Below are 144,179 nucleotides of genomic sequence, written 5' to 3' on the forward strand. Positions count from 1 at the left end.
GGGCTTAGCTGGTGCAGTCTCTTTGTCTCTCCCGTCTCACTCAGCTCCTGCTTACTCCTCCCCCTCCCCTCTCCCTAGACTTCTATTGACACGTGTAATCTGATACTTCTGTGAGCTGGTCCTCTGGAGATGGTTTCATCAGAAATTTCCAGGAAAAATGATGTACTGTATAGGAAGTGGGACATTTTTCTCTGTTTTCCTCTTTGTTAAAGTCGTTTGTACTATTGACTTATAGAAAGTTGTGGGAAAAGTTAGTGACCATTTAAGTCATCATGCTCACTACTCCAAGATCGACGATGAAAAGTAAAGAAAGGAAGTTAAAAGAAATAAAATTTAAGTATTAACTGTAATATATATATATATATATATATATATATGTATATTAACCACCTAAAAATACTAAATTTTTCACACGCACACATTTTTGACAGTAGTGCTTCCCTCTTAAGTTTTTCAGTACAGGCAGAGAGACTCTCCATGAACCACTCATTCATTTTCTATTCGAGACTCATTCATTCAAATGAATAGGTCCAGAAAAAAACAAAAAACGGATGTATCCAGACACTAAGAGATGGAAATCGGAATGGCTGTCTGAATGTATTTTATAGCAATGAGGAGTCGTAACACTGCAACTTGAAAATTACCCTGTGGTCTAGAAATGGTAAGACCTATTTATCATCAGCTCATCCATGGTACAAATCAGGCGTGACATCATCAGAAGTTACAGTAGGAGAGAGCTATGCCCGCATGATCTAACAGGGTTAGGGCATCGTGGACACTTACCGGAATACCTTGCAGCTGAGCCTTATCCAGTAAATTATGTAGCTCATTTTTTGAAGCCTCGATTTTGTCTTGATCTGCAGCATCCACCATGTATCTAAGGAAAGATACCAGACATCAGCACTTCTTTCCCAATACTGTGATTGATAATGTACTAGCACTATGCGGTATACTCACACTGTTCATCCACTTCATCATAATACACTGAAACACGTTTGAGATGACTACTCAAAATGGCAGATCAAATTGCCTTTTAAGGGGTGGTCCTCGCAACCAAAAGGACTAGTATACATAGGATATAATGAAGTGAGTGGTGGGGTCAGCAACCTACGACACCCCAGCTATTCTAAAAAATACAGCAACCAGAATTTTCTATTCACTTCTATGGGAGTTACAAGAGCAGCCGAGCAAGTGTGCATGCTGGGAGTTGTAGTTTCACAGCGCTGGAGTGCTGAAGGTTGCTGACCCCTGGCCTACAGCTCTGAGTGCAACAAAGCTACAATCACAGGGCCATGAAGATGTCTGTGGGATGACCCCAGTCTCAATTAACATTGTGGACGACAGAGAAGCTTTTCCTTTAATGCTCCCATTGATTTCTTTAATGGTTTTCTGTTCGTCCTACCATTGATGTCAGTGAAAATAATGGACTGGCATACAATATCCAGATTCCTGCCACTATGAGGGAAGCATCATCCATCCCCAATATCTGCTCCCATAGGTTTGAACTGAAAACGTTATATACGGTAATAAAATCACAGCTGACTACTTCTGTGGTCTTAAGTGGCATCTTCTAAAAAGTTCCAAGGTCCTTCCTGCCCCCTACCTCTTTCCCCCACGTAGGTTCACATATAGCACTGGGTCCCCTGGGGCAGTTAATATCTGCAGCAAAGCCAAACTGTAACAGATTTTTCGGAAAATGAACCACAGGTCCATAGCAAAATCCACATGTCCAAACGCAGCGCAAAAACAACTTTATTCCAAGTTAAAATAAAACTAATGAATAACAATTAAAAAACACACTCGCCTCCTTTGCTGCTTCAGTAGCAGCGCTCTTCTCTGTACACCCAGCCTCTGGGGATGACGTGTTGGTGCATGTGACTGCTGCAGCACTGTCAGATGTGGCGACACGTGATTGCCAGAAGCCGGATGCAGAGAGACCAGCAGAGGACCAGAGAAGCGCTGCTACAGGGGAGGCGAGCATAATGTTATGATCTGCTTTGGATTCGCCACTACGAATGCTTGCAGAATTAATTCAGAAGTTTTACGCAGCAACTCAGCTAAAAGTGGCCATACCCTAAGGATCTGGTGCAGACTGTACGCGGCTTTGTGGCCTGATAATTATCACATCTGAGTCATATAGTAAAGAGCTGATAACACAGCTTTCCTACCAAATATTCATCTTATTGGTTTATCCCCTAAAGAAACAGAGTTCTCCGTTTCTGCTGCGTGGGATGATCTGCAGAGTTTCGCACATAACGATTGTGATGTAACTGCTAGATTTTAGGACTCATTCTCACGTAGTAAAGCAGTTTATGCTGCTGTATTAGAAAAGAAATTGTGTTTCTCACAAAATTGTCGTAAAAAAAACAAAGTGACTGCACAGTGTGAATGTCCCCAGATTTTCCATACTGCAGCAGCATACCGCCTAGAGGCTGCCGCAGCATACCGCCTAGAGGCTGCCTCAGCATACCGCCTAGAGGCTGCCTCAGCATACCGCCTAGAGGCTGCCGCAGCATACCGCCTAGAGGCTGCCTCAGCATACCGCCTAGAGGCTGCCTCAGCATACCGCCTAGAGGCTGCCGCAGCATACCGCCTAGAGGCTGCCGCAGCATGCCGCCTGGAGGCTGCCGCAGCATGCCGCCTAGAGGCTGCCTCAGCATACCGCCTAGAGGCTGCCTCAGCATACCGCCTAGAGGCTGCCACAGCATACCGCCTAGAGGCTGCCGCAGCATGCCGCCTAGAGGCTGCCGCAGCATGCCGCCTAGAGTCTGCCGCAGCCTGCCGCCTAGAGGCTGCCGCAGCCTACCGCCTAGAGGCTGCCGCAGCATACCGCCTAGAGGCTGCCGTAGCATACCGCCTAGAGGCTGCCGCAGCATACCGCCTTGAGGCTACAGCAGCATACCGCCTAGAGGCTGACGAAGCATACCGCCTAGAGGCTGCCGCAGCATACCGCCTAGAGGCTGCCGCAGCATACCGCCTAGAAGCTGCCGCAGCATACCGCCTAGAGGCTGACGCAGCATACTGGTTTCTGAAGTGGAAGAAACTTCTCTCTGCACGTTTCCACTGCTTACAGTGAGATAAGGATACCTCCTACCAACATTACGATACTTACACAATGGCACTTACACCTCGGCAATATCTTTCCCACATGCTTCGGAAACGTGGTTGACCTCCAATGTCCCAGAGCTAAACAGAAAATAAAGAGTTAAGTGCATGAACAATGTCATCTCTGAAACTGGTGACACCGGAGAAAGCGGCTGCCAAACACTTCTAGCAGTGGCTTCTCTCCTGGGAACAAAAGAATTGGGCGTGTCCCTCCCAATCCTTCTTTTCCCCCAACATCCGCCATCGGGGGGGTACCACTATTAACTGCCACCACGATTTATCACAACGCTGCCCTAACACTGCTCAGTGGGAGTTCTATCATTTTTTATGCTTTGCTACTTTTAAACGAATACAAGACATTAGAGAAAAATTGCTTTGTGCTGCTATTTTCTGACAATCATAAGTTGTTTTTTTCTATATTCCCATCTACATGTGAGGACCCTTATCTAGGGGAGAGCTTTAGATTGTATTGGTACCACTTTTGGTTACATACACTTTTTGATGACTTTTTTCAGGGGGCAAGGTGACCAACAAACGGTATTTGTTTTATTCTACTTTTTTATACTTTTTGCTCATTTTCCCACACCAGCGGTCACTGAGCAGAGTAAATAGTTTGACATTTGAATAGTTTGGTTACTTTTAGGCCTCATGCACACGACCGTTGTTTCCTTCAATGGAGCTGCAAAAGATGCGGACTGCACTCTGTGTGCTTTCCGCATCCGTTGCTCCGTTCCGCGGTCCACAAAAAAATATAACGGACAAGAATAGGCAGTTATATTAATAGCTGTCCGCGACGTTCCGCAAATTGCGGAACGCACACAGACGCCACCCGTGTTTTGCGGATGCGCAATTTGCAGACCGCAAAACACACAACGGTCGTTAGTCTAACCACTGTGACCCCGCTGTGGGCAGGTGTCACCTGTATAACACAGGCAGCACCTGATGTACAATTACGTTGAGTGTCAGGAAAGAGATGGTGTGGGTCTGACCACTGGGACCCTCATTAGAGGTGGCGGAGTTCCCAGGTGATTGGGGAGGTGGTCACATGTGCACTGCGGCTCCATCTCTGGCGGTCCCAAACAGCTGAATCGTGCGGCAGTGCATGTGTGACCACCAACCCATCCACTCCGGGACCTCATGCTTGTTCTCAGACCCCCACCAATCAGGTACTTATCCCATATCCTGGGAGAAGAGGATAAGTTCTTACTGTCATTTGGACCCCCACCGATCCGATAAGTTTATCTATCGTGTGTATATGGGACAAGGTTTCACGGTAGTGATCTTTATTTTGTAATACTTAAAACAAACATTTTTTTTCTCCCATTTGTGAAGTGCTATAGCGAAGTCTATGGAAAAAAAGACCAGGAAATAGACCATACCAGAGCACGCTGGTTAAAAAAGCCTCATAAACCCAAAATGCTTTACATTTGTGAACAAAAAAAAAAGTGCTTGTTAACTATACTAAGAAAAGCTCTGCAAAACGCTATGTGTGAATCTGCTTAAGGGCTCATGCCCACGAACGTAAGGGCTCTGTGCCTGTGCTGCGGACCGCAATGCACGGGCACCCACGTGCTTGAATGGGGTTCGCGATCCGCATCCGACTGTCTGCACCGTAAAAAAGTAGTGCATGCACGGAGGCACGGCCATAAACACCAGGGAAGCACTCCGTAGTGCTTCTGTGGGGTTCCGATCCGTGCTTCCGCACCGCATCTCCAGGTTTGCGGACCCATTCAAGTGAATGGGTCCGCATTCATGATGCGGGGTGCACAAGGCCGGTGCCCCGTGTACTGTGGACCCGCTGTATGTGGATCACAATAGGCCATGTGCATGAGCCCTAAATGCGTTTTACAGATTTTCTGCTCTTGCATTTTCATTTTTTTACGTATTGCCTTCCAAAATCCATAGCCGTACGAGGCCTTGTGTTTTACGGGACAAATTGTTCCTTTTAATGGCAGCATTTAAATAAAATATTTATAGGGGGGAAAATAATTCACAATTATGTCATGGTTTTACAATTTCCGTTTTTACAGCGTTCCCTGTGGCAGAAAAATGACACATTACCCTTATTCTGAGGGTCAGAACGATTACAATGATGACAAATCTATAGTTTTTGTTTTAATACTTTAAAAAGAAATAAAAATCTGGAAATATATCTTGCTTTGCATCGTCATATTTTGATGCTGTGTAAGGATATTTTGGTCACTTTTTATTAAAAAAATGTAGGAAGCGAAGTGAAAGCGACCTAAAAACGGCAATTTGGCCATTTTGTTTTTTCTTCCATTACAGCGCTCACTGTACAAGACAAATTCTCTGGCCATTTTCAGTGAGAAGACCTTTGGATACCAGCTTTCCTCATGGCCTGAACCACAGAATCGATCTCATTTTAAATTATTCAGGACTTTTCCGATTTATGCTTGTATACAAGAGATTATTGGACAGGTTACATAACTGCTTCCATATTTGCTGATTTAACAGACAGTCTCAGTTTTTGTCTATTTTATATTGGAGGCACACCCATGCGGGGGTAGGACTTTATTAAAGGGAACCTGTCACCTGGATTTTGGGTATAGAGCTGAGGACATGGGTCACCTCGTTTTTTTGACACAATAAAAGCACACAGAGCTATGGGGACTGAATATTGTGGATGTGCTAGCAAAAGCAACATTATGGCACTAGGAGCAGGGGGCATATTTTTAGGTGGAGAACCTCTAGGATTCAGAACCTAGATATGATATTTAATAGGATTCTTTTATAAAGGTTTTCTTAAATCTTACCAAATCGAAAATGACAATTTCTTGAAACTTAAAAATGATAATTCAGCACTAAAGTGACAAAGGTGAGTTGAGTAATAGGCCTTACCTTGATGGTTACATTTCCCTTGGTGATTTTCCGCATATTAAAACCAACGGTTGGAATCATGTCTTCATTAAACTGCCCTGACTGGAAGAAACAGAGGACAGAAATCATCCTAAATCCTACAATTCAGGTACTTGGGGTAAGGTTGTGCCCTGCTGGGAAGTGGCTGTGTGCACATGAGCATCACCAAGACATGACGAGGATGAGGTAACATTCAAAATGCATGGCTCATGGCTCAATAGGCAAACTGAGATTTAACGGAGAGACACTGATGAATGGCAGAGGCCCAACTGCTGAGAACCAACTTCTAGAATGCAGAGGAACTCCCATCTCAAAATGTCTGGCATATCCACGGGGATAAGTGCAGGAGCCACCTATGTGGTGCAGGAGCCACCTATGTGGTGCAGACATGTGCAACTCTCTCTCTATTCACTTCTATAGGCGTCATGTCTTCATAGGGCAAAAATGTCAAAATGGAAATACCCCATTAAAGACGTTTTCTGATACTTAGATGTTGATGGCCTGTTCTCAGGATAGCTCTTCAATATATGATCGGTGGGACTCTAACACCCCGCACCCCTTCAGCTGCCTGCTCTGGAAACTATACAGTGGTCATGGTGCCTGTGTCCAAGAACCACCGATGAGATAATGATGACCTAGCCTAAGGAAAGATCATCAGTATCTAAGTCCTGGAAACCCTTCTATGAAAGCTTGTGCCATATACCCTACTGATAAGTCATCAATATAAATTTTGCCTTAGGTTTAATCCAACTGTCCCTTTGAAAGCAGAATACAAGGAGCCAAGCAACCCCACCTCTTCCAACAGATGTGATCACAAATGATGTCTGCTGGGAATATACAGCACTCATCAGCTGCCGGTGGGTGACAGATGCTATGTCCTCTGCCAGGAGCCTTAGTTTCAGGAAGTACATGTTAAAGGGGTTCTCCAGGAATTAAACAAATGAAAATACTTAAATATTATATTCACAAATACCTTTCATTACTTAGAATGGCTAGTTTTGTCTAGGGAGCAATCATTAGGAGAAGTAAAATGGCTGCCGTCCTATCAGTACACACAAAACCTGTCCTAATCACACAGCAGGACAAGTTACTTCACAACACTGAGGTAAAGAGCTGCCTCCTCCTCCTCTCTGCTTGTCAGGAATCATGATCCTGAATACAGGTGAACCTCTGTGGGAATGGAGAAGACCATTGTGGGTGCCGGTTGTTGGACCCCCGCTGATGGGGATAAGTAATCCATATCTTTTTCAGGATAACCCCTTTAATACTTGTGTGTTTTTGTCTGCTACAATTAGAGAGCGATCCATCATCTAACACCTCCAGACACCCCTGTCAATCAGATGTCTTGCAGTAGCTCCAGCGCTGGAACTACCAGTGAAAGGGAGCACAGCTGCAGTAACTAGTCCCGGCCACTACACGGTGGATGGAGCTGTGCATGGCACCAGAGCTACTGCAAAACAGCTAATTAGCTGGGGCTGCTGGGAGTTGGATCCCCACCGATCTGATTTAGGGTCCATTCAAACGTCTGCAAACTGCAGATCCGCAAAACACGGATCTGATTGTGGGGGGTCTGACGCCCGGGACCTCCGTCAATCAGCGCTACTTTCTCTTCATTACACTGCTCGTTGTCTCGGAAGTCTTAGCGAGTCTTGGCGGCGCAGTGTTCTCACACCATTCACTTGAATACTACGCTGCCTCTTCAAACAGCTGATTGGTGGGGGTGACGGGTGTGGGACCCCCGCCGATCAGATATTGATGACCTATCCTCAGAATAGGTCATCAATATATAAGCCCTGAACAACCCCTTTAAGTTGGTTGAATCTCTTCATTGCGAACCAGTACCCCCAGAGCTGTGTCAGGATACCCCTAAAGCTATACCTGTACAATATGAAGACTGTTTGAGTACCCCATGGAGAATTTCCATGTACCCACTGGGGCACATGTACAACAGGGTAAAAACCTAGGAAAACTGCTGCATCAAGAAAACAACAGCCAAACTGTCCACAAGCTGGCTGAGCAGGGAACAATCTTTTTGGGGTAGTATGGGTTTTCCCTCTGTAGGTATGGACACTAGAGTCAACATACTGAAACTGAAATCCCTGGCACCCAGATGCTGGCCCTGCAGAAGATGCCAGCATGCCACTTTTTTCCCAGAAAGTACACTGCTGGGGAAATGTAGTACTACAAGGGGGCCAATGAAGTCAATGGGAGACCAGATAATACCAGGTCACACCACGTCCCTCAGAGCAAGAGCTGCTATGTCCAATGACCGCCTGCTCTGGCTAAGGCCTCTTTCACACGCAAAACACGGGTGCCGTTCCGTGGGCATTCCACATCACGGATGCGGACCCATTCACTTAAATGGGTCCGCAAATCCGGAGATGCGGAGTGGTGCGGTACGGAACCCTACGGAAGCACTACGGAGTGCTTCCGTGGGGTTTCGTCCTGTACCTCCGTTCCGCAAAAAGATAGAACATGTCCTATCTTTTTGCGGAATGGCCGGATCGCGGACTCCTTCAAGTGAATAGGTCCGCGATCGGCTGTGGCTGCCCCACGGACTGTGCTCGTGTATTGCGGTCCGCATTTTGCGGGCTGCAATACAGCAACGGGCCGCACACGCCAGTGTGAAAGAAGCCTAAGAGGGGTCCGGAGCAGAGGACCCTCCTCTACAGCATCTATATGCCTTATGAAACCTAGGAACAGGACTTATCCTGAGAGGATAGAACAAGGCCAGAAACTGCCGACCATTTATCGTATTATATGACTCACTAATATATTTGCAATTTAAATTCTGGACGGAATTGTCAAGTCATAAAACCCAGTTACGTGGTGCGGGAAGCTATGTACTTTCCTCCTACTTCGTGACGCGCCAACACAACCACACAATTTAGTGCTGCCTACTCCTGCCATTCCTGTTGTCATGTCACCAAGCAGGTGATTGCAAGGGACTGGGACATTTTCTTACCTGTCAGCCACTTACTTGGTTTAGAAGGTAGAAAATATGAGGAAGCCAGAGTTAGGGCTCATGCACACGACCGCTGGATGTTTTGCGGTCAATAAAACGCCAATTCCGGCTGTGTGCATTCTGCATTTTTTGTGGCCCCATTGGAGAGAATGGTTCAGCATATGGGCCGTAAAAAACGGAACGGACAAAAAATACTTTGTGTGCATGAGCCTTAATAGAGGGGGAGGAGGATTATATATATGGGAAAAAGAAGGGGATTTGTTGTTGAGTTAAATGTTCCTCCTCATAACCACAAGAAGACCATGTCTGCCACGATAGTCACCCTATAAAAGAACAGCTTTGTGCCGATGTACTACAATGAGGGAACATTTTTAAAAGCATTATGTTCTCTTTATGTTTGGGCCGTTGGGACAACCCCTCTAAGACAGAACAGTGGATGTGACAGCACCCACTGAACGCAGCTCTCTAAGTGAGAATCCTGCTTCCCCCGTCCTCATAGGGTGAAGATAAGCCACTGATACAGGGGGCGCTGTCAATCATCCAGGGTGGGTGGACACATCTGGACTCTCACTCTCTACAGGGGGTGCTGTCAATCATCCAGGGTGGGCGGACTCATCTGGACTCTCACTCTCTACAGGGGGCGCTGTCAATCATCCAGGGTGGGTGGACACAGCTGGACTCTCGCTGTCTCTACAGGGGGCGCTGTCAATCATCCAGGGTGGGTGGACACATCTGGACTCTCACTGTCTCTACAGGAGGCGTTGTCATTCATCCACAGTGGGCGGACTGATCCGGACTCTGACTGTCTCTACAGGAGGCTCTGTCATTCATCCAGGGTGGGCGGACTCATCTGGACTCTCGCTGTCTCTACAGGAGGAGCTGTCATTCATCCAGGGAGGGCGGACTCATCTGGACTCTCTCTGTCTCTACAGGAGGCTCAGTCATTCATCCAGGGTGGGCGGACTCATCTGGACTCTCACTGTCTCTACAGGAGGCTCTGTCATTCATCCAGGGTGGGCGGACTCATCTGGACTCTCACTGTCTCAACAGGGGGCGCTGTCATTCATCCAGGGTGGGGGGACTCATCTGGACTCACGGTCTCTACAGGAGGCTCAGTCATTCATCCAGGTTGGGCGGACTGATCTGGACTCTCGCTGTGTCTACAGGGGCGCTGTCATTCATCCAGGGTGGGCGGACTGATCTGGACTCACGGTCTCTACAGGAGGTTCAGTCATTCATCCAGGGTGGGCGGACTGATCTGGAATCACGGTCTCTACAGGAGGCTCAGTCATTCATCCAGGGTGGGCGGACTGATCTGGACTTACGGTCTCTACAGGAGGCTCAGTCATTCATCCAGGGTGGGCGGACAGATCTGGACTCACTGTCTCTACAGGAGGCTCAGTCATTCATCCAGGGTGGGCGGACCGATCTGGAATCTCGTTGTCTCTACAGGGGCGCTGTCATTCATTCCGGGTGGGCGGACTGATCCAGACTCTGTCTCTCCTAAGAGTCCTGCCAGGATTTCCTCTGTCCACTACTCAGAACAGATTATATAACCTACATATCACAGTGCTCAGCCTCTCTCCCTTTATCATACTCTACTCTCGGATTGGGCGGAAGAAATCACCTGACAGGTTCTTTGGTGCCTCTTGTCGTAAAAGAGAGGTCACCTCATTGGCTCCATAACATTTAGTATAATGGAGTCAAGCCAGGTGATTGCCTTTTTCTTCAGTGATGGGGACCTCTTGTGGCCCTCCAGTGGCCGCTATGGACCCACAATGTTGGTGTTATTAGGACATATAGGCCTCATTCACTGAGCACATCGATAGGTTATGCCATCAATGTCAGAGAGATGTGGGTCCCACCTCTGGGACCAGCTCCTATCTCCAGAACAGGGCCATCGGACACATATGAGGTGTCTTCTGGTCCTATAGCAATGAATGGAGAGCCAGCTACACAAGCACAGCTACCCTTCCATTCACCACTATGGGGCTTCTGAGGAAAGCAGAGCCAGCGCTTGGCTATTTTCGGAAGTCCATAGCAGTGAATGGAGGGTGGCTGCACATGCACGACTTGCTTCACTTCAGGGTCCTGTTCTGGAGACAGGAGTGCCCGTCATTTAGGGTCCATTCACACCACCGTATTTCTCAGTCCACATCCGTTCCGCAATTTTGCAAAACGGGTGCGGACCCATTCATTTAAAAAAAGATAGAGGATGTCCTATTCTTGACGGCGACAAGAATAGGCATTTCTCTCATATAGGGCCATCCATGTGCGGACAGCAAAATACTTAGGGATGGGTGAACGGACCCTAATCCTATGGAAAGAGATGAGGTGTCCCATTTCAGGTGTGATTTCTCAGGGGCCCTGATATATAATATGTGTATAATCCACCTCCACTCCCTGTGTGAGGACGTACAGGCCCTATACATCCCCTCTATGCATCACAGGGGTGTCCCTCCCTGAGCAGGCCCTATACATCCCCTCTATGCATCACAGGGGTGTCCCTCCCTGAGGAGACCCTATACATCCCCTCTATGTATCACAGGGGTGTCCCTCCCTGAGGAGACCCTATACATCCCCTCTATGTATCACAGGGGTGTCCCTCCCTGAGGAGACCCTATACATCCCCTCTATGTATCACAGGGGTGTCCCTCCCTGAGCAGAACCTATACATCCCCTCTATGTATCACAGGGGTGTCCCTCCCTGAGGAGACCCTATACACCCCCTCTATGTATCACAGGGGTGTCCCTCCCTGAGGAGACCCTATACATCCCCTCTATGTATCACAGGGGTGTCCCTCCCTGAGGAGACCCTATACATCCCCTCTATGTATCACAGGGGTGTCCCTCCCTGAGCAGACCCTATACATCCCCTCTATGTATCACAGGGGTGTCCGCCCCTGAGCAGACCCTATACATCCCCTCTATGCATCACAGGGGTGAAGTCAGCCCCCGGAGCTATGGCCTAGCACACATCAGTGTGGTACACAACAAAATGGCTGCAGATGCAGCGGGCCCGTTCTCTAGGTGTCACCCGTACATCATCACAGCAGCAGGACCCATCACTATGCCATCCCTGTGCCCGGCTCTCACCGCAATCACGTTGACAAAGGTGGTCTTCCCCGAGTACTGCAGCCCCACCAGGGTGAGCTCCATCTCCTCCTTCCAGAATAGAGCCTTGAACCAGTCCAACAGCTTGTTAAATAGGGCCAACATGATTGTACCCGTGCTGGGAGGGCAGGATCCAGACCCGGCCGGAGGCAAGCTGGCTCCCGTGTTCAGATGGGCAGAGGACGGCTGGGTGCTGCGATGCCCAGAGTGTGTGCGGCGCTCGGGCGCTGATCCTGTATGGGTGGGGCGAGCAGCGGTACCCATCCCTCCTCACAGACAAAAGGGGGATGAGAGAGCCGCTGCTCCGCCCCCCGTCCTGACTGGAGAGCTGTGCCTCCGAGATGGGCACTGAGGGCAGACTCCCATGCAATGTCCCTTAGTGTACGGCGCTTCATGGGTCCTGTCTAAGGAGGTTCACTAACCGAAAAGTGGGGCACGGAGATGACCCTGTGTCCTGCCAGTGACCAGGCTGGAGGCATGAGGCTTTTGTCCAAGGAAGAACATTCCAGGAAGTAGCTGGCACCAGGGAGCAATAGCTTATAACCAGCTGGTGCCAGGGTATATAGGTGAATGCAGACTCTACCCAGACTGGCACCAGGGAGCAATAGCTTGGAATCAGCTGGTGTCAGGGCATATAGGTGAATGCAGACTCTACCCAGACTGGCACCAGGGAGCAATAGCTTGTAACCAGCTGGTGTCAGGGCATATAGGTGAATGCAGACTCTACCCAGACTGGCACCAGGGAGCAATAGCTTGTAACCAGCTGGTGTCAGAGCATATCGGTGAATGCAGACTCTACCCAGACTGGCACCAGGGAGCAATAGCTTGGAATCAGCTGGTGTCAGGGCATATAGGTGAATGGAGACTCTACCCAGACTGGCACCAGGGAGCAATAGCTTGTAACCAGCTGGTGTCGGGGCATATAGGTGAATGTAGACTCTACCCAGACTGGCACCAGGGAGAAATAGCTTGTAATCAGCTGGTGTCAGGGCATATAGGTGAATGTAGACTCTACCCAGACTGGCACCAGGGAGAAATAGCTTGTAATCAGCTGGTGTCAGGGCATATAGGTGAATGCAGACTCTACCCAGACTGGCACCAGGGAGCAATAGCTTGGAATGAGCTGGTGTCAGGGCATATAGGTGAATGCAGACTCTACCCAGGCTGGCACCAGGGAGCAATAGCTTGGAATGAGCTGGTGTCAGGGCATATAGGTGAATGGATACTCTACCCAGACTGGCACCAGGGAGCAATAGCTTGTAACCAGCTGGTGCCAGGGCATATAGGTGAATGCAGATTCTACCCAGACTGGCACCAGGGAGCAATAGCTTGTAATCAGCTGGTGTCAGGGCATATAGGTGAATGGAGACTCTACCCAGACTGGCACCAGGGAGCAATAGCTTGGAATGAGCTGGTGTCAGGGCATATAGGTGAATGCAGACTCTACCCAGGCTGGCACCAGGGAGCAATAGCTTGGAATGAGCTGGTGTCAGGGCATATAGGTGAATGCAGACTCTACCCAGGCTGGCACCAGGGAGCAATAGCTTGGAATGAGCTGGTGTCAGGGCATATAGGTGAATGGAGACTCTACCCAGACTGGCACCAGGGAGCAATAGCTTGTAACCAGCTGGTGCCAGGGCATATAGGTGAATGCAGACTCTACCCAGACTGGCACCAGGGAGCAATAGCTTGTAACCAGCTGGTGTCAGAGCATATCGGTGAATGCAGACTCTACCCAGACTGGCACCAGGGAGCAATAGCTTGGAATCAGCTGGTGTCAGGGCATATAGGTGAATGGAGACTCTACCCAGACTGGCACCAGGGAGCAATAGCTTGGAATCAGCTGGTGTCAGAGCATATAGGTGAATGCAGACTCTACCCAGACTGGCACCAGGGAGCAATAGCTTGTAACCAGCTGGTGTCGGGGCATATAGGTGAATGTAGACTCTACCCAGACTGGCACCAGGGAGCAATAGCTTGTAATCAGCTGGTGTCAGGGCATATAGGTGAATGCAGATTCTACCCAGACTGGCACCAGGGAGCAATAGCTTGTAATCAGCTGGTGTCAGGGCATATAGGTGAATGGAGACTCTACCCAGACTGGCACCAGGGAGCAATAGCTTGGAATGAGCTGGTGTCAGGGCATATAGGTGAATGCAGACTCTACCCAGGCTGGCACCAGGGAGCAATAGCTTGGAATGAGCTGGTGTCAGGGCATATAGGTGAATGGAGACTCTACCCAGACTGGCACCAGGGAGCAATAGCTTGTAACCAGCTGGTGCCAGGGCATATAGGTGAATGCAGACTCTACCCAGACTGGCACCAGGGAGCAATAGCTTGTAATCAGCTGGTGCCAGGGCATATAGGTGAATGCAGACTCTACCCAGACTGGCACCAGGGAGCAATAGCTTGTAACCAGCTGGTGTTGGGGCATATAGGTGAATGCAGACTCTACCCAGACTGGCACCAGGTAGCAATAGCTTGGAATCAGCTGGTGTCAGGGCATATAGGTGAATGCAGACTCTACCCAGACTGGCACCAGGGAGCAATAGCTTGGAATGAGCTGGTGTCAGGGCATATAGGTGAATGCAGACTCTACCCAGGCTGGCACCAGGGAGCAATAGCTTGGAATGAGCTGGTGTCAGGGCATATAGGTGAATGGAGACTCTACCCAGACTGGCACCAGGGAGCAATAAGCTTGTAATCAGCTGGTGTCGGGGCATATAGGTGAATGAAGACTCTACCCAGGCTGGCACCAGGGAACAATAGCTTGTAATCAGCTGGTGTCAGGGCATATAGGTGAATGCAGATTCTACCCAGACTGGCACCAGGGAGCAATAGCTTGTAATCAGCTGGTGTCAGGGCATATAGGTGAATGGAGACTCTACCCAGACTGGCACCAGGGAGCAATTGCTTGTAACCAGCTGGTGTCAGGGCATATAGGTGAATGCAGACTCTACCCAGGCTGGCACCAGGGAGCAATAGCTTGGAATCAGCTGGTGTCAGGGCATATAGGTGAATGCAGACTCTACCCAGACTGGCACCAGGGAGCAATAGCTTGGAATGAGCTGGTGTCAGGGCATATAGGTGAATGCAGACTCTACCCAGGCTGGCACCAGGGAGCAATAGCTTGGAATGAGCTGGTGTCAGGGCATATAGGTGAATGGATACTCTACCCAGACTGGCACCAGGGAGCAATAGCTTGTAACCAGCTGGTGCCAGGGCATATAGGTGAATGCAGACTCTACCCAGACTGGCACCAGAAAGCAATAGCTTGTAATCAGCTGGTGCCAGGGCATATAGGTGAATGCAGACTCTACCCAGACTGGCACCAGGGAGCAATAGCTTGTAACCAGCTGGTGTTGGGGCATATAGGTGAATGCAGACTCTACCCAGACTGGCACCAGGTAGCAATAGCTTGGAATCAGCTGGTGTCAGGGCATATAGGTGAATGCAGACTCTAACCAGACTGGCACCAGGGAGCAATAGCTTGTAATCAGCTGGTGTCAGGGCATATAGGTGAATGCAGACTCTACCCAGACTGGCACCAGGAAGCAATAGCTTGGAATCAGCTGTGTCAGGGCATATAGGTGAATGCAGATTCTACCCAGACTGGCACCAGGGAGCAATAGCTTGGAATCAGCTGGTGTCAGGGCATATAGGTGAATGCAGACTCTACCCAGACTGGCACCAGGGAGCAATAGCTTGGAATCAGCTGGTGTCAGGGCATATAGGTAAATGCAGACTCTACCCAGACTGGCACCAGGGAGCAATAGCTTGTAATCAGCTGGTGTCGGGGCATATAGGTGAATGCAGACTCTACCCAGACTGGCACCAGGGAGCAATAGCTTGGAATCAGCTGGTGTCAGGGCATATAGGTGAATGCAGACTCTACCCAGACTGGCACCAGGAAGCAATAGCTTGTAACCAGCTGGTGTCAGAGCATATAGGTGAATGCAGACTCTACCCAGACTGGCACCAGGGAGCAATAGCTTGGAATCAGCTGGTGTCAGGGCATATAGGTGAATGCAGACTCTACCCAGACTGGCACCAGGGAGCAATAGCTTGGAATCAGCTGGTGTCAGGGCATATAGGTGAATGCAGACTCTACCCAGACTGGCACCAGGGAGCAATAGCTTGGAATCAGCTGTGTCAGGGCATATAGGTGAATGCAGACTCTACCCAGACTGGCACCAGGGAGCAATAGCTTGGAATCAGCTGGTGTTAGGGCATATAGATGAATGCAGACTCTACCCAGACTGGCACCAGGAAGCAATAGCTTGGAATCAGCTGGTGTCAGGGCATATGGGTGAATGCAGATTCTACTAAGACTGGCATCAGGGAGGATTGTGGGTTTGGTGAGGTCACCACTATGTCAGTGAGGGTGTGTACGCATATGGTTTTTTAGCGGCGGTTTTCAGCACTTTCCCATGTTTTTTGCACCTTTTCCTTATTTGATACTCTTATGAGGTAAAAGATACCTGACACATTGACTTAAATGGGTCCGCGAACCGTTGTCCGTGAAAAGAATAGGACAGGTCCTATTTTTTTCACGGACTGGAAACGCGGATCACGGATGCGGATGAAAAACGGTGCATTAGCCGAGTTTTCCACGGACCCATTGAAAGTAAATGGGTCCGCAGAAAATCACGTAAAACGGGACCCAACAACGGTCGTGTGCATGAGGCCTAAAGATGTTAAAGATAATACAACCAGATCCGTTCATAACGGAGGCAGATGGTTGTATTATCAGTAATGGAAGCGTGTTTGCTGAACCCTGCCGGATCAGGCAAAAACACTAGTGTGAAAGTACCCTAAGGGCCCTTTCACACTTACGTTGTCCGGATCCGGCGTGTACTCCACTTGCCGGAATTACACGCCGGATCCGGAAAAACGCAAGTGTACTGAAAGCATTTGAAGACGGATCCGTCTTCAAAATGCGTTCAGTGTTACTATGGCACCCAGGACGCTATTAAAGTCCTGGATGCCATAGTAGGAGCGGGGAGCGGTATACTTACAGTCCGTGTGGCTACCGGGGCGCTCCAGAATGACGTCAGAGCACCCCATGCGCATGGATGACGTGTTCCATGTGATCACGTGATCCATGTGCTTGGGGCGCCTTGACGTCACTCTGGAGCGCCCCGGGAGCCGCATGGACGGTAAGTATGCTGCTCCCCCGCTCCCCGCTACACTTTACCATGGCTGCCAGGACTTTAGCGTCCCGGCAGCCATGGTAACCACTCTAAAAAAGCTAAACGTCGGATCCGGCAATGCGCCAAAACGACGTTTAGCTTAAGGCCGGATCCGGATCATGCCTTTCAATGGGCATTAATTCCGGATCTGGCCTTGCGGCAAGTGTTCAGGATTTTTGGCCGGAGCAAAAAGCGCAGCATGCTGCGGTATTTTCTCCGGCCAAAAAACGTTCCGTTCCGGAACTGAAGACATCCTGATGCATCCTGAATGGATTTCACTCCATTCAGAATGCATTAGGATAATCCTGATCAGGATTCTTCCAGCATAGAGCCCCGACGACGGAACTCTATGCCGGATCCGGACAACGCAAGTGTGAAAGGCCCCTAAATTGGGTCCGTGTGTCCTACCTTTTTTTTTTGTTTAAAATACACTCTATTTGCACTGTCAAATGGCTATATAACAGTTATCCAGTCGGCTAATTGGGTCGGTGTGACTTACTTTTTTTTTTTTGTTTAAAATACACTGTACTTACCAACGTCAAAGGGAATATATAATAGTTATTCAGCCGGTTAATTGGGTCGGTGTGACCTACCTGCCGTATTTTTCATCCCAAAGGTGGGGGGAAAATGCCCCTGAGTCTTATGGGGCGAATACTAATGAGCCGCTTCTATTATTGAAGCGCTCATTAGTACCGGAGAACCGGGAAGCGGTGAAGGCTTTGTACTCACCACTTCCTGGTCCTCGGCTTTCGGCCAAAGGAGCTGTGGGCGGGCATGGAAGAACAGACTGATGAGTGGTTGATGCCGCTAAGCCTCAAGCCCAGCCTGGTGGTATGCGACAATGCGCGGAATCTCTTAGCAGCCCTGGGGCTTGCAGGTTTGACGCACATCCCTTGCCTGACACATATGCTGTACTTGGGGGCGGCAGAGGTTCCGGAAGAATTATCTCAATATGTCAGAGCTTCTGCAGAAAGTGCGGGCCGTCTGTGTGCGCTTTTGGTGTTCTCACCCTGCTGCTGCTCGTCTGTCTGTGCTACAGTGTAACTTCAGCCTTCCCGCTTACTGCCTCAAATGCGACGTACCCACAAGGTGGAACTCTAGCTTGCACATGCTGGAGAGACTGTTCGAGCTAGTGGCGTTTCAGCTGCAGCACACACGGGTGAGTCACTCTGCGGAACAGCAACATTTCACCACCGAGTGGGCCTCCATGCGGGACTTGTGTGCCGTGTTGTGCTACTTCGAGTACTCCACCAACATGGCCAGCGGTGATGACGCTGTCACCAGCCTTACTATGACATTTCTATGTCTCCTTTAAAAAACGTTTCAGGCACTCATGGATGAGGATGTGGCACAGGAGGAGGAGGAACAAGGATCATTCCTGCGGGTATCAGGCCAGTCGCCCACAGGTGGCTCAAAGGGTGGGTTCCTGCACCAACAGCAGCCAGGTACCCAACTGTCTAGCCAGGGCACAGTTTTGGAACATGAGAAGGATGATGAAGAGGAGGTTCCCCGTTCACAGCAGGGTGGCACCCAAATCAGCTAATGGGAATCACTTGAGCGTAGCTGGGGGGATACATAGGACACAGACGATACACCTCCCACCAAGGACAGTTTGCTGTTGCCTCTGGGCAGCCTGGCACACATGAGCACCAACGACCACCGAGTTGCCCTCATTCTACCCAGTGCTGATTATTGGTTGGCCACCCTGCTGGATCCCCGCTACAAGGACAATGTGCTGTCTTTACTTTTGTCACTGGAGTGTGAACAGAAAATGCGCAAGTACAAGCGAACGCTGTTGGAGGCGCTACTGATGACATTCCCATCTGACAGTGGGGGCGCAGTGGAAGCATGAGACGGAGGAGGAAGTCGCCAATGCACCAGGGGCATCGTCAGCACCTCAGAAGGGATGGATAGCATCAGGGCCGGCGCCACCAGTAAGGGGGGGCCGCCCGCACTGGCCACCAATGAGTTAAAAACAGGGGGGGCCGGCCGCACTGGACACCAATGAGTTAAAAACAGGGGGGGGGAGGTCTGCCCCCTGCTGCCTGGCAGCAGGGGGCAGTCATGTACACAATTCTTTTAGTGTATTCTAACTTGAAGCACCCCCATCACCATGGGAACGCCTCTGTGTTAGAATATACTATCGGATCTGAGTTTTCACGAAGTGAAAAATCAGATTTGAAAAAAACAGTTATGCAAACGGATCCGTTCTGAACGGATGCAAGCGTTTGCATTATAGGAGCGGATCCGTCTGTACAGACACCAGACGGATCCGCTCCGAACGCAAGTGTGAAAGTAGCCTTAGTGTGCACATCCTTTCAGTCCGGCCGGGTACAGGAACAAATGCTCCTGTACCACGGACCGAATAGAGCTCGGCCACGCTACACTAGAGGTGACAAGGGAGGGGGGGAGGGGGGAATGAGAGTGACAAGGGGGGGTAGAATGAGAGTGACAAGGGAGGGGGGGTAGAATGAGAGTGACAAGGGGGTAGAATGAGAGTGACAAGGGGGTAGAATGAGAGTGACAAGGGGGGAGGGGGTATAATGAGAGTGACAAGGGGGGAGGGGGTATAATGAGAGTGACAAGGGGGGAGGGGGGTAGAATGAGAGTGACAAGGGGGAGGGGGTAGAATGAGAGTGACAAGGTGAGAAGGTAAATGAGAGTGACAAGGGAGGGGGGGAGAGAGTGACAAAGGAGGGAGGGGGGAGAGAGTGACAAAGGAGGGAGGGGGGAGAGAGTGACAAAAGAGGGAGGGGGATAGAGTTACAAGGGGGGGAAGAGAGTGACAAGGGAGAGAGAGGGAGAAGAGAGTGACAAGGGAGGGAGGGGGGAGAAGAGAGTGACAAGGGAGGGGGGAGAAGAGAGTGACAAGGGAGGGAGGGGGGGGAAGAGAGTGACAAGGGAGGGGGGAGAAGAGAGTGACAAGGGAGGGAGGGGGGGAGAGAGTGACAAGGGAGGGGGGGAGAAGAGAGTAACAAGGGAGGGAGGGGGGGGAGAAGAGAGTGACAAGGGAGGGAGGGGGGGGGGAGAAGAGAGTGGGGGAGAAGAGAGTGACAAGGGAGGGAGGGGGTGAGAAGAGAGTGACAAGGGAGGGAGAAGAGAGTGACAAGGGAGTCCCCAGAGCCAGACTGCAGCCAGAGACCAGATCATCTTATTGTCCTGGTGGTAAGTAGACAATGCAATATGTTTATTTTTAATTCATTAATTATTAATACTACATTGGAAACTAATTTACCTCACATTTAGGGTCCATTCACACATCCGTGTGTGTTTTGCGGATCCACAAAACACAGACAGCGGCAATGTGCGTTCCGCATTTTGCGGTCCGCACATTGCCGGCACTAAGAGAATATGCCTATTAAGAATAGGACATGTTCTATTTTTTTCAGGATCAGAATTGCAGATCCGAACATATGTGATGGCATGATATGGGCATATCATCTGATAAGGAGGGGAGGGGCGGCAATTTTTATCTTGCCTAGGGCGGCAAAAATCCTTGCACTGGCCCTGGGAATGTGGAAAAGCTTTGTCTGCATGCCACAATATATAGCACGACTATCTGATACAGACAGCATTTTAGCAACTTGGTGGAACAGTACGTGTCCACACGTCTGCACATACTGTCTGCCCTGTTTAACTTCTGGGTCTCCAAATTGGGCACATGGCCTGAGCTTGCCCTTTACGCCTTGGAGGTGATGGCCTGCCCTGCAAGTGTATTGTCCAAACGCGTGTTTAGCACTGCGGGGGGAGGTTGGATGTGAACAAGGACAAACAAATCTGCCTGTCCACAGCCAATGTGGACAAGCTCACAGTCATTAAAATGAACCAAGCGTGGATCCCACAGGACTTTTCCGTACCTTGGCCAGAATATAGAGGTGTATACGGGCCGCACCTAGCCATTATTATACTCCAGCGCAGTTTGTGTGTTCTCTTTGCCATTTCCCAATGTTTCAAAAAAGAAAAGAAAAACTAAATAAAATAAAAAATGGGTTGGTGACCTCTTCCGCTTCCGTCGGCACCGCCACTTTCGCCTTTTCTGCCTGCACTGCCAAATCCGTCTCCTCCTACAGTAGGACCTCCGCCTCCAAGCTCAAGATTGTTATGTCTTGTATTGGCAGAGAAGTATACCGGGCTCACCTAGCCATTATACTCCAGTGCAGTTTGTGCGTTCTCTTTGCCATCTCCCAATGTTTGGTGGTCGACAGTTACCAAATACCCCCTGACCAAAAAAAAAAATGAAGTATTCTTAAAAGATGACCCATTTTGAATCCATCCAAATGGGAGAGGAAATTATTCTGTGTAGCATGTCTGTGAAAGTCATGATTTAAAAAAAAAAAAATATAGGAACACCCTTCATCTGTCTTAACTGTTGTAGGAGAGTACTGTAAATCATAAAAATGTAGAACACCGCTTTGGCATTCGTCTCACTGTAGTAGGAGAAAAATTATTTTAATATACAGTATAGTCCCCAGATAGGGACATGTGAGATCTATAACTGAGATAAAAATTTTTACCCAGTTTTAACCCAGGACATACAAGCATAAAACTGTCACGCCGTGGCCCTTAGCAACCTGACAAAGAATTGACGGACACCTGGCTTCCTCCCCAGCCTCCACCGCTTTTTCCACCTACACCGCTATGTACACAGCCTCCTCAGCTTCCTACTCTATTTGGACCTCCGCCTCTTGGTTCAAGATTGTAATTTTGTATTTTTATGTATTTTATGTCATTTTAAGACATTTCCCTATCCGCTTTTGTTTGCAGGGTGTGAGGCAGTGACAGGCCTCATATATGAAGAAAGATATGTATCTCCCAGAATGGTGCAGGAAACCTATTAAGAAGATATATATTGTGGTTTGCTGTGGTGCACCTAAGACGTGCCACCAAGGTACTTGGCCTTGGTGGAGTGGAATCCAGAAGCTAGGGTGTCCACTAAGATAGATAGTGGACACTGTTGTTACCTAGTATAGCTGGTAACAGCTAATCCGGGCCTGGCTTTTACTGGGAGTAAGCAAAGAGCTGGGTAGGTACGTACTCCCCACCATTCACTCCAGGGTTTATACGTGTCCCATGTCCACGATTGTGTTTAAAAGTCAGCAACATGAGGCAGGGTGTGTCTGTTGTGTGAGAGGCTGCAGGTCACACCCTGCAAGGCGCGTGTAAAGCAAACACTGGCCTGTGGATGCTTCTAAAGGAGCCCCGAGACTGCTTGACTTTATTGTGGATGACAGGAACTGATTACTTGTCCCGGCTGCCATCTGGCTGAACTGAACTGTAAGTTGGCTGGAACAAGCAATAAAGTGTATTGAAGTGACTTTGCTGTGTCCCTTCCTGTCTTTAAAACTGGTCATGGGAGCCCACGACATTACATATGGTGGAGGATGTGTGCATACCAGTAAGGCAAACACAGTGTTCACATGTCTTGGATTAAACCAGCAAAGTTCCAATATAAGCAAGCAGCCAAGATGGAGTAAATACCGAAGCAGCTGGTGCTGGCCAATGCGCAGCAACAACAGGCCAACAACAGGCATGTTAAAAAAGGCCGCTGGGCCATCTTTAACAAATCATTTTTTCATTTTTTTTAATTCCTCAGGGCCGCACCGCCAGTCACCACAGGCGGCGCAGCCCTGGTTCTAGTTGCCCGTCGGCAGTGTGGGGGGGGGGGGGGGATTGGAGGCAGTAGAAGATGAGAGCTTCCATTGTGGAAGCTCTCATCTGTATCGCCGTCCTCAGGACAGAGATACAGATGGCTGTGCTGCGGAAGGGCAGGGGAGGGAGAGGCGTCTCCCTTCCCTGTTCTTCTGATAAGCCGCCGGCACTAATGCCTGCAGCCTATCAGAGGCCGGCTCAGCCGGCACGATGACGTTATTATCATCGCACCGCCTGAGCTGGGCAGTACACAGCGGGAGATACAGGCTGGAAGAGGCCTGCATCGCATCACTGCTGATGGAGGTAAGTATTAGTTTTTTGGGGTTTCTGGCACATTATGGTGAGGCACCATGGGGGAGAGGAGCACTATGGGGCATCTGGGGGCTCTAAAGGGGCTTTTTTTTAATTGACACATTATGGGGGGCACTATAGGTTAAAGCGGCACTATGGGGCATCTGTTGGCACTATAGGGGCATTATTTGGGAGCACTATGGGGATGTGGGGGCATATTATAGGTGGGCACTATGGCATCTGTTGGCACTAAGGGGGCATTTTTTACTGGCACATTATGGGAGGCACTATAGGGGAGTGCGGCACTATGTGGAATTATTTGGGGGCACTATGGGGGAGTGGAGCACTATTTGGGCATCTGGTAGCACTAAGAATGGGGGATTTTTTAGTGGGACATTATGGGGGAGAGGAGCACTTTGGGGACATCTGCTGGGGGGAATTTTTTACTGGTATATTATGGGGGACACTATGGTGAAGGGGGAGAGGAGTACTATGATGGCATTTACTGGGGCACTATATAGGGGTATTTTATACTGGCATACATTATGGGGACATTAGCTCAACTACGGGCACTAAGCGGGGGTATTTCATGTACTGTCATATTATAGGGAGAATTATTACTACTAGGAGGTATTATGCAGAGCTTTACTACTACTGAGGGGCTATGAGGAACATGATTACTAGTATGGGCACTATGGGGGTATTACAACTACTAAGTGTGCTCTGGCAGAGAATTATTTCTATTTGTGGGCTTTTAATAATGGGCGGGGCAAAAAATGGGCTACTTGACTGGATTTGCCCCCCCCAGGACTAAGGCTGCCAGCCCTCCCCTGATTGGGGGAACACTGAGAGGTTTCTCCTCTCGGTGGAAGGGAATTGCATCAAATCCCTGGGTACTAAACATAATATGGAAAGGATACAAAATTGAGTTCTCCTCTCTTCCTCAAACAAATATGTCGTCACATCTCCCTCGTCAAAAAGGTTGAGAGACAGGCTCTGAAAGGGCGTTCTAGATATGCTAAAACTAGGTGCAATTACGCAGGTTCCCCCAGCTCAAGAAAAGGAGGAGTTCTACTCAACTCTTTTCTTAGTTGACAAACAGGACGGATCATTCCGTATGATAATAAATCTAAAACAACTAAACAATATACAGGGAATTTAAGATGGAGTCACTGTCATCCAGAGACGTGCCTAGGGTGTTTGGAATCTTGGGCGGGTCCTTTCTCTGGCAACCCCCCCAATACTTAAAAAAAAATGATTACCCCCTCACAGTAGTATTGCCCTCATTGTACAACCTTCACAGTATTTTTTGTACAGATGTGTGCCCCCTCACAGTAGTTATGCCCACATTGTGCCCTCTCACATAGTTACACCCTCTCTATGGCCCTTTCACAGTTGTAAAGCCCTCTTTGTGCCCCCTTCACAGTAATAATCCCCATTGTGCCCCCTTCACAGTTATAATCCCCATTGTGTACCCTTCACAGTAGTAATCCCCATTGTGTCCCCTTCATAGTAATAATCCCCATTGTGCCCCCTTTATAGTAATAATGCCCACTGTGCCCTCTTCACAGTAATAATGCCCACTATGCCCCTTCACAGTAATAATGACCATTGTGCCCCCTTAATAGTAGTAATGCCCACTGTGCTAGTAATGCCCTCTCTGCCCCCTCCATAGTAGAAATACCCATTGTGACCCTTCATAGTAATAATGTCCTCTGACTCTGTACCCCCTCCATAGTAGAAATGCCCATTGTGCCCCCTCCACATTAGTAATGCCCTCTGTGCCCCCAGCTTTTTGAAGAGAGGGCAGTGCTCATATTCGAAAAGATTAGGGGCTGCAAAATGTACACATCTGGTTCCCTCTTTCTTGATACCCCTAGATATTTAGGGCCCATCCAGGGTTTGTTGTGTCCTTGTCCATGACTAGCTGACATGTGCGGGGTTATTGATACCTGGTTGACCTTTGCCCTTTAAGTTGTTGATATTCCTCTATTGACCATGCTACTTTATGGGGTTCGAATCTGTTTTCCCCTATTGTTGTAAAGGTACTGTTTTGGTGTTGCCCCGGGACATATGCAGGGGTCATTGATGTTTTGTTACCTTTATTAATTGCAGCCTCCAAAAAGCTTTTTTGATTACTATCTTTAATTATGAGGGCTGGGTGATTTATCTGTGCTCACCCTCAATTCAAGCCTGTCTAAGGTTACTAGCCTTTTAAATCCATGTATTCACAATTTTGCAATATTTGTGTATTTGCCATCAGCTCATTGACTGTGGTGGTGTATTTACAGATGTGCATGCGATCAGGTGTTTACTCAGCTGATCGTGTTGTTTCTCCGCCTCCCAGATGTGCCCCGTGATCACGTGTTGACTCCTCCCGATCACGTGTAGCCCTATAGCACTTACTTCCTGCTGTGCCGGCTGGGCTTGCGTTCCACTTGCTCTACAGCTGGTGTTCCGTGATATTTCCACTACCCGTGAAATTTCCCTACTAATGCGCTAGCGCCTTACCTCTCAGCTGGAGACCGGCCAACACTGTGCATGTGCCGGGAGCCTCACCAGTGAATATAGGGTAGGGAAAAATTACGGGCCAGTGCGCAAGCACGGCTAACTATTCCCATCGGGATACACCACACGTGCGCACCAGCGGACAGGGAGATCTCTTATACCGAACATCCATCTGATCACCGAGATCTGATGGCCATTTGTTCTGTTAAATCTCCCTACCACTCACTGCGCATGTGCAGTGTCTGATCATCTGGAGCCAGCTGAGAGGTAAGGCGCAAGCGCATTAGGTGGCCCCTTTTCCCCAACTCTGGTGTGAAATTTCCCTACCCCATTGTTGTGCGCCTGCGCGGCACGGCACACCTCCTTCCAAAGCTGGGAAGGTCATGTCCGGTGCTTCCGCGTCACAACAGGAAGTGACGAGGGTAGGGAAATATCAAGGAACACCGGCGCGCACAGGATGGGAAGAGCCAGGTTTTGGCGCACAAGACGGGGTGTTTTAAATAAAGATGGAGGGAGCATGCTCCCCTCCTTGATATTTGGCGTTGAGACACAGGCTTTAGGTGACACTTCCCCAAGCCCCCTGCAGGCATCGACCACTGTCATCTTTGTATGCCTGCTACATCAGGAAGGGTCTATTAAATTGGACGTCTCTGATCTTCAAAACCAGTCAGTTTCTTTCTATTTTTGAACTATTATGTGAAGTAATTTGTTAAGATTGGGATAGTAGTGTTTATTATGTTTTTTGTCCTATTTTTTTTTATTTGTTTTTCAGTTCTACCTCATACTGTATACTTATACCCTGATGAGTCCCTGGAAGGGACGAAACATGTCATGTTGGGAAATGAGAGTGAGGGATATGTTGAGGGACTAGGCCCCTATAAGGGAAAGGTTCCAGACGGGGTCGTCCCTAGCAGGTGCTCCGTATTTATGCTAGGCAGGGACGGCACAGCCCCTATCCCAACCAATTGTTTAGGGCATTTATGTGAGGCCTAAGTAGTGTTTTGTCCCCAGCAGAATCACAGCATCTATACGGACCCCGCCACATGAATATTTAGGACGGTTGTAAGTTGGATACTTACCTGAGTAACATTCCAATGAATCGGTAAGACTATTCCATATATTACTGGCTACTGTTCTATAAACATTTTTTATATTTTTCTCTTCTTTTCTACTTCTAATATTTTCACCGTTGATTTGAGCACCATGGGGGTCTTCTATTTTAATTATCATAAGTAAAGGTTACGTTTTATATGTACTCAGCCGAGGTCCTTTTTCTAAGGCTTTATTCTATGTATAAAGGTTAGACCTTTTGTCTATCTGCAATCATTGTACATATAGTAGAGGATTCTTTTTAAAAGACAACTGGGCAATAAATAAAAAAACACACAGAAAAATAATTTGATTCATGGTAAAAGCTTACCTTAATTTTTCCTTCTTTTACAAACTCTGTTGGCATGTTTATTGCTCTTGTTCATAAATACTTTTTTCTAAAAAATTCCTCTATGAAAATTGCCAATACCTTGGCTACATGTGGTAAATTTTTTCCTCAGATCTACGTCCACATGAAAATCCACACGATAGGTCATCAATATAAAAAAAATACCTTTAGGTTGCTTTCACACAAGCGAGTATCACGCTCCAGACTTGCAGCATAGCACCCGTCCTGAACTTCCAGCACTGCCGGGGTCGCATACCATTATATTGATTTATGATGCTATGTAACCCTTACAGTTCTGGAATGTATTGGATAACACTGACAACATTATGTCAGTGTTATCCAATACATTCTAGACCTCTAAGGCCTCTTTCACACGGGCGTGAGTTTTTTTGCCCGGATAAGAGCCGGGTGCGTTGCGGGAAAATGCACGATTTTTTCTGCGCAAGTGCAAAACATTGTCATGCGTTGCACTCGCGTGAGAAAAATTGCGCATGTTTGGTACCCAAACCCGAACTTCTTCATAGAAGTTTGGGCTTGGGATTGATGTTCTGAAGATTGTATTATTTTCCCTTATAACATGGTTATAAGGGAAAATAATAGCATTCTGAATACAGAATGCATAGTAAACCAGCGCTAGAGGGGTTAAAAAAAAATAAAAAAAAATTTAACTCACCTTAGTCCACTTGCTCGCGAAGCTGGCATCTCCTTGTGTCTCCGCTGCTGATGAACAGGACCTGGGGTGAGCTGCTCCATTAAATACAGGTTAAGGACCTTCGATGACGTCACTCCGGTCATCACATGGTACGTCACATGATCTTTTACCATGGTGATTCACCATGGTAAAAGATCATGTGATGACCGGAGTGACGTCATCGAAGGTGCTTAAGCTCTATTTAATGGAGTAGCTCACCCCAGGTCCTGTTCATCAGCAGCGGAGACACAAGGAGATGCCAGCTTCGCGAGCAAGTGGACTAAGGTGAGTTAAATTTTTTTATTTTTTTTTTTAACCCCTCTAGCGCTGGTTTACTATGCATTCTGTATTCAGAATGCTATTATTTTCCCTTATAACCATGTTATAAGGGAAAATAATAATGATCGGGTCTCCATCCCGATGGTCTCCTAGCAACCATGCGTGCAAATCGCACGGCATCCGTACTTGCTTGCGGATGCCATCCGATTTTCACACACCCCATTCACTTCTATGGGGCCTGCGTCACGTCAAAATCGGAAAATAAAGAGCATGCTGCGATTTCAACTGAACGCACAAGTGATGCGTTAAAAACATCGCTCATGTGCACAGCCCCATAGAAATGAATGGGTCAGGATTTAGTGCGGGTGCTATACGTTCGCCGCACGGATCGCACCCGCACGGAAAACTCGCCCGTGTGAAAGGGGCCTAAGGGTTACATAGCATCATAAATCAATATAATGCTATGCGACCCCGGCAGTGCTGGAAGTTCAGGACCGGAGCTGTCTGACTCACTCATGTGAAACCAGCCTTAAGCAGATTGTAGCTGATCTATATTGGGAGATTTGTGAACACTTTAAAAGGGTTAAACTTTACCGATCTTGGGTTGAAAAATAAAGATCCAGATACGGCACCTGCTCTGACTCATTCAGGTCACCATCCACATCAATGCCTACATTAAGACATGAAGGAAACCAGAACCAAAAAGCAAAATAAAATTTTATTGATGAATACGTTATTAATCTCTCAAATGGCAATCATATCTTAAAGTGAAAGACTATATTAACAGATCAGATTTCTAATAAAGTATTGCATTTTCCCCTTAGGGTACCCGTAACTGAGCCACTAAGCTGCTGTATCTGCATGCGGATTACTGATAATTACCATGGTTTTGCTGCAAACACAGGTGAAATATAAAAAATATAGGCCAGATTTATCATTAGCTCAGGTCAGAATAATGGAGTGAAAAAGTCCCAAAAAAGTCCCAAACGCTAAAACTGCGCACAAATTTGCGACTTTTTTCTGCTCTGTACTATGCTTGCCAGTTTTCTGAAAGTGGGTGTGTTTTCTTATGTAAATGAATCTCTAGACAGATTTACTATTGGGACTATTTAAAAAGTCGCAAAAAAGTCACAAAAAAATGCGCAATTTCACTCCAGTGAGGACCATGCTTATCTTATGAGACTTTTTAATAGAACATGCAACTTTTTTGTATGGACGTGCAAATTTTGTAAAGCTGCTTACTGACGGATAAACTGCTACCGTCAAACCACATTTATTACAGTCTTAAAGGGCCGATCATAAATCTGACTTGGCTAAAACTGACTTTAGCCATATGTGAAAGTGGAGTGAGCTGTCAGAGTCATGATAAATCTGGCCCTATGGGTGAGTTTGCTATGAGGGAAATTTTTTAAGTCAGTTTTGCTTGAAACGGCACTGGCATTATTTGCTCCAGATTTATTGAATATTGCAAATAGTTTGATATGTTTGGTGCATTTTTATGTCTAGAGATGTTATTTCAGTTTTTATGGTACTAATTAGAGATGAGCGAATTTCATGTTATGATATTCGTTCACGCTTCGTTTGGTCGTAAAAACAGAATTGCGCTATGGATTCGTTCACGATTTGTTTGGTGATAAAAGCAAAATTGCCGTATGGATGCCGTTACCACGGACCATAGCGCAATTCTATGATGGAATGTATAACGGAAGGCCTTTAGAGGCATTTCGTTATTCATTCCGTCATAATAGAAGTCTGTGGGCTGCATAACGGATCCCTCCCGTTTCCATTATGCACCCGCGCGGAATTCTTGCCCGTGTGACAGGGGCCTAATGTTTGCTTACATTTTTACATGTTTTGCAGAACATAGTAGGACACTGAATATGTTCCTAATGTTATGACGGTGTTGGTATTATTAGGCGACCTGCATCTAACAGGAGGGGGTTACAATATTGACATTATGCCAATTTCCCAATATGTCACGCAAACCTAGAGGTGCACTTTACTATTTGTTGTGGAGTGCATGTTTGTGTTCTTAGAAATAATCATTTTTTGGAATGCAAAAAATCAAAACCCTACCCAACCAGATTTATTTCATGGTTCAATATATCAAAGCAGCAAAACAAAAAAGGTTCTGAACTGTATATTGTAATCTTTGTCAAAAATAATAGAATGCATCAGAATTTATTGGTAATGGTTCACAATCAGGAATGCATTACTAGGTGGTATGTACTGTAATCTCATGTAATGTACTATATGAATATATGTAAACTTTACATGCATTTCAGCTTAAAAAATAGAAATCTGAAGTGTCAATTTTTAGGGTCCTTACAGACATGAATTTGTTTCTGTCTTTATTTTTTTTACACATAAATATGCTAGAAAAAGGCTTTTTTGCCACCTGCATTTTCTGTCGTTTTTTTTATTTTTATTTTATGCGCACACTGTGGCTTACCACTAATGTTTTCTTCATGGCATCTTTCCCCTACAGAGAAGCAATAAATGCCACCTAATGAACAAAAATGTCACTAGAAAAAAAGCGATTGTGTGTCCTTCATTTCATAGTTCACATAGAGCTTCAGCTAACTTCTGGAGCTGCCATTTTACCGCAAATAATGCACCAAACCTAAGTGCAGAAAAATTCTACAAAAACCTATGTGTATGGCAACACTGCCTGGCCTTGTCAATCAAGACTTGGAGGGAGGTGACAGAATTAGGACAGCAGAGCCTCTAGGAGCAATGCCCCCCCCCCACTCCTAGAGGCTAATGTGCATATTCTAAAAATTACATTTATGCAGTAACGGGGGCAGGGATAAAACTAGGAATAGGCTAGTTAGGTTCAGCTGACACTAGCACATTGCTAATGTCAGCCAGTTTAATTTAGGTATTTCTGGTGACAGAAACCCTTTAAGAATGCTTTTATTTTCCGATATAACCATGTACGGGTCACAATTGACTTCAATGGTGTTTGGGTTAGGGGTTAAGTTTGGGTAAAGTTCCCTAACCCTAACCTGAACTTTAGCCTGACGTTCGTCAGAACCTGGCGAACCCAAACTTCCAGGTGTTCGCTCCTCCCTAGTTGTCTCGCCTCATAAGATTACTTCTATCTTGCCTGAAATGTCAATATAAGTGTCTTTTATCCAAAATGCCTCCTTTTATTTGTAATTTGATTCCTCCTGGCCATTATAGAAAGCTTGTTTCTAAGGGTTACAGCCTCGCTGCAGTCCAGCAGCACTGGCCGCACTTGCTCTGGCCTCGATCATTGGAGTGCGCGAATGCAAGCATGTGCAGCGGCTACCATCCCAGCCACCTCGCATCAGTGCTGGTAGTAGCTCTGGAGCTGTCCCAAACAGCTACTTCACTGCCAGCTCATACTCGCATAGGCAGGTGGCGCTAGGATGATGTCATCCCACCCCTAGCCAGTGCAAGCGTGTTCCTCATCAGTCAAACTTTCAGTCAACGCCCCCATATATAACAGGAAGTTCAGGGCTTGTGAGCAGGGGCAGCTCTGAACAGCCCAGATGAGACGATTCCTTTAAGGATCAGGATATATCTGTAAAGAATAAATCAAGGCAACTGGACGTACTGTAGATTTCTTGAAAACGTTTCACTCGTTCTTCCAACGAGCTTTCTCAATTCTGGATATATACCATGACCTGGATAAATGAGAACCTTCACAGACTTTAAGGATCAGGGTTTTTTCCTTCCCACCTTTCAAGAACCATAACTTTTTCATTTTCTGTTCACATAGCCAGATGAGGGCTTTTTTTTGTGGGGCAAGTTGTATTGTTTACTGGCACCATTTAATTTACCATAACATACTGAAAAACAGGAAAAAATTAAATTATTTGTGAGGGGAAATTGAAAAAAATATATATATCTATAATTCTGCAATTTTTTGGGGATGGCAATATGAAATTTATTTAGCTTCTGTTGTGCTTTAAAAAAAAATAACCTTTTTTTTCCCGTTGCATTGCCATAATCTGATGGCCATAACTTTTTTTTTTTTCCTTCTTCTGAGCTGTGTGAATGTTATTTTTTGTGAGATGAGCTGTAGTTTATTTGTGGTACCATTTGGAATACATACAACTTTTTAATCACTTTTTATTTTCACTGGGGAGAGGCAACATAACCAAAAACAGAATATCAGTATTATTTTTTTTTTGCTTGTTTTGTTTTCATTATAGCATATTGTTACATTTTAATAGTTTAAGATTTTCAGATGTGGTGATACCATTGATGCTTATTTTTAGGTGTAAAATTGGGAAACGGGGACAAATTTTTATTTTATTTTTTATTTTTAAAAACATTTTTCCTGTTTTTTCACTATACTTTTTAGTCTCCTTAGGGGACTTGCACTTGCAGGGAATTGTACTTGAAATCTCCTGATCGTTTGTACCATATACTGCAATAGAATACTGTTGCAATCTATGAGATTTTAGGTCATGGTTTTGCAGGCAGCTCAGTAGGCCTGGGATCTTATGAGATATAGGTACATCATATACCGTTTAGGTGGTTAAAGGGAGTATCCCATAAATCATTTTTATACCAAAAGTAATTTGTCATGTATCTAGCATTAAAAAAATATATACTTTTCATATTTTTGTGTCCCATCCTTGTTTGAAGCTCAGCTATACTGCAGTAGCTTTGATTTGATCCTTGTCTGACAAACAAGACAGAAAGCTAATACTTTTAGCTACCCTGCAAAGAACAAGAGGCTTGCTGTGTAGTGATTCGGCTGTGCAGATAGTGACTGAACATGCATTACAAGCAGCATTCAGCCCATTTGGTGAACATGCACATTGCTATACTCTTTAAACACCAGGTGGCGCCATAACATGTAGTAAACATCATAACTCTTTATTGGATGTTGTTTTTTTAACAGCATGTGGTCATGGTTTCCAAGGAGACATATTTTATGTCAAATTTATTAAGTAAAGGCATGAAAAGTATGCACATTTCTGGCACAAATCTAGGCCTGTTTTAACTGTACTTGTAGATTAGATTTTCTGGCACAAATCATCAACTATCTTCTGGCATTAACCCTGGGTTCACACCTGAGCGTTTTACAGCGCGTTCAAACGCGCTGTAAAACGCTCAAGACATGAAATCCAATGCTTCCCTATGGGAATGGTTCACACCTGGGCGTTTTAAAGCGCGTACGAACGCGCTGTAAAACACCCGACGCTCAAACAAGTACTTGAGCTTCTTTGGGGCGTTTTGACGCGCGTTTGTGGCCATAGGACACTGCAGTCAATGACACAAACGCGCGTCAAACGCGCGTTTACTATTACAAAAAACGCGCATAAAAACGCGCGTAAAACGCGCGTTTGCGCAACGCTCAGGTGTGAACCCAGGGTTAAAGCAAAGTCTTTGTGGGTGAATATGTTCATTTAAATAAACAAAGTTAAAACCGATGTCCAACTTTAAATGACATTTTGCAGTTTATATTTTAATATAGTTTAAAGAAAAAGTTGTATAACTGTAGATTCCTAATATGTCCATGCATAGAAAAGAGTTAATTGGTAAGCCTCTTTAAAGGGAGTCTGTACCCTACTTTGAGCATTTTACACTGCTCATATCATTTTATAGCACATTTGCCAAACATACAAATAGTACCTCTCTTGTATCTGTCCCATGTCCACACGCTGAAAAAAACACTTTATAAAGATACGCAGGTTAGCAGTGGCGTACATAGAGAAGTAAGGGCCCCATACCAAGGATCAAACCAGGTTCCCCACACAGGACAGAAGGGTTTCTGTCTAAACTCCTTTCAATCTTCCTTGGGCCATTTTTTACACTGCTTCATCTGCTAAAAGTTGTTCCTTTTAGAGTCCTGACCAAGTCTTCACCCTCAGTAGAAAAGGGGATGATCCCAAATGGGCCCCCTCTTGCCCTGGGCTCCACAGCAGTCACATGGTCTGCCGCTATGGTAGTTACACCCCTGCAGATTAGGTCCTGCAAGTGCCCAGGGGAGTATTTACGGCCTCAAGTACCCAGGCTCATCTCTGATGTGCCGGCATAACCGCTCCCCTTGGAGTCCTCTCCTAGTTCATCCTCCTCCTCCTCTGGCTTGTGCACGAACCCGCACATGGGCAGAGACACTGATTTTAACAGACAGACTCCCTTTAAATGGGCTGAGCAGGCAATTATCGAGAACTCCAGTGAGTTTATTCCTGACAATTGCCTGCTCACCAGAGGAAGTGTGAGATGCATTTGCATGCAGCAATCATCTCCTCTGTGCGGGGATGAGCAACTGATTTACACAGGACAATCCTCTTCCCAGAAATGATGATTTTGTTTTCCGCATCACTACTGCGTTCACATGATGATCAAGTGATTGATGGTTCTTTAACACAGGCCAATTATCGGGAATGAGTGCGAGGATGTGAAAAAAAAGTGCATTAAACTGGTATCTCAGTTTCGTCATATTGATAACCTTTCCAGATATTAGGTCATGAATATCAAATTGGTGGGGGGTCTGAATCGTAACACCCCAGCCGATCAGCTATTTGTAGGGCCCGTGACGCATGTATTAGTGCTGCGACCCCTTCAGTGTTTTCCTGCACGCTTTCTACATTGTAGAAGTGTTACAGGGTAATTACAGCTTTTGGAGACAGGACCCCACTGATCAGATATTGATGACCTATCTTGGGGATAGGTCATCAATAATGTGAAACTGGAATACCTTAGGACAGGGATGCCCAATCTGCGGCTCTCCAGCTGTTGCAAAACTACAACTCCCAGCATGCTCGGACAGTCGACAGCTATCGGCCTTCAAGAGAGCATGGTGGGAGTTGCATCACTGCCCTCAAATGTGTCTACAGAATGTTTCCAAAAGAAATGATTTAAGACTATTAATTGGACCTGCAGTTTCCTTATAATGTGAGCACCTTCACTGTATACGTAACCCTGCTTGCAGTGCCTATATGTTCTTTCTGTGACAGCAATGTAATCAATACATTTTTCCTGCAGCCTTCTTCAGTTTAAAAAGCTGACCATAAAAATATAAACAGTCTATTCATAAATCCATACACACATATTACATGTTTGCTCAAAATATACACAAAAACATATGCATACAAATATTTTGTGTCTGACAACTGTGGACTGGCATCATGGTCATTGTAGTGTTTAAAGCTGTGCAAAAGTCATTAAGGAATGGTTACAACCCCTTCACTCCAGTGCATGGCGTTACTTAGAAAGTTTACTTATTACTCTGATTAAAGCTCCGTTTTCATCCTTCAGACGCTGATTGTCAGATTTAAGGTCTGTGAGTACCTGGAAGAGAAGCATAGAAGTTGATGAATGATATTTTTTTACTGTAACAACCTTAGGGCTCGTTCACGCGAACATTTTTTGCATTCCGTATATGGGCCGTTTTTTGCGTTCCGCATACGGTCCGTATACGGAACCATTCATTTCAATGGTTCCGCAAAAAAACGGAATGTACTCCATATGCAATCCGTTTATTTCCATTTTCCCGTTCCGTTGAAAGATAGAACATGTCCTATTATTGCCCACAAATCACGTTCCGTGGCTCCATTTAAGTCAATAGGTCCGCAAAAAAGGAACACATACAGAATGTACTCCATATGTCTTCCGTATCCGTTCCGTTTTTGCGGAACCATCTATTGAAAATGTTATGCCCAGCCCAATTTTTTCTATGTAATTACTATATACTGTATATGCCATACGGAAAAACGGAACGGAACCGGAAACCTATTGAAAAAAAAACAACTTAAAAATGGATCCGGGAGAAACGGCCCACAAAACACTGAAAAAGACATACAGTTGTGTGAACAAGCCCGTAAAGAGGTTTTGCAGTGGCATAATATACATGACCTATCCACAGAATAGGTCATCAATATCAGATTGGTGGGGGTCCTACTATCGGGATCACGGTACTGCACAATGTCTTCCTTGTAGCGGCAGTGCAGTGTAATCGCCCCATTCACCACACTGCAACCGCGCCGCCTGCTTCATTCATAAAGTGGGCAGAGCAGGCGCGCAACGTAGTGAGTTACGCTGCCAGCCTCCTGCCTCTGCCTGCTATGGTCGATGGAAGGTTAAACAAGCACACTGCTACCACGTTCATTATCAAGGAGGCTGCTGGAGACTGCCCAGTATAGCTATAGTAAAAAGGAAAGGGGACATTTATCAAAAGTGATGTAAAGGGAAATTTGCTTAGTTGCCCATAGGGACCAATCAGATTCCACCTTTTGTTTTCCAAATGAGCTCTGAAAAATGAAAGGTCGAATCTAATTTGTTGGTATGGGCAACTAAGACAGTTTCCTTTATACCAGATTTAATAAATCTCCCCAAAAGTGTGTGTTGTGCAAACGTAAAAAAAAAATAGATACACATTTTGTATACCCATAATTATAATGACCCTCAGAATAAAGATCGTAGTTATTGATTCGTCACAAGTTAATTTGTCATAAATCGCTTTAAATTAGGTATACCCAGGCCAATCTGCCTAAAAGTAACAGTGGACTGTAAGGGTACTTTCACACTAGAGGCAGGACGGATCCGACAGGCTGTTCCCCCTGTTGCATCTGTCCTGCCGCTGTTTCACCGTGCCACTGCTCCGTCCCCCATTGACTATATTCCAATATTGTCCTACACTCTCTGTTAACAGTTTGCAGTAACACTGTCCCTAGTGCATGAGTCTCTTGTCATATCTCTCCCTATGCTCAGCTCACAGGAAATTGGCGGCAACCGCACGGGATGATGGTTGTAGGCGCTGCCTAGCTGTAACATCACAGGGGGATAGCTCCCGGCTGGCTGCATTATGGGTGATCTCACGTTCCCGGGCTTGTCTCCTGTACACTTACTCTCACTTTCTAACACGTGCAGTTGTCATTTTAGGTAGACTGATTCGTTACCATGTAGCAAGAGGAAATTCGGATTTATTTAGAATCAAAGTTTTCCTAAACTTTGGACTGAATTCGACTTTGAATGCTTCACTTCACTCAACACTAGTATTAGCTATGTCGATGGAAAAAGTAATGTCTTTTCAGATGACACAATGAAAAAAAATAAAAGAAAATGCTTCTTAAAGGTATTTTCCTGGAATTTAATATTGCTGGGACTCTGTTAGGAGGACAGACAGGGTCATCTGTCGCCGAGACCGTGAATGCCGAACAGTGTGTTGTCTTCCGGGTGCTCGGGTTCGGCATATTGCGGATCAGATTGACAGATTGCTGGGTGGGGCTGGGGAAGACCCAGCGGTCATGGTACACATTGGCACCAATGACAAAGTCAGGGGGAGATGAAAGGTCCTTAAAAATTATTTTAGGGAACTAGGAGAGAAGCTCAAGTCCAGGTCCAAGGTAGTGTTTTCAGAAATACTACCAGTGCCACAAGCATCACCCACCAGAGAGACAATGGGAGCTTAGGGAGTTAAATAAGTGGCTCAGAAGCTGGTGCAGGAAGGAAGGAAGGGTTTGGGTTCATGGAGAAGTGGGCCGACTTCTCTGTCAGTTACAGGCTTTACAGTAGGGACAGGCTGCACCTTATTGGTGGGCTGCAACTGCTCTGGGGGAAAATACTTTTAAACTAGGATCTGGGGGGAGGGTGGAGGGGGGGGGGGGTCATACTAATAAGAGAGTAGATAGTGTAGATAAAAAGTGGGATATAGAAGGGGACAGTGGGGATTTAGTGGGGGCTGGGGTTATTGAGGAAAGTAGGGAAAAGACTGGGCAGAACTATACACCAAAGAAAAATAGAACTGCTGGTAACAAGAACCTGTTACATACAAACATTAATCAAGGCAACCCAACAATCCAAGATATTGACTTTACATGTAATAGTAATCTAAGGGTCCATTCACACGTCCGTAGCGTATTGCGGATACACCGGGCCGGCACCCCTATAAAATGCCTATTCTTGTCCACTATTGCGGACAAGAATAGGACATGTTCTATTTTTTTTAGAGCCGCGGACTGGAAATGTGGATGTGGACAGCACAATGTGTGCTGTCTGCATCCTTCCCGTCCCCATTGAGAATGAATGGGTCCGCACCCATTCCGCAGAATTGCGGAACAGATGCGGACCCATTCTACGGATGTTTGACTGGACCCTTAAATGTATTTTTACAAATGCCAGAAATCTAGCTAGCAAAATGAGGGAGCTGGAGGCTATGGTACTAGAAGAACACATAGATGTAGTTGGTGTGGCTGAGACATGGTTGGACTCTTCGCATGACTGGGCTGTAAATATTGAGGGTTTTACTCTATTTAGGAAAGACCAGGCCAATAGAAAAGGTGATGGTGTGTACCTGTATGCAAGGGAATGATCTGAAGACAAGTGTGAAAGAGGCAATTGTGGGTAAGGATGGTGAGGATGTGGAAACCTTATGGGTGGAAGTTCAAAGGGATTAAACATTGAAAAAATAATACTTAGTGTAATTTATAGACCCCCTAACATCACAGAGGAGATAGAAACGCAACTGTATAACCAAATAGAGCAGGCTGCACAGGCTGGTACAGTGGTCATAATTAGAGATCAACGAATTGAAGCCGACAAAGTGGAATTTGATTTGAATTTCAGGAAAAATTTGATTCGCTTCATGGTAATGAATAGCAATTTTCCTAAAATGGTGGCTACAAGTGTGAGGACTGGGGACATGGGGCAAGGAACTCTGGCTAGATTCTGCCATTTCCCAGCGTTCAGAGTGCAGGGACAGACATGTGAAGGTGCTAGGACAGCAATTGGAAAAACCTCTATGTTTAAAAAAAAAAATCAAAAAAGGATTTAAAGTGCATGTAAAGGATAGGGAGGAATCCTTTCACAGCATCTTAGTGCAGGGAGAGACGGCAGAAGGTGCTAGGCACATTGATAGAAGAGTGATTTACAAGTGCAGGGAATGATTATTTCTGGATCCAAATAGTCATTAGACAGCTCTGTCATTCCAGATTTTTGTTATTGGGCTGCAAGTGTTATGTTGAAAACCCTTTAGTGGCTTATATCTTATAAGCGTATAGGGGCATAGTTCAGTACAACAAGAAAAATATATTCTCAGTTCACTTCTGCAGTTTTTTCTGTTGAAAGTGTATAGGGGCTGTGGGGTTTCGCTCTGGTAGACAGGATTAGCGGACGCAGTAAAGGGGCAACAACAAGTTCTTTGGATCAAACAGTTCAGTGTTTTATTCACACTTCAGGCAAGTGACAAAACAAGCAGTCATAAACAAGCAAAACGTCACCTTGCGGTGTTGGTGGTAATTCACACCATGCAGCAATTTTACCTCAGAGTCCTTGAGCATAGCAGCACCAACCTGTTTTCACGCCAAACAGGTAGCAAGCCTTCATCCAGACACAAGGCTCCCAGATCCCAACACAAAGACCTCTCTTCTGAGCCCAGCTGCCTATTTAAGGACAGCCAGGTGCCGCCACAACCTTGACCGGCACTTAAAATCCGGTCTGGCATTTGACATCACCTGGCTGTAAATCAGCCCAGCAGCACATGCAGGGAGGAAAATACCTGTTTTCCGAGACCAAACCTCTCACTGTGTCACAGCATATTTCAGTACAACAAGAAAGATATATACTGTAGGAAGGCGCAAGGGTCCGTCAGTGACGGAAGGTAAGTGCCACCGAGGTTCCTGGCCTTGGTGAGATAAGAACCGGTTATTTTATGTGTCAGCCGCAGCTAATGCTTGCTGACAGTTTTTCTTAGTGTGGCTGAAAAGCCGATCCGGGCCGGTTCTTATTGGGAGCAGCCAAAGAGCAGGGTGGGTAGCTGTTCCCCACGTCCAGGCCAGGTTTTGGGCTGGGGTTTAAAAACCCAGCCAGCAGCTCAGCTGGGTGTGGTATGTTCCTCCAAGTGAAAGTGGAGCTGCGAAGGCTCTGTGTCTCTGGGAGCTGCAGGAGAGCCACCAGCTGGAAGCCAGGCATCCTAAAGCCTGCTGTGGATATCCAGGTGTGTTTGTTTTGAGTTCTGTGGACTTTGGCCGTGTGAAATAGCACAAGGAATTCCTGTGGTGTGAATTAACACCAGGACTCTGCAAAGTTTGTGTTATGTTTTCCCTTGGGTGTGAATAAACACTGAACTTTTTGCTTTACTACCGTGTTCTTGCATCTGTACTGTGTCCGCTTACCCTGCCTACCAGAGCAAATCCCTACAATACGCACTGCAGTGTTGCAGTTATTTCTGGTGAAAGCGTATAGGGGTGTATTTCAGTAAAAAAAAGAAAAATATATACACACTGCACTGTGGCAGTTATTTCTGGTGAAAGTGTATAGGGGTGTATTTCAGTAAAATAAGAAAAACATATACGCACTGCCCTGTTGCAGTTATTTCTGGAGAAAGCATATAGGGGCATATTTCAGTCCAACAAGAAAAATATATACGCATTTTACTTCTGCAGTTATTTCTGTTTAAAGCGTATAGGGGCGTATTACAGTCAAAAAAGATTAATATATACGCACTGCACTGTTGCAGTTATTTCTGGTGAAAGTGTATATGGGGGTATTTCAGTACTACTAGAAAAATATATACTCCGTGCATTTCTGCAGTTAATTGTGGTGAAAGCGTTTAGTGGACTAAGAAAAATATATTTGTTGCTTTAGGGGTGTTTTAATGTCCATTTAATTTGTGTAGTTCAGCTACAAGTATGTCAGGCAGAGAAGTGCCAGGCCATGCACAGAGGAGTGGCAGAAGCCTGAATGTTTTGGGCTCAAGCAGAGGTCATAGCAGAGTAAGGGGGCATGGCAACAGAAGTCTCAGCGAGAGGCCTGAGCTCCCGGTGTCATCTAGCGGTCGCGTCTTGACCAGCAACCTAGCGGTTCTTGATGGTTAACTCGTCATCCACGTCATCCGAAGTGACATCAGACACCCCCAGCCAACAGTCGGTGGGTTAGTCAAACACAACCCTTAGTTGGCATGGCCCGGGAGCAGGCCCTGTGCCCTCACCTGTCCTCAACCTGCCTCTGTCCTTTGCTGTTCCCTCAGCCACAGAAGTATTGTATGCTGTGGGCTCAGCTCCACTATACAGCGAGGACAAGCTGCTAGAGGACAGTCAGCAGCTACTGCCCAGCCAAGATCTGGAGGAGACATCTGCCGCCTCCTCTGCTAGGCGGGCAAGTAGTGATGAGTAGAGTGGAGCAGGAGCTTGTGTTGCGAGCGGTCAGGCTCCTGACCCAGAGACAGTTGAGGAGGACATCAGTGAAGTGTTACAAGATTTATTTCCATCCAGTGTTGCATAAATTTTTCACCAAGATCTTGCATTGATGATGGTAGAGTCTGACTGCTGTGCAAAGCCTTCTCCAGCACATCCCAAAGATTCTCAATGGGGTTAAGGTCTGGACTCTGTGGTGGCTAATCCATGTGTGAAAATGATGTCTCATGCTCCCTGAACCACTCTTTCACAATTTGAGCCCAATGAATCCTGGCATTGTTATCTTGGAATATGCCTGTGCCATCAGGGAAGAAAAAAATTCATTGATGGAATAACCTGGTCATTCAGTATGTTCAGGTAGTCAGCTGACCTCATTCTTGGAGCACAGATACTGTTGCTGAACCTAGACCTGACCAACTGCAGCGACCCCAGATCATAGCGCTGCCCCCACAGGCTTGTACAGTAGGTACTAGGCATGATCAGTGCATCACTTCATCTGCCTCTCTTCTTACCCTGATGCTCCCATCACTCTGGAACAGGGTCAATCTGGACTCATCAGACCACTTGACCTCCTTCCATTGTTCCAGAGTCCAATCTTTATGCTCCCTAGCAAAATGAAGCCTTTTTTTCTGGTTTGCCTCACTGATTAGTGGTTTTCTTACGGCTACACAGCTGTTCAGTCCCAATCTCTTAAGTTCCCTTTGCATTGTGCGTTTGTAAATGCTCTTACTTTTACTATTAAACATAGCCCTGAGTTATACTGTTGTTTTTCTTCGATTTGATTTCATTAAACGTTTAAGTGATCACCGATCATGATCATTCAGGATTTATTTCCTCGAATACAATGGGTCCCCACTATTCTTCCAGTTTTTAATAATGCATTAGACAGTTCTTAACCCAATGTTAGTAGTTTCTGCAATCTCCTTAGATGTTTTCTCTGCTTGATGCATGCCAATTATTTGACCCTTCTCAAACAGACTAACTTCTTTTCCACGACCACGAGATGTCTTTCGACATGGTTGTTTAAGAAATGAAAACCAACTCATTGCACCAGTTGGGGTTAAATAACTTATTGCCAGCTGAAAGATAATCACCCATACAGTAATTATCCAATATGAGGCTCATAACTATTTGCTTAGTTAAATCCAGGTGGCAACTTTTTTTTTCGACAGGCAGTGTATAAACTGCTAAAATTAAACCCCCCATGGCTTACAGCTACTGTAAAAAGGGCAATAAAGACAAAAAGGGCATTTAAAGATACAAATCTGAAGGGTCAGCTGTAGCATTGGATGATTACAAAGGCCTTAAAAAAATCTTTAAAAAGGAGATAAAATTAGCAAAAATACAAAAGGAACAGCAGGTGGCAAAAGAAAGCAAAACAAGCCCCAAAAAAATATTTTAATATATAAATGCTAAAAATCCAAGGTCCGAGCAGGTAGGTCCCCTAAATAATGGTAAAGGGGGGGTAGTCACTGAAGATAAGGAAAAGGCAGAGTTACTAAATGGGTTTTTAGCTCTGTATATACAAAAGAAGAGAAAGGAGCTGCTATCTGTGGTGCTGGTTGTCACGGTGGGGAGTGGGGGAAACCCCCCACCGTGCGGTGTCAAAGGGTATAATGGGTATCAGCCTGGCCAAAAGGCGTAATAAGGGAGCAGGTCACCTACTACAGCGTCCCTACTCCTCTTCCTGACTCCTCACCGTATGAGCAGACCCTGAGGGTAGGACGGCTCATACTCTGGATTCCTAGAGACCCTAAGTCGGCCTGGTAATCCCTCACCAAGGAGCCGGGAAGAGACAACCTGTTCATCCCAGTCATGGTGGAACAGGAGTCCCTATCTGAGGCCAGGCTTTAAGGAGAGGGGAACACATACAGCATATGGAGTTGGCAGGTAAGCGAAACCCATAACACACTTACTTACCTGCCACAGACACACTGACTGGAACCCATGCACAAGTGCTTCTGTCCACACCAACATTGAGCACAAACCACAACCACACAGGAACCCAGGACACCCATAGCTGCAATAAACATGAGGTAGGGCAATGTCTAGCAAACATGCTGGACAACAAACATCACTAGCCATGTAACACAACATAAGACATACAACACCCTGAACATAACCCATGCAAACCATAAGATAAGAAGGGAAAGAGGCACCATAATAACATCAATTACCAAAAGGGTGGCCCTTACTGGACAGATGGTAAAAGCCAGGAACAGTGAACCACCAGCATACACCAAGGCTGGAGGAACACTGAGCTTCAGGCATCCAGCAGAGGCTAAATAGCCCAAGTAGCCACACACATAAACCCAGTGTTCACAAAACACTAGGAAGGGAGTTAACCCTTCCAACACCAGACAGAGGAAGGAAACCACTCAAAGGAGAAGTGCGCACCCAAGAGTGCTTAAAGAGCTCAGTTCAGTCATTGCTGTGCCCATGTTTATCATTTTTAAAAATTCTCTTGTACAGTGCCAAGTGATTGGCGGAAGGCAAATGTGGTGTCCATATTCAAAAAAGGATCTTCACAGGCAATTATAGACCAGTTAGTTTAACTTCTGTTGTGGGAAGAATTGTGGGAAAAATGTTTGAAAGACTCTTAAGGGACTATATACAGGAGTATGTGTAAATAATAAGCGATAACCAACATGGGTTTTCCAAGGACAGAAGTTGTCAGACTAACCTGATTTGTTTTTATGAGGAGGTGAGTAGTAGCCTGGACAGAGGGGCAGCTGTGGATGTAGTGTTCCTGGATTTTGCAAAGGCTTTTGATACTGTCCCTCATAGACGTTTAATAGGTAAAGTAAGGTCTATAGGCTTGAAAAGTATAGTTTGTCATTGGATTGAAAACTGACTGAAGGACCGTGTCCAGAGAGTTGTGGTCAATGTGGTGTACCCCAAGGTTTAGTGCTGGGTCCTTCATTATTTAAGTTATTTATTAATGATATTGAGGATGGGATTAATAGCACCATATCTATTTTTGCAGATGACACCAAGCTATGTAGTACTGTACAGTCTATGGAAGATGTTCATAAACTACAAGCTGACTTGAACACTCTATTGGGCATCAACTTAGCAAATGAGGCTCAATGTGGATAAACGTAAAGTTACGCTTTACAAACGTTGGTGCGGCCTCATCTGGAATATGCAGTTCGGTTCTGGGCACCAGTCCATAGAAAGGACGCACTGCAGCTGAAAAAGGTACAGAGGAGAGCAACTAGACTGATAAGGGGCATGGAGGGTCTTAGTTATGAAGAAAGATTAAAATAATTAAATTTAGTCTTGAGAAGAGACGTCTAAGGGGGGACGTGATTAACCTATACAAATATATAAATGGGCCATACAAAAAATACAGTGAAAAACTGTCCCATGTAAAATGCCCTCAAAAGACAAGAGGGCATTGCCTCCGACTGGAGAGGGAAAAAGTTCAGTTTCCAGAAGCATCAAAGCTTCTTTACTGTAAGAACTGTGAATCTGTGGAATAGACTTCCTCAGGATGTGGTCACAGCAGGAAAAGTGGACAGTTTTAAAAAGGGTTTAGATGATTTCTTAAAAGTAAACAACATTAATGCTTATGAAAACGTGTATAAATCTAAGTTTAGCTTGTGTGATTCGCGTCCCCACCTATCCCTTGGTTGAACTTGATGGACCTATGTATTTTTTTTCAACCGTATCAACTATGTAACTATATGGCCTATCCTCAGTATAGCCCATCGATATTTGATTTGCAGGGGTCCAACAACCAGCTGTTTCAGAGTTGCTCCAGAACCTTCATGAGAGAACCACTGAAGTTATCAGTTCCATCCACTACACGATGTACAGAGCTGTATGATTCTGGCGCCAGAGCTACTCTGAAACAGCTGATCTGTGGGGTGCGATCTTTTAAACCTCCAATTAGGCCTGGTTTCTAAAATGCAACTCTTGTCTCATTATTTTTTATAGTATGTAGGGCCGCCATGTGAAGTGTTTTGTAACTATTAGGGGAACTATATTTACTTTTATTAGAAAACTGCCTGTAAAGTGTCCCTAAGCATCCCTCTTACTGAGCATTGCTAGGGAGCATATGTCTTCAGCGTTCTACTACTGAATGCTGAAGACTATTTGCTAAATATACAGAGGCAGGCTTCTCAGAAGCCTGCCTCTGGTTTCCCTGCCCTAGCCCATGTCTCCTTATATATACAACACTTCCCTGGTTAGTTATTAAGCGCTGGACAAATAGACTACAACAGTGCTGCAATGATAAGAGTCTGAGATGACACAGATGTACCGAGTTTACTGTCACCTTTGATTCCTGCTATGTACACCTTCTGGGGCATTTTTTATGATTGCATTTTACTAATTTTGGGCTAAAAATATTTTTTTAATTGGTCTTTATTAAAAATATTGAGGAGGTCTGTCACAAAGGGTTAACTATTTTTCTAGCTGTGTGAACTCTACTTTCACTTTGGTCATCTAATAAACCTTAAAGGGAACCTCTCATCAACTTTATGCTGCCCATACTAACGGCAGCATAAAGTGGAGACAGGAGAGTTGATTTCAGCGGTCTGTAATTTAAAATTTAAAAGTAAGTGATCAACATCACAATCATTGCAGACTGGGCCTGGAAAAGAGTCACGGCCAACTGAAAAGAGTCATGGTTATTCATAAATTCCTGCTCTCCCTGCCCACCTGCTGATGACTTCCTAGTTTTCTCCCTTTCTCTCTAGGAGAGAACTGCCAATCATCAGCAGATGGGTGATAGTGCAGGAGATTATGAATAACCATGACTCTTCTCAAGTAGATTTGACTTTTTTCAAGGCCTGTGCTGCAATGATCATGATGCTGGTTCTCAGCAACCACTTACTTTACCCCTGAAATCAGCATTTTTGTCCATATTTTATGCTGCCCTCAGTGAGATCAGCATAAAGCTGATGACAGGTTCTCTTTAACTCTAAATTACTAAAAGGACATAAAGACTCATTTAAGCCACATTCTTATCAGCAAGATAATGAGTGTTTATGAGGTCAGGGATCAGAGATAAAGAGCCATCAGCTAAGCTGCCTGACAGAACAGAGTGAAAATTCAGAGCTTGCTGCTAGAGAAACTCAAGGCTGCACAGAGACAGGGGTTCAAATTTTTTAATAAAGACCAATTGAAAAATGACTTTAACTTAAAATGAGTACACTGCAGTAATAAAAAAATGCCCTCAAGGGTGCACGTATCTATTAAAGAACGGAGAGCATCATACATGAGAAACACAGGATATGTTGTATCAATGACCCGTATTAGTGTTTTACAGTGACATTAATTGCCGTTAAATAGCCGTATATATCTTTACATTAATACAAGTTTACCTTCAGGTCATCTTCCATTTCAGACATTCTACGCTCTAAAACTCTCTTCTCCTGCAATAACAAATAGTGTTAGATTTTTACATGGTTTACACTGAACCTATAAATGGTGTGTTCCAAGACAAATAACAACTACTTACTCTTTTTTCAGCCTCCAATAGCCCAACCTGACTTGATGAGATATCTTGTTTCTAGGGGAAAAAAGTGTATAAACTATTTAGTAATCAACATTTATTAACACGATTTTCCATCTTTTGTCGATTTTCTCGAAGTAGTTCACTAATCCACACAGTTTTGGGTATTCCACTAGTGCAATGTTGCATTTTTTTCAATTTATATTTCCTACTTAGTATTTGTAAGCACAAAAAGGTTACATCCTTATCTATGTCTCCCACCTAGTACCACTTTACAACAGACAGGTAAAATAATGAATGTGACAGGATAATTAAACCCCCTAACCCTAACCCAAACACACACTAAGGGAGAGTTATCAAAACTGGTGTGAAGTAAAGCTCGCTTAATTGCCCTTAAAGGGATTCTGCAGTTTGTTTAAACTGATGAGCTATCCTCTGGATAGATCATCAGCATCTGATCGGCAGGGGTCCGACACCCAGGACCCCCGCTGATCAGCTGTTTGAGAAGGCAGTGGCGCTCCAGAAGCCGTCTCACTATTTACCGCTGGCCCAGTGACATCACGACTAGTATCAACTTGTCTGAGCGGGGCTAAGCTCCATTCAATTGAGCTGAGCTTAGCCGATTCAAGTTGATACTAGTCGTGACGTCACTGGGTCAGCGGTAAACAGTGAGAAGGCCGCAGCGCTCCTGGAGTGCCGCTGACTTTTCAAACAGCTGATTGGCGGGGGACCCGGGTGTCGGACCCCCGCCGATCAGATGCTGATGATTTATACAGAGGATAGATCATCAGTTTAACCCCTTAAGGACTCAGCCCTATTTCACTTTAAAGACTTTGGCATTTTTTGCAAATCTGACCAGTGTCACTTTAAGTGCTGATAACTTTAAAACGCTTTGACTTATCCAGGCTATTCTGAGATAGTTTTATCGTTACATATTGTACTTCATGACACTGGTAAAATGAAGTAAAAATAAAAAAAATCATTTTTATTTATAAAAAAATTCCAAATTTACCAAAACTTTGAAAAAATTAGCAAATTTCCAAGTTTCAATTCTTCTATAATACATAGTAATACCTCCAAAAATAGTTATTACTTTACATTCCCCATATGTCTACTTCATGTTTGGATCATTTTGGGAATGATATTTTATTTTTTGGGGATGTTACAAGGCTTAGAAGTTTAGAAGCAAATCTTGAATTTTTTCAGAAATTTTCAAAAACCCATTTTTTAGGGACCAGTTCAGGTCTGAAGTCACTTTGTGAGGCTTACATAATAGAAACAACCCACAAAATGACTCCATTCTATAAACTACACCCCTCAAGGTATTCAAAACTGATTTTACACACTTTGTTAACCCTTTAGGTGTTCCACAAGAATTAATGGAAAATAGAGATACAATTTCAATTTTTTTTCCATTTTAATAATTTTTTTCCAGTTACAAAGCAAGGATTAACAGCCAAACCAAACTCAATAGTTATGGCCCTGATTCTGTAGTTTACAGAAACACCCCATATGTGGTCGTAAACCGCTGTACGGGCACACGGCAGGGTGCAGAAGGAAAGGAATGCCATACGATTTTTGGAAGGCAGGTTTTGCTGGACTGTTTTTTTTGACACCATGTCCCATTTGAAGCCCCCCTGATGCACCCCTAGAGTAGAAACTCCATTAAAGTGACCACATATAAGAAACTACACCCCTCAAGGTATTCAAAACTGATTTTACAAACGTTGTTAACCCTTTAGGTGTTTAACAAGAATTAATGGAAAATAGAGATACAATTTCAAAATTTCACTTTTTGGGCAGATTTTCCATTTTAATATTTTTTTTTACTTTGTTAACAGCCAAACAAAACGTAATATTTATGGCCCTGATTCTGTAGTTTACAGAAACACACCATATGTGGTCGTAAACTACTGTACGGTCACACGGCAAGGCTCGGAAGGAAAGGAATGCCATACGTTTTTTGGAAGGCAGATTTTGCTGGACTGTTTTTTTGTCCCATTTGAAGCCCCCCTGATGCAACCCTAGAGTAGAAACTCCATAAAAGTGACCCCATCTAAGAAACTACACTCCTCAAGGTATTCAAAACTGATTTTACAAACATTGTTAACCCTTTTGGTGTTCCACAAGAGTTATTGGCAATGGAGATGAAATTTCAGAACTTCTATTTTTTGGAAAATTTTCAATTTTAATCCATTTTTCCCAGTAACAAAGCAAGGGTTAACAGCCAAACAAAACTCAATATTTATGGCCGTAAACAGCTGTACAGGCACACGGCAGGGCGCAGAAGGAAAGAAATGCCATATGGTTTTTGAAAGGCAGATTTTGCTGGACCATTTGTCCCATTGGAAGCCCCACTGATGGACCCCTAGAGTAGAAACTCCAAAAAAGTGGCCCCATTTTAGAAACTACGAGATAGGGTGGCAGTATTGTTAGTACTAGTTTAGGGTACATATTATTTTTGGTTGCTCTATATTACACTTTTTGCGAGGCAAGATAACAAGAAATAGCTGTTCATCTGACAGATTAGATCATGTGATATTTTTGTAGACCAGGTTGTCACGGATGCGGCGATACCTAATATGTATACTTTTTTTTTATTTATGTAAGTCTTACACAATGATTTCTTTTTTTAAGCAAAAAAAATCATGTTTTAGTGTTTCCATAGTCTAAGAACTATAATTATTTCAGTTTTTGGGCGATTACCTTGGGCAGGGTATGATTTTTGCGGGATGAGATGACGGTTTTATTGGCACTGTTTTCGGGTGCGTGTGATTAAATGATTTGAGCAGGCACCGGGTTCCGATCACCGGGCGGCTGTAATCGGTAATACACGTGACGTACCGGTACGTCATGGGTCCTTAAGGACTCAGGAACCATGCCGTATCGGTACGTCATTGGTCCTTAACCCCTTAAGGACACAGCCCTATTTCACCTTAAGGACCAGGCCATTTTTTGCAAATCTGACCAGAGTCACTTTAAGTGCTGATAACTTTAAAACGCTTTGACTTATCCAGGCCATTCTGAGATTGTTTTTTCGTCACATATTGTACTTCATGACACTGGTAAAATGAAGTCAAAAAAATTATTTTTTTTGCACCAAAAAATACCAAATTTAACAAAAATTTGGAAAAATTAGCAAATTTCAAAGTTCCAGTTTCTCTACTTCTGTAATACATAGTAATACCCCCAAAAATTTGGATGACTTTACATTCCCCATATGTCTACTTCATGTTTGAATTATTTTGGGAATGATATTTTATTTTTTGGGGATGTTACAAGGCTTAGAAGTTTAGAAGCAAATCTTGAAATTTTTCAGAAATTTACAAAAACTCAATTTTTAGGGACCAGTTCAGGTCTCAAGTCACTTTGCGAGGCTTACATAATAGAAACCACCCAAAAAGGACCCCATCTAAGAAACTACACCCCTCAAGGTATTCAAAACTGATTTTGAATACGTTGTTAACCCTTTAGGTGTTGCACAAGAGTTATTGGCAAATGGGGAGGAAATTTGAGAATTTCATTTTTTTGCCTAATTTTCCATTTTAACCCATTTTTTCCACTAACAAAGCAAGGGTTAACAGCCAAACAAGACTGTATCTTTATTGCCCTGACTCTGCTGTTTACAGAAACACCCCATATGTGGCCGTAAACTACTGTACGGCCACACAGCGGGGCGTAGAGGGAAAGGTGCGCCGTTTGTTTTTTGGAGGGCTGATTTTTATGGACCGGTTTTTTGACACCAAGTCCCATTTGAAGCCCCCCTGATGCACCCCCAGATTATAAACTCCATAAAAGTGACCCCATCTAAGAAACTACACCCATCAAGGTATTCAAAACGGATTTTACAAACTTTGTTAACCCTTTAGGTGTTGCACAAGATTTAATGGAAAATAGAGATACAATTTCAAAATTTCACTTTTTTGGCAGATTTTCCATTTTAATTTTTTTTTTCCAGTTACAAAGCAAGGGTTAACAGCCAAACAAAACTCATTATTTATGGCCCTGATTCTGTAGTTTACAGAAACACCCCATATGTGGTCGTAAACCGCTGTACGGGCACACGGCAGGGCGCAGAAGGAAAGGAATGCCATACGGTTTTTGGAAGGCAGGTTTTGCTGGACTGTTTTTTTTTACACCATGTCCCATTTGAAGCCCCCCTGATGCACCCCTAGAGTAGAAACTCCAAAAAAGTGACCCCATTTTAGAAACTACGGGATAGGGTGGCAGTTTTGTTGGTACTAGTTTAGGGTACATATGATTTTTGGTTGCTCTATATTACACTTTTTGTGCGGCAAGGTAACAAGAAATAGCTTTTTTGGCAGCGTTTTTTATTTTTTTATTTACAACATTCATCTGACAGGTTAGATCATGTGGTAATTTTATAGAGCAGGTTGTCACGGACGCGGCGATACCTAATATGTATACAATTTTTTTTATTTATGTACGTTTTACACAATGATTTCATTTTTAAAACAAAAAAAATGTTTTAGTGTCTCCATAGTCTAAGAGCCATTGTTTTTTCAGTTTTTGGGTGATTATCTTAAGTAGGGTCTCATTTTTTGCGGGATGAGATGACGGTTTGATTGGCACTATTTTGGGGTGCATATGACTTTTTGATCGCTTGCTATTACACTTTTTGTGAAGTAAGATGACAAAAAATGGCTTTTTTTACACCGTTTTTATTTTTATTTTTTTACGGTGGTCACCTGAGGGGTTAGGTCATGTGATATTTTTATAGAGCCGGTCGATACGGACGCGGCGATACCTAATATGTATACTTTTTTTTTATTTATGTAAGTTTTACACAATGATTTCATTTTTGAAACAAAAAAAATGATGTTTTAGTGTTTCCATAGTCTAAGAGCCATAGTTTTTTCAGTTTTTGGGCGATTATCTTAAGTAGGGTCTCATTTTTTGCGGGATGAGATGACGGTTTGATTGTTACAATTTTGGCGTACATGCGACTTTTTTGATCACTTTTATTACCTTTTTTTGGGAAGTAAGGTGGACAAAATTTCAATTTCATCATAGTTTTTTATTTTTTATTTTTATGGCGTTCACCGTTCGGGTAAAGTAACATGACCGTTTTATAGATCAGGTCGTTACGGACGCGGCGATACCAAACATGTGTAGGGAATTTTATTTTTTTAATTTTTAATCAGTGATAAATGTGTTTTTTGATTTTTACCTTTTTTTCACTTTTTTTTTGACCCAGACCCACTTGGTTCTTGAAGATCCAGTGGGTCTGATGTCTGTATAATACAGTACAGTACAATATATATTGCACTGTACTATATTTTACTTACACTGAACAGATCTATGCTTTCAGCACAGATCTGTTCAGCACCATGGACAGCAGGACGCCTGAGAGGCGTCCTGTTGCCATGGGAACCTTCCCCGTCTGCTCAGTTATGGTCAGAACTGCGCAGACGGGGAAGGGTAAGGACGGGGCTCTGGGGGGGCTGTCTGGGGGCTCTCTCCCTCTCCATCGGGGGGCTGCAAAGGCACTGCAGCCCCCCGATCGGAGAGGGAGGGAGCTCCCTCTTACTGTTAACTTTTTCCATACAGCGGTCCGTACGGACCGCTGTATGGAAAGGGTTAAACGGCTGACATCGCATCACCGATGTCAGCCGTTTATACCAGGGTGCCAGCAATGTGCTGGCACCCTGGTATACCCACTGTACACCAACGATTACGCAATAGGAGGCGGGCGCGGGATCGCGATCCCGCCTCCCGCACCGCCCCCACCGCCCGCAACACCCCCCCTGCACCTCCCACCGGGATAAAATCATTCAGAGGTGCAGGGGGGGTGACAAATATATATTTTCGCCACACTAAAGTTTCTGATCGCCGCGGTCAGGGACCGCAGCGATCAGAAACTGCAGAAAGCGCAACAAACCGCAGGTCTGAATTGACCTGCGGTTTGTTGCAATCGCGGACATGGGGGGGTCACGGGACCCCCCCGCGCATTTAGCCGAGGTGCCTGCTCAATGATTTGAGCAGGCACCTTGTTCCGATCACAGCCGGCCGCACGGCAGTGATCGGAACAACACATGACGTACCGGTACGTCATGTGTCCTTAAGGACTCGGGAAACATGCCGTACCGATACGTCATGTGTCCTTAAGGGGTTAAGGGGTTAAACAAACTGCAGAAACTCTTTAACTACCCATTAGATTTTACCTTAAATTTTTAGAGCGCCTTTGTAAAATGAAAGGTAGAATTTGATTGGTTGCTATGGGCAACTAGGCCAGCTTTCCTTCACACAAGTTTTGATAAATCTCCCCCACTGTGTTTTTATTGTCTTCATTATTTCAGCCCAGGCCAAATGGTGAGAAAGAAATGTTTTATTTGCTTCTGCGTGGGTTTTGACTGAGGGCCTGAGAGTAGTGTTGATCGAGCACCAAAGAACACTTTAGGATGCTTGGGTGCTGTACAGAGCACCTGAGCAGAATGGAAGTCAATGGGAAAACCCGAGCATTAAACCAGGCACCCCCTGCTCTGAAGAGGGGAGTGTGTTAGGTTCATAGGAAAAGGTCATAAATTGATGGAAACACCACTGAAATGGTTCGGGAACAGCATGGGGAAGATGTCTGGATGCATCTTCGACTACCAGTTCGCTGCTGGGAACGATGTTGTCCGAGTTGTACGCCATTTTTACAGACTGACAATTATATGCACCAAACCGAAGATCAAATTGATTTTAGAGGAAAAATTGTTAGGAAACATTCTTTCATGTATATTTACTTGTATATAAAGTGCAAGTGCTGCCAAAAATTACAAGGAAGAGGGACTCCGATACAACCTGTATATCACATAAAGGAGGGACTCATTCACATTGTGGTACAATTGTTCAGGTAGTGGGACTCCTACACTCATAAAGCCTATGCACTAAGTCAGGGCCGTTTCTAGGGGCGGGCAGGCCGGGCGGCCGCCTGGGGCGCTGTCAGAAGCGGGGCGCCCTCTTGTTGTTTCTCTGCCTGTTATTACTCTCGTGCCATGCGCCCCCCTGGCTCCCTCCCTCTGAGATCTCGCCTGCCCGGCTACCTGCGCCCGAGTGCCAAGTCCTCTGTCCATACGTACCGAGTCCAGTCACTCAGCTCCGGAACGTGCGGTGCGGGCGGCACTTACTGACGTCACGCACCTGCTCCTCCCACTAGGCGACACAGGCGCGTGACGTACAGTGAGTGAGTGAGCGCCGCACTGCCTGCCTGTTACCACCAGCCCTGAGCCCCTGAGCAGTACTGATTGCTAAAAAGAAGCCTGCTGTGAAGATCCGGGACAATTGGTCGACTCGGGTGCAATGTGGTTAAATTAAACAAATTTTTTTTTACATTGAGGACAGTGACACTGTGGACGGTCTGTGGGTGGGGGGGGGGGCCTTAATTACAATGGGGGCGGGGGCCACTCTGGGAGACATACAAATGGGGGCCACTGTCACTAGGATCACTATGGACATTATTTAGAATGGAGGCTGCTGTGGGTGTCATTATAACTATAATGTCTGATAGGCCTAGTCCTGAGCTGAGTTATATTACCCTGCCCATGCCCTGTATAATAATGTACCCATCCCTGATACCCCTTAGTTATATTCATGATGATGAGGAGGAGCTGTAGACAGTTGCCCCGCTACAGAGGGTAGTACCCATAGCAGGTTTATTCCATCTGTTTAGCGTGGATGGGCCACAGAGGAGGAAGAGGATGAGGAGATTGAGAGTCATCACCAATTTGCGCGGAGAAGACGAACTGAGGGTGGTCTGTCTATCACCCTGTGTACCGTCTTCCCCCATTTCCACCTCTTCCACATGCAAAGTGTCCATCTTCATTGTGAGCAACAAGCGCTTCTCAGTAGACACAGAAGTGGGATGGCTACGTGGTAATAGCGGCATTGCCGTTCACCATCTGTGTTGATTCCTCAAAGTTGCAGCTGGCATTCCACTACTGCCCTCTACTGCTCACAAAGCCTGGCCAAAATGTGGAACGTGGAGTTCCAGTGCGTGCTCATGTCGCACAACAGTCGGTGAGATGGCAATTGCAAGCACTGCTGCAGCATTGCCAGACTGGTAGCAGCTGTAGATGACTTTTGGAAATTGGCACACACATGGTGCACCTTCACCAGTAGCGCAGGCAAATTGGGGTAGGTTTTGAGAAACCGCTGAATCACTAAGTAGAACACGTGGGCTAAGCATGGTATGTGTGAGCTTGCTGAGCTCCAAAGCCGCCACCAAGTTACGGCCATTATCAAACACAACCATGCCTGGTTGTAGGTTGAGTGGCGAGAGCCACAGCTCAGTCTGGTCCCTTATACCCTGCTACAGCTCTGCGGCGGTGTGCTGTTTGTCACCTAAGAAGAATTAGTTTCAGCACAACCTGTTGCCGCTTCCCCACTGCAGTGCTACACTGCTTCCAGCTACTAACTGATAGCTGACTGGTGCTGCAAGATGAGAATTCAGAGGTAGAAGTGGAGGAGAAGGGAGGGTCAAAGCCACTAATGTAGCTGGTTGCAGAAATCCTGATGGAAGTAGGGCCTGCAATCCTTGGCGTTGGTAGCACCTGTGCCATCCCAGGGTACGAGTCGCTCCCGGCCTCCACAAAGTTCACCCAGGGAAATGTAGCATCCCTGGCCAAAAGCACTTGTCCATGTGTCAGTCGTTAAGTGGACCTTCCCAATAACTGCGTTGGTCAGGGCACGGGTGATGTTACGGGACACATGCTGGTGTAAGGCGGGGAAAATAGTGGCGGCTGGGGACTGAGTAACGAGGGACCGCCGCCATCAGGCTGCGGAAAGCTTCAGTGCCCACAAGCCTAAATGGCAACATTTCAAGTGCCAGCAATTTGGAAAGGTGCGCATTTAGTCCTATGGCCTGTGGGTGGGTGGCCTGGGGTATGGACATCTGTACGCTGCGCTGGGACACAGAAGTGGATGTGCTAGCTGATGGTGCTTGCGAAGGTCCAAGTGCAGGGCAGGAGGCATCCAGGCCTGCGTCTTGGACAGGGGATTGGCCAGCACATAACAAAGGGGAAAAAGGAGGCAGTGGTTTGACCCGCAGATACTGATTGTGGACCCAGGCATTCAGCCCACCTATTAGGGTGCTTGGATGCCATGTGGTGGATCATGCTGGTGGTGGTGAGGTTGCTAGTCTTCACGCCCCTGCTTATTTTGGTACGGCACAGGTTGCAAATTACAATTCTTTTATCGTCCGCACTTTCCTATAAAAAGTGCCAGACTGCGGAATAGCTACCCCTTGGCAAGGAAGATTGCCGCAAGGGGGTGCTCTGGAGAACAGTTGCGGGCCTGTTTGGTGTGGCCCACCTTCTCCCTTTTGCCACCCCATTGCCTCTTCCAGCCTGTTGCAGTGCTGCGGGTCGCTCCCCCTCTGTACTGTTGTCCTCTCTCGGCTTGCCACCTTCCCGGGTTGGGTCAGTGATTTCATCGTCCACCACCTCCTCTTCCACTTCCTCACTCTGGTCACCCTCCTGACTTGTTGACCTAACAACAACCTCACTTATTGACAACTGTGTCTCATCCTCATCATGAACCTCTTGAGACGCTAATTGAGGTTGACTTATTGGCAACTGTGTCTCATCATCATCATCCACCTCGCGAAACACTAATTGCTGTTCCCCACAGTCATCTTTTTCTTACTGTGGATGCTCAAGAGTTTGGGAATCAGTGAACAAGATCTCCTCATGTCCCTCTTCAAGCGGGCTTGGTGAGAGGGCCAAATCAAGGAATGGCGATGAAAAGAGCTCCTCTGAATTTCCGAGTGTGGGATCAATTTTTTGCCAAGACTCTCCATGGTGGGAGGAAGGAGGATCAGGGTGAGGATTCTGTTGCCCAGACTCTTGGCTACTGAGACTGGACTTTGTGGAAGACAGGGTGGTGCTTAACCGACTGGAAGCATTATCTGCTGCAATTCAACCGACCACCTGGTTGCACTGGTGTGACTTTGAGAGTGGCGTCCTGCGCTGCCCTGTAAACTGGGACATGAAGCTAGGTATCATCGATGAGTGTGTTTCTTGTATTCTGGCGTGCACCATCAGCAGCACGGCCACTTCCGTCGCCTAACTGCTCTCCTTGAGCATATTAAATGTTATATATGCTTGCAAGTATGTCATACATACAGTACCGCAGGTTTTGTAAGTGTATGCGCAAATAAATTAAACTGAATGCCACAGATATTTAGAATGCTCAAACGTTATACAAGAGATGTAGCGCAGGTAATGTCGCTGTCACCAGCAGCGAAAAAATGAAACTGAATGTCATTGATATTTATAATGTGCAAACGTTATACAGGAGATGTAGCGCAGGTAATGTCGCTGCTGTCACCAGCTGCTAACGTTATACAGGAGATGTGGCGCAGGTAATGTCACTGCCATCACCAGAGGATAACGTTATACAGGAGATGTAGCGCAGGTAATGTCGCTGCTGTCACTAGGAGCCAAACAATTGCATGCAATTTAGCGCACGTTGCGCTAATATATTTTGCAGCCAGATAAAACAATAGTCCTTAAAAGGACTGTTGGGTCTCTAACACCTGCTGCAGCTCGCCCTGACTAAGTCTGAGCCGAATGTGTCACCCGGTGCTATATAGCACCCCATGATTCCCTATGGAATGGTTCTCACCTGAGCATTTTACAGCGCGTACGATCGCGCTGTAAAACGCCCGACGCCCCAAGAAGTACATGAGCTTCTTTGGGGCGTCTTGTCGCGCGTTCCCGTCCATAGACTTCAGCGGGAACGCGCGACAATGGGCGTTCGCTTGTCTCTGTATACGCGATTGCAAATGCCGGTACAATCGCACATACAGAGCGCTCCATCGCGAACGCTCAGGTCTGAACCCAGCGTAAGTCGCTGGAGTGCACAGCAGGCTCGCTTTTCTGAAGGAAGTGGAACTGTGAACTGTCTGAACTCTGAACGGCTGTTCAGTCAGTAGTGGCATGTGACACATGTGGCAATAATAATGTGTCTGCTGGCCTGCAGCCTGGTAAAGACCTGTGTCACGTCATGTGTGATGTGCATCCCAATTATGCCATACATACGTGTGCAGATACGGGTCCTGTACTCCTGTGAGGCTGCAAGGCAGGGGTGTGGTGTGGACCACTCCTGAGACTGCATGTGCTTAGGACTCATGCACACGGCCGTTGTTTGGGTCCGCATCCGAGCCGTTGTTTGGCGGCTGGGATGCGGACCCATTCACTGTGTGTTGTAATGGAGGGCCTGATTGCATGCTAGGGTGTGTGAAGGCGGGATCCAGGGGGCCCAAGTAAATTCTTGCCCAGGGTCCAATCAATATTAAAGACGGCCCTGGATGTTTTGAGTGGATCCATAGTATTGTGTTCATAGCCTCCTATACTGTACCTCTTTGTGCTTCTGATTATATACAGAGACACATGGATATTTCTTGTCATAAATTCAAAAAAAAAATGATTAGAAAAATAATCATAGCATTGACCTGTAGGATATGAATGTTACATATTTTTAAATCTATATTTCGTCTTCAGAAGCGGAGAAATCTTACCAACTAGGACCAGCTAACCTAGACTAACAACAATTAGACAGCATAATGAATGTTAAATCCCCTAGACCAGTGATGGCTAACCTCCGGCACTCCAGCTGTGGTGAAACTGACTCCCAGAATGCTCCATTCATTTCTATGGAGTTTTGAGGACAGCCAAGCAAGGGGGCATCATGGGAGTCGTAGTTTTACCACAGCTTGGAGTACCAGAGGTTAGCCATCACAGCCCTAGAACTTCTGCTGCCTGGCCTGACCTGTGCCTGATCTCCGTATTGACCCTTCACTGCCTGCCCTCACCTTGGATCATTTACTTTATAGCACGTAGTCTGCCTGCCCTGACCTCTGCCTGTTCTTGGTGGTTCCACACCCACTGCTGTAACATGAAACTCATTTTCGACAAACTCATTGAGACCCAGAAGAGAGAGAGCGCTCAATTTAAATATCCAAAGCATCTCCCTCTGGCTCAGGGTCTCAAACTTGTCAAAAGACCCCTGTACAATAGGTGTGATTATGAAGTCCTGAAAGTTACAGTTGTGCAGAAGGGCTGAGTGATGTGGGAGACCGTGTTTGATGTCATCTCAACCCACATTGGACCCACATACTTATTGATCCTGGTCCTGAGTATCATTGTGGTGTGTCCAAAGTACTGGTGACCCCCTTTTTTACTGAAATATGCAGTATATTAAATCTCTGACGAGGAGATGGGAAAAGCTTCCTCTGTGACTGTACTCTTAAAAGAAAATGTAAAATGACATTTTTTTGCGGACCCATTGAAATAAATGGTTCCATATACGGTCCGCAAAAGAAAAAGGAACGGACACGGAAAGACTATACTAAACCTAATGTTAATAACCTAGGAACTGCCACATCTTTTTTTTTTTTCTCCCCTTTTTAGCACATATTATCTTACAGAGGCTTTCTACTATTAGCACTAGTTATTTTGGTGACCATTTATATCAGTGGAATGAATTACATTTTTTTATTCAAAATTAAATATTTTGAATAATAGCTGAATTGTTTTTATATGTGTTATATTCTTAGAGAACATTTTGAATCGACTGTTTTGGAGACAACATGGTATATGCCAGTCCTGAGTGCACTTACAGTACCAGATTTGTCCCTTGGAGGCATCTAATTCTTTCTTAAAAAGATCCCTAGATCTAACTTAAAATGGATAAAATATATGATGCATCAGGAATTATTTCGTTCCATTTTGTTGCATTTTTTGACTAGACACAAAACCGCTGCAAGCTGCGGTCCGCTGCAAGCTGTGGTTTTGTGTCTGGTCTGCAAAACGGAACAAACCGGAACCGGCAGCAAAATCAATGTATAATGATTTTAGTGGCGGATCCAGTTTGTTCCATTTCGATGTAACACAACCGCATCCTAATGGAATGGATGCATCCAGATGTGTTAACATCAAATGGAATTGTTATTGTCTGGTTTAGAGATCCTCTGCCGAATGTCAAAACCAGAAAACAAAACTCAAGTGTGAAACAGGCCTAAATCAGCAAGGACAGCAAGGATTTTTCATTACAACTTTCTAATGTGTGCATTTACAGTTTTAAGTTTTAATTCTTATCACTTTATTTATAGAGCATTCTTTTTTATGGGAATAACAAACAAATAGACATTTTACTCAAATTTGGAATTACTTACCTTCACAACTCTTTCCAGCTTAGATTTAATAGCCGCAAGCTCCATCTGGGCCTCTCGCAAGTTGCTTTTGAGCTTTTCATTTTCATTATAGGCACTTTCATACAACTTGCAAGAAAATACAGATACAAAAGTTACATTTTTATTAATGTGTCATTTGTCACCAATTGTATCATCTCAGTTCTAGTTTACTGAATGTACATACAAACTGCAAAGTCAACTGTGCTTTTCAATACAGAGGTGGGTCTATGTCCTGGTCCTTTTTCCATATATTTGCCCAATAAAGCTTATGGGTGTATTCATTATGAGCTTTTCCTAGTGTATATGAATATACTACACCACAAACATGGTGTGAATTGAGCCTAAGTGGGTACTGGATAGATGGAAAATGCGCCTGGCAAATTTGATGTATATGTGACTAAAAGATACATGTTCTAAACATTTTTGAAATAAGAATTATAATACTTTCTTCTACATTAATTCCTTGTCCATAAATGAATAACTAACTATGTGTCTACTTTTTAAATATAGAAAAAAAGGCAGGGGCCCACATTTGCACCCTGTTTTATTATTATGCAAATTATATTTAAGTGTCACAAAGATTAAATATTTAGTTTAACTCATGGATGGCATTGTGCCTCGGGGCTCTTTTGATCACTGAAAACAATCTCGGACACCTGTGATAATTAGATTGACAGGTGAGCACAATTTTAGGAAAAACTACTAAAGGAGGGTGTTCCACATTATTAAGTAGAGCACCATTTTCAAGCAATATGGGGAAGAAAAAGGATCTCTCTGCTGCCAAAAAGAGAGAAATAGTTTAATGAATAAATAGGACGGGCACTCAGACCATAGGGGGCTGTATCAAAAGGTATACATTTATTTATAAAAGCAATATCATAGAAAAAGAAGCAATATAAAAATAAAGAAAAAAAACAAAAAAAAAACATAACGGTCAATATCATAAATTGGGGCAATATATAATTATATAACATTCATAGCATTGTAGTAACGAATGGATGATCAAATCGGTAAAAAGTAGGTGATCAAATTAATAAAAATATATAGATAAAAGTCCTCTGGGTATATTCTCAATGTCAAGGTTTAGAACCACTTATTTGTTCAGTATAGTCGCCATATCAATGGCATTTGAATGGAAAGAAAATAGTTTAGCAGGCAAGTGTGTGAATAAGCAGTCTTTTTACGGTGTCTTCACCACCCACAAGTGGTTGTTCGGTTATGCAGACCGATGCCGGATCAGCGTAAATTCTCCTTGCCGTATAGGTGCTGATAGTCTAGTATAGACTCACGCTAGGTTGGCGTGTTGCACTGAATCGGAGAACTTCTGGATGTAAGTCACGTGTTCGGAGACGTCCCACGTGGTTTAATACGTCACCTATTTTAAATACAGCACGCTGTTTCTTTTAAATTATATCGTCCACAAACTTCGTTATTATTGAATTGCCATACGCGTTTCGAGGTTACGAACCTCTTCTTCAGTGGCTATTGTGCGTAATAATTTGGAATAGGAACAGTGCATTGTACGTTTTTTATGTTTATACTGTTATCATTAGGAGGTTTGTTCAATAAAATTTGAATTGTACTCTTAATAGTTGATAACATAAGAATTATGCTGACTGTTATTTGCATCAATTATTTAGGTAAATTAGAAAAATATAATTTGCATAATAATTTGGAATAGGGTGTATCAATGTATGTGTTTGTGTGTATTTGATGCATTCTACTTCAATGTATAGTTCAGGGGTAGGCAACCTCCGGCACTCCATCTGTTGAGAAACTACAACTCCCAGCATGAATACTTGCGCTGCTCTTCTAAGAACTCACGTAGAAATGAATGAAGCATGCTGGGAATTGTAATTTGACAACAGCTAGAGTGCCGCAGGTTGCTGATTACTTGTATAGTCTAATCTATTGTGTGACATGTACTACATGGAGAAAGGTAGTGGGACATACGTCCTAATCATTGCCTTCAGGTGTTTCATTCAGTCCCATTGCTAGAGGAGTGTAAAATTCAGCAGCTATCCAGTAATGGGAAATCTTAAAGGGGTTGGCCACTTTCTGGCTACTTTTTGTGACTATATTGCAATTGTTAATATAAATATTGTTGATATTATGTGCCATTTGTTATATTTCATAAACCATGTCTCCTTGCTAGGTAAATATTCTGTTCTATCAACACAGAGGTCCTGTCCATAAGATGGCCGCTGATAGAAGGTCATGTGACCAGGCAAATCATCTCCATGTGGTATTTTCTCTATTCAGACACACTGTACAGGCACTAAACTCCTACCATTTGAAGAGCAGGCTCAGTGTATTTTGATTTGCCTAGTCACATGACCTTCCCCAGCAGAATGTCTGTGTGAAGAGCACTAAATACTTGGCAAACAAGAGGGTATAGCTTATGAAATATAGAAAATAGCACAACATTTCAACAAAGACTATATTAGTAAGTGTCGTATGATCATCTTACATACACGTTGGTCAACAGTAACCAGGAAGTGGCCAACCCCTTTAATACCAAAACAAATCTTGGACAATTGTATGTATACAACTATGTTAAAACACAGTTTAAACACAGACCAAGATCTTTTTCTAAACCTGAATACCTAAGCTAGAGATAAGTAACCTTTTTGAAATCTTTGTTTGGTTCCTCATCTGTCTTATTCTCAGTTGATGGCAATCGTTTGTCCCGTGAATATGGTCGGGAAGATGTACGGTCACTGTCTGTTGATGTGAGACTGGAGCTCCCAGAATCTAATCTAGAAGGAAACAAGACAATTGCATTAAACATTTATTGAATTTCTATGTGAATTCTGCAGAGTTTAAACATAGGTTAAAAGAGTATTCTCATCTCAGACATTTATGGAATATCGATAGGATATACACTGTATATAGTAATATACAATATACAGACGTGGACAAAATTGTTGGTACCCTTTGGTCAATGAAAGAAAAAGTCACAATGGTCACAGAAATAACTTTAATCTGACAAAAGTAATAATAAATTAAAATTCTATAAATGTTAACCAATGAAAGTCAGACATTGTTTTTCAACCATGCTTCAACAGAATTATGTAAAAAAATAAACTCATGAAACAGGCATGGACAAAAATGATGGTACCCCTAACTTAATATTTTGTTGCGCAACCTTTTGAGGCAATCACTGCAATCAAACGCTTCCTGTAACTGTCAATGAGACATCTGCACCTCTCAGCAGGTATTTTGGCCCACTCCTCATGAGCAAACTGCTCCAGTTGTGTCCGGTTTGAAGGGTGCCTTTTCCAGACTGCATGTTTCAGCTCCTTCCAAAGATGCTCAATAGGATTGAGGTCAGGGCTCATAGAAGGCCACTTTAGAATAGTCCAATTTTTTCCTCTTAGCCATTCTTGGGTGTTTTTAGCGGTGTGTTTTGGGTCATTGTCCTGTTGCAAGACCCATGACCTGCGACTGAGACCAAGCTTTCTGACACTGGCTAGTACATTTCTCTCTAGAATTCCTTGATAGTCTTGAGATTTCATTGTACCCTGCACAGATTCAAGACACCCTGTGCCAGACGCAGCAAAGCAGCCCCAGAACATAACAGAGCCTCCTCCATGTTTCACAGTAGGGACAGTGTTCTTTTCTTGATATGCTTCATTTTTTCGTCTGTGAACATACAGCTGATGTGCCTTGGCAAAAACTTCGATTTTTGTCTCATCTGTCCACAGGACATTCTCCCAGAAGCTTTGTGGCTTGTCAACATGTAGTTTGGCATATTCCAGTCTTGCTTTTTTATGATTCGTTTTCAACAATGGTGTCCTCCTTGGTCGTCTCCCATGTAGTCCACTTTGGCTCAAACAACGACGGATGGTGCGATCTGACACTGATGTTCCTTGAGCATGAAGTTCACCTTGAATCTCTTTAGAAGTCTTTCTAGGCTCTTTTGTTACCATTCGGATTATCCGTCTCTTAGATTTGTCATCAATTTTCCTCCTGCGGCCACGTCCAGGGAGGTTGGCTACAGTCCCATGGATCTTAAACTTATGAATAATATGTGCAACTGTACTCACAGGAACATCTAGTTGCTTGGAGATGGTCTTATAGCCTTTACCTTTAACATGCTTGTCTATAATTTTCTTTCTGATCTCTTGAGACAGCTCTTTCCTTTGCTTCCTCTGGTCCATGTCGAGTGTGGTACACACCATATCACCAAACAACACAGTGATTACCTGGAGCCATATATATAGGCCCAATGGCTGATTACAAGGTTGTAGACACCTGTGATGCTAATTAGTGGACACACCTTGAATTAACATGTCCCTTTGGTCACATTATGTTCTGTGTTTTCTAGGGGTACCATCATTTTTGTCCATGCCTGTTTCATGAGTTTATTTTTTTACATAATTCTGTTGAAGCATGGTTGAAAAACAATGTCTGACTTTCATTGGTTAACATTTATAGAATTTTAATTTATTATTACTTTTGTCAGATTAAAGTTATTTCTGTGACCATTGTGACTTTTTCTTTCATTGACCAAAGGGTACCAACAATTTTGTCCACGTCTGTACCTGAAATGTCTGATAAATGTAGGTTCCAACTCTAGGGCTTGCAGCTATCTCTACAACAACATCCTGGACCATTTTCCACCTAGATATGACTGATTATACAGTATGTCAAGCAGTGTTCAGGTCTCTACTAATTGGCTGTCATTTATTAAAAGTTAGCTCCAATGATGCTGCTGGTCCGCAAAGCTCCGTTTCAATAGATGCTTCCAGTAGCATGTAATTGCAGCTGTGCCAGACTTATTGGAGGTACCCTCTAAGCCACGTTTATACATAAAAGTTATCATGGAACTGACAAGTACATTTTTATGATGGCATGATAAGCGAAGAGCAGCAATACAGTTTCATTGTTGGTCTTCTCCTTCATTCACACTGATATTCACAATAATCCTTGCAAAACAAGCAAATAGAGCCATTCAGCTAGCAATTACATTGAGATCTTATTTGCATTACTCATCAATTTCTGTTCTTAAAAGATATGCTGTAAATTAACTCCTTCAGGACCCTGCCATTTTTCACCTTAAGGACCAGGCCATTTTTTTGCAAATCTGACATGTGTCACTTTATGTGGTGATTACTTTAAAACGCTTTTACTTATCCAAGCCAGTCTAAGACTGTTTTCTCATCACATATTGTACTTCATGACAGTGGTAAATTTGAGTCAAAATATTTCATTTTTATTTATAAAAAAAAACAAATTTACCCAAAATTTTGAAAAATTAGCAATTTTCCCAAAAATTAATTCTCTGTTTTTAAAACAGATAGTGATACCTCCTAAAATAGTTATTACTTTACATTTACCATATGTCTACTTCATGTTTGGATCATTTTGTAAATAACATTTTCTTTTTTTTGGGACGTTAGATGTTTAGAAGCAAATCTTAAAATTTTAAAGAAAATTTACAAAACCCAATTTTTAAGGACAAGTTCTGGTCTGAAGTCACTTTGTGGGGCTTACATAATAGAAACCACCCATAAATGGCCCATTTTAGAAACTACACCCCTCAAGGTATTCAAAACTGATTTTACAAACTTTGTTAATCCGTTAGGTGTTCCACAAGAATTAAAGGAAAATGTAGATTAAATTTCCTAATTTAACTTTTTTGGCAGATTTTTCATTTTAATCAATTTTTTCCAGTAACAAAGCAAGGGTTAACAGCAAAAAAACCTCAATATTTATTGCCCTGACTCTGTAGTTTACAAAAACACCCCATATGTGTTAATAAACTGCTGTATAGGCAGACGGTAGGGCGCAGAAAGAAACGAACGCCATATGGTTTTTGGAAGGCAGATTTCACTGGGATAATTTTAAGTTGCCATGTCACATTTGAAGACCCCCTGATGCACCCCTAGAGTAGAAACTTCAAAAAAGTGACCCCATTTTAGAAACTACGGGATGTGGTGGCAGTTTTGTTGGTACTATTTTACGATGCATATGATTTTGGGTTGCTCTATATTACACTTTTTGTGAGGCAAAGTTTAAAAAAATTGCTGTTTTGGCACTGTTTTTATTTTAGATCATGTGCTATTTTTATAGAGCAAGTTGTTGCAGACACAACAATACCAGATATGACCACTTATTTGTTGTTTGTTTCAGTTTTGAAAAACAAATGATTTTTTTTAGTGTCTCCATATTCTGAAGCCAAATTTTTTTTTTTTTTTGGGTGACTGTGTTATGTAGGGACTCATTTTTTTCAGTATGAGATGACGGTTTGATTGGTACTATTTTAGGGTGCATATGACTTTTTGATTGCTTGGTATTTCCAGTTTTTGTGATGTTTTTTTACGGTGTTCACCTGAGGGGTTAGTTTATGTGATATTTTTATGCAGCAGGTTGCTACGGACAAGGCAATACCTAATATGTATACTTTTTTTATTATTGAAGTTTTACACAATAAAATAATTTTTTAAACAAAAAAAATAATGTTTTAGTGTCTCCATATTATGAGAGCCATAGTTTTTATTTATTTTTTACCCGATTGTTTTATGTAGGGTCTCATTTTTTGCGGGATGAGATGATGGTTTAATGGGTACTATTTTGGGGCATACACCTTTTTGATCACTTAGTGTTGCACTTTTTGTGATGTAAGGTGACAAAAAAAATTATATTGTTAGCACCGTTTTCTTTTTTTTTTCTACGGGGTTCAGGTGAGGGGGTGTGATATTTTTGTAGAGCCACTTGTTATGGACGTGGCAATACCCAATATGTCTGTTTTTTTGTTGTTTTTTTATTTATTTTGTTAATTTCTTTTTTTTGTTTTACTTTTTTTATTAATTTTTTTATTATGAAAATTTTTTTTTTTTACTTTTTAAAACTTTTTATTTTTGTCCCGCTCTGGGACTTCAGCCTGTATTGTAATGCACTGACTGTCAGCCTGCCTGTGAGACCCAGCCTAAGGGCTGGGTCTCACAGGCTTCCGTAGAAGGCAAGCTCCGATGACTATGGAAAGCATCGGGCTTGCCTTCTCTATCATTGGCTCCCCGCCACTGCAGCGCGGGGACCCAATGTGGAAGCGGAGGGCACTCATACCCTCAGCAAACCCTCTGCATGCCGCGGTCAGCTTTGACGCGGCATACAAGGGGTTAACACGCCGGCATCATTGTTTTCACTGATGCCAGCGTATACAGCAGGGACACGGCTGTCAGTGACTGCTGGGTCCGTGCCGTTAATTGGGCAGACGCAGCTCCTGCACCTGTCCGATCAGCCTGCTGTACATGTACAGCGCTGGTCCTTGTCACGTCCACCAGCGCTGTACATGTACGGCGCGGGTCCTTAAGGGGTTAAGAGGTTACCTAGAAACTGGAAATGTCAGGCCACCTTCATATGTGACATGAAGGTTCTATGTGACTAAGTTCAAGATTTTTTTTTTTTACAAAATATATAACGCCACCACTAATTCATAAAAATGATTAGAAAATAATCTTACCTTGAAGATCTTTCATGCTGTAAAGAGACATAAAATTGATTACTATTTTTAGGATTCAACAAAACAAAGCAGAAATATGCCTATAGTCTAGTCATTTGGACTGTTCTATCAGGTCTAAACTATAGAATGCTTTGGAAGTTTGGCATGTAGGCTGCAAGAAACAGTAAGTGAAATAAAAGATATAGAAACCAGCTGACTGTTGTATTTAAGGTCAATTAAAGCCAAAACTTAAGCCTCATGCAAACGGCACCAGGGCCAGACTGGCCATAGACCCTACAGGGAAATTTCCCGGAGGTGGGGATACCCAGGTGGGGGGTCAAAGCCTCCTCATGGCTGCCAGCTGGGTACATAATGATCTGATGCTCTCAGCATTAATTAATGCTAGGTGCATCAGGTTCTTATGTACCTGGCCAGCAGCCACAGGTGCCTTCTGAATTCAACTGTATCACTGTACGATTTTCTGTCAGCAAAGAACGGATCCTTGAAAAACGGATAGCTTCCATGTACATCCTGTTTTATTTGACACTCCGAGTAGAAATGACTATTCTCATCAGCATAAACAGAATAGAGAAAAAAAAAAAAGAATAGGACATTTGGTGAGATCGAGGCTGCATTTAGAGTTTATGCTTCCCTAGTCACGTTTTTGGTTACCCTATTGGTTCAGCTAAAGCTGCCTATTTACTTGAGGGTATACAGTAGTGACGTAAAATGATTTTGACAACGCAGTTGAAAACGCACTTTGTTAAACTGTGATTGATGATTGATGTGGTTATTGGCAATGCAGTTTATACAAGTGAAATACATTTATGTTATGTTTATGTTTAACCTGGAAAAAATTTACCACATCACAAAACCGCTACACATCTGGTAAAACTAAGTGCAGTTTTATTTGCCTTTTTAACCCCATAGGGACACAGCCTTATTTCACCTTAAGGACCAGGCCATTTTTTGCAAATCTGACCACTGTCACTTTAAGTGCTGATAACTTTAAAACGCTTTGACTTATCCAGGCCGTTCTGAGATTGTTTTTTCGTCACATATTGTACTTCATGACAGTGGTAAAATGAAGTAAAAAAAATAATTTTTTTTGCACAAAATAATACCTAATTTACCCCAAAATTGCAAAAATTAGCAAATTTCAAAGTTTCAGTTTCTCTACTTCTGTAATACATAGTAATACCCCCAAAAATTGTGATGACTTTACATTCCCCATATGTCTACTTCATGTATGTAGCATTTTGGGAATGATATTTTATTTTTTGGGGATGTTACAAGGCTTAGAAGTTTAGAAGCACATTTTTAAATTTTTCAGAAATCTTCAAAATCCCACTTTTTATGGACCAGTTCAGGTTTGAAGTCATATTGTGAGGCTTAGATAATAGAAACCTCCCAAAAATGACCCCATCTAAGAAACTAAACCCCTCAAGGTATTCAAAACTGATTTTACATATGTCGTTAACCCTTTAGGTGTTGCACAAGAGTTATTGGCAAATGGGGAAGAAATTTGAGAATTTCATTTTTTTGTCTAATTTTCCATTTTAACCCATTTTTTCCACTAACAAAGCAAGGGTTAACAGCCAAACAAGACTGTATCTTTATTGCCCTGACTCTGCCGTTTACAGAAACACCCCATATGTGGCCTAAACTACTGTACGGCCACACATTGGGGGGCGTAGAGTGAAAGGTGCGCCGTTTGGTTTTTGGAAGGCTGATTTTTATGGACTGGTTTATTTACACCATGTCCCATTTGAAGCCCCCTGATGCACCCCTAGAGTAGAAACTCCCTAAAAGTGACCCCATCTAAGAAAGTACACCCCTCAAGGTATTCAAAACTGATTTTACATACGTCGTTAACCCTTTAGGTGTTGCGCAAGAGTTATTGGCAAATGGGGATGAAATTTGAGAATTTGATTTTTTTGTCTACTTTTCCATTTTAACCCATTTTTTCCACTAACAAAGCAAGGGTTAACAGCAAAACAAGACTGTATCTTTATTGCCCTGACTCTGCCGTTTACAGAAACACCCAATATGTGGCCGTAAACTACTGTACGGCCACACAGCGGGGCGTAGAGTGAAAGGTGCGCCGTTTGGTTTTTGGAGGGCTGATTTTTATGGACCGGTTTATTTACACCGTGTCCTGTTTCAACCCCCCTGATGCACCCCTGGAGTAGAAACTCCCTAAAAGTGACCCCATTTTGGAAACTATGGGATAAGATATGATTTTTGGTTGCTCTATATTACATTTTTGTGAGGCAAGGTTACCAAAAATTGAGATTCTGAAATTTCATCTCCATTTGCCATTAACTGTTGAGGAACACCTAAAGGGTTAATAAAGTTTGTATAATCAGTTTTGAATACCTTGAGGGGTGTAGTTTCTTAGATGGGGTCACTTTTAGGGAGTTTTTACTCTAGGGGGGCATCAGGGGGGCTTCAAAAGGGACATGGTGTCAATAAAAAAGGCCATCAAAATCGGCCTTCCAGAAACCATGTCGGTCCTTTCCTTTTGCGGCCTCCCTTTTACTGATACAGCAGTTTACGACCACAAATATGGCATTTCTGTAAACTGCAGTATCAGGGTAATAAATATTAACTTTTGTTTGGTTGTTAACCCTTGTTTTGTTACCGGAAAAAACGGATTGAAATGAAAAAGTGGCAAAAATTGAGTTTTTGGCACCGTTTTCATTTTTTTTTTAACCGTGTTAATCTGGGGGGTTAGGTCATGGGATATTTTTATAGAGGAGATTCTTACGGACGCGGCGATACCTAATAAGTCTACTTTTTTTTTTTATAATTATTTAGGTTTTTGACTATATTATCCTTTTTGATACCCAAACATTTTTTTGGTATCTCTAAAGTCTAGGTGTAATTTTTTATTTATTTTTTATTTGATTATCTTATGTGGGGGCTCATTTTTTGCGGGACGAGCGGACGGTTTTTCTGGCACTATTTTGGGGGCTATATGACTTTTTGATCGCTTGCTATTAAATTTTTTGTTATGTTTGGTGACAAAAAAAATCTTTTTTTGCACCTTTTTTTTTTTTTTTTTGGACCGTGTTAATCTGGGGGGGTTGGATCATGGGGTATTTTTATAGAGGAGATTCTTACGGACGCGGCGATACCTAATAAGTCTACTTTTTTACATTTATTTTGGTTTTAGACTATATTATCCTTTTTGATACAAAAAAAATTATTTTGTATCTCTAAAGTCTAAGTGTCATTTTTTTTTTTTTTTCTTATCCGATTATCTTATGTGGGGGCTCATTTTTGGCGGGACAAGCAGACGGTTTTATTGGCACTATTTTGGGGGCTATATGACTTTTTGATCGCTTGCTATTAAACTTTTTGTTATGTAAGGTGACAAAAAAAAACCTTTTTTTGCACCTTTTTTTTTTTTTTTTTTTCCTTGACCGTGTTAATCTGAGGGGTTAGGTCATGGGGTATTTTTGTAGAGGAGATTATTACCGACACGGCAATACCTAATATGTATACTTTTAATAAATTATTTTAGTTTTTTTGGGTGTCTCAAGTCTGAGAACCAGTTTTTTTTTATCCGATGTCAGTCCTAAATTGGGATATAAATTTAGTACTCCATGGAAGTGTGATACTCCCTGAAGAAACCAATAATGCAGAGGCCCGGATGATCGGGGCACGTGTCACATTGAGTTGTGGTGTCCTTCCGTATCCCCCTCCTGTGACACACTCTGCACCTTTTTTGGGTTCGTCCCTTCTTTCCAGTATGGGGGACCACACCTGGAAAGTGTTGGCCAGGGACGATCCGGGCGCCTACAGTTCCCGAGGTACTCCGGCCTGCTCTTTCCCGGTCCGAAAAGATCAGGGCCTTGAGGACTGCCTCATAGAACTGGAGGAATGTCCCTGTGCTGCCAGCGCTTCGGGATAGTACAAAAGAGTTGTACATGGCAACCTGCACCAAGTAGACCGCAACTTTTTTGTACCATGCCCGGGTTTTGCTCATGGCGTTATATGGCTTGAGGACTTGATCAGAGAGATCAACTCCTCCCATATACCGATTGTAGGCGACGATACAATCGGGCTTGAGGACCGTTGCCGCGGTACCTCGCACAGGGACAGGGGTGATGCCGTTACCATGAATTGTGGACAGCATAAGGACATCCCTCTTGTCCTTATACCTGACCAGCAACAGGTTTCCAGTGGTAAGGGCACGGGTCTCACCCCTGGGGATAGGTACCTGGAGGGGGAGGGCAGGGAGGCCGCGTTGATTTTTCCGCACGGTCCCACAAGCGAACGTAGATCTGGCGGCAAGGGACTGGAACAAGGGGATACTGGTATAAAAGTTATCCACGTAAAGGTGGTAACCCTTATCCAGCAGTGGGAACATAAGGTCCCACACAAGTTTCCCGGTAACACCCAGAGTGGGGGGACATTCTGGGGGTTGAATCCGGGAATCTCGCCCCTCGTATATACGAAATTTGTAAGTGTACCCTGAGGTACTCTCACAAATTTTGTATAGCTTCACGCCATACCTCGCCCACTTGGAGGGCACATACTGGCGGAAAATGAGTCTCCCCTTGAACGCAATGAGAGACTCATCAACCGCGACCTCTCTTCCAGGTACATAGGCCTCCATGAATTTGGCCCCAAAGTGATCGATGACCGGCCGTATCTTGTACAGACGGTCATGGGCAGGATCACCTCGGGGGGGACATGCTGCATTATCGGAATAATGCAGACATTTCCGGATGGCCTCAAACCGGGAGCATGTCATGGCCGTACTGTAAAGTGGGGTCTGGTATAGGACGTCCCCACTCCAGTACAGCCTGACACTGGGTTTCTTGACCAGGCCCATATGCAGCACGAGGCCCCAAAATTTCCTCATTTCGGCTGCACTGACCGGCGTCCAGCCACCGGGCCTGGCCAAAAAGGAGCCCGGGTGTTGAGTGACGAACTGTTGGGCGTACAGATTCGTCTGCTCCACCATCAGATTAACCAGTGGGTCACTGAAAAAATGACGAAAAAAGTCATATTCAGTGTAGCCCACTGTGGAAATCTGGATTCCTGATTGGCCTACAAAATCAGGAATCACGGGCTCGTATCTCTCTGGGCTACACCAGACAAATTCACCGGCAGGGTGCTCCGGTGGATTTAACTGGTGGGCCGGGAAACCAGTACGAGCCCCAGAGCTGCTCGTACTAGGCTGGGCCACAGGGTCCCTAACATGGCGGTCCCCTTGCTCCGCCTGGCGGCGTCTCCGCCGCCTTGGGGGCTCATCATCATCGCTCCTAGATGAGGAGGATGCGGATGACAACAGGAATGTGGGGTCATCCTCATCCTCACTGGGACTCTCGGAGTCGGAGGCAAGCTGGGCGTATGCCTCCTCGGCCGAGAACGTCCGGCGGGCCATAGGGGAGTGTGTGTCTGCGTGTGTATGTGCGTGTGTGTAACTCTTTATTTTGTGTGCGTGTGTGTGGGGGCACGGGTGTTCACGAACTCACCCTAAAACTAAGAGAAAAAAAAAAAACAGACTAAAAAAAGGCCAAAAAATGTGAAAAAAAAATTCAAAACCGCTGATCAACCGTCCGAAGTTGATCAGCAGTGGGGTGTGCGATGCGCTAACAGTGGCCGGACGCTAAGAGTGCCGGCCACAGTCAGCGTACACAAAAAAAAATAAAAAATCCTGCACCCCAAAAAAGTGGGGGAGGGGGGCAGGGGGGGAAAGTGGCAGCACCCCTGGGGGGTCTAGGGTCACACAGCTGTGCTGTGGACCCCAGACACCCTAACTAGGGTGATGCAATGAAAAGTAAAAAAACTAACTTTCCCTTTTTTTCCCTGCCTAACCCAAACTTTCCCTAGCTGTACCTATGTACCTGATGGGGGGGTGCTGGTGGCAGAGATCGGGTCCTGGGGGCACAGATCGGGTGCAGGCAGCGGTGCAGCGACGGCAGACACACGTGCAGGCAGCTCCTCTCTTCTCCGGCTCCGGAACACAAAAGGAGGAGGAGAGGAGCGCCTGCCTCTTTTGAATCTGCCGCCGGACCGCCCACTGACCAATCAGAAAGCGATCCTGAGTGGTGATGTCACCATCACCACTCAGGATCGCTGGATGGTGATTGGTGGAGTGAAATCACACCACCATCACCATCCTGTTCCGGGTTATCAGGTCTTCAGAGACCCGAATAACCCGGAAACGCAGAAAACCGCAGGTCTGAATTGACCTGCGGTTTTCTGCGATCGCCGACATGGGGGGGGGGGGGGGTCACAGGACCCCCCGGCGCATTTGCCCCAGGTGCCTGCTCAATGATTTGAGCAGGCACCGGGTTCCGATCACCGCCCGCCGAGCGGCGGTGATCGGAACCATTCATGACGTACCGGTACGTCATGTGTCCTTAAGTACCAGGACATCATGACGTACCGGTACGTCATGTGTCCTTAAGAGGTTAATGCAATGTTGACTGGTCAAAAACATCTTATCTAAATATACCCTTACACAGCTGCCAGTGAAATATATACCTAAGGCCTCATGCACACCACCGTGTGCCGGGCTTGGCGATGTTGCGGATGGCAAACTGGTCCACAATGCACAGGCACCGAGCTGACTCATTCACTTGAATGGCATCCACGATCCTCATCCGACGCTCTGCACTGCAAAAAAGTAGTGCATGCACTACTTTTTTTACGGTGCAGAGGCACGGACAGAAAACCCACGGAAGCACTCCGATCCGTGCCTCCGTTCCGCACCGTATCTCCAGGATTGCTGACCCATTCAGGTGGATGGCTCCGCATCTGTAATACAGTGCGCACATGGCCGGTGCCCATATATTGTGGACCGCAATACGGGCACGGCCGGCACACGGTTGTGTGTAAGGCACAAGTCCTAAGGCATCAACCTCAATAGATGTTGCATGCTGTGATTGGAAAAAATATAGCATGCACCATCCAGCTCTGATTTTACACAAGATTCATTCCTTTAAGAGAAAACAGACATCATCTGAGTGGTCTTTAAGGGTACCTGCACACTGTGCAGTATACCAACAGAAAATCCCCACAGATTTCCGTGCGGTTTTCTGTTTGTGTCTGCACCTAACCTGCCTACAAAAAAATTCACGTGTTACTTTCACTTTTTGTTATGGATTTGATGCCGTTTTGCCTCAGATCTCATTTTTACATTGTAAAGGGTAAATACCACATAAAATCCTCTCTGCTAGCTGGCATTGTACATATGGGTCATATACTAGCGTTACCTTTCTCCTCATCGGACTGCTCTGATGTCTTGTTTTATCTTACTTTTATTAACTGCAGCACCAACTCGGAATTTAACCCTTACATAGATTACTGTTACGTTAGATGTAGGTAAGCAGTATGATGGTTAACTCTCCTGACTTTTAGCTACAATAAACAAAACTTAGTGATAAGGAGACATGAGAAATAGCACTAAGGCGAAAGAGTCATTAGTTTTCTCTGTGAAGTGCCCCTCCATCCTGATGCCCTAGGCACGTGCCCTTATGTGCCTGGTTGTTAGTATAGCCCCGGGTGAGATTCTTACATCGGGCATATGGATCAGTGTGCTGTTTTAAAAACGTATAGCACACTGAAGATAAATAAGGTTTTGTGCATGAGATTTTTTCCAGTGTGATGGGACTATTTGCTGTATGCACGTATAAGTTCAAAAATGTCTACCTACAAACATACACTTGGTAATAAATCTGCCTAGTAGATTAGCAAACAGCATCAAGCTGTCCTACATCAAAAGACTACAGCAATATTGCCAGTTTTAGAGGTGAGAACTTCACTATCAGCCTGGCCTCTCGATGATATGTTTGGGGATTTTACATCATCGCCATTCTCCTTGAGGCTGGGTTCACACCTCAGCGTTTTACAGCGCGTTCCTACGCGCTGTAAAACGCTCAACAAGGAGAAACCAATGATTCCCTATGGGAATGGTTCACACTTGGGCGTTTTACAGCGCGTACGATCGCGCTGTAAAACGCCCGACGCTCCAAAAAGTACATGAGCGACTTTTGGGGCGTTTGTGGCCATAGGACACTGTAGTGAATCACACAAACGCGCGTCAAACGCGCGTTTACTATTACAAAAATGCGCATAAAAATGCGCGTCAAAAACGCGCGTTTGCGCAACGCTCAAGTGTGAACCCAGCCTAAAGGGGTCGTCCCATCAAAATCCCTCATCCCTTATCCATGGGATAGTGGATAAGTGTCAGATTAGCAGTGATCTGACCGCTGGTGCCCCAACAGTTGGACCTTTTTACACCTTAGGACCAGGCCATTTTTTGCAAATCTGACCAGTGTCACTATAAGTGCTGATAACTTTAAAACGCTTTGACTTATCCAGGCCGTTCTGAGATTGTTTTTTCGTCACATATTGTACTTCATGACACTGGTAAAATGAAGTTAAAAAAAATATTTTTTTTTGCACCAAAAAATACCTAATTTAACAAAAATTTGGAAAAATTAGCAAACTTCAAAGTTTCAGTTTCTCTACTTCTGTAATACATAGTAATACCCCCTAAAAATTGTGATGCCTTTACATTCCCCATATGTCTACTTCATGTTTGAATTATTTTGGGAATGATATTTTATTTTTTGGGGATGTTACAAGGCTTAGAAGTTTAGAAGCAAATCTTGAAATTTTTCAGAAATTTACAAAAACCCAATTTTTAGGGACCACTACAGCTCTGAAGTCACTTTGCGAGGCTTACATAATAGAAACCACCCAAAAATGACCCCAGTCTATAAACTACACCCCTCAAGGTATTCAAAACTGATTTTACAAACTTCGTTAACCCTTTAGGTGTTGCACAAGAGTTATTGGCAAATGGGGATGAAATTTTTATTTTTTGGGCTAATTTTCCATTTTAACCCATTTTTTCCACTAACAAAGCAAGGGTTAACAGCCAAACAAGACTGTATCTTTATTGCCCTGACTCTGCCGTTTACAGAAACACCCCATATGTGGCCGTAAACTACTGTACGGCCACACAGCGGGGCGTAGAGTGAAAGGTGCGCCATATGGTTTTTGGAAGGCAGGTTTTGCTGGACTGTTTTTTTGACACCATGTCCCATTTGAAGCCCCCTGATGCACCCCTAGAGTAGAAACTCCATAAAAGTGACCCCATCTAAGAAACTACACCCCTCAAGGTATTCAAAACTGATTTTACTAACTTCATTAACCCTTTAGGTGTTGCACAAGAGTTATTGGCAAATGGGGATGAAATTTGAGAATTTCATTTTTTTGGCTAATTTTCCATTTTAACCCATTTTTTCCACTAACAAAGCAAGGGTTAACAGCCAAACAAGACTGTATCTTTATTGCCCTGACTCTGCCGTTTACAGAAACATCCCATATGTGGCCGTAAACTACTGTACGGCCACACAGCGGGGCGTAGAGTGAAAGGTGCGCCATATGGTTTTTGGAAGGCAGGTTTTGCTGGACTGTTTTTTTGACACCATGTCCCATTTGAAGCCCCCTGATGCACCCCTAGAGTAGAAACTCCATAAAAGTGACCCCATCTAAGAAACTACACCCCTCAAGGTATTCAAAACTGATTTTACTAACTTCATTAACCCTTTAGGTGTTGCACAAGAGTTATTGGCAAATGGGGATGAAATTTGAGAATTTCATTTTTTTGCCTAATTTTCCATTTTAACCCATTTTTTCCACTAACAAACAAGGGTTAACAGCCAAACAAGACTGTATATTTATTGCCCTGACTCTGCCATTTACAGAAACACCCCATATGTGGCCGTAAACTACTGCACGGCCACACAGCGGGGCGTAGAGTGAAAGGTGCGCCGTATGGTTTTTGGAAGGCAGGTTTTGCTGGACAGTTTTTTTGACACCATGTCCCATTTGAAGCCCCCCTGATGCACCCCTAGAGTAGAAACTCCAAAAAAGTGACCCCATCTAAGAAACTACACCCCTCAAGGTATTCAAAACTGATTTTACAAAGTTTGTTAACCCTTTAGGTGTTGCACAAGATTTAATGGAAAATAGAGATACAATTTCAAAATTTCACTTTTTTGGCAGATTTTCCATTTTAATATTTTTTTTCCAGTTACAAAGCAAGGGTTAACAGCCAAACAAAACTCATTATTTATGGCCCTGATTCTGTCGTTTACAGAAACACCCCATATGTGGTCGTAAACTGCTGTACGGGCACACGACAGGGCGCAGAAGGAAAGGAATGCCATACGGTTTTTGGAAGGCAGATTTTGCTGGACTGGTTTTATTGACACCATGTCCCATTTGAAGCCCCCCTGATGCACCCCTAGAGTAGAAACTCCAAAAAAGTGACCCCATTTTAGAAACTATGGGATAAGGTGGCAGTTTTGTTGGTACTAGTTTAGGGTACATATGATTTTTGGTTGCTCTATATTACACTTTTTGTGCGGCAAGGTAACAAGAAATAGCTTTTTTGGCACCGTTTTTATTTTTTTTATTTACAACATTCATCTGACAGGTTAGATCATGTGGTAATTTTATAGAGCAGGTTGTCACGGACGCGGCGATACCTAATATGTATACAATTTTTTTTATTTATGTACGTTTTACACAATGAATTAATTTTTAAAACAAAAAAAAGTTTTAGTGTCTCCATAGTCTAAGAGCCATAGTTTTTTTAGTTTTTGGGCGATTATCTCAAGTAGGGTCTCATTTTTTGCGGGATGAGATTACGGTTTTATTGGCACTATTTTGGGGTGCATAAGACTTTTTGATCGCTTGCTGTTACACTTTTTGTGAAGTAAGATGACAAAAAATAGCTTTTTTTACACCGTTTCTTTTTTTTTTTTTTTACGGTGGTCACCTGAGGGGTTAGGTCATGTGATATTTTTATAGAGCCGGTCGATACGGACGCGGCGATACCCAATATGTATACTTTTTTTATTTATGTAAGTTTTACACAATGATTTCATTTTTGAAACTAAAAAAATCATGTTTTAGTGTTTCCATAGTCTAAGAGCCATAGTTTTTTCAGTTTTGGGGCGATTATCTTGGGTAGGGTATGATTTTTGCGGGATGAGATGACGGTTTGATTGTTACAATTTTGGAGTACATACAACTTCAGCCCCCCGATGGGAGAGGGAGGGAGCTCCCTGCGCTGTTAACCTTTTCCATACAGCGGTCCGTACGGACCGCTGTATGGAAAGGGTTAAACGGCTGACATCGCATCACCGATGTCAGCCGTTTATACCAGGGTGCCAGCAATGTGCTGGCACCCTGGTATACCCACTAGACGCCAACGATTACGCAATGGGAGGCGGGCGGGGGATCGCGATCCCGCCTGCCGCACCGCCCGCCTCCCGCACCGCCCGCACCGCCCGCAACCCTCCCTCTGCACCTCCCACCCGGCAAAAATCACTAAGGGGTGCAGGGGGGGGGGGGATACAGATATATTTTCGGCATACTAAAGTTTCTGATCCCTGCGGTCAGGGACCGCGGGGATCAGAAACTGCAGAAATCGCAGCAAACCGCAGGTCTGAATTGACCTGCGGTTTGCCGCGATCGCCGACATGGGGGGGTCACGGGACCCCCCGGCGCATTTAGCCTAGGTGCCTGCTCAATGATTTGAGCAGGCACCGGGTTCCGATCACTGCCAGCCGCACGGCAGTGATCAGAAATACACAGGGCGTACATGTACGCCCTGTGTCCTTAAGTACCAGGGCACAAGGGCGTACCTGTACGCCCTATGTCCTTAAGAGGTTAAAGGGGATCTCCGGGCTTTTAATATTGATGACCTATCCTCAGGATAGGTCATCAATATCAGATTGGTGGGGGAACTACACCCGGCACCCCACGACAATCCGCTGTATGAAGGGGAGACGCGCGCAGTGTGCCATCTCCCTTCTCTCTTCCTGCTCACCATAGACATAGCAGCAGTCAGCAGCAAGACAGACAGAAGATGGCACGTGGGTACAGCACCTGCCTTCTCTTCATATATTTGAAACACACAGAATATTGAAATTACATAAAGTATGTTCATACTTGATGTCATTTCAATATTCTGTGTTTTTCATATTATGTTCACAGTATTTAAAGAAGGTCATATTTTGACCGAAACGTATTGTGAAAGTTGCCTTATGAATTAAACTACTATTCTGCATCCAAAAGAGTGCTGTTGTTTCAATGTACTATTGGATTTAGGCTGTGAAGCCACGACAACACACACCTATACACCAGCAGACTAGAGTGCTGCGCATTTTCTATATATGGAGTACTGCACAGTACCATAGAGAGGCGCTACTGTACTAGAGAGCTAATCGAGGCATGCACTTCAGTCATACAGAATACAGATGTTTTACCATGATGATTGGTGGGATCTTTCAGCTTATCACACATGAGGCAGATATGGACTGTCTGTGACATTGTATTTTGAATATGACTTATAATTGTCCAGGAAAAACAATTGTAAGTACTAAATATTGTGACCTGAGGTCATTGTAACTTGAGGATCCACTGTAACAGATTATATAGCTTTTACTATTTTTGGGGGGGGAAAGGTTAGGCCTCATGCCCCATTCACTTCAATGAGGCCGCAAATGCGGACAGCATTCCGTGTGATGTCCGCCTCCATGGCTCCGTCCCGCGGCCCCGCCCAAAAATATAACATGTCTTATTCTTGTCCGCGCTTTGCGGACAAGAATAGGCATTTATATTGCCGCCGCCCATTCCGTTCCGCAAATTGCGGAAGGCAACATGGGTGGCTTCTGTTTTTTTGCGGACCGCAAAAAACGGCACTGCCGTGTGCATGAGGCCTTAGAAACATGCAGCAATACTTTTTTTTATTTTTTATAGGCCACTCACCAAAATGTATTTTACAGTGTTCCTCAATATATTGCATTGATCATTAGTGATGTGGTGACACCAGTCTTATATATTTTAGTTTGTTATTTTTTTCAAAAATATTTTTGATGTGAAGAGAAATTTCGAAGTTTCGATTTTTTTATGTTATTTTCTAAACACTTGGACATGCAATACTCTGATCACTCATATAATACACTGTAAGGCCTCATGCACACGGCCGTTGTCTTGGCCCGCATTCGAGCCGCAATTTTGGCGGCTCGGGTGCGGACCCATTCACTTCAATGGGGCCACACTCCGTGTGCTATCCGCATCTGTTTCTCCGTTCCGTGGTCTGCCAAAAAAATATAACCTGTCCTATTCTTGTCCGCAGTTATATTAATGGACAGTTATATTAATGGTGTCTGTGCCGTTCCGCAAATTGCGGAACGCACACGGACACCATCCGTATTTTGCGGATCCGGGTCTTGCAGACCGCAAAACACACAATGGTCATGTGCATGAGGCCTAATTGCAGTGTTTTAGGTCTTGTAAACTGACAGATGGCCTTTTAGTTCCTGCCTTATACAGACGTGGACAAAATTGTTGGTACCCTTTGGTCAATGAAAGAAAAAGTCACAATGGTCACAGAAATAACTTTAATCTGACAAAAGTAATAATAAATTAAAATTCTATAAATGTTAACCAATGAAAGTCAGACATTGTTTTTCAACCATGCTTCAACAGAATTATGTAAAAAAATAAACTCATGAAACAGGCATGGACAAAAATGATGGTACCCCTAACTTAATATTTTGTTGCGCAACCTTTTGAGGCAATCACTGCAATCAAACGCTTCCTGTAACTGTCAATGAGACATCTGCACCTCTCAGCAGGTATTTTGGCCCACTCCTCATGAGCAAACTGCTCCAGTTGTGTCCGGTTTGAAGGGTGCCTTTTCCAGACTGCATGTTTCAGCTCCTTCCAAAGATGCTCAATAGGATTGAGGTCAGGGCTCATAGAAGGCCACTTTAGAATAGTCCAATTTTTTCCTCTTAGCCATTCTTGGGTGTTTTTAGCGGTGTGTTTTGGGTCATTGTCCTGTTGCAAGACCCATGACCTGCGACTGAGACCAAGCTTTCTGACACTGGCTAGTACATTTCTCTCTAGAATTCCTTGATAGTCTTGAGATTTCATTGTACCCTGCACAGATTCAAGACACCCTGTGCCAGACGCAGCAAAGCAGCCCCAGAACATAACAGAGCCTCCTCCATGTTTCACAGTAGGGACAGTGTTCTTTTCTTGATATGCTTCATTTTTTCGTCTGTGAACATACAGCTGATGTGCCTTGGCAAAAACTTCGATTTTTGTCTCATCTGTCCACAGGACATTCTCCCAGAAGCTTTGTGGCTTGTCAACATGTAGTTTGGCATATTCCAGTCTTGCTTTTTTATGATTCGTTTTCAACAATGGTGTCCTCCTTGGTCGTCTCCCATGTAGTCCACTTTGGCTCAAACAACGACGGATGGTGCGATCTGACACTGATGTTCCTTGAGCATGAAGTTCACCTTGAATCTCTTTAGAAGTCTTTCTAGGCTCTTTTGTTACCATTCGGATTATCCGTCTCTTAGATTTGTCATCAATTTTCCTCCTGCGGCCACGTCCAGGGAGGTTGGCTACAGTCCCATGGATCTTAAACTTATGAATAATATGTGCAACTGTACTCACAGGAACATCTAGTTGCTTGGAGATGGTCTTATAGCCTTTACCTTTAACATGCTTGTCTATAATTTTCTTTCTGATCTCTTGAGACAGCTCTTTCCTTTGCTTCCTCTGGTCCATGTCGAGTGTGGTACACACCATATCACCAAACAACACAGTGATTACCTGGAGCCATATATATAGGCCCAATGGCTGATTACAAGGTTGTAGACACCTGTGATGCTAATTAGTGGACACACCTTGAATTAACATGTCCCTTTGGTCACATTATGTTCTGTGTTTTCTAGGGGTACCATCATTTTTGTCCATGCCTGTTTCATGAGTTTATTTTTTTACATAATTCTGTTGAAGCATGGTTGAAAAACAATGTCTGACTTTCATTGGTTAACATTTATAGAATTTTAATTTATTATTACTTTTGTCAGATTAAAGTTATTTCTGTGACCATTGTGACTTTTTCTTTCATTGACCAAAGGGTACCAACAATTTTGTCCACGTCTGTAGGTAAATGTACCTGGCAGTCCTGAAGGCCATTGTTAGGACCCATCATAGCAATCCATAGGAATTCTGCAATAGTGTTACTAGTGTGAGGTGAGGGGTTATGGGATAAAAGTAAGGGATCTTCCTCCTTCTGTCTAACTGCTTAAATACAACAGTCAGCATTGACCACAGCATCTAAGGGGTACAATTGGAGGGATCTGGGTTATCTCTGATTCCTGACATTGAAAGCAAGGTGCCAGCTGTACAATAGAATCAGCACTTGTAAGTGATGGTGCAGACACATCTTCTCAGCCCGTGCCATCACTGCGCCATAATAGTACAGCAGCTCGCACTAACTAGCTGCTTGTTTTAACATACTATTACTGCACAGGGCAGGAAGGGATTAATATCCTTAGTAAGATTCTCTCCTATGTCATGAACACAGGATAGCCTTCAATAACTACTGGTGCTCCTTGGTAACCCTTGCTACAAGCTTAACATTCATTCTATCTTCCAGTACCATCTTCATTATACTGTTATCTTTAATGCATTTTATTCCTAAGTCACACTAAAGGGTGTATTAGACACCCCGATCACACCGACGACTGTCGGGAGGGAAGAGTTCCCTCCCGTCAATCACCTGCTATTACATGCAGCATTCTCCTCAGCAACATGGGCCGGAGTGATCACTATGCCATCCCTCGTCCCCATGCTCTACAGTGGTTTTCTGGCGGCATATCGCAATTACACAGCACAATATGCCACCAGCAAATCCTGATCTTTCAGCATGCAGAAAGATCTGGTTTGCCCAATGAAGAAGCTTTTGCTCATTCATCGTGCAATCGGTGACAGTATTAGACTGCCAGATGATCACTAACGAGTGTTACTACGAAAGATCGTTAGCGATCATCGGGTAGAAAATCTGCCTGTCTAATATACCCTTTAGGAATCATTCATACTTTCTGATTTTGCATCACCATTTTTTAAGCCAAAACACAAGAGGTGCCAAATTATTCCTTTTTTCATAATGTTCCACTCTAGGGTTTGCCTAAAAAAATATTGGACAAAATATGCCCAATATGAACATGTTATGTTAACTCTGGCAGGAACATTGGGAGATAAATCCTACTGCTTTTAGGTTGTTAGGCAGTGGTGGATCCAACTCCTTGGGTTCAGTACCCCCTGAGAGAGTCTGGAGTTGTTGAGCAAGCAGTAAGCAGCTCTGGAACCTGAGTCCTGAGGTGACAGAGTCAAGTAACTGGGGCCTAACTCCACTTCAGCCATCCATCCACCCGAGTGCAGAAAGCCATTATTTGAGAGGTTGGCGTCCATATTGGTCTGTGAAAGATGTCTGCATGTGAAGCTAACGCAGAAATACTGGCTTTGGACACAGCATCTTGACTAGAGGTAAAAACCTCAGGACCCTAGTCATAGTGAAAAAAGACAGACTGCAATTTGTCTGTTAAAGGGCTACATCCCCCAGTGGGCATCCTGCAGAACCACATTTTGAGAAAATTCTGTCTTTGAGACTATAATGCACCACAAGACTGAACTAGCTTGAAGCACAGTAATATTGAAAGATTGCATCTGGATGTGGCTGGTGGAGTTCACCTTCTTTGTTTTGCCAGAAGTTTTTCGGAACCGCCCCAAGAGTATGTGAATTTGCACTTTACCAAAGGTTTCAGTTAAAAAAAACGTGGTTATTGGTTTAATAAAAAAAACTAAAAAAATAACTGCCTTATCATTCTGTATTTCCACATCTGGATCCCTACCTTCCACTCCCATACCATTCACCAACACCAAGGGCACTCTAACCGCTATCAGGCAGAAAACCCTTAAACCCAGGTGTGCTCAGCCCCAGGAGCCCTGGAGCAGGATTACCACCCTGAGCACTACCACTTTTATCCTCGCCAAAGTCACCACTCCTATCCGCTAAGGATGCTGCAATTACTACCTCCTGACTAATTTCATTAACCTCATGAAGATTATAATGCTGCTTTAATGAGTGCCTTAAGAGTACTACCTAATATAGTGGTGCTGCAACACAGCACTCTCCTACCTACTGCCTTTCTCCGCTAGACAATATAATTGACATAATGAATCAAGGGCCTATACTGAATCAAAGATCTGTGGAGGTCTGACTCTCTTCAGCCCCTATGGTCATCTGTTGGAAGGAGCTGCATCACCTTCATTGTACATTAGTCCCAGCTATGTACTTCTAGTAGCAGCTGTGCCTGGTATTACAGCTTGTGCCAATCAGGTGAATAGAACCAATCTGCAAAATAAAGCACTGAGCCTTCAAAGAGCTGGAACTTGGACCCCCCACCAATCTGATATTAATGGCCTACCTCTCCTAATGATAGACCATCAATCTATCACTTGATAACCCCTTTAACTGAGGTGTGCATAGGCCATGTGACTGATAAAAGATTGGTGGTTGTTTGAACCCTGAACCCCCACCAATCATCTGTTTGAAGACGCTATGGTGCTCCGGTGAGTGCTGAAGCCTCTTTCTAGGCCAGTGATGTCACGTTCGTGGGTCACCTGGCCTATGTGCAGCTCAGTCCTGTTCAAGTAAATGGGCCTGTGCTGCAATAGCAGGAATGGCCACCGCTGAGCGTGTGAGAACGCTGCAGCACTAATCCGAGTGCTGCATTTCTTGCAAATAGCTATTCCAATGGGTTGCCAACAGTTGTACCCCTACCAATCTAAGGCTACATGCACACAAACCTTGTTTGTTTCCATGTCCGTTCAGTTTTTTGTTTGCATTTTTTGCAGACCCATTAAAATGAATGGGTTCGCATTCTATCCGCAGACAGCACACAGTGTGCTGTCCGCATCAGTATTTCCGTTCCGTAGCCCCACAAAAAAAATAGAGCATGTCCTATTCTTGTCCGTTTTAGGCATTGTTACAATGGATCCACACAAAAAACGGATGGCATACAGATGTCATGCAGTTTTAATTTTTTTCAGATCGCAAAACACATACGGTTGTGTCCCTGTAGCCTAAATGCCGGACCCGTTTTTTCCGGATGACACCAGAGAGACGGATCTGGTATTGCATTGCATTTGTGAGACGGATCCGCAGCCGGATCCGCCTACAAATGCTATCCATTTGCATACGGATTTCCGGATCCGGCAGGCAGTTTCAGCGACGGAACTGCCTGCCGGAATCCAACAACGCAAGTGTGAAAGTACCCTTAGCAATGCTCTAATCAGTCTTCAGCATGCACTGTATTCGCTGAAGATAGCTCTCCATTACATGCAGAGGAAGGCTCCTGAGCCTGAAACTTCTGTACTTTCTGCTGCCGCCAAACATATATGCAACTCTCTTCCTGACTTGTACAGTCATGGCCAAAAGTTTTGAGAATTACATAAATATTGGAAATTGGAAAAGTTGCTGCTTAAGTTTTTATAATAGCAATTTGCATATACTCCAGAATGTTATGAAGAGTGATCAGATGAATTGCATAGTCCTTCTTTGCCATGAAAATTAACTTAATCCCAAAAACCTTTCCACTGCATTTCATTGCTGTCATTAAAGGACCTGCTGAGATCATTTCAGTAATCATTTTGTTAACTCAGGTGAGAATGTTGACGAGCACATGGCTGGAGATCATTATGTCAGGCTGATTGGGTTAAAATGGCAGACTTGGCCTGTTAAAAGGAGGGTGATGCTTGAAATCATTGTTCTTCCATTGTTAACCATGGTGACCTGCAAAGAAACGCGTGCAGCCATCATTGCGTTGCATACAAATGGCTTCACGCGCAAGGATATTGTGGCTACTAAGATTGCACCTCAATCAACAATTTATAGGATCATCAAGAACTTCAAGGAAAGAGGTTCAATTCTTGTTAAGAAGGCTTCAGGGCATCCAAGAAAGTCCAGCAAGCGCCAGGATTGTCTCCTAAAGAGGATTCAGCTGCGGGATCGGAGTGCCACCAGTGCAGAGCTTGCTCAGGAATGGCAGCAGGCAGGTGTGAGCGCATCTGCACGCACAGTGAGGCGAAGACGTTTGGAAGATGGACTGGTGTCAAGAAGGGCAGCAAAGAAGCCACTTCTCTCCAAAAAAAACCATCAGGGACAGATTGATCTTCTGCAGAAAATATGGTGAATGGACTGCTGAGGACTGGGGCAAAGTCATATTCTCCGATGAAGCCTCTTTACGATTGTTTGGGGCATCAGGAAAAAGGCTTGTCCGGAGAAGAAAAGGTGAGCGCTATCATCAGTCCTGTGTCATGTCAACAGTAAAGCATCCATGAGACCATTGAGACCATTCATGTGTGGGGTTGCTTCTCATCCAAGGGAGTGGGCTCACTCACAATTTTGCCCAAAAACACAGCCATGAATAAAGAATGGTACCAAAACACCCTCCAACAGCAACTTCTTCCAACAATCCAACAACAGTTTGGGGAAGAACAATGCATTTTCCAGCACGATGGAGCACCGTGCCATAAGACAAAAGTGATAACTAAGTGGCTCGGGGACCAAAACGTTGACATTTTGGGTCCATGGCCTGGAAACTCCCCAGATCTTAATCCCATTGAGAACTTGTGGTCAATCCTCAAGAGGTGGGTGAACAAACAAAAACCCACTAATTCTGACAAACTCCAAGAAGTGATTATGAAAGAATGGGTTGCTATCAGTCAGGAATTGGCCCAGAAGTTGATTGAGAGCATGCCCAGTCGAATTGCAGAGGTCCTGAAAAAGAAGGGCCAACACTGCAAATACTAACTCTTTGCATAAATGTCATGTAATTGTCGATAAAAGCCTTTGAAACGTATGAAGTAATTATATTTCACTACATCACAGAAACAACTGAAACAAAGATCTAAAAGCAGTTTAGCAGCAAACTTTGTGAAAACTAATATTTGTGTCATTCTCAGAACTTTTGGCCACGACTGTACACTTACAGTTAGCACTTATTGTTGACAGTCCAGCTTTTCTCTATCAAACCAGGCTCATTAACTAACTAATAAACCTACAAAAAACCTCTGACTATAATTAACAGCACAAAGTTCCACCTGGAATAACATACAATATCATAACAAAAAAGCCAGTGGAGATAATATATCCGAATTCATATAACTTTATTATATATAAAATATAAAGAGAAAGGGCAAGGTGGAAAAAGTATACAGAAAAGAAAAGGGCATATATTCCACTAGACTGTCATGTATCCCCATAAGGCTAATAAGCACTAAGGCGACTTTCACACTTGCGTTTGGAGCGGATCCGTCTGGTATTTGTACAGACGGATCCGCTCCTATAATGCAAACAATGGTATCCGTTCAGACGGAACCGTCTGCATTATATTTTACTAAAAAAGTCTAAGTACAATTTGTATTCAGACGGATCCGTCCAGACTTTAAGTCAATGGGGGGCGGATCCGTTTGAAAAATGAGCCATATTGTGTCACCTTCGAACGGATCCGCCCCCATTGACTTCCATTGTAAATCTGGATGGATCCGTTTGCCTCCGCACAGCCAGGCAGACTGAGCGGAGCGGAGGACAGACGGTGCCAGACTGATTCATTCTGAGTGCATGCGCATCCACTCAGAATGCATTAGGGCTGGACGGATCCGTTCAGGGCCGCTTGTGAGAGCCTTCAAACGGAACTCACAAGCGGAGCCCCGAACGCTAAAGTGAAAGTAGCTTTACCGGTGTGGGGGTTTAGCTCTTCTCCGGGGGTCATTCTCACAGGTTACTTCACCAGACACGTATATAATGTCTAAACATTGCATTTATTGTGCAACACCAGCAACAACAAAATGACAAAATAATAAACACTCGCCTGTCCAGGCTCTAACTAAACACAAAGTTTTCTGACTCACCTAGGTCAGAGTTCACACCCTGTGAACTCATGCGGCTTTGTCAGCCAATGTCCCACAGCCTCCTGGCTGTACAGAGCACAGTACGCCCACTATCTCCAGTTAACTGTTTCTTATGGGGGATTTGGGCTCAGTAGTCTGCCTGACTATGGCCCTGCGACCCTCCCAGGCGTCGCTAGGCTACGTCCCCCAACTACAGGCTACCACCCAGCCTCGTGGCCCCTCAGCCTTGCCTGGCTGAGACCACACTCACAGAGCCTCCAGGCCTCTGTCACAGTCTCTGTCCCAAGACAACACTTCCCCCTTGCTGACACCCTGGGAGGTGCTTTATGCCAGCCTTATTACCTCCAGCTTGCCTCACCTGTGGTGGAATAGGGGTGTGGACCGCACTATCCACCCCTTCCTTTCCTCTAACCTGCGTGAGACCTGTCACTGTCTCACACCGGGTACCAGGTCCGTGTGGTGTACATTGATATACACACCCCAATGGAAAATTGCATAGTATAATACAATTATCTCAAAGAAAATGTCATGGATGTTAATGCAATCCACAGCCTAAGTCCATGGCAACCGCAAGCAACATATATTTATATATATATATGGTGCCCGGTACCAAAATATCCACAGTCCAATCTAAACACAGCACACAATATTATATACAGTGCTGCCCATAATTATTCATACCCCTGGCAAATTTTGACTTAAAGTTACTTTTATTCAACCAGCAAGTAATTTTTTGACGGGAAATGACATAGGTGTCTCCCAAAAGATAATTAGACGATGTACAAGAGGCATTATTGTGGAAAAAACTTTCTCCGCCTTTTATTTACATTTGAGCAAAAAGTGTCCAGTCCAAAATATTTGGCTTCCGACCACGTCCTCTGAGATTTTCCACAGTGCAGAACATCTTGTATCTTTTGCTCAAATGTAAAGAAAAGCTGTGAATTTTTTTTTTTTTTTCCACAATAATGCCTCTTGTACATCGTCTTATTATCTTTTGGGAGACAGCTATGTCATTTCCCATCAAAAAATTACTTGCTGGTTTAATAAAAGTAACTTTAAATCAAAATTTGCCAGGGGTATGAATAATTATGGACAGCACTGTATATATGACCTGATTAATAACATAGGCCTAATATGGATGCTGTATATGGCAGTGTCTATAATGGTGTCTCAATAGACACATTTGTCCTGGGACGTACAGTACAGACCAAAAGTTTGGACACACCTCCTCATTCAAAGAGTTTTCTTTATTGTCATGACTATGAAAATTGTAGATTCACACTGAAGGCATCAAAACTATGAATTAACACATGTGGAATTATATACATAACAAAAAAGTGTGAAACAACTGAAAATATGTAATATTCTAGGTTCTTCAAAGTAGCCACCTTTTGCTTTGATTACTGCTTTGCACACTCTTGGAATTCTCTTGATGAGCTTCAAAAGGTAGTCACCTGAAATGGTTTTCACTTCACAGGTGTGCCCTGTCAGGTTTAATAAGTGGGATTTCTTGCCTTGAAAGTGTCCCCAAGTGCAGCCACAAAAACCATCAAGCGCTACAAAGAAACTGGCTCACGTGCGGACCGCCCCAGGAAAGGAAGACCAAGAGTCACCTCTGCTGCGGAGGATAAGTTCATCCAAGTCATCAGCCTCAGAAATCGCAGGTTAACAGCAGCTCAGATTAGAGACCAGGTCAATGCCACACAGAGTTATAGCAGCAGACACATCTCTAGAACAACTGTTAAGAGGAGACTGTGTGAATCAGGCCTTCATGGTAGAATATCTGCTAGGAAACCACTGCTAAGGACAGGCAACAAGCAGAAGAGACTTGTTTGGGCTGAAGAACACAAGCAATGGACATTAGACCAGTGGAAATCTGTGCTTTGGTCTGATGAGTCCAAATTTGAGATCTTTGGTTCCAACCACCGTGTCTTTGTGCGACGCAGAAAAGGTGAACAGATGGACTCTACATGCCTGGTTCCCACCATGAAGCATGGAGGAGGAGGTGTGATGGTGTGGGGGTACTTTGCTGGTGACACTGTTGGGGATTTATTCAAAATTGAAGGCATACTGAACCAGCATGGCTACCACAGCATCTTGCAGCGGCATGCTATTCCATCCGGTTTGCGTTTAGTTGGACCATCATTTATTTTTTTAACAGGACAATGACCCCAAACACACCTCCAGGCTGTGTAAGGGCTATTTGACCATGAAGGAGAGTGATGGGGTGCTGCGCCAGATGACCTGGCCTCCATAGTCACCGGGCCTGAACCCAATCGAGATGGTTTGGGGGGAGCTGGACCGCAGAGTGAAGGCAAAATGGCCAACAAGTGCTAAGCATCTCTGGAAACTCCTTCAAGACTGTTGGAAGACCATTTCAGGTGACTACCTCTTGAAGCTCATCAAGAGAATACCAAGAGTGTGCAAAGCAGTAATCAAAGCAAAAGGTGTCTACTTTGAAGAACCTAGAATATGCCATATTTTCAGTTGTTTCACACTTTTTTGTTATGTATATAATTCCACGTGTTAATTCATAGTTTTGATGCCTTCAGTGTGAATCTAAAATTTTCATAGTCATGAAAATAAAGAAAACTCTTTGAATGAGAAGGTGTGTCCAAACTTTTGGTTTGTACTTTACCTGAAGACATTACAATACCCGGATGGATGTAATAGCCCTAAGCGCAGGACCTCGACGCACGTTCACCTCAGCGGCTTCGTCAGGAGGTATGAAAGAATGAAATAGCAGGGTATATATACTAGTAACATTAGTGAGTAAGGTACCTGGATTGTGGACACCTGTGCTCCAACCAATCGGGTGCGACAGCACCATGATGTACGGCGCCATCCCTCCACGCCAACTCACTGCACATACACAGCGCGTAATGATGTAACGGAGCACGTCGAGATGGAGCCGGACAGCGCATGTATGGAGCTGCGGCCCAGTGGAACGCATGTGACCCGCAAACATTTAACTAACTAGATGCTGGGATGCGCTTCAAGATAGAGAACTGGGCTGTGAGTCATCAGCTATGACAGTCACTGAAAAGCCAGGAGAAAGAGATTTACTGTATATAGGGACAGATACATATACAGTGTATCTCATATATAAAGCTGAATGTGTGTGTGTATGTATGTTCGCTAAAGGAATCCTCACCGTCGCATTTACAATCACGACATTTGGCACACAGGTACTTCAGGTGTCCGGGAAGGTTCTAGACCGGGTCTCAGCTCTCTAGGATGTACTGTTCCTGAGATATTCCCCCCCAAATTACGCAAATATGGGACATCACATGACCATTAGCCAATAGAAGCCTGCAGGTCTGTCTCCTCATATCCCAACTGCCATACACATGGTCACATGACCCGTATCAGCCAATAGAAGCTCGCAGGCCCTTAATCTCCACATACACACAGATTTACACCAGATTTCTATAACAACCCAGCAATTTTTCTTCACTGCTGTAGGTCAGCTTTAAAGGGGCAGGGCGCTGTGGATGACACTGCTAAAGGAGCAGAGAGCTGTGGAGGTCACAGTTAAGGGGACGGTCCATTATGGAGGTTAGTGTTAAGGGGCAGATTGCTGTAGAGGCCACTGTTAAGCTGGCGGGGTGCTGTGGAAATCACTGCTAAGGAGATGGGGTACTGTGGAGGTCACTAATAAATGGACGGCCGCTGTAGAGGTCACTTTCAAAGAGGAGGGCTGCAATGGAGGTCACTGTTAAGGGGGCAGGCTGCTGTGGTGGTCACAGTTAGGGGACTGTCCTCTATGGAGGTTAGTGTTAAGGGGCAGATTGCTGTAGAAGCCACTGTTAAGCTGGCGGGGTGCTGTGGAAATCACTGTTAAGGAGATGGGGTACTGTGGAGGTCACTAATAAATGGGCGGCCACTGTAGAGGTCATTTTTAAAGGGGAGGGCTGCTGCGGAGGTCACTGTAAAGGGGTGGGATGCTGTGGACATCACTGTTAAAGGGGTGGGTGCTGTGGAGATCTCTGTTAAGGGGGCAGGGAATGGTGGAGGTCACAGTTAAGGGGACAGTCTGCTATGGAAGTCAGTGTTAAGGGGCGGGGTGCTGTAGAAGTCACTGTTAAGGGGGCGGGGTGTTGTGGGGGTCACTTTAAGGGAACAGAGCTCTGTGGAGGTCACTGTTAAGGGGCGGCTTATTGTGGAAATTACTGTTAACGAAACGGGGTGCAAATAAAGGGACGGCCACTACGGAGGTCACTGTAAAAGGGGAGGGCGCTGTGGATGTTACTGTTAAGGGGGTAGGCCACTCTGGAGGTCACTGTTAAAGGGGCGGGCACTGTGGAGGTCACTGTTATGGCCGCGGGGTACTGTGAGGTTACTGTTAAGATAGCAGGGTACTGTGGAAGTCACTGTGGCGGTTACTGTTGAGGGGGCAGTCGCTGTGGAGGTCTGTGTTAAGGGGGCCAGGAATGGTGGAGGTCACAGTTAATGGGACTGTAACCAATGGTCAGTGTTAAGGGGCAGGCACCGGTGGAGGTCACTGTCAAGGGGGTGGGGTGCTGTGGAACTCACTGTTAAAGGGGCCAGCTGCTGTGAAGGTCAAAGTTAAGGGGTGGGCTGCTGTGGAGGTCCCATTTTAAGGAGACGGATCACTGTGGGGGGGGGGGGGTCAGTGTTAGGGGTGAGGGGCTGTGGAGGTCACTGTTAAGGGGGCGGGGTGCTGTAAATGTCATTGTTATGGGGAAAAACTGTCGATATCTTTTAACAACACACACAATCATCATTAAATGAAATAGATGAAATATACCTGTGTGAAGCCGGGTCCTTCTGCTAATATATCATATATATATTAACCCAGTAATGGGCAGCTAACAGAATCATCAGTTATGACATGCACGCTGCTAATTGGGTATAATTGACTCATTCAATGAAAGGGGGGTGTTCAAATTATTAGCAGTGTGGAGTTCAATTAATGAGGTCTTCATTCTGTGAAGAAACAGGAGTAAATTATGGCCCTTATTTAAGTAAGGAGGGCGGCAAATGTTGTACCTGCTGGTTTTTAGCCCTTGCTCCATGCCACACAGAGATGTATAACCTTTATTTCTGATAACTGCTTTACAACTAAATATTATTTCAGTAAAGAAAAAAGCTTAAAAAAAAACTAAATTAACAGAAAAGCTAAATCTGTAAACAAATCTTAGTTTATAGTGGAAATATTCCAGGTTGTAACTGAAAATGCAAACACTGCTGTTTTTTGAACATTCTATTATAACTTTTTCTTCATTTTCAGTTTACAAATGGCTATTTTCTTCATGTTTTCATTTGGAATTGAATGTACGGTGCTCCCAGTAGCTTTGTGTATATGGAAATAAATGCTATTATGAGGAACGAGCATTTGTTTTAAATACACTATTACTTTGCACATAACTGTGTGTGTGTCTGTGTGTGTGTGTGTGTGTGTATATATATATAACATAAAATATAAATAAAAAAGCGGCAGCACCGTCCTACCAAAATGCGGGTGCTATGCCCAAACAGGGGACCAGCACAGCCCCACAATACAAAAGATAAAAACGGGCAGCACTCCAATAGTGAAAAAGTAAAAAACTATTATTCACCCATGTGGAAAGACAGCGAAGTTTCGGCTCAACAATGAGAAAGGCTCTATTGTTGAGCTGAAACGTTGCTTTCTTTCCACATGGGTGAATAAAAGATTTTAACTTTGTCACTATTGGAGTGCTGCCCGTTTTTATCATATATATATATATATATATATATACACACACACACACACACAGGTTTGGACTGGCCCACAGGGGTACAGGGGAATCCCCCTGGTGGGCCCCTGAGGAAGGTGGGCCCCTAGTCTCTCACCCCCTGCACATATGGCACATAACACAGTAGACTTACTACACCACATACATATATTCAATGTACAGCACCTCAACCAACCTCTGTTCATATAAAAAACTTGTTAGATTATTTATTATATTTTAATGTATTTGTACGGTTGGCCCCCAAAATAAATTTTACTGGTGGGCCCTAGGCATCCCAGTCCGACACTGTATATATATTCAACAGCAGGAAAATTAGAGGTAATCTAAAGACGTTTTTTTCTTAGCAACGTTCAATTAGAGCATTAAAAAGAGACAACTTCAGAGCCTGTTTTTTTTTTCTCTTTTTATAAAAGTGAATAAAGTTAGTTAGTAAAGTATATTAGTTACAGTTTAAGAAAAACTTGTATTCAAACTTGCCTGTCAACATTAAAACCAGTAGGTGGCAAGAGGCTTCTATGGATTTTCTATGTACATGGAGGTTATGGATATGATGTGAGTCAGAGAGTGAACAGTGGATGTGATTAACCACAGATATGACTAGAATATGAATGTAGACAGAAGAAAGACGCTTTTCAATCAGTGTAAAAAAAAAGTTGGCGGTTGTGCTGCTCAATGTAAAGGTAGATCCTCAAGACTTCTCTTCTTGCTACTATTACATTAAAACAGCAATAAATATTATAGCATTGTGAAATCAGTGCAGTCTATATTGCTGGTAAAGGGTTCTCTGAGATTTACATATACACTCAGGGCCGGCGCAACCATATAGGCAAACTTGGCGTTCGCCTAGGGAGCCGACCTGCTGAGGGCGCCCTGGTAGGCTCCCCCTGACTGGGGCTGCAGCCCTGGGCGACAGGACGAGTGGCTCTTGAGCCACCCCCAGCACCGTTACAGGGGGGCCAGGAGGTAGAGGTCCTTCTTAAATATGGCAGAGCAGGCATCTGCTTACCCTGATGGCAGGTGCCTGCTCTGCCAGTAAATTACCGGAGGAGAGGAGGCAAGGGAGGCTGTTCTAGAAGCTCCCCACTCCTCCCTGAGGAGCTGCACCACACTGGACCCCAGGGAGGCGAGTGTTTAAGTGTTTGACTGAGTGTCTGCCTGTGTATTTATGTCAGTGAGTGAATGTATGTATGTCTGTCTTTCTGTCAGTAAATGTATGTGTGTCTGTCATTGAGTGTCTGTGTGTGTATGTCAGTGAGTGAGTGTACGTCAGTGAGTGTGGATGTCTGTCGATCAGTAAGTGTCTGTGTGTTTGTCAGTGAGTATATGTATGTTTGTCAGTGAGTGAATGTCTGTCTTTCTGTCAGTAAATGTATGTGTGTCTGTCATTGAGTGTCTGTGTGTGTATGTCAGTGAGTGAGTGTACGTCAGTGAGTGTGGATGTCTGTCGGTCAGTCAGTAAGTGTGTGTGTGTTTGTCAGTGATTATATGTGTGTGTTTGTCTGCCAGTGAGTGAGTGTCTGTCAGTGAGTTTCCGTGTGTGTGTTTCAGTGGGTAGGTGTATGTCTGTCAGTGAGTGAGTGTGTGTCTGTCTGTCAGTGAGTGTATGTGTGTCTGTCAGTGAGTTTCTGTGTACGTCATTCAGTGAGTGTCTGTCTGTCTGTCTGTCAGTGAGTGTATCTCTGTCTGTCAGTGAGTGTATGTGTGTCTGTTAGTGTGTGTCTGTCAGTGAGTGAGTGACATGAGGGGGCAGGCAAAATGGATCTTTGCCTAGGGCGGCAAAGATCCTTGCACTGTCCCTGCATACACTATATACAATGTACAGTGCTGTGAGGAGGCCGCTGCACTCACGGAAGCGCTGCTGCCTTCTCAAACAGCTGATCGGTGGGGGTCTCAGGAGTTAGTCACCTGCCAATCTCACATTGATGAAGTATCTTGGGGATAGATCATTAATATGTAAATCCCAGAGAACCCCTTTTACTATTAGAGCACCAAAATTGTTTATACTAGGCATAGTCATTCACCAAAAACTAAAATAACTCTTTGATGTTCATATGTGAATTCTAGCTAATTTATTATGCACTCCACAGTATGGTATAACTGTATATATGGTATCCCACATGTGATTAGGTTTTATTTTTATGAAAATTCCAACAAGAAAATTCAGGTATTAGAAAAAATACTGGCACGCCAACTACACAGTTTTTTCCCTACACCATCAACTACCAAAAACAACTGATTGGTGTGGATGTCAGATCCCCATCTGATATTGATAGCCAATCTGAAGGATAGATCATCACTCATCAGTGTCCAAAGGGTGGAAAATCCCTTTTAACCAGTTTAAAGGTACACTCATCAGAAATTGATATTTTTAACTCAATATTCACCTAATATTTTTTTTGCTATTATAGATTTTTTTTTTGCTAACTATTATCCGTCTGTAGTAGTCAACACAAATATTAAAAACTCACATAGAAACATTTAGTCTATTGTCAGTTTACTGTTTTGAGAGAAACATGTTATCTGTAAGGTAATACCATTATAATGAGTATGTGTAGAATCAGGATACCAGTATGACAAATTACAGCTCTATTGTTCTCTTGATAAGCCAAGATAAAGATGTACACAGATGAGCATTTCACCAATTAGTGTAAATACATATGCACATCTAATAGCCATCGGCCAAGCGTTCGGCCAACAGCTATCCCTCCCAACCCCCACATACACATCGACTGAATGTGTATCTGTATTCAATGAGGAGAGAGGAGAAAGGTGCTGCCAGACACCTCTGGCAGTGGCTTATCTCCCTGGAGAACAAAAGGATTGGGCAAAAATATTCACTTCACCCGACCTTTGTCTTTCCAGTCAACATCAGTCGGGAAGAGTCGGGAACTTCCCACATACATCAGTATGTCAGCTGAACCTGCTGCCATAAAGAGGACCTTTCATCTGGCAAAAATTTGTGAACTAAGTATCATGATATATAAAGCGGCGCCCAGGGATCTCACTGCACTTACTATTATCCCTGGGCACCACTCTGTTCTGTCGCTATGTCCTCCGGTATGTTCGGTCACTTGGTTATAGTAGGAGAAAGTGCGGCCCCATAGAAATGTATGGGTCAGCAATTCCGTTCCACAAAATGCGGAATGGAATTGCGGATGTGTGAATGGAGACCTAAAGGGGAGGGGTGCTGTTGATGTTACTGTTAAGGGGGCTGGCCGCTGTGGAGGTCACTGTTAAAGGGGAGGGCGCTGTTGATGTTACTGTTAAGGGGGCTGGCCGCTGTGGAGGTCTCTGTTAAAGGGGAGGGCGCTGTGGATGTCACTGTTAAGGCGGCTGGCCGCTGTGGAGGTCACTGTTAAAGGGGCGGGGTACTGTAGATATCACTGTTATCGTGGATATTGTCTATCTTTTAACAACACAGACAAACATTAAATGAAATAGATTAAATCTACCCGTGCAAAGCCGGGTCCTTCTGCTAGTTGGTTATATTTGTTGCATGAAATGACTATGGATTTTTAAGTCCAAATTCTAGTCATATTTATTACAAAGGTTCTGTCAGTTTCCATGCGGAGACTGGGGTACACTGGTGACTTTTTTTGCAATGTTGAAAAGTTGAAATTATAAATCTGGCAAAACTGTGGAAATCACTGTACTTTTCTGGTACATTACCTCTTTAGGCTAGACACACTAGAAAAGCACCACATTCATCACTGTGGCTCAAGTTTGACAAACTTTATACCACCTATTGGTTGGCTTACTTTATAAGAGAATTGTGTGCCAACAATTTGGCACAAGGGGGGGATTACCATGGACTGACATTTTACACCTGTCTATGATATCTCCCTGCGCTGCTGGAGGATGCGCCTAATTTATGATGATGTATAGGCCTCATCATATATTAGGCACATCCTCTGGCAGTTTGTACGCCTAAACAGAAATGCATGGCAGCATGGAGCTGCCATAGATTTCTGTCTTAATTTACCCCAGAAAACTGGCATAAATTAAGATAAGAGTGCTGGGCCTACTGGCCCTTTCCCTCCCTTCCAAATTCCCCTTTTCGGAAAGTGGTAGTGGTGAGAGTGGCGGTAGAAACAGCACTTGTGACAACATTTTGTCACAGTGATATTTAAAAAGTTGTAAACATAAAATTTGCAAAAACAGTTGCCACAGAACGGAGCCACAGATGCGGACAGCACACGGAGTGCTGTCTGCATCTTTTGCGGCCCCATTGAAATGAATGGGTCTGCATCCGAGCCAACGAAACGGCGGTTTGGATGCGGACCCAAACAACGGCCATGTGCATGAGGCCTTAGTTTACAAAAAATGTGGAAGTCCTATAGAGAAGCCTATGGGGAAAAACACTACACCTCTCAAATGTAGGGTGTAAATTTTAAGTTAGTTTATAATATCTGGCCACAGTTTTTTGTTTTTTTTTGCAAAAATCTAAAATACTATTGGAGAACTCTATTTTTGAATCCAGCTTTAAATTGAAGTGAATGGGAGATGTGTTCATGGGTGGACTGGGAAGTTAAAGTGGCCCTGGAAATAAACATAAATGTCTCCCCATGTCCAAATTGACAGAGGGCAAATTCAAAACAAGTAGGCAGAGACAGCAGAAGTAGGCAGAGACAACAGAAGTAGGCAGGACCCAAATACTGCCCAAGCAGAACCAAATACCATAGTTCATCACAAAATATTTAATTCTATCCCCATCCTGAGGATGGCGATACAGTTGAGTTCAGGATGGCACCCACAACCATTAGCCAGATGCATAAGTACCTGGTGCTCCTTGCATCAATTAATGCTGAGAGCACCAGATTGGTATGTACCCAGCCAGCAGCATTGAGGCGGCCTATTGGCAACACCAGTCTTCAGTTTGCTTCTCATTTATTATCCCTTAATAAATCAGGTTTTTATTTTGTCTTTTAAGTCTGACATCTAGTGGTTGTTTTCTTGTAAGACAGGCTCAAATTCACTAAGACAGGTCTAATTAGTATGTGCATGAAAATGTAGCACAAATTAGCTAAAATAAGGCACGTCTCCATGAAAGTAGGCAAAATGTGGTGCACCTCATCACTCAAAACAGAGGCAGAAAAGTACACCAGACCTGGAGTGGAGTAGAAATTAGACAGTTTTTATGACTAAATCAGGCGCACCTACGTAAATATGTCAGAAAATAGGCAGCATTATGTCAGTGTTATCCAATACATTCTATAACTGTAAGGCCCCATGCACACGGCCGTGTTTCCCAGCTGTGTGCGGGCCGTGGAACCGCGGCCTGGATCCCTCCTGAGAGCAGGAGCGCACGGCGTCACTGGTTGCTATGACGCCGTGCGCTCCCTGCTGCCGGCACAGTACAGTAATACACTGGTATGATCTATACCAGTGTATTACTGTACTGTGCCGGCAGCAGGGAGCGCACGGCGTCATAGCAACCAGTGACGCCGTGCGCTCCTGCTCTCAGGAGGGATCCAGGCCGCGGTTCCACAGCCCGCACACGGCTGGGAAACACGGCCGTGTGCATGGGGCCTAAGGCTGAGTTCACACGGGCGTGACGGATTTGTTCAGGATGTGTCCCGGGTGTGTTGCCGAAAACCCACGCGAGTAGGTACGCAATTGCAGTCAGTTTTGACTGCGATTGCGTTCCGTTGTTCAGTTTTTATCGCGCGGGTGCAATGTGTTTTGCACCCGCGTGATAAAAAAATTAATGTGCTACCCAGACCCGAACTTCTTCACTGAAGTTCAGGTTTGGGTTAGGTGTTGTGTAGATTGTATTATTTTCCCCTTATAACAAGGTTATAAGGGAAAATAATAGCATTCTGAATGCACAATGCATAGGGGTTAAAAATTTTTTTTTACTCCCCTTAATCCACTTGCTCGCACAGCCAGCATCTCTTCTGTCTTCATCTGTGAGGTAAAGGAACTGTGGTGACGTCACTGCACTCATCACATGGTCCATGACATGATGCATCTCCATGGTGATGGATCATGTGACGGACCATGAGATGAGCGCAGTGATGTCATCACAGGTCCTTTACCTCACAGAAGACAGAAGAGATGCTGGCTGTGCGAACAAGTGGATTAAGGTGAGTTAAATTATTATTATTATATTTTTTAACCCGACCAGCCCTATTGTACTATGCATTCTGTATTCAGAATGCTATTATTTTCTCTTACAACCATGTTATAAGGGAAAATAATAATGATCGGGTCCCCATCCCAATCGTCTCCTAGCAACAATACGTGAAAATCGCACCACATCCGCACTTGCTTGCGGATGCTTGCTATTTTCACGCAGCCCCATTCACTTCTATGGGGCCTGCGTTGCGTGTAAGACGCACAATATAGAGCATGTGCGTTTTTCACGCAACGCACAAGTGATGCGTGAAAATCACCACTCATGTGCACAGCCCCATAGAAATGAATGGGTTCGGATACAGTGCGGGTGCAAAGCATTCACCTCACGCATTGCACCGTGCGGAAATCTCACCGGTGTGAACTCAGCCTGAGGCCTCATGCACACGACCGTTGTGTGCATCCGTGGCCGTTGTGCCGTTTTCAGTATTTTTTCGCGGACTTTCAATGGGTCCGTGGAAAAATCGGAAAATGCACCGTTTTGCAGCCGAGACCGTGATCCAAGTATCCTGTCCATCAAAAAAATATGACCTGTCCTATTTTTTTGACGGACAACGGTTCACGGACCCATTCAAGTCAATGGGTCCGTGAAAGAACACTGATGCACACAAGATTGGCATCCGTGTCCGTGATCCCTGGCCGTAGCTTACTTTCATACAGACGGATCCGAACATCCGTCTGAATAAAAGCTTTTTCAGAGCTGAGTTTTCACTTCCTGAAAACGCAGATCCGACAGTATATTCTAACACAGAGGCGTTCCCATGGTGATGGGGACGCTTCTAGTTAGAATATACAACGAACTGTGTACATGACTGCCCCCTGCTGCCTGGCAGCCCCGGATCTCTTACAGGGGGCTGTGATCCGTACAATTAACCCCTCAGGTGCTGCATCTGAAGGGGTTAATTGTGCGTATCATAGCCCCCTGTAAGAGATCCGGGGCTGCCAGGCAGCAGGGGGCAGACCCCCCTCCCTCCCCAGTTTAAATTTCATTGGTGGCCAGTGCGGCCCCCACCCCCCCCCCCCCTCCCTCCCTCTAATGTAATAATAGCATTGGTGGCACAGTGTGCGGCCCCCCCTCCCTCCCTCTATTGCATTAACATTGGTGGCAGTGTGCGCCCCCCCCCTTCCTCCCTCTATTGTTTTAATACATTGGTGGCAGTGTGCGCCACGCATGGTTATAAGGGAAAATAATAGCATTCTGAATACAGAATGCATAGTAAAAGAGCGCTAGAAGGGTTAAAAAAAAAAAAATTAACTCACCTTAGTCCACTTGATCGCGAAGCCCGGCATCTCCTTGCGTCTCCTTTGTTGACTAGGACCTGTGGTGAGCTTTAAATACAGGTAAAGGACCTTTGATGACATCACTCTGGTCATCACATGGTATGTCACATGATCTTTTACCATGGTGATTTACCATGGTAAAAGACCATGTGATGACCGGAGTGACGTCATCAAAGGTCCTTTACCTGTATTTAATGCTCACCACAGGTCCTAGTCAACAAAGGAGACACAAGGAGATGCCGGGCTTCGCGATCAAGTGGACTAAGGTGAGTTAAAAAAAAAAATTTTTAACCCCTCTAGCGCTCTCTTACTATGCATTCTGTATTCAGAATGCTATTATTTTCCCTTATAACCATGTTATAAGGGAAAATAATACAATCTACAGAACACTGATCCCAAACCCGAACTTCTGTGAAGAAGTTCGGATTTGGGTACCAAACATGCACGATTTTTCTCACGCGAGTGCAAAACGCATGACAATGTTTTGCACTCGCGTGGAAAAATCGCGCATTTTCCCGCAACGCACCCGCCTCTTATCCGGGCAAAAAAACTGACGCCCGTGTGAAAGAGGCCTTAATGCCGACTCCTGCACTAATACACTTCAATGTAAATTAATGCCAGATTCTGCATTCCGGCAAGTGATCAGTATTTTTGGCCGGAGAGAAAACTGTAGCGTGCTGCGTCTGAAAACCGTACAGTGACTAAACTGAAGACATCCTGAACGGATTGCTCTCCATTCAGAATGCATTAGGATAAAACTGATCATTTTTTTTCCGGTATTGAGCTCCTGTGGTGGAACTCAATACCGGAAAAGAAAAACGCAAGTGTGAAAGTACCCTTACAAATGTCAATGGTTTGTGTTCTATTAGGGGCCAGCTGTTCCGTTCCGCAAAATACAGAATGCACACATACATCATCCGTATATTTTGCGGACCACAAAATACATACAGTAGTGTGCATGAGGCCTGATGCTGAGAGCATACCAGCTGTACCTTCTACAGGGCCCCCCTCTGTCTGAGTCCATCGTACATACGGACAAGAGGTACATATCTGTATATACAGCGCCATCAAGTATGCCAAGGAGCTAAGTACCATCTCATTCTTTTAGCACCATCTTTTCGCTTTCTTTATTCCCTACATTTACTACACTGTCATCACCTCCTGATGAGCTGCTGTATGCAGCCGAAACACGTTGGGCTTGTGTCTTTATATTATTTATATTAGATTTATTATTTTTTGTTTTTTTTCACTGGATCAATATTTCCCAATCCAGCTTCACTAAGTAGGGCATCACTAGGGCCACATCTAGGCCTAGGTACAGGGGCAGGGTGTCTCCACCATCAGAGGACATAGTTCCATAGGGTCATCTAGGGAGAGTATTTTTCCCACAGATTCACCCACGACCACCCCCGCTCCCACAGTGATTCATCATTCCACCACCTATCTATAATAGGAGGTTTGTTTTTTTATACATCAGAGCACCTGAGCATATCGACCGTTCTTGCTCGTACCCATTTATTTATAAAGGTATCAAATTTCTTAATTAAGCACGTTAATTTTCAAAAAATTTCCAGACCTATTTCCTACGTGTAACTTATCATTAGATATCCTTCCAAGTGTCTTTAAATGAGAGCAATGTGAACTGCCTATTTAATTCTTTCAGGGCGCTGGCGCACAGTGCAGTTCTGGATGCAGTTTTTATTGTAGCTAGCTGAAATTAATTAAATCTTTCCCACAATGCAGAACACCAGGGGTTAATGAGGCTGCTAAACTGGCTAAATTTAAAACTGCATCCTGAATGCATGTCAGAAATGCACTGTGCCAGCAGCCTTAGGGCTCATGCACACGACCGTATGTATTTTGCAGTCAGCAAAAAACACGGACGTCCATGTGCATTCCGTATTTTGCGGAACGGAACCGCTGGCCCCTAATAAAACAGTCCTATCCTTGTCTGTAATACAGACAATAGTAGGACATGTTCTATTTTTTTTTTGCGGAAAGGAAATACGGACATACGGAATGCACACGGAGTAACTTCCGTTTTTTTGGCAGAACCATTGAAATTAATGGTTCTGTATACAGTCTGCAAAACAAAAACGGAACAGACACGGAAAGAAAACACGTTTGTATGCATGAGCCCTTCGAATCGTGGATGCAGAAGTAGTGGTTTGGGTGCCTAATAGTTGGTTTAACCCTTTATAAGCAATGATGTAGGTATTTAAAGTGCATATGTCTTGTGATTACAATTACACTTTGGGGCACATATTATACTGTGTTTGCGCCTGTTTTTACCCCAAAAAAATGCTGTTTTAAACAGTCTTACTTTTTGTTGCATTTACTGCTGAAATTGCGTCTGTTTTAGAGGCTTTTGAGCCTTGTTCGAATATTTAGATTTTTTTTGACTAAGGCTACTTTCACACTTGCGTTCGGGGTTCCGCTTGTGAGTTCCGTTTGAAGGCTCTCACAAGCGGCCCCGAACGCTTCCATCCAGCCCTAATGCATTCTGAGTGGATGCGGATACTCTCACAATGCATCAGTCTGGCAGCGTTTGCCCTCCGCTCCGCTTAGCAGGCGGACACCTGAACGCTGCTTGCAGCGGTTTGGTGTCCGCCTGGCCGTGCAGAGCCAAATGGATCCGTCCAGACTTACAATGGAAGTCAATGGGGACGGATCCTTTTTGAAGGTGACACAATATGGCTCAAATTTCAAATGGATCTGTCCCCCATTGACTTTCAGTGTAAAGTCTGGACGGATCCGTCTGAAGCTACTTTCACACTTAGAATTTCTTCGAGACTATAATGCAGACTGATCCGTTCTGAACGGATCCCATCGTCTGCATTATAGGAGCGGATCCGTCTGTGCAGACACCAGACGGATCCGCTCCGAACGCAAGTGTGAAAGTAGCATAACTCAGAAATTTTATAACTTTTGTAGGTGTACAATTTTTTTCTTCTGAATTTGTCACAATTTCTACTCCACCCCAGTGCCGACTTACATTTCTCCTTCTGTTTTCAGTGGTGAAGTGCCACTTTTTTGCAAAGATGTGACTTTTTTGGTGAGCAAATGAATGAGACCAGTCTAAGTGAATATAAACCTCTCTAACTGAAAAACAACCACCAGAGGGCAGACTAATAAAAACACGCCTGGTTTAATTCATCAACTGCTGTATGACTTTTAATAAATACTTAGTAAAACAAAGGCAGCCAAATTAAATACACAAGTCTAATTTTTGGGCCAAAAATAGGTGAACTTGATAAATGTGCCCCTCTGACTTTAAGAAGATCTACTGTTCCCCGGACCCTGAACAGCTGTGTCCTGTTAGAAGAAAAGCAGAGCCATTAGCAGCAGAGCAGCCTCCAGAATGCATTTTGTGCAAGACTCTGCTTGTAATTCCATATTAGGATAAAACAGAGATGAGCCGTATGAGCCAGGGAATAAAAATAGTATGGAAGGCACAGCACAGAGTACATAACCTACCACTACCATACAATGTGAATTCTGTCTGTGTACCTTGGCAACAACGGCTCATATAAGGTTTTAACTGTGCATGGTTCAATGAAGTGTAATTCAATATAGTGATAGTGCTCGCCCTGTGCAGATGTGACACACTAGCTCACTGATAGTGCTTACCATGTACACATGTGATATCAACACCTCAGTGATAGTGCTAGCATGTACATGTGTAATACAGTAGCTCACTGATAGTGCTAGTCCTATGTACGTGTGATGGCTCACCGATAGTGCTAGTCCTATGTACATGTGATAGCTCACCGATAGTGCTAGCCCTGTACACCTCAGTGATAGTGCTAGCATGTACATGTGTACTGATAGTGCTAGTCCTGTGTACGTGTGATAACTCACTGATAGTGCTTACCATGTACACATGTGATACCAACACCTCAGTGATAGTGCTAGCATGTAGATGTGTAATACAGTAGCTCACTTATAGTGCTAGTCATGTGTACATGTGATGGCTCACTAATAGTGCTTACCATGTACACATGTGATACAACAGCTCAGTGATAGTGCTAGCATGTACATGTGTAATACAGTAGCTCACTTATAGTTCTAGCCCTGTACACATGTGATGGCTCACTAATAGTGCTTACCATGTACACATGTGATACCAACACCTCAGTGATAGTGCTAACATGTAGATGTGTAATACAGTAGCTCACTTATAGTGTTAGTCCTGTGTACGTGTGATGGCTCACTAATAGTGCTTACCATGTACACATGTGATACAACAGCTCAGTGATAGTGCTAGCATGTAGATGTGTAATACAGTAGCTCACTTATAGTGCTAGTCCTGTGTACATGTGATGGCTCACTAATAGTGCTTACCATGTACACATGTGATACAACAGCTCAGTGATAGTGCTAGCATGTAGATGTGTAATACAGTAGCTCACTTATAGTTCTAGCCCTGTACACATGTGATGGCTCACTAATAGTGCTTACCATGTACACATGTGATACAACAGCTCAGTGATAGTGCTAACATGTAGATGTGTATTACAGTAGCTCACTTATAGTGCTAGTCCTGTGTACATGTGATAGCTCACTAATAGTGCTTACCATGTACACGTGATACAACAGCTCAGTGATAGTGCTAACATGTAGATGTGTAATACAGTAGCTCACTTATAGTGTTAGTCCTGTGTACGTGTGATGGCTCACTAATAGTGCTTACCATGTACACATGTGATACCAACAGCTCAGTGATAGTGCTAGCATGTAGAAGATGTGTAATACAGTTGCTCACTTATAGTGCTAGCCCTGTACACATGTTATGGCTCACTAATAGTGTTTACCATGTACACATGTGATACCAACACCTCAGTGATAGTGCTAACATGTAGATGTGTAATACAGTAGCTCACTTATAGTGTTAGTCCTGTGTACGTGTGATGGCTCACTAATAGTGCTTACCATGTACACATGTGATACAACAGCTCAGTGATAGTGCTAACATGTACATGTGTAATACAGTAGCTCACTTATAGTTCTAGTCCTGTGTACATGTGATGGCTCACTAATAGTGCTTACCATGTACACATGTGATACAACAGCTCAGTGATAGTGCTAGTATGTAGAAGATGTGTAATACAGTAGCTCACTTATAGTGCTAGTCTTGTGTACATGTGATGGCTCACTAATAGTGCTTACCATGTACACATGTGATACAACAGCTCAGTGATAGTGCTAGCATGTAGAAGATGTGTAATACAGTAGCTCACTTATAGTGCTAGTCTTGTGTACATGTGATGGCTCACTAATAGTGCTTACCATGTACACATGTGATACAACAGCTCAGTGATAGTGCTAGCATGTAGAAGATGTGTAATACAGTAGCTCACTTATAGTGCTAGTCCTGTACACATGTGATGGCTCACTAATAGTGCTTACCATGTACACATGCGATACCAACAGCTCAGTCATAGTGCTAACATGTAGATGTGTAATACAGTAGCTCACTTATAGTGTTAGTCCTGTGTACGTGTGATGGCTCACTAATAGTGCTTACCATGTACACATGTGATACAACACCTCAGTGATAGTGCTAGCATGTACATGTGTAATACAGTAGCTCACTTATAGTGTTAGTCCTGTGTACGTGTCATGGCTCACTAATAGTGCTTACCATGTACACATGTGATACAACACCTCAGTGATAGTGCTAGCATGTACATGTGTAATACAGTAGCTCACTGATAGTGCTAGTCCTGTGTACATGTGATGGCTCACTAATAGTGCTTACCATGTACACATGCGATACCAACAGCTCAGTGATAGTGCTAGCATGTACATGTGTAATACAGTAGCTCACTTATAGTTCTAGCCCTGCACACATGTGATGGCTCACTAATAGTGCTTACCATGTGCACATGTGATATCAACACCTCAGTGATAGTGCTCACCCTGTGCACTTGCAATATAATAGCTCACCGATAGTGCTCAAGACCCCACAATTAGGCATTTATTGCATATCCAGTCAATACGTCATAGAGTTTTACCACAGGAATAGCCCTTGTTTTGGCACAGCTGGCAGCCTAGCTCAGGAGAGTGAACTTGCAGTGAGTGTGACCCGTGCACTTGGTAAGAAGCTTAGAGACAGGAGCAGCAGTGGTCACAAAGGCCATAACCGTGAGGGGTGCAGGTGCAGCTTCTGGGGTTAGTGGTTGTCATATACAGCTGGGACACACACACACACACACATCAGACAAAAAAACTGAAAGTTTCGTACACGTAACGTCTTTGCTGTCGGTGAAGGGGAGGAAGGTGGAGAGTCCGACTGAGAGATCCTCTGTCTCGTGTAATCCTTTGATCGGCTGTACAAGGATGACATCCTGGACTCTGGCTGAATCGATTGTTTCCCGATGACTTGGTCCCAAGTTCACTGGCCACAGTGCAGCAGTCTCCTTACTACATCCAATGTGCACTGGGCGCTGCAGTCTCCAGTTGTAGCAGTGAGGATGAGAGAATCACAGGACAAGATGCTTTCTTGGTCTGACACTCACATATCTTTGCTAAATCTTTACACCCTTTGTCTTGTTTCGTTTCCCTTGAACACACAGTCCTTGTTCCTCCCACTTGAGATCCACATCTCCTTCTAGAGGTAATGGAGCTCTCCCTTCTGGCTGCTTCTGCAGTTCAGTGAACTCGCTCTCCCCCCTCCCACCTACTGACAGTGTTCTACAGTGAACATTACACAGTAGTTATAGAATTACTGCACTATACTTGTTCCTTCAGTTCAATATGTTCTTCACGTACACTATATGGACAAACGTATAGGGACACCTACACATTACACCTACAGAAACTTTATGTCATCTCATTCTAAATCCATAGGCATGCATATGGATTTGGTCCCCTCTTAGGGCTAAAACAGCTGGATGAGAGGACCTGGCTTGCAGTCTCTGTTCTTGGTCATCACAAAGGTGTTCGATAGGGTTGAGGTCAGTGCTCTGTATTGGCCAGTCAAGACCTTCCACATCAAACCCACCCAACCATGCCTTTATGAAGCTTGCTTTGTCTATGATGGCACAGTCATGCTGGAACAGAAACAGAAAAGGGTCTTTCCCAGATTGTTACCACAGTTGGATACATACAGTTGTCCAAAATGTCTGCTGAAGCATTAAGATATTCTTCCACTGGAACTAACAGTCCTAGACCAACCCCTGCAAAAAACAACCCCATAGCATTATCCCTCCTCTTGAAACTTTACAGATAGCAAAGTGCAGTCAGGTAATGTTCTCCTGGTACAGACACATCTATCTAACTGCCAGATAAAGAAGCATGATTCCTCACTCTATGGCCTCATGCACACGACAGTATTTTTTCACTGTCCGCAAAACGGGGTTCCGTTGGTCCGTGATCCGTGATCATTTTGGTGTCCGCCTGGCCGTGCGGAGCCAAACGGATCCGTCCTGAATTACAATGCAAGTCAATGGGGACGGATCCGTTTGACGTTGACACAATATGGTGCAATTGCAAACGGATCCGTCCCCATTGACTTTCAATGTAAAGTCTGGAGTCCCTTTATACCATCTGATCTGAGTTTTCTCCAATCCGATGGTATATTTTAACTTGAAGCGTCCCCATCACCATGGGAACGCCTCTATGTTAGAATATACTGTCGGATATGAGTTACATCGTGAAAACTCATATCCGACAGTATATTCTAACACAGAGGCGTTCCCATGGTGATGGGGACGCTTCTAGTTAGAATATACTACAAACTGTGTACATGACTGCTACCTGGCAGCACCCGATCTCTTACAGGGGGCCGTGATCAGCACAATTAACCCCTCGGGTGCCGCTCCTGAAGGGGTTAATTGTGCGTATCATAGCCCCCTGTAAGAGATTAGGGGCTGCCAGGCAGCAGGGGGCAGACCCCCCCCTCCCCAGTTTGAATATCATTGGTGGCCAGTGCGGCCCCCCCCCGCCCCCCTCCCTCCCTCTAATGTAATAATAGCATTGGTGGCACAGTGTGCACCCCTCCCCTTCCTCCCTCTATTGTTTTAATACATTGGTGGCAGTGTGCGCCCCCGCCCACCCCCCCCCCCTTCCTCCCTCTATTGTTTTAATACATTGGTGGCAATTCATTGGTGGCAATACATTGGTGGCCCCAGCGATTAAACTGGGACTCCGATCGGAACTCCGCTGCCACCAATGATGGGGGAGGGGGGGAGAGGGGAGGCCGCACACTGTCACCAATGTATTAAAAGAATAGAGGGAGGAAGGGGGGGACCGGGGGCGAGTCGCACACTGCCACCAATGTATTAAAACAATAGAGGGAGGAAGGGGGGGGCGGGGGGGGGCGTACACTGCCACCAATGTTAATGCAATAGAGAGAGGGAGGGGCACACACTGTGCCACCAATGCTATTATTACAATAGAGGGAGGGAGGGGGGGCCACCAATGAAAATGAATGAAATTTAAACTGGGGAGGGAGGGGGGTCTGCCCCCTGCTGCCTGGCACCCCAGGATCTCTTACAGGGGGCTATGATACTTAACCCCTTCAGGTGCAGCACCTGAGGGGTTAATTGTACGGATCACAGCCCCCTGTAAGAGATCGGGTGCTGCCAGGCAGCAGGGGGCAGTCATGTACACAGTTCGTTGTATATTCTAACTATAAGCGTCCCCATCACCATGGGAACGCCTCTGTGTTAGAATATACTGTCGGATCTGAGTTTTCACGAAGTGAAAACTCAGCTCTGAAAAAGCTTTTATGCAGACGGATCTTTGGATCCGTCTGTATGAAAGTAACCTACAGCCACGGATCACGGACACGGATGCCAATCTTGTGTGCATCCGTGTTCTTTCACGGACCCATTGACTTGAATGGGTCCATGAACCGTTGTCCGTCAAAAAAATAGGACAGGTCATATTTTTTTGACGGACAGGATACACGGATCACGGTCTCGGCTGCAAAACGGTGCATTTTCCGATTTTTCCACGGACCCATTGAAAGTCAATGGGTCCGTGAAAAAAAACGGAAAACGGCACAACGGCCACGGATGCACACAACGGTCGTGTGCATGAGGCCTAAAGAACACGTTTCCACTGCTCCATAGTTCAGTGGTGGTGTGCTTTACACCAGTCAGTCTGACACTTGGCATTCTGCTTGGTGATGTAAGGCTTGCATGCAGCTGTTTGGCAATGGAAATTCATGCCACAAAGCTCCTGGCGCACTTTGCAGTTATTCAATCAGCAGAGTATTGGTGACTTTTGTGCACTATACGCCTCAGTACTACAGCTTTATAACTGTGTTTTTCGGGGAAAAGGTGTAGAATTATGGCTTCTCACTCCCCCTTTCTTAAAGGTCTCATGCACACGACCGTGCCGTTTTTTGCTGTCCGCAAACCGCGGATCTGCAAAAAACGGAAGCCACCCATGTGCCTTCCACAATTTGAGGAACGAAACGGGCGGCCCATTGTAGAAATGACTATTTTTGTCCGCAAAACAGACAAGAATAGGACATGCTATATTTTTTTTGCGGGGCCACGGAACAGTGCAATGCATGCGAATTGAAGTGAATGGGTCCGCACCCGAGCCGCAAAAAAAATGCACATCGTCTCCCATCCCTTGGTTGAAATTAATGGACATGCTTGTAGCATACCTCAGGGAAGAGTCTACTTGCAGTGAGTGTGACCCCAGCACTTGATATAATAGCTCAGAGATAGAAGCAGCAATGGTTGAAAGTGCCCTAACCGTGAGAGGTGCACCTTGTGAGGTAAGCGGTTCCAATATACAGTTGGAATATACACACACATCAGAAAAAGACGTAACATTTTGTACATGTAACATCTTTGCCATTGGTGAAGGAGGGAAAGGTGGAGAGTCTAACTGTGAGGTCCTTTTGGCTGAACCAGGATGACATCTCACTTTCTGGACTGTGGCCACTTTGATTGTTTCACGTTGACCTGGTAGAAAGTTCAGTGGCCAAGGTGCAGTGGTCTCCTCACCACATCTGCTGTACACATAACAATGCAGTCTGCAGTTTTTAGGGCTATCCCGCCTGCAAGAACAATGCAAGCACAGGACAAGCCTCAGATAGTGGGCAACATTTTACTGGAGAAGGCGGGAAACACAAAAATAACAAACACAAACATGTAGGGCAGAATCTGCCAATGGCAACGCCTTCTCCTGGGAAGTCCTACACTGAGGAGCCAATATATTCCATGGTCTATCCATAAATACCCTTTATTAGATGTATTTCTGGCACAGATGGGCAACATCTGCAATTTCGCAGATGTTGCACCCGCGCGGAAAAAAACTGAACAACTGAACACGATCGCAGACAAACCTGACTGAACTTGCTTGCAAAATGGTGCGAGTTTCACTGAACGCACCCTGAATGCATCCTGAGCCAAAACGTATCCCCATGTAGCCGTACCCTAAGGCCTCTTTCACACGGGCGTCTTATTTTTGACCCAGATAAGAGGCGGGTGCATTGCGGAAAAATGTGCGATTTTTCCACGCGAGTGCAAAACAGTGTAATGCGTTTTGCACTCGCGTGAGAAAAATCGCGCATGTTTGGTACCCAAACCCGAACTTCTTCACAGAAGTTCGGGCTTGGGATTGATGTTCTGAAGATTGTATTATTTTTCCTTATAACATGGTTATAAGGGAAAATAATAGCATTCTGAATACAGAATGCAGAGTATAATAGTGCTGGAAGGGTAAAAAAATAAATAAAAAAAAGTTAACTCACCTTCTCCTCTTGATCGCGTAGTTCCCGGTCTCTTTACTTCTTGAATGAGCTGTGGGCTAAATGACCTGTGGTGACGTCAGAGATCACATGCTCCAATCACATGGTCCATCACCATGGTGATGGAGCATGTGATCTGATGTCACCACAGGTCCTTTAGCCCACAGCTCATTCAAGAAGTAAAGAGACCGGGAACTACACGATCAAGAGGAGAAGGTGAGTTAACTTTTTTTTTTTTTTTTTTTTTTTTACCCTTCCAGCACTATTATACTCTGCATTCTGTATTCAGAATGCTATTATTTTACCTTATAACCATGTTATAAGGGAAAATAATACAGTGAATAGACTGTCACCTAGCAACCATGCGTGAAAATCGCATAGCATCCGCGAACAAGTGGATGAGGTGAGTTTAATTTTTTTATTTTTTTTTTAACCCCCTCCATCCCTATTTTACTAAACATTCCATATTAAGAATGCTATTATTTTCCATATTATAAGGGAAAATAATAATGATCGGGTCCCCATCCCGATCATCTCCTAGCAACCATGTGTCAAAATCGCACCGCATCCGCACTTTCCTTGCGGATGCTTGCAGGTCCTTTTCCTGTGCCCAGCAAAGATGAAGACAGAAGAGAAGTCGGGCTATGCGAGCAAGTGGATTAAGGTGAGTTAAATTATTTTTATTTATTTTTTTAATCCCTTCAGCCTTATTGTACTATGCATTCTGTATTCAGAATGCTATTATTTTCCCTTATAACCATGTTATAAGGGAAAATAATAATGATTGGGTGCCCATCCCGATTGTCTCCTAGCAACCGCGCGTACAAATCGCACCGCATCCGCACTTGCTTGCGATTTTCACGCAGCCCCAATCACTTCTATAGGGCCTGCGTTGCGTGAAAAACACACAATATAGAGCATGCTGCGGTTTTCACGCAACGCTCAAGTTATGCGTGAAAATCACCGCTCATGTGCACAGCCCCATAGAAATGAATGGGTCCGGATTCAGTGCGGGTGCAATGCGTTCACCTCATGCATTGATTCCGTGCGGAAAACTCACCCTTGTGAAAGAGGCCTAACATCTCCAGAGTATGCCAATGAGTCCTCATATTCATGAGCTCATGGCTCTCCCCGTCCACCTGCCTCTGATTGACAGTTTTTTTTTTTCCCAGCTGCAGTTGGGTGGGGAAAGTTAGGAGCTCATGAATATTCAGCACTCATCATTATGCACTGGAGCTGTTCAATACAAGATTTTGGCAAAATGGCTGGGTCAATTCAAGAAAGTGAGCCAGTATTTTGCTAAGAGAATCAGTCACTTATTTATGTTGCCCCTAGTTAGGACACCATAAAACTGGTGACAGATTCCCTTTAAGGAACTCCCGCAAAAAGTTTTCTTCTCTAATCAGCTAGTACATGATGTAATCTGTAGTGAATGTAATCTTCTTACTAGTGTTTGTATTTGGGAGTTATAACCTCCCTTCTGCTTCTCACCTTTGTCATGTGACCAACAATCAGACTCTCCAACTGACACAGCATCTTATGTGTGGACAGGAAGTCAGTGTCTCTATCCTTATAGCATGATATTTGTGTAGTGTGAACACAGCAATATAATTTTTTTTTATAATAGCTTTTTTTTATAATAAAAAAAGGTGTATTTTTATTGTACTTGGAATTATTTTTTTTTTTTACTTTTTTGTCGCACAAGGGGACTTTAACAGACATCTTTTGATCTGCTATAATAACCTGTACTGCTTATGCAGTACAGAGTATTATACTGTCAGTGCTATACTGACAGTCATCAGCAGGCTCTGCCAGAGAGGTGTTGGCTGAAGGGGATATACTGCAGGCAGGCCTGGGGCCTTCATTAAGCCCTAGGCTGCCATGGCAAGACATTGGCACCCCATAATTTCATTCACAGGGTGCTGGTGGGAGACAGAGGGAGCCAACTCCCTCTAAACCACTTGGATGCACCGGTTGCTATTAAGTAAAGGGTTAAATGACAGTTTATTAGAACAACATCAAACATATAAAACGAATCCACAAAGGGATAAAAATATATATACAATAGGAATAAATATAAATAAATAAAAGTGTAGTGATAAAAAATGTAATAAATTATCCTAAAAAAAAACTAGATTATAGACTGAAGTACATTCAAATATCATGCATGATTGTTAATCAGTAAAATTGATATATCAATTAAATAGTACTGAATATTCAGCAGTAATAATACTGACTATTAAATATAGCATGCACATTAGTTCAGATTCATAGTCCAGCTTGCATCTACTAGATGATGTTCCAGATAATATTTCAACTTGGGCTGACAGAAAGATGCAGATATAATAATAGTTTGTCTGTATAGAAATTAGATTTCAATTAATCCAAAGTCTCTGGCAATCGAATGGTTAATGTGGTGGGTGTAGCAATAATTGCTTCACAACTTTCAAAAGGTTAACTATGTAACGCTTGTGATGGACTCGTAACATAATGTGTGGGGTTGTGCACTTGCAGCGTCCCGCAAGCATCTGTAATTGCATTGTATGGTATTTCCTATTTTCTGGCTGGCAATGTCATTACATCCATTCGCCCCTAGGTGGTGCTGGCACCACATAGTATATATAGTGGGGTGTGTCTAGCCTAGAGTAAAGCAGTATGTAGTCAGAGAAAAGGAGCAAGGAGCAGAGACACAGACTAAAGTCACCATGTAACTGCTGTACTTCCCTCTGGGTCTTGATCAAGCCTAGAGAAGATATCTACAGAAGACCAGCACCAGACAGTGAGTCTATACACCGAGATGCAAGGAGACTAGTGAGGGGACCAGCTAACTAAGGTTTATGGACCTCATTAGCACAAGTGATCAGGAGTAGCTTTCTGAAGATCTGAACACAACCAGACAATTTAGGCCAAATTGTAATTATCACTGACTTCAAACACATCTGCTTCATTAATTGCCAGGAAACTCTTCTAGAAAGGATTTTATGTTTTCTCACCCGGAAGGTTAAAGGGGTTCTGCACTTTGATCGGCCGGGGTCTGACACCCGGGACCCCCCGCTGATCAGCTGTTTGAGAAGGCAGCGGCGCTCCTGGGTACGGAGCTTAGCCGTACCCAGGCAATTAATACTAGTCGTGATGTTACTGGGCCAGCAGGTAAACAGTGAAAGGCCGCGGCGCTCGTGGAGCGCCGCTGCCTTGTCAAGCAGCTGATCAGCGGGGGTACCGGGTGTCAGACCCCCGCCGATCAGATGCTTATGATCTATCCAGAGGATAGATCATCAGTTTAAACAAAGTGCAGAATCCCTTTAACCTTCCGGGTGAGAAAACATAAAATCCTTTCTAGAAAAGTTTCCTGGCAAAGAATGAAGCAGATGTGTTTGCCTGCTGTGAGGAACCCATATCTTGCCATTTTCAGACAAAAAGGCATTTATTACACAAGTGAAATATCTAGTGGCTAAACCTGAGGGGTAAAATAAAAATCACACTTCGAAAAATGAAATTTGCGATTGGAACTTTGCTACAGACACGATGCCAAAATTCTGGTTGTGGCTGCATGGTGTCTGCCTCCTTTTATTTTTAATGGGAAGCAGCGCCGCAGTTCACGGGTTGGTGGTTTAACCCCTTCCTGCCGTGCAAAAAATGAGACCTCACACAGCTCTATTACACATAAAAATAAAAAGTTATGGGGGTTGGAATATGGCGATGCAAAGAAAAAAATTGTTTTTTCTAAAGTTTTTTTTTTTTTTTTAGTATTAAAATGCAAAAAATCTTATACATATATGGTTTTGTTGTAATTGTACTGACCCAGAGAATGAAAGTAACAGGCTAGTTCTACCGCATAGGAAATGCTGTAAAAACAAACTCCTAAAACTGTGGCCGAACATTTATTTATTTTTGTTTTAATCCACACCATTTAAAAAAAAATGTCGTGCTTCCCACTACATTGTATGCAACCGTATGGTGCAATTAGAAATTACAACTTGTCCCATAAAAAACAGGCTCTCATACGGCTATGTGAATGGAAAAATAAAAAAGTTATGGCTTTTTTGAAGGCTGGGAATAAAAAACAAAAATAGGAAAATTACCTGGTCTTGAAAGGGTTAAAGCCAAGAAGGGACATGTCGAGGAAGAAAACGGACGCTGCTTGATGCTACAGTAGGTTTCCACTTGCAGTTTAGCTCCATTCAATGGAACTAAGCCATGAGGGGCCCACAGCATTCAAGGCGAACAGCCCTATGCCCTATAAGGCTGGGTTCACACCTGAGCGTTTTACAGCGCGTTCCTACGCGCTGTAAAACGCTCAGCGAGGAGAAACCAATGATTCCCTATGGGAATGGTTCTCACCTGGGCGTTTAACAGCGCATACGATCGCGCTGTAAAACGCCTGACGCCCCAAGAAGTACATGAGCTTCTTTGGGGCGTCTTGTCTCGCGTTCCCGTACATAGACTTCCAGGAACGCGCGACAATGGGCGTTCGCTTGTCTCTGTATGCGCGATTGCAAACGCCGGTACAATCGCGCATACAGAGCGCGACATCCCGAACGCTCAGGTCTGAACCCAGCGTCAGGCATCACAGCATCGGTAAGGGCTACAATGATGACATGTATTGCTATGGTTTTGAGATGACATATCCTTTTGCTGTATTATTTCTGTGGATAGTTGTCCCTGTTGTTCAGGTTATGGTGTTAGGCTACTTTCACACTAGCGTTCGGGCGGATCCGTTCTGAACGGATCCGATCATAATAATGCAGACGGAGGCTCCGTTCAGAACGGATCCGTCTGCATTATATTAGCTAAAAAAAGCTAAGTGTGAAAATAGCCTGGGACGGATCCGTCCAGACTTTCAATGTAAAGTCAATGGGGGACGGATCCGCTTGAAGATTGAGCCACATTGTGGCATCTTCAAACGGATCCGTCCCCATTGACTTACATTGTAAGTCTGGACGGATCCGCACGCCTCCGCACGGCCAGGCGGACACCCGAACGCTGCAAGCAGCGTTCAGCTGTCCGCCTGTCCGTGCGGAGGCGAGCGGAGCGGAGGCTGAACGCCGCCAGACTGATGCAGTCTGAGCGGATCCGCCTCCATTCAGACTGCATCAGGGCTGGACGGCTGCGTTCGGGTCCGCTCGTGAGCTCCTTCAAACGGAGCTCACGAACGGAAACCCGAACGCTAGTGTGAAAGCAGCCTTACATGGTTAAAAGCCTCTTGTGCTATGTTATACACATAACAGTTGAGAAAGGCTGGGGATCGAAACACATTCTGCTATGGTAATATACTTTGAAAAACAGTGATTAGCAAGCACCATTAAGTGATGGTAGTACTTCTATTACATTATTAGATTTGCTGTTCTACATGTACCATGCCATCTACAGTATCCCGACCCCTTCTGATCTACAAGCCCCCTACTGGGACTTACAAATAAAAAAGGTGTTTAAAAAAAAACAAAACAAAAATCACTAATTCTTTTAAACACCTTTTATTTGATTATCAAAATTAGAGTTATTCACTTTAGAAAAAAGACGACTGAGCGGAGATCTAATTACTATGTATAAATATATCAGGGGTCAGTACAGAGATCTATCCCATCATCTGTTTATCCCCAGGACTGTGACTGTGACGAGGGGACATCCTCTGCGTCTGGAGGAAAGAAGGTTTGTACACAAACATAGAAGAGCATTCTTTACGGTAAGAGCAGTGAGACTATGGGACTCTCTGCCTGAGGAGGTGGTGATAGTGAATTCACAAAAATAATTCAAGAGGGGCCTGGATGTATTTCTGGAGCGTAATAATATTACAGGCTATAGCTACTAGAGGGGGGTCTTGATCCAGGGAGATATTCTGATTGCCTGATTGGAGTCTGGAAGGAATTTTTTATTCCCCTAAAGTGGGGAAAATTGGCTTTTAGGCCTCAAGCACACGACCGTTGTTTTGCGGCTCGGATACAGACCCATTCACTTCAATGGGGCCGCAAAAGATACGGACAACAAAAAAAAAAATATAACATGTCTTATTCTTGTCCGTTTTTTACAATGGGCCACCCGTTCCGTTCTGCAAATTGCGGAAGGCACACGGGTGGCTTCCGTTTTTTGTGGATGCGGGGTTTTCAGACCACAAAAAACGGAACAGTCATGTGCATGAGGCCTTACCTGCAGAATAAAGTTATCATGTAATTTGGTGAAGTCCTTAGAAAACAAAACCCAAAAAACAATGGCTGAATCGTGGTGTTTTTTCGTGCCATGCCCCCAAAAATTACTGAAAGCTATAAAATACATTAGATGTACCCCAAAATGGCACTTAAAACTACAACTCATCCTGCAAAAAATAAGGGGTGAAAACCGCATAAATATCCAGCTTCTGTTGTAAAGCATAGCACCAAGAACTTTGAACATTGTGAAATAAATAGTACAGAATGTTTAAGCAATGAAGATAGTCATACTGGTATTTATGAGCTGCCAACGCAAACTACTATTCCTGCTCCACCCTGCAATTATATCAAGTATTGTATAATATACAGGTGTGTATATGACCTATTGACACTGAGGCCCTTTATTTTTACATATACATATTTTTAAATAATACAGTTTCATCAGGGTTGTTGTATACCTTATGAAAATGAAAGGGTTAGCAATAGGAAAAAAACAATGTGGATACATAAAAGTGTAAAGTGGCTAATAAATAACATATACGGTCTGTGAGCAGGCATATGTCCCGGAGCAGCATACATCATGCATACGGGAGCGCACAGCGTCATAGGTTGCTATGATACTGTGTGCATCGGGCTGCCTGCAGGAATACTATGCTGCACTCATATGCCCGATGCACATAGCATCCTATGATGCTGCACGCTCCCGTTTGCACTAGTGTTGAGCGCGAATATTTGAATCACAAATTTTAATCGCCAATGTCGCAACTTAGAGAATTCACTAATATTTGTGCTATATATTCGTATTCATAAATATTCTAATCGCGAATTTTAAGAAAATAATGACTGGAGATCACTAATTCGTGAATATATGCCGAATATTCGTGAAATATCGCAAATTCCAATATTGGCCCGCCACTCATCACTGATTTGCACGATGTAAGCCGTTCCGGGACATATGGCCCGCTCACGGACCGTATGTCTCGGAGGACATACGGTCATGTGCATGAGCCCTTAAAGTGTTAAAATACTAAAATAGGAAGGCAGTGAAGAAGCAATAAAAATGGAAAAATATGATTCATGTGAAAAGCAAATAAAGACAGCAAAGCTGGAGGCAGAGCAATTCATTGCCAAAAAGAGTAAAACTAACCCTAAAAGGTTCTTCAATTATATAAATGGTAAAAAGGTTAAACGTGAAAGTGTTGGTCTTTTAAAAAGTGATGAGGGAGGAGTTGTAGAGGGTGATGAAGAGATAAGTGAATATATTAAAGATAGGTCTGTAATATTAGGTTGGTGGGGATCCCCCGCCATTCAGCTGTTTGAAGCTCCTGCAGCATTCGGGCGAGCACTGCAGTGTTTTGCTTGTAGGTATTGTCACTTCATAGATCACAAAGCTTTTCTTACTCTTCTAAGAGCAGGTCCTCCATGAGATCACCACTGTCAGACTTAGGGCTCATGCACACGAACGTATTTTCTTTCCGCTTCCATTCCGTTTTTTTTGTGGACCGTATGCGGAACCATTCACTTCAATGGGTCCGCAAAAACAACGGAAGGTACTCAGTGTGCATTCCGTTTCCGTATTTTCTTTCTGCAAAAAAGTAGTGCATGTCCTATTATTGTCTGCAAATCACGGTCCCAAGCCCTATTCAACTCAATGGGTGCGCAAAAAATACGGAACACTTCCGTATGTCATTCGTATTTCATACTGTAGAAATGCTATGCCCAGCCCATATTGCTCATGTGTTTGGTGAGTAGAAAGTTACTGTTTCCATTTCTGATCCGCAAAAACAGATCGCATACAGATATGATTTGTGGAATAATGGAACAGTAGAGGACTTAAATCAGAGAACAAAAAACCTTAAATACGGAACAACAGATCCGTTTTTTGCGGCCCGCAAAATACATACGGTTATGTGCATGAGCCCTTAAGTCCTCTTCCGTTCCATTATTCCACAAAACATATCTGTATGGTTTCTGTATGCGATCCGTTTTTGCGGATCAGAAACAGTAACTTATTAATCGCAAAACACATGAGCAATATGGGCTGGGCATAGCATTTCTACAGTATGGATCCGCAAAAAACAGATGAAATGCGAATGACATACGGATGTGTTCCGTGTATGTTCCGTATTTTTTGCGGACCCATTGATTAGAATGGGGCCTCGGACTGTGATTTGCGGACAGCGCTACTTTTTGGCGGAACGGAAATACGGAAACGGAAGTACTTTCCCGTGTTTTTGCTGACCCATTGAAGTGAATGGTCCACAAAAAAAGGAAAGAAAATTTGAGCCCTTAATCTGATAACTCTGAATGCAAAAACTGTGCTGAGTCGAGAACCCTATCTGGCTCACTCCTGCTAGAGGGACTCTGATGCCACCTAAAGAGTGGTGTGCAGAACTGATAAAGCCATACTCAGATTGCTCTCCTCCTGAAGAATGACAATAGCGACCGAATAGGCAGGTCACTGTCTGAGATCCGGGATGTATTTTATGTTAATACAGTGTTCCTCAGCTCCAGTCCTCAGAGCCCACCTGCCAGTCATAATTTGAGAATATCCCACTGAATGAATACCTATGGTAAGTCCTGATACATTGACACTAGTTATATCACCTGCTCAATACTAAGGAAATCATGAAAACATGAGCGGCAGGTGGGCGCTAAGGACATGAGTTGAGGAACATTGTGTTAATACACCACATAGTATTACCCCAGCAAGCCCAAGAAGGGAATACACAGAGACTATACAAGTTCCCATAACAAGCACTAAAATATTCTTTTTTTGTGTATATGGTACTTGCCCAACTGCTCTTCAGACTTTCATTGTAGTGTGGGGTCCTCTCTCTGACATGGGAACCAAACCTTTCAGAATATGGAGAGTTCTTCAACCACCGATGTTCTGTCATAATGGAGACTCTTTACTTAGTGTGTCCAAGCTCACATCTACACAGATAATTCAGGGTGGATTCAATTAGTGAGGAGTACTCCAAATGAATACCGGTACTTCTGGTGGCAGGTGTGTCTGCTTCCTCCGCCCATACAATGCAACAGGTTAAGTAGCATGTGTCAGTGGCTTATATGTACCATGGAAACAATAATCTACTGTAAGACTGAGACATCTAATACAGGGCTACAGAATGTATTTCAAGTGTTTGCAGTCACCATTTCCTCACATGTAGATGATGGCAGTGGTTTCAAGACTGCATGAAAAGTAAGTAAAGGTCATTCAGCTTTGGTTCATGGTAAAACGTTCGGCACTTCCGAGTGCAATAATATCTGGAGAACAAAATCACAAACAATACTGTCTGGCGTGTAATACACTGACTATACTATCTATAAATGCAACATCACTGAGAATGGCAGCATGTAAACAGAGAATAATTTTAAAGGGAGTCTGTCAGTGGTACTGACCTTGTAAAACTGCAGACAGTGCTAGGTAGAGGCTGGGTACAGCAAAACAACCATATCATTTGTGGAGCCATTATTATCAGGAGTATTGTGAATATTAACTTTTACTCTGTCAGGCACTACGCCTACAAGTGCCCAGTAGGTGGAGCCCTACTGTAAAGTGCTTTCTACCTTTTGCTGCTTCGCAGCCCCTCCCCCCTCCACTAAGTGACAGCTGAGGTGGTGGTCTCTTTGTTGAATGCTACATCTGGGGGTCAGTGGAGAGGGGCTGTGAACCATCAAAATGCAGAGAGCTCTTTAAAGTGAAGCATCACCTCCTTGGTATTTGCAGAAGCAGTGCCGACAGAATAAGGCCTCATGCACATGACCGTTGTTTGGGTCCACATCCAAGCCGCTGTTTTGGTGGCTCAGATGCGGACCCTTTCACTTCAATGGGGCCGCAAAAGATGCGGACAGCACTTTATGTGCTGTCCGCATCCGTGGCTCCGTTCCGCGGCCCCGTAAAAAAAATATAACATGTCCCATTCTTGTCCGCGCTTTGCGGACAAGAATAGGCATTTACATTGCCAGAGCCTATTCCGTTCCGAACATTGCGGAAGGCAACGCGGTGGCTTACGTTTTTTGCGGATCCGCTGTTTGCGGACTGCAAAAAAACGGCACGGCCATGTGCATGAGGCCTAAAGGTTCATATTCACACTACTCCTAATAATAAAAGTTCAAAAAAAGTTATATTTTCCCTGCTCTTTCCAGGCCTTGCCTAGTGCTTTCAGCAGTTTTTCATGGTCAAAACTGCTGATAGACTCCCATTAAAAAAGTTATCTGTGTTTTTAAAACAGATGGTCTATTGTTCGGTCTATTCGTCTAATTTTAGGTCAGTGTGTGTCTGACTTTTGGTACATCTGTTTGAAAGGGCACAATACTGACATTTGAGTAGTGGCTCTGGTGGGTATTGCAGTTTTGCCACATGTATTGCCTTGCATACAGGGAACAATCTCCTTGTTTCACCGGTCAGGGACTAGCCCTTTAATGTGAGTAAATTACAGGCCATTATGTAACTGTTGTGGGTTCCTGTAACAATGATCATGTATTCATTGTCATAAATGTCAGCTGAATATACAAGCATGAGGTCAGAATGGAGCAGGCTTCATAATACAGGGCCTCTTGTGTTTTGGTTAATTATCATTATCCAGACGATTTTGAGGTTTAGACCACAGAAACAATGTCCTGACACTGAGCATGGTAATTTCCTAACAGAATTTGGAATTCATTATCCCAGCCCTCAGCCTTGCAATACTCCTACACTATTATACTCCCAGTTCAGGGAAGTTTAAACTTTTGCCTCATCTGTCCTTAGAACACTATTCTTTTAGTGCTGTGGAATTTTCGGGATGGTCTTAAAACTTGAAATAAGAAGTTTATTGTAAAGTTAGTGTTCTTTATTTTTATTTTTTTCTAGATTTAGAAGGATTGCCACAAATGCCTTACATGGTAGTATTTTATGAAAACAGTGGTAGCAATCGGAGAAAAGTACGGAAAATATTTCATTTCCAAATGATGTTCCATGTGATAGTATTACCCTTCTGCTAATAAACCAGTGTATACTTACAACAGAGGCATCCCCCGTGGGCTAAAAAGAAGAACGCCAACTAGAACTATTCCCAGGGGTGTATCTATAAGGGAAGCAGAGGAAGCAGCTGCTTTGGTTTGGGGCCCAGACTCAGAAAGACTAAAATATTTTATTGTCAGGACCCCCTCAACAGTATTGTACAATGACATTATATACAGTGACAGTATAAACAGTGACATGACATTTAGTATATACAGTGAGGAACAGAAATATTTGAACACCCTGTGGTTTTGCAAGTTCTCCCACTTAGAAATCATGGTGGGGTCTGAAATGTGTCACACCAGAGACAAAGTGTGAGCGTATATTACCTGCAGAGCAAAATAGGACAAATCGCTAAAAAGATTTAGAGTCCTCACGCATGCGCAGCTGACATCCACCAGTTGAGTGTTAAAACCTAAGTGAACACGCATGCGCAGTGGAGAACTGATTCCTCTTTTTTCCTCCAAGTGTCGACGCATGCTCAGTGAAAAAACCAGAGACCTGTGGAGAGCGCAGGAATACGGTCATCCACCGGATTGGCTTTTACAAGTGATGTCATCAATAATGGACGGAGCGGCGATTGGCCCTATGGGACGAGCACAACGCGGGCGGACTATCTCATAGGCTATGGGAGAAATATGACCCGCCCTGTGAGTATAAATCACATCTAATGTTAAACACTCGTGTTGTCCGTGGCTCCATTCCCCTGAAGACGCCGCCTAGTGCGGTGAAACATGTCGGGGGAGCTACGTCTCAAAATGTTTTAAAGATTATGCTAGGGATAATATGAGCTGTAGCACCGCGATCTACAGACGCAGTGTGAATCAGCTCTTGCGACAGGGGTAGTAATAGACTCAAGCAGGTATCGACATAAGCTTCTAGTCAGAAGCACTACCTTAATAGAGACACAGATATTAGTGTATAGATCGACCTGCACAGTGAGGGACTGTTAATTCTAAAAGTCTCAGCTGTATGGTGTCAGATAACACCAGCAGATAAAGAGTCTATGAATCAGTGCCAGATGGCAAGTAGTATGTAGCATATATAACACTCCCAAAAGGATACAGCCATACCCCTTTGACAGCATAGCGACGGAGTGTTATATATTCCTACCACCAGTCGATTATCCCACCATATGTATTTTTAATAACACTCTCAACAGAGTCTTTATGTTTTGTCTGATATGTAAGTTAATGAGAAATAAAAGTTACGTTTTAATATAGACCTCAAACAGGAATTATTAGTCTTAGGACTATTGGATTATAAAATTGTGGACCTCCACAAGGCTGGAAAGGCTACAGGGCAATTGCCAAGCAGCTTGGTGAAAATAAATCAACTGTTGGAGCAATTGTTAGAAAATGGAAGAGGCTAAAGTCTCCCTTGGACTGGGGCTCCATGTAAGATCTCACCTCGTGGGGTATCACTGATAAGAAAGGTGAGGAATCAGCCTAGAACTACAAGGGAGGAGCTGGTCAATGACATGAAGAGAGCTGGGACCACAGTTTTAAAGGTCACTGTCGGTAGAACTCTACGCCGTCATGGTTGCAAATCATGCATTGCACGGAAGGTTCCCCTGCTCAAATCCTCACATGACCAGGCCCATCTGAAGTTTGCCAATGACTATCTGGATGATCCAGAGGAGGCATGGGAGAAAGTCATGTGGTCAGATGAGACCAAAGTAGAACTTTTTGGTCTAAACTTCACTCGTCATGTTTGGAGGAAAAATAAGGCTGAGTTGCATCCCAAGAACACCATCCCTACTGTGAAGCATAGGGGTGGTAACATCATGATTTGGGGGTGCTTTTCTGCGAAGTGGACAGGATGACTGCACTGTATTCAGGAGAGGATGAATGGGGCCATTTATTGTAAGATTTTGAGCAACAACCTCCTTCCCTCAGTCAGAAAATTAAAGATGCGTCATGGCTCGGTCTTCTAACATGACAATGACCCGAAGCACTCAGCCAGGATAACCAAGGAGTGGCTCTGTAAGAAGCATATCAAGGTTCTGGAGTGGCCTAGCCAGTCTCTAGACCTAAATCCAATAGAACATCTTTTGAGGGAGCTGAAACTCTGTGTTGCTCAGCGACCGCCCCGAAACCTGACAGATCTAGAGGAGATCTGTGTGGAGGAGTGGGCCAAAATCCCTGTTGCAGTGTGTTTGCAAACCTGGTCAAGAACTACAGGAAACGTTTGACCTCCTGTAATTGCAAACAAAGGCTTCTGTACCAAATATTAACACAGATTTTCTCAGGTGTTCAAATACTTTTTTTTTTTTTTTTACAATTTTGTCTTTGAGTGGGAATGCACCTACAATGTGAATTTCAGACCCCTCCCTGATTTCTAAGTGTGAGCACTTGCAAAATCGCAGGGTGTTCAAATACTCCTGTTCCTCACTGTACGTGTAGGAAATGGACAGGGAGGTTGCTGTGCCTTGTCAGAGCACAATCTTGACTAACAGCAGGAATGGGAGTTTCATGGGAGAAGGGGGTTTGCAAAGAAGATGCTGGGGGGAGGCGGTCCAGTTCAAAAATTAGCTGTAGGTCATTTCTAGTTACGCCTCTAACTAGTACAATCGACATTCCCCATAAATGGTGTGAACATTTGCAGATTTCCTGTTCTTTATAAGTTGGCCGTAGTTTTGAGCGAAATGAAGCATTCAAAGTGGAATTCGGTCTGAATTTTTGGGAATTTTTGTGCTTTATGGTAACAAGTCATTTTTCCTAAATTGGTGGCTGGAGCAGACTTTGAAAGAATGCAAAAAAAAAATAGAAAATCATTCACTTCATCTACTTGCTCATGCAGAGGCAGACCGCTCCTCTGTTAATTGAAAAAGACCTGCCCAAGGACCTGTACTGAGTGTGATGATGTCACCGTGCGCTCCCAGCATCATCACGTGATCATGCTGGGAGAGTGCTGAGACATTTTTCAATCAAGAGAGGAGCGGACTGCCTCTACGGAGGCAAGTGAATGAGGTGACAGGTTAAAAAATAAATAAATCAAACAGCATTGATGGGCTGAATGGGATTTTAAAGGGCTTCTGTCACCCCACTAAAGTGATTTTTTTTCTTTGGGCTAGTGAAATTAGTTATATTGCGATATATGACAATATAATTGTGTTACTTACTTTGATCCAGCAGTTTCTGCAAAAAACGAAGTTTTAATATATGTAAATTCGGTCTCTACCAGCAAGTAGGGCGGCTACTTGCTGATAGCTGCTGCAGAAATCCGCCCCCTCGTCGTGTTGATTGACAGGGCCAGCCAGGATCTCCTCCTCTGGCCAGCCCTGTCGGCATTTCAAAAATCGCGTGCCTGTGTTGATTCGGCGCAAGCGCTCTGAGATGAGGAGGCTCGTCTCCTCAGCACTCCCTCGCCGATGACGTCTTCTATTTCGGTGATGTCATCGGCGCAGGCGCACTGAGGGAGTTCTGAGGAGACGAGCCTCCTCATTTCAGAGCGCCTGCGCCGAATCAACACAGGCGCGCGATTTTTGAAATGCCGACAGGGCTGGCCGGAGGAGGAGATCCCGGCTGGCCCTGTCAATCAACACGACGAGGGGGCGGATTTCTGCAGCAGCTATCAGCAAGTAGCCGCCCTACTTGCTGGTAGAGACCGAATTTACATATATTAAAACTTCGTTTTTTGCAGAAACTGCTGGATCAAAGTAAGTAACACAATTATATTGTCATATATCGCAATATAACTAATTTCACTAGCCCAAAAAAAAAATCACTTTAGTGGGGTGACAGAAGCCCTTTAACTTTATCACAAATTAATTTTCTAACAAATCAAATTTCTTCTCAAACTTTGGCAAAGCTCATCTCTAATCGGCCAAACAAAAAAAAAAAATTAGTTAAAGGCTCCTTTCACACGAGCGTGACGGATTAGGTCGTGGATGTGTTCAGGGTGCGTTTAGTGAAACTCGCACTATTTTGCAAGCAAGTTCAGTCAGTTTTGTCTGCGATTGCGGTCAGTTGTTCAGTTTTTTACAGCGCGGGTGCAATGCGTTTTTCACGCGCGTGATAAAAAAATGAAGGTTTACAAACAACATCTCTTAGCAATCATCAGTGAAAAATGCATCGCACCCGCACTTGCTTGCGGATGCAATGCGTTTTTCACGCAGCCCCATTCACTTCTATGGGGCCAGGTTTGCGTTAAAAACGCAGAATATAGAACATGCTGCGATTTTCACTCAACGCAGAACTGATGCGTGAAAAACAACGCACATGTACACATACACATTGAAATGAATGGGTCAGAATTCAGTGCGGGTGCTATGCGTTCACGTCACGCATTGCACCTCGTGCGTAAAACTCGATTGTGTGAAAGGGGCTAAAGGGGTTCTGCACTTTGTTTAAACTGATTATCTATCCTCTGGAGAGATCATCAGCATCTGATCAGCGGGGGTCCGACACCCGGGACCGCCACCTATCAGCTGTTTGAGAAGGCAGCGGCGCTCCAGCAGTGCCGCGGCCTTCTCACAGTTTACCGCCGACCCAGTGACGTCACGAATAGTATAAACTTTCCAAGTGAACAGAGCTTAGCCCCGTCTAGGCAAGTTTATACTAGTAGTGACGTCGGTAAACAGTGAGAAGGCCGCGGCGCTGCTGGAGCGCCGCTGCCTTCTCAAACAGCTGATCGGCGGGTGTTGGAACTGATAAAATTGACACCTATGATACAGCTTTGATGCAAAGATGTTCATTGATATTTTGAACTGAATCAGCCCGGGTCTGCTTGATATGCAAATTAGGACCCTTCAAAGAGTTCTTGGGGCAGGACACTGATAAAAGGAAGATCTGCCAGGACTGTCACATCCTGGGGCAAGCCCGACCCCCTGCTGGTATTTACTGCCCACACCTGTGTCAGCAAGGACATACATGCTGGGATGGGGGCAGGGGTATATGATAGAATTTCTTCCTGTGTAATCATCTGCACTAACCTAGCTCACAAGTAGGAGAAATGGTGACCTTGGTGATCTCTGGGACAAGACAAGTCTTTCTGGACTCTACAATCAAGAATGTGGTTAGCTGAGACCTGCTGGAGGGGAGTGTTCTGGGTACAGAGAAAAGCCCATGGCATGTGTGACTGACAGAGAGAATGGTGTAGCTAGCTCAAGGATCCTGACCCCCTCCAATCCCCTCTCCCATTCCCCTAATTGTATTTAGAATGCAGGTATATCTCCATTTATAAATAAATCCAACACTGAGTTAAGATACAGTTGTTCTTCAGTAATTTAAGGGGTTTCTACCATCAGATTTTGCCATATGTAGCTGACTGACACTAGTGATGTGCTAGTGTCAGCAGTACATAACAGTCTTCTTTGTTCACTTCTGTCTGCGGCCGTTCACCTAAAAAACGTACTTTTATCCATATGCTAATGAGCCTCTAGGTGCTATGTGCGCGTCGATTCAGCACTGAGAGGCTCCGTCTACTGACCATTTTTGCCGCCCATGTAGTTCTTCTAGCCTGCCCCACTCCTCTTGATTGCCGTCCGATTTGCCTGCATCTGTCTAAATCCTGCACATGTGCCGCGCGCTTCTGTATTCGGCGCAGGCGCAGTGAGTGAATGCCGCGCTCCTGGTGCCGGCTTCCTCACTGTAACAAAGTTGGCGCAGACGCAGTGTGGAAGTCGGCTTCCACACGATTTAGACAGATGCAGGCAAATCGGACGTCAATCAAGAGGAGCGGGGCGGGCTAGAAGAACTACATGGGGTGCGAAAATGGCCAGTAGACGGAGCCTCTAGGTGCTGAATCGACGCCCATATAGCACCTAGAGGCACATTAGCATATGGATAAAAGTACGTTTTTTTAGGTGAACGGCCGCAGACAGAAGTGAACAAAGAAGACTGTCATGTACTGCTGACACGAGCAAAATCTGATAGTAAAAACCCTTTAAGGCACCCGTAAAGCAGAGCAAATTCGGACCCCCGCCGATCAGATGCTGATGATCTATCCAGAGGATAGATCATCAGTTTAAACAAAGTGCAGAACCCCTTAAGTGCAAGACTTATAGTCTTGATGGTTCTAGAATACAAACAGACCCTGTAAATAGACTTGCACAGCAAGCTATAAGCTAGCAAGATGAGGACAGGGTCAACTATTAAGATATTTACAAAGCTGCTTCATTTTACTTTTCTTTTACATTTGTGTTTATTATAATTTTTTTCATAAATTTTCAAACAAAACATAAGAATCAACATATCAAATCAATGTCACTTGCAGTAAGGACAGGGAGTTTTCACCTCTGCGTGCAATTAAATAGAGCTAATTATACCAAATATTGTTTATCACTGTGAGGCCTCTTTTACACGACCATATGTATTTTGCGGTCCGTTTTTTACGGATCCGTTGTTCCGTTGTTTGTTTCCGTTCTGTATTTCCGCAAAAACATCTCCATATAGTTTCCATATTTTTATTCATTACTGTAGTGTACTGTAATGTTTGTAAACAGTAAACACATGGGCATGGATCCGCAAAATACGGATGACACACGGATGTGTTCCGTATGCATTCCGTATTTTTTGCGGACCCATTGACTTGAATGGAGCGTTGGAACGTTATTTGAGCACAATAATGGGACAAGTTCTATCTTTTAGCAGAACGGAAATGGAATGCACATGGAGTACATTCCGTTTTTGTTTTTTTCGGAACCATTGAAATGAATGGTTCCACATAAGGACCGCAAACAGAAGTAACGGAACGTTAATAAAATACGTCCGTGTGAAAGAGGCCTAAGGCTGGGTTCACAAGTGACTGAAAATCCAGCTGCGGTTTTTTAAGCGTCTCCACAGCAAAAAACACACAAAAAATGACAAAAGAGCCATATGTACTACATGAGGTTTTTGCAAAAGAAAAGCTAGCAGGCTTCGCATTCTCCATTAAGAAGAAATCCGCAAGAAAAATCTGCTGTAAAAATAGACTTGCTGCGGATTTCAAATCCGCAATACCGCAGCTTTTCTACTTTTATTTTTTATTTTTTTACAGTGTGTGGATGAGAATTCAGAAATTCTCATTCACTTTGCTGGTATTGTACAGCGCTGCGGATTTGCCTCATGAAAATCCGCAATGGCAAATCCACAGCTAATCAGATTCACGTGTGACCCGGCCTAAGGGTTGAAGAGCACACGGACAATAAAAATGATCGGAATAAAACAAAAAGAACCCCAATATTATATAAGAAACAAATTAAAAAATAATAGAAGTTGTAGCCATAGAAATGCAGTGTTAGGCTACTTTCACATTAGTGTTTTAAATTCCACTATTGAGATCCATCATAGGCTCTCAATAGCGGAAGAAAACGCTTCCGTTTTGTCCCCATTCATTGTCAACAGGGACAAAACTGAACTGAACGAAACAGAATGCACCAAAATGCATTCCGTTCCATTTGGTTGCGCTCCCATCGCCGACAGAATAGCGCTTCAAGCAGCGTTTTTTTGTCTGTGATGTGGTGAGGAGCAAAACGTTCTGACGCACAATGAAAGTTAATGGGGACGGATCCGTTTTCTCTGACACAATAGAAAACGGATCCGTTCCCAATTGACTTTCAATGGTGTTCAGTCATGGCTATAGAAGACATAATACAACTGGATCCGTTCATAATGGATGCGGTTGTATTATTGTAACTGAAGCGTTTTTGCAGATCCATGACGGATCCGCAAAAACTGCTAATGTGACAGTAGCCATACCTGCTGTCCAAGATGATGTGCTGGCAGGCCTCTCCACCAATTCCAGGAGGTAATGAAACTCACACACTCATACTCATACACCTGTTGATTCTCTTCCAGAATACCATGTGGACTGGCGGAAACGTTGTCTTATGTTATCGGGATCACTGTTTACCGCAGGCCCAGTGATGCCACAACTAGTATCAACTGGCCTGGGCGGGGCTAAGCTCTATTCAAGTGAACGGAGCCTAGCCGTGCCCAGGCCAGTTAATACTAGTCGTGACGTCACTGGGCCAGCGATAAACAGTGAGAAGGCTGCGGCGCTCCTTGAGCACCGCTGCCTTCTCAAACAGCTGATCGGTGGTGGTCCCGGGTGTCGGACCCCCGCCGTTTAGATGCTGATGTTCTATCCAGAGGAACCCCTTTAAGTTTACATTCCTCCTTAGGGACTAGAAAAGATAAAGAAGTTTCAAATCTGTATCGTTTTCAGAAAATGAGCCCTACTTATGAAAGAAAGAAAGAGGTAGTCTTTTTTTTCCATAGGAAGGAGCTTTCAGATTTTTCTACATTAATTTTAAATCCTGGCAATTTCCCAACCTTGCTGATAGTGTACAACAGTTTGTACATGGAGATTCTAGGATGTTTTATCCCCAACTGGACATCATCTGCAAAGGTTTCACCAGTGTCATTAAATTCCTCCAAAAACTTTTCATATTTAAGTGAGGAGTCTTCATTTTAGATAGCTTCAACTATTAAAAAAATGGCTGCAAATTTGTACATTGCTTCCAGAAGGGTAAAACATAGAACCAGTTATCTATACTAGTGAGCCTGATTTCCGCTGTCTAAAATATTTGACATTTTAAATAATTTCATAATAGAAAACTATGTAGAACATTTAACCACTTCAGCCCCGCTAGGTGAAACCCCCTTCATGACCAGAGCACTTTTTACACTTCGGCACTACACTCCTTTCACCGTTTATTGCTCGGTCATGCAACTTACCACCCAAATGAATTTTACCTCCTTTTCTTCTCACTAATGGAGCTTTCATTTGGTGGTATTTTATTGCTGCTGACATTTTTACTTTTTTTGTTATTAATCAAAATGTAACGATTTGGGTTAAAAATATCTTGGTCAAATGCCAACTTTGTATAAAAAAACGGGAAAAGTTGTCTTTTGCCAAGATATTTCTCTCATCCAGCATGGGTATATGTAAAATGACACCCCAAAACACATTCCCCAACTTCTCCTGAGTACGGCGATACCAGATGTGTCACACTTTTTTGCTGCCAAGGTGGGCAAAGGGGCACATATTCCAAAGTGCACCTTTCAGATTTTGCAGGCCATTTTTTACACATTTTGATTGCAAGGTACTTCTCACACATTTGGGCCCCTAAATTGCCAGGGCAGTATAACTACGCCACAAGTGACCCCATTTTGGAAAGAAGACACCCCAAGGTATTCCGTGAGGGGCATGGCGAGTTCCTAGAATTTTTTATTTTTTGTCACAAGTTAGCGGAAAATGATGATTTTTTTTTTTTCTCTTTTTTCCTTACAAAGTCTCATATTCCACTAACTTGCGACAAAAAATAAAAAATTCTAGGAATTAGCCATGCCCCTCACGGAATACCTTGGGGTGTCTTCTTTCCAAAATGGGGTCACTTGTGGCGTAGTTATACTGCCCTGGCAATTTAGGGGCCCATATGTGTGAGAAGTACCTTGCAATCAAAATGTGTAAAAAATGGCCTGCAAAATCTGAAAGGTGCACTTTGGAATATGTGCCCCTTTGCCCACCTTGGCAGCAAAAAAGTGTGACACATCTGGTATCGCCGTACTCAGGAGAAGTTGGGGAATGTGTTTTGGGGTGCCATTTTACATATAACCATGCTGGGTGAGAGAAATATCTTGGCAAAAAACAACTTTTCCTATTTTTTTATACAAAGTTGGCATTTGACCAAAATATTTTTCTCACCCAGCATGGGTATATGTAAAATGACACCCCAAAACACATTCCCCAACTTCTCCTGAGTACGACGATACCAGATGTGTCACACTTTTTTGCTGCAAAGGTGGGCAAAGGGGCACATATTCCAAAGTGCACCTTTTGGATTTCACCGGTCATTTTTTACACATTTTGATTGCAAAGTTCTTCTCACACATTTGGGCCCCTAAATTGCCAGGGCGGTATAACTACGCCACAAGTGACCCCATTTTGGAAAGAAGACACCCCAAGGTATTCCGTGAGGGGCATGGCGAGTTCCTAGAATCTTTTATTTTTTGTCGCAAGTTAGTGGAATATGAGACTTTGTAAGGAAAAAAGAAAAAAAAAGAAAAATCATCATTTTCCGCTAACTTGTGACAAAAAATAAAAAATTCTAGGAACTCGCCGTGCCCCTCACGGAATACCTTGGGGTGTCTTCTTTCCAAAATAGGGTCACTTGTGGCGTAGTTATACTGCCCTGGCAATTTAGGGGCCCAAATGTGTAAGAAGTACCTTGCAATCAAAATCTGTAAAAAATGGCCTGTGAAATCCGAAAGGTGCACTTTGGAATATGTGCCCCTTTGCCCACCTTGGCTGCAAAAAAGTGTCACACATCTGGTATCGCCGTACTCAGGAGAAGTTGGGGAATGTGTTTTGGGGTGCCATTTTACATATAACCATGCTGGGTGAGAGAAATATCTTGGCAAAAAACAACTTTTCCTATTTTTTTATACAAAGTTGGCATTTGACCAAAATATTTTTCTCACCCAGCATGGGTATATGTAAAATGACACCCCAAAACACATTCCCCAACTTCTCCTGAATACGGCGATACCAGATGTGTGACACTTTTTTGCAGCCTAGATGCGCAAAGGGGCACAAATTCCTTTTAGGAGGGCATTTTTAGACATTTGGATCCCAGACTTCTTCTCACACTTTTGGGCCCCTAAAAAGCCAGGGCAGTATAAATACCCCACATGTGACCCCACTTTGGAAAGAAGACACCCCAAGGTATTCAATGAGGGGCCTGGCGAGTTCCTAGAAATTTTTTATTTTTTGCATAAGTTAGCGGAAATTGATTTTTTTGGTTTTTTTCTCACAAAGTCTCACTTTCCGCTAACTTAGGACAAAAATTTCAATCTTTCATGGACTCAATATGCCCCTCAGCGAATACCTTGGGGTGTCTTCTTTCCGAAATGGGGTCACACGTGGGGTATTTATACTGCCCTGGCTTTTTAGGGGCCCTAAAGCGTGAGAAGAAGTCTAGAATATAAATGTCTAAAAATGTTTACGCATTTGGATTCCGTGAGGGGTATGGTGAGTTCATGGGAGATTTTATTTTTTGACACAAGTTAGTAGAATATGAGACTTAGTAAGAAAAAACAAAAACAAAAACAAACAAAAAATTTCCGCTAACTTGTGCCAAAAAAAATGTCTGAATGGAGCCTTACAGGGGGGGGTGATCAATGACAGGGGGGGTGATCAATGACAGGGGGGTGATCAATGACAGGGGGGTAATCACCCATATAGACTCCCGGATCACCCCCCTGTCATTGATCACCCCCCTGGTAAGGCTCCATTCAGACGTCCGTATAATTTTTACGGATCCATGGATCGGATCCGCAAAACACATGCGGACGTCTGAATGGAGCCTTACAGGGGGGTTATCAATGACAGGGGGTGATCAGGGTGATCACCCCCCTGTCACTGATCACCCCCCCTGTAAGGCTCCATTCAGACATCCGCATGATTTTTTACGGATCCATGGATACATGGATCGGATCCACAAAACACATGCGGACGTCTGAATGGAGCCTTACAGGGGGGTTATCAATGACAGGGGGTGATCAGGGTGATCACCCCCCTGTCACTGATCACCCCCCCTGTAAGGCTCCATTCAGACATCCGCATGATTTTTTACGGATCCATGGATACATGGATCGGATCCACAAAACACATGCGGACGTCTGAATGGAGCCTTACAGGGGGGTTATCAATGACAGGGGGTGATCAGGGTGATCACCCCCCTGTCACTGATCACCCCCCCTATAAGGCTCCATTCAGACATCCGCATGATTTTTTACGGATCCATGGATACATGGATCGGATCCACAAAACACATGCGGACGTCTGAATGGAGCCTTACAGGGGGGTTATCAATGACAGGGGGTGATTAGGGTGATCAGGGTGATCACCCCCCTGTCACTGATCACCCCCCCTGTAAGGCTCCATTCAGACATCCGCATGATTTTTTACGGATCCATGGATACATGGATCGGATCCACAAAACACATGCGGACGTCTGAATGGAGCCTTACAGGGGGGTTATCAATGACAGGGGGTGATGAGGGTGATCAGGGTGATCACCCCCCTGTCACTGATCACCCCCCCTATAAGGCTCCATTCAGACATCCGCATGATTTTTTACGGATCCATGGATACATGGATCGGATCCACAAAACACATGCGGACGTCTGAATGGAGCCTTACAGGGGGGTTATCAATGACAGGGGGTGATCAGGGTGATCACCCCCCTGTCACTGATCACCCCCCCTGTAAGGCTCCATTCAGACATCCGCATGATTTTTTACGGATCCATGGATACATGGATCGGATCCACAAAACACATGCGGACGTCTGAATGGAGCCTTACAGGGGGGTTATCAATGACAGGGGGTGATCAGGGTGATCATGGTGATCACCCCCCTGTCACTGATCACCCCCCCTGTAAGGCTCCATTCAGACATCCGCATGATTTTTTACGGATCCATGGATACTTGGATCGGATCCACAAAACACATGCGGACGTCTGAATGGAGCCTTACAGGGGGGTTATCAATGACAGGGGGTGATTAGGGTGATCAGGGTGATCCCCCCCCTGTCACCGATCACCCCCCCCCCTGTAAGGCTCCATTCAGACATCCGCATGATTTTTTACGGATCCATGGATACATGGATCGGATCCACAAAACACATGCGGACGTCTGAATGGAGCCTTACAGGGGGGTTATCAATGACAGGGGGTGATCAGGGTGATCACCCCCCTGTCACTGATCACCCCCCCTGTAAGGCTCCATTCAGACATCCGCATGATTTTTTACGGATCCATGGATACATGGATCGGATCCACAAAACACATGCGGACGTATGAATGGAGCCTTACAGGGGGGTTATCAATGACAGGGGGTGATCAGGGTGATCAGGGTGATCACCCCCCTGTCACTGATCACCCCCCCTGTAAGTCTCCATTCAGACATCCGCATGATTTTTTACGGATCCATGGATACATGGATCGGATCCACAAAACAATTGCGGACGTCTGAATGGAGCCTTACAGGGGGGTGATCAATGACAGGGGGGTGATCAGGGAGTGTATATGGGTGATCACCCGTCTGTCATTGATCACCCCCTGTAAGGCTCCATTCAGACGTCCGCATGTGTTTTGCGGATCCGATCCATGTATCCATGGATCCGTAAAAATCATGCGGACAGTCTGAATGGAGCCTTACAGGGGGGTGATCAATGACAGGGGGGTGATCAATGACAGGGGGTGATCAGGGAGTGTATATGGGTGATCACCCGCCTGTCATTGATCACCCCCCTGTAAGGCTCCATTCAGACGTCCGCATGTGTTTTGCGGATCCGATCCATGTATCCATGGATCCGTAAAAATCATGCAGACGTCTGAATGGAGCCTTACAGGGGGGTGATCAATGACAGGGGGGTGATCAATGACAGGGGGTGATCAGGAAGTGTATATGGGTGATCACCCGCCTGTCATTGATCACCCCCCTGTAAGGCTCCATTTAGACGTCCGTATGCGTTTTGCGGATCCGATCCATGTATCCGTGGATCCGTAAAAATCATACGGACGTCTGAACGGAGCCTGACAGGGGGGTGATAAATGACAGGGCGGTGATCAATGACAGGGGGGTGATCAGGGAGTTTATATGGGGTGATCATGGGTGATGAGGGGTTTATAAGGGGTTAATAAGTGACGGGGGGGTGTAGTGTAGTGTAGTGTGGTGTTTGGTGCGACTGTACTGACCTACCTGAGTCCTCTGGTGGTCGATCCTAACAAAAGGGACCACCAGAGGACCAGGTAGGAGGTATATTAGATGCTGTTATGAAAACAGCGTCTAATATACCTGTTAGGGGTTAAAAAATTCGGATCTCCAGCCTGCCAGCGAGCGATCGCCGCTGGCAGGCTGGAGATCCACTCGCTTACCTTCCGTTCCTGTGAGCGCGCGCGCCTGTGTGCGCGCGTTCACAGGAAATCTCGCGTCTCGCGAGATGACGCATATATGCGTGACTGTGCGCAGGGCTGCCACCTCCGGACCGCACATCTGCGTTAGGCGGTCCGGAGGTGGTTAAAGGGTTGGCCATTATATATTAGTATCTGCCAATGTGCTGGTAACAGGACGTGCATGCAGCTAGTAATAAGTATTATTAAACTATCTGCACTCATGTCCGATGGTTTGTTTACATGTAGGTCCGCTCACCTGTCTGCCGGCACTGCACTCTGAAAATGGAGGAACACGTCTTCAGCGGTTTCTATTCATTTACACTAGAGATGAACAGGGGAACCAGCGCATGCAAAATCCGTCCCCAGTATAAATATATGCCTATGTGCTGGTAACAGGACGTGCATGCAGCTAGTAATAAGTATTAATATTAAACTATCTGCACTCATGTCCGATGGTTTGTTTACATGTAGGTCCGCTCACCTATCTGCCGGCACTGCACTCTGAAAATGGAGGAACATGTCTATCAGCGGTTATCATTCATTTACACTAGGGATGAACAGGGGAACCAGCGCATGCAAAGTCCGTCCCCAGTGTAAATGAGTGGAGGCCATTTTCATAGCACAAAGTCTGGAAGCAAGTGAGCAGACCTGCATGTAAACTTGAATTATTCATATTAAACTATAGGACACAGTAAGTAATGATTGAGGGACCCATCTTTTAGGCTCTGTCCGGAACATGGTCACCATCTCGAAAGCTGCCATATTGAATCAATGGCAAATTGTTCCAATGGGAAGGAGGTCACATGTAGCATATCAAAGAAGACCACAATTTTCTCAGAAATCGATTTCTGCAATCAGAATTGTGCTATCTCCTGTGGTTCAAAGGTTATCAACACAGAAAGTTGCAAAAACAACTGTGAATGTTCCCTGTGATGCACGGCTATTTGACATGTTCAATGTGTTGTCCCTGGTGCTTACCACAGAACTTTGACGTTTTGAACTTGATGACTTTTGACACGCCCTAAGATATATATATATATATATATATATATATATATGTATATATATATATATATATATATATATATATACAGAAAAAGGACGGCACTCCGGTCTTGTAAAGGTGAAGTTATTCTTTAATCAACCATGCGGTACAACGTTTCGGCTCCAATACTGAGCCTTTCTCGAGAAAGGCTCAGTATTGGAGCCGAAACGTTGTACCGCATGGTTGATTAAAGAATAACTTCACCTTTACAAGACCGGAGTGCCGTCCTTTTTCTGGATATATCAATTGGGGTAAGAGGTCGATTCCCCTGGAGTGTGCACCCATCTTCTCCGTCTGCAGTCAGTGCCGCCATTTTTTCGTATATATATATATATATATATATATATATATATAGTACAGACCAAAAGTTTCGACACACCTTCTCATTCAAAGAGTTTTCTTTATTTTCATGACTATGAAAATTGTAGATTCACACTGAAGGCATCAAAACTATGAATTAACACATGTGGAATTATATACATAACAAAAAAGTGTTAAACAACTGAAAATATGTCATATTCTAGGTTCTTCAAAGTAGCCACCTTTTGCTTTGATTACTGCTTTGCACACTCTTGGCATTCTCTTGATGAGCTTCAAGAGGTAGTCATCTGAAATGGTCTTCCAACAGTCTTGAAGAAATTCCCAGAGATGCTTAGCACTTGTTGGCCCTTTTGCCTTCACTCTGCGGTCCAGCTCACCCCAAACCATCTCAATTGGGTTCAGGTCCGGTGACTGTGGAGGCGAGGTCATCTGGCGCAGCACCCCATCACTCGCCTTCATGGTCAAATAGCCCTTACACAGCCTGGAGGTGTGTTTGAGGTCATTGTCCTGTTGAAAAATAAATGATGGTCCAACTAAACGCAAACCGGATGGAATAGCATGCCGCTGCAAGATGCTGTGGTAGCCATGCTGGTTCAGTATGCCTTAAATTTTGAATAAATCCTCAACAGTGTCACCAGCAAAGCACCCCCTCACCATCACACCTCCTCCTCCATGCTTCACGGTGGAAACCAGGCATGTAGAGTCCATCCGTTCACCTTTTCTGCGTCGCACAAAGACACGATGGTTGGAACCAAAGATCTAAAATTTGGACTTATCAGACCAAAGCACAGATTTCCACTGGTCTAATGTCTATTCCTTGTGTTCTTTAGCCCAAACAAGTCTCTTCTGCTTGTTGTCTGTCCTTAGCAGTGGTTTCCTAGCAGATATTCTACCATGAAGGCCTGATTCACACCAGTCTCCTCTTAACAGTTGTTCTAGAGATGTGTCTGCTGCTAGAACTCTGTGTGGCATTGACCTGGTCTCTAATCTGAGCTGCTGTCAACCTGCGATTTCTGAGACTGGTGACTCGGATGAACTTATCCTCCACAGCAGAGGTGACTATTGGTCTTCCTTTTCTGGGGCGGTTCGCATGTGAGCCAGTTTCTTTGTAGTGCTTGATGGTTTTTGTGACTGCACTTGGGGACACTTTCAAAGTTTTCCCAATTTTTGGGACTGACTGACCTTCATTTCTTAAAGTAATGATGGCCACTCATTTTTCTTTACTTAGCTGCTTTTTTCTTGCCATAATACAAATTCTAACAGTCTATTCACTAGGACTATCAGCTGTGTATCCACCTGACTTCTCCACAACACAACTGATGGTCCCAACCCCATTTATAAGGCAAGAAATCCCACTTATTAAACCTGACAGGGCACACCTGTGAAGTGAAAACCATTTCAAGAGAATGCCAAGAGTGTGCAAAGCAGTAATCAAAGCAAAAGGTGGCTACTTTGAAGAACCTAGAATATGACATATTTTCAGTTGTTTCACTCTTTTTTTGTTATGTATATAATTCCACGTGTGTTAATTCATAGTTTTGATGCCTTCAGTGTGAATCTACAATTTTCATAGTCATGACAATAAAGAAAACTCTTTGAATGAGAAGGTGTGTCCAAACTTTTGGTCTGTACTGTATATATATATATACATACACACAGCTGGGTCCTAGGTTCGAATCTGACCAAGGACAACATCTGGAGGTTTGCATGGTTTTCCTTCCAGACTCCAAAGACATACTGATAGGGAACTTAGATTGTGAGCCCCATTGGGGACAGAGTGACGATAATGTCTGTAAAGTGCTGCGGAATATGTCAGCGCTATCTAAGTGAGTATAATAAATATATCATATACTTTATATCTGGTTCCTGTTAATGTTATTTTGATATGATGTTAATATGGGGTAATGTGAGAAAATAATTGTGTAACAAGTTACAGCTGACTCACTGAATCAAAGGAAAAGAATGTGAGTCAGGCAAAACATCTGTGGATGAATTATAAGCCTGTAATTACACATGAACAGTAGCTGTAAATTGTGATACTTCGTAGCATGTATATTATTTTATAATAGAATGTTTTTTGATCCCTTGCTAGGGATGAGCGAATCGAAGTTGACAAAGTTGTAGTCGATCCGAATTTCAGAAAAATTATATTCGCACCAAATTGGAATTTCCTCACGCTTTGTGGTAATGCCTTGTGATGTCACAGCCCTATAAATATCCTCAGCCATCTTGGATTCAGCCATTTTCCAGTGTAATTAGTGCAGGTAGAAATGTCAGCAGGCGCTAGGGACAGTGCTAGGAAATACTTCATTGTGCTAAAAAAAACTATTTACAAGTGCGGGGAAAGATTATGCAAGGTGTAGGAAAAGGATAGGGAGGAATCATTCCACAGCTGGGTTCAGTCAGGGAGGTGACAGCCTGGGTAATAGGACAATCCAACTGGCACTGACTGGTGATACAAATTGCCATTATACAGCTCTGTAATTCCAGAAAACCGTTCTTGTTATTGGGGTGTTACAGCCATTAACAGGGTTTATTACAAGGAAATATTTATGTCTTCTTTGTCCTTGTGCGGTGCAGTTATATGTTCTAAAGCATTTTTGGGCTTGTATTAGTGGGAAAAAAAGGGCTTATTAGCCGTTGTGTGGTGAAGTGCAAAAATGACAGCACTTTTTGTAATGTATTAGTGGCAAAAGTAAAAAATATTTGCAGTTCAGTGGTGCAGTAATATGTTCTAACGCCCTTTCTGTCATGTATTAGTGGCAAAAGTAAAATATATTTATGGTCAGGGCTAGGAAGGCGTCGGCGTACGCAGAGACTCCCGCCCTGAGCAAGGTGGCTGAGTTATGCCGGGAGCCACGGCGAGGGTACACCAAGAAAGGGGGCAAAAGTCACAGTTAGGTACAATTCTTTATTACGTGGATTACAAAGCCAAGGAACAAAAGGCACGAGATATCTCTACTTGAGGATCAGGGATGTATCTTGTGTAACAAGAGGACCGCCACCGCCCCATGCTCCGAATGACGTGAGCTGGCACCTGATGCCGTGATGCAGCTGAAGCCGCCCCTAAGCGGAAAGAATGCCCTGATATTACGGTGGGGTCGTAGCCTAGGCCTTGGGCGAGTGCACAGATGTAGGATATGAACCGCTTGGCATCGAGGGGTTTGCCTGCGTGCGGCAGGAGTGGGCTGACTGTAGAAGAGACCTGAATGTGTGATAATAATTGATGCAGCACCTGAACTGGGCACCACTTGTTGGTAGTTGGATAGAATCTGATTGCGGTGGGGGGACCCGTCTGACTGGTTTTGGTGGAGGGTAGGAGGAGAGTGTAGTAACCTCGGCCCCATGACAGATGCTGTTTCAATGGGTGACCCTGACGGTTTGGCCCGGCTAAGACTTCCCCGGGCCTAAGAAACCCGTAAAACATGAGGTACATGGCCGCTTTCAGAATCAAGCTAGTGGAGGGCCCAAAAGGATTACCGTCCAACGATGAGGAGAGAGCCCTAAACAATTCGCTAGACACAGGTTGCCTACGGCTGTGGGACCCCTTACCCTCCTTTTGAATACCCCGAAGGGTGGCTTTAATGGCCTGTACAGAGAAAAAGGACCTGCGGTGAGGATCATCCAGCATGAAGTGGTGTTGAAGTCCGGCTAAATAGAGTTTGATGGTATTGTGTGACAGAGATAGATGATAGTGACAATGAGCTAAGAAGGCCATGATGTGGGAAATTTCAGAATGATGACCCCTTGGATGACTCCTGGAGAAATTATCAAACGCTTTCAAGCCGGCCTGATAATTCCTCGCCGTATTACGCGACAGAGACTTTCTGACCAGACCCTTGGCTTCGTCTAAGAGTAAATCTAGACCAGAGTGAGGGTGCTGAAATGGGGCACGGGCGCTCCTGACCGATCCGCGTCGGGCATTTCCTGGAAAAAAATCGGAAAATTAAAGCGGGAAAGAGCGTCCGCGGCCCTATTCTGCTCGCCTGATATGTGAACGCACCGGAAATGAAAATTGTGGCGGAGGGACAGCCAGACTAGTGTCATGGAACCATGAACCAGACGTACAACAAGAGATAAGTGGAAATAAGAAGGCTTTATTGAAAATCAAGCTGTAAGCAAAAGTCCAAACAGATGGCTAAACCGAAGCAGGGTCTTGCGTAGCCAGAGGTCAGGAACCAGAAGGGTAGTCAGACGAAGCCAGGATCAGGAACCAGCGGGGTAGTCAGACGAAGCCAGGATCAGGAACCAGCGGGGTAGTCAGACGAGGCCAGGATCAGGAACCAGAAGCAGCAGCAGTCTTAGAAGCATGTGAACACAGGAGGACCAAGCAAGGAACTGAAGCCACAGACCTCCTATATATATGAGCTAGGCATCCAGCTCCTCCCAGTGGGAAGGAGAAGCCGCAGGGTGGGAGGCTACAAGAAACCCAGAAACCAAGATGGCCGCCAGCACATGTCAAACGAAGGAGAACAGCAAGAAGGTAAGACCATGACAACTAGTTTGCGCAACAAGGCCATGATCTAGAATGACTGGGCCCTGCCTTTGTTAACAATGTCCACCAAGGTCTGACTATCCGTGACGAAAGACACAGAAGAACACGACGGGATACGGTTCCAGGAGGGGAGAGGATTTGAGAGCAGCTGGATCTGAGGCCAACTCTGGCGGCCATCCGGCGGCCAGCCAATGGGACCTAAAAATGGCAGCGAACCCGAAGGACCCCGCGGCATCAGAGAAGACAAGAGGAGAAGAGGAGCCCCACTGTGGGACGAACAGCGAAATGCCATTCCAATTGGATAGGAAACTGTCCCACATGAACAGGTCCGCGATGGCCTGGCCGTCGAGATGGACGACAGAATCCTGCTCTGGAGCGGATGGTAAAAGACAAAATAATCTGGCAAGGAAGGTCCTGCCTTGAGGCATGATTCTGGTGGCGAAATTAAGCATCCCCAGCAAGGATTGCAACTCGACCTTGGTCAAAGAGTGGGACCGGACTGCTTGAGCGATGGCAGAGCGAATCCTGAGCAATTTCTCGCTGGGGAGGCTAGCCTCCATCTTGACTGTATCTAGAATGATGCCCAAGAAGGTGACCTTGGTGGCCGGACCCTCCATCTTGGCGGCAGCGACAGGAACCTGAAGATGGGAAAAAATATCCAATAGAGTGTGGGGAATGGATGGGACCTGTCTAGACCTTTCTACCATAAGGAAGTCATCCTGGTAGTGGACGACCATGGATAACCCGCCATGATGGATGAGGATCCAGTGTAGGGCTTTGGCCAGTTGTTCGAAAAGCCACGGGCTACTTTTAGACCCGAAGGTGAGCCGGTTGGCGAAGTAGAAATTATCCGCCCACTTGAAGCCATAATAATTCCAAAGCTGTGGGTGGATAGGAAGCTGCTTGAAAGCGTCAGCTATATCTACCTTGGCCAACCAAGCCCCGACCCCTGCTTGCAGAATGTACTGAATCGCCTCATCGACCGAAGAATATTGCATTGAATACTCCTCGGAAGGAATGAGTGAATTGAGACTAGGGATGGTCGACATATGAGGCGCAGAGAGGTCGTAAATGAGACGCTTTTTATTGGACGAATGCTTTGTAACAAGTCCAATAGGACTGATGCGCCATGATTGGAAAGGAATTTCCAAAAAAGGACCAATGACAAACCCCTTGTCGACTTCCAATTGAATGAGAGAGGTGACTGCCTCGGGATCGCTGGCCGCAGATAACAGATTAG

At 44.4% G+C, this 144,179-nt stretch overlaps 2 protein-coding genes across 3 annotated transcripts in view; both read right to left on the bottom strand.

The window, feature by feature from the left end:
- The window catches only part of ARL8A (ADP ribosylation factor like GTPase 8A), a 22,529-nt gene extending 10,217 nt beyond the window's left edge, over window positions 1-12,312 (bottom strand). Inside the window, exons 1-4 of the mRNA XM_044285991.1 lie at window positions 12,044-12,312; window positions 5,965-6,045; window positions 3,113-3,186; window positions 784-877 (exon numbers count right to left, since the gene is read on the bottom strand). Coding sequence (XP_044141926.1) covers window positions 784-877; window positions 3,113-3,186; window positions 5,965-6,045; window positions 12,044-12,166 — 372 coding nt within the window. The 5' untranslated portion in view covers window positions 12,167-12,312. The remainder of the gene's footprint in view (window positions 1-783; window positions 878-3,112; window positions 3,187-5,964; window positions 6,046-12,043) is intronic.
- A 21,646-nt stretch (window positions 12,313-33,958) lies between these two features.
- On the bottom strand, window positions 33,959-121,118 carry PPP1R12B (protein phosphatase 1 regulatory subunit 12B). 2 transcript variants are annotated; one of them, XM_044288326.1, is made up of 7 exons: window positions 120,978-121,118; window positions 67,358-67,374; window positions 62,516-62,648; window positions 59,872-59,976; window positions 46,698-46,748; window positions 46,561-46,611; window positions 33,959-35,387 (listed from the first exon to the last, which is right to left on the bottom strand). In XM_044288326.1, exons 1-7 carry the CDS (start codon window positions 121,080-121,082, stop codon window positions 35,301-35,303), a joined length of 549 nt encoding a protein of 182 aa, XP_044144261.1. In that variant the 5' UTR covers window positions 121,083-121,118; the 3' UTR covers window positions 33,959-35,300. The 2 variants fall into 2 exon arrangements, with proteins under 2 accessions (XP_044144261.1, XP_044144262.1); XM_044288327.1 differs by lacking the exon at window positions 120,978-121,118 and adding an exon at window positions 107,570-107,942.
- Window positions 121,119-144,179: the final 23,061 nt, after the last annotated feature.

Source organism: Bufo gargarizans, chromosome 3 (genome assembly GCF_014858855.1).
Source record: "Bufo gargarizans isolate SCDJY-AF-19 chromosome 3, ASM1485885v1, whole genome shotgun sequence".
NCBI classification, from domain to species: Eukaryota; Metazoa; Chordata; class Amphibia; order Anura; family Bufonidae; genus Bufo; species Bufo gargarizans.

What these genes read in the sequence shown, in the direction of transcription:
- PPP1R12B (XM_044288326.1), bottom strand. Translation starts at nt 121,082, where the DNA reads ATGACAGAACATCGGTGGTTGAAGAACTCTCCATATTCTGAAAGGTTT. An exon ending in TATTGGAGGCTGAAAAAAGA is followed by an intron (nt 46,612 to 46,697) that starts GTAAGTAGTTGT and finishes TTGTTATTGCAG; the next exon opens with GAGAAGAGAGTTTTAGAGCG. An exon ending in AAATGGAAGATGACCTGAAG is followed by an intron (nt 35,388 to 46,560) that starts GTAAACTTGTAT and finishes CTTCTCTTCCAG; the next exon opens with GTACTCACAGACCTTAAATC.